Genomic DNA, 140,373 nt, shown 5'->3' with positions numbered 1-140,373 from the left:
TGATTAATCCAGCTCACCTTGCAGCCGCACAGTCATTAGGTCTGCTAGAGAGGAAAGGCAGAGGGAGCACACAGCCAGGTACAGGCAGATTGATGGGGGACATTAGCCCTTTCATTAGCATTTCCCCATTAAACGGGGCAGGTTTAACATGAAAATGGATGCTAGGGAAAAGCAACACTCCATTTGCCCTGCGTTTCAATAGTCTATATAAAGCACTAACGAATTCCCACACTTCACTAAAGTCAAAGTAAAACAATGCGATCGGGGGTGAGAATCATGCTTGGTGAATTTTTGAGCGTGAATGTGTCAAAAACAGGACAGCACGATAGAAAAAGGTGAAGATATTTTCGAGAGTGCAACAGTATATATAAAATATTATGCATGTGTCAAAACAGAGTGATATTTTCCATGCTCTTTGGTTCAACCTCACAGCTCGGTTAATTGATTTGGATGCCGCTTTAAAAATCTTTTTTCCATTTTAAGCTAAAGACGGAACATTTGAGACTTCACACGAGTCCCTCAGCACTGACCTCATTCACACATTTTATAAACTATCCCCTCCGATAGCGAGGACCGAAGGACACGGTCCCCTAGTCCTTATGGGAGAGCGGAGCGTGTCATTTAAAAGAAGAGAGAGTCCTCTAGCGGAGAACTGAGAGTTCTACTCTTCCTGTAGCATTTGAGGGATTTGACTTTTAACTGGTTCCATTACGCAAAAAACACCGCAGTTTACAAGCCCATACTGAAAGTACAGTCAGCATTTTAAATCCTCCAAGTTCATTCTCATTGTCAGCTACTTTGACAAAGTTTCTGGCTCTTTTCACTCTCTCTCTTTTTTTTTTTTTATTTTTTTTTTGCTTGTTTGCTTGTTTTTTTGTTTGGTTGGTTTAAAGAAGATTGCAGCTATTCAGGAAACAACAAATAGACACATAATTCAGTAAACTTATTTTTCTGCTATTAAAAGTGTCATCTGATCAAGAAGGGGAAGGAAGGAAGGAAGGAATCACTTGTTTTATGTGACTCTCCCAACAACATGAACGATCAAACGGAGCGTCGGCAAATTGCTGAAACACTCTTGCAAATAACAAATCTGCTTCCAGGAACAAGAATTGGTTCACAAGTAATGTACCAGCAGCAGAAAGTTAAATTAGCAATGAATATCAATCACAATGAAGCACTCGACCAGCTCTTGATGTGACACAACTTGAAGGGACACAATGTACTTTGAAAGGGCACTGATGTAATAGGATGAGACACGGTGACCTTTGTATGGTTGCCTTATTTGCTACACAGGCAGCAATCAAGCAACTATAAACAGCTCTGAGATTTCTTTCCTGACCTCTCCTGAACATTTTTCATTTAATAACGTGTCAGTGGCTTTTACATTGTCCCTTCCTGTTTGGACTGCACAGAGATGGGGAAAAGAGAGACCGAGACAGATGGCAAAAGCCTGATCCGGTGGAGGAAGGCTCGCCCTCTGTTAAGTTACAGGGTTCAGGAGACAGAACTTGTGCTCATGTCAATAAAAGGAGCTGAAGCAGTTCAGTTCATCTACTCTCTTATTTTTCTCTGACATATATCATCTTGATCTGATATTCCTGTTACCAGTCTTCTATCTATCTTGTACCTGATAGGGAATTTCCTGTGCAGGACACAGCCTTTACTGTGCTAGATGTATTGACAACTCTTGCAAATTTATTCCAAGCCTTGCAATTCGTGGAAGTTTCCACAGAGACCAGCTGCTAAAATTTCAAAAGAATGCCAGCTTTTATTTAAGGAAAAATAAGGAAGAAAAAAAAATAAGAAAAGAAAAACAAGTAGTCTCCAAATCTAGAACAGAAATGCAGAAATACAGAATGTATTACTCTAAGTATGTTTCCTACTTTTTAAAGCCCTATGGCACTGCTTTGAGGCTTGAGCTGTGATTTCCGAATGTCTAGAGCTGGCAGTTCTGTGCCAGTGATAATTTCTCATGTGGAGACTTTATTCTCCACCACACAGCTCTGGCCACTTCTGAGTTACAGGGCACAAAGTGAATTTGGCAGACAGCAAGATCTGTCTGTGTGCGTCAATCACACTTACTAAGATGTCTCTCCTTATTCGTTACATTCAAATGCTTTGTGAGTAAACTAAGAGTGAATTGCAGCGTGGAGGATGTTCTAGTGGTTGGAGGGCACAGTTTTGTTTGAAAAATGGAGTAGGAACACTTAATCTTCATAGCACTCTTTTCCTCCTTGCCTCAAATGCTGAAGTACTAGTGAACACAATCTTCAATAGTATTCCCACACATTTGCTTTCTAGTATTGTATCTGTGCTATCTCCCCTTCCATTTCCTTCCAGGGCAGCTATTTGTAATTGCTCATCTGTGCAGAAATATCAGAAACACTGAAAATACAAAGGCAAAATGAGCATAAAACAGTATTTTTCTTCTAAAGATGAAGATCATTCAATAATGTCAAAAATAAAACTTTATAAATACAGTCTTCACATGATTTTCCTTCAACTGTATTCCTAATATTTTATATCCTTTTTTAAAAAAATTATATTCTAGCAGATGGCATCTCTGGGTGGATGTGCAGGGACACAGGACTCTGCCAGTAACCTGTGTTCAGTCTCATTTGTCGTCATGAAAATTCTCATTAGGGTTAAATTCATCCAGTAAGAAAATTGAAACCTGCCTTAATTTACGTGAGATTACTCAAATAAATTTTAGTTGGCAACAAAGTACACTGCCATCCCTGTGGTTTCTCATTTTCAACTCATGATTTTTCTGTCTCTCAAGCATTTCCAGAAATACTGTCTTTGCTTTAGCAGGCCTCATGTCCCCACTCAAAGTAGGAATAACAGAAATTCTTCACTGCCCGATCATTAGTTTAACATACTAAGCTTATGCCCGGCTTAATCCTTCATTAGGAATGGAAGGCACACCTAACCTATGTGGGCAGAGAAGACAAAAAAACCCTCAAATGCTTTGAATAAATTGTAGAAAATGTACCTTGAATTTTCTGAAGCCTAGTGAAGAATAATTGGGCTGTGCCTCTAAGAGACTTTGAGGGCTTTTCCCACAGATCTTCTGAAGAACTGATCACTAAAAAGAGGGTAAATTAGATTACAGTGTAAAGTGAAGCATGGATTTGGTGCTTTGGGACTGCTGGTTACACAGTGCCAGAGGTTTCAACAAGAGTGAATGCTGCATCATCACAGGAAGCCATAGGAGCACAGCAGACAGAGTCTTTCAGAGCCAGCAAAGCTGATTTCAGGTCTCTTTTTCAGTGTCTTAATAAGGTTTCTTCCAGGTGAAAGATAACCACTGTCCCAGCTTTGACAGCTGGTGCCCTAGAAACACAGAGGTAAGCAAGCCAGAAACCACTCCCTTGAACTCCATTTTAAACCACTGAATTGCTCTCACCATCATCTGCTGGAATGACGATTTTTCTGCAAGCACTCTACACTAAGGCCTAGAAAGGGAAAAATCAATTTTCAGTATGAGGGATAAGTGGTTGTAGGACTAATCTTCAGTGGTAAACTGCTAATGATGACTCCTGTGTGCCTCTCATCATTCCTACTGCAGTCCACTTTCTCCTTGAAAAACAGGACAGGTTGGTATTGACGTGATCTTCTCCACTTCAACTTTTGCAGATCCTTTAGGTATTTGATCTAGTATGGAAGAGTGAAAAAAAAAATCTTTTTTATCCCAACAGACCAATAAATTCAGAAAAAAATAAGTAAAGAACACAAAACTTCACACATACTAATGTATTTCTTAAAACTATGTGGTGCTTTATACCACATTTGCAAAAATTGCACAGTGATACAGGTTAGTTTATTAGCAATGCAGAATCTCTGACAAACACATATCACCTTTTTATTCAGATTGCCTCTCTGACCACCTTAAATATTGTCTTTCCTTGAGACTTGCAGCCTATAATTACATCTGTATACAAGTCATTTTTTGGTCAGTCATGTATTATTTAGTTGCTTTTAATCTTTCTTCATAAGACAGTTCCAGGTCGGTTCCTCAGAGTAAGTGCAGAAAATACTCAATGGTTTGAACTCCTGCTTCCATACATTGTGCTGGGAGGACTTGCTTCCTGGGGTGCCCCATCCAGTATTTCATGTGCTTCTAAAGCAGAGCTGGATTATTCCAAGCTATTATAGGCAGAATTGAGAGAAATATGGAAGCTTCTCCCATGTCAGGTCTTATGCTCTTGATTTGAAGCCCCTGCTGAGAGGACCTACCAAGGTTATGCTTACAGGAAATTTTCCTCTGGTTTTTAAGAGGAAGAAGTATGAGTTCTGTGCAATGTAGACAGTCAAATCTGTTTGGGCTGAATCATCAGATTCCTGACAATCATGCTGAGCAGCTTCGTGTTCACCCTTTGCTCTTGTTAGTCTGACAGTCCATAAACATTCATCCTTTTTTAATTTTTTTTTTTTTTTAACTGAGACCAGGGAAGGAAATGCTCTTTTTTTGTTATGTGTGTTTTGGTTTTTTTTAAATTAAACTGCATTCCAGTCTTCATATACAACAGGCTCCTGACACCACACAGTAGTATTACTAAAAAATAATGTAGTTTGTCCAAGACGAAGCACATACAATGAGAAAAAAATTTAATGCATCAGACTATTCTGACAGATTATCAGTTCATAATGTACATTAAGTTCTTGCAACATGTAAAGAAAATGAGTGCCTTATGAATGTTTCTCTGAAGATGCATCATCAATAGTTTGATTACTCAAATATTTTATAAGGAAACCATAATCATGATGTTCTACAATCATTTGCTGACAAATGAAGCAAACCCAAAGTTCAGTCTCTGGCAACAAACAATGAAACATGTCCTGTCCCATCCATCCATCCATCCATCCATCCACTCATCCATCCATTCCCTACCCCACCCAGCTGACAAAAATCAAACTCCTGCAGCAGACAAGGTGAATTTAATCCCCTTCCTTTCTGTCTTCTTTTCCCCTTAAGTTACAGGGATGTGGAAAACTTCTATGGTATAAGTGCTTTGGGGAAAATATAACTGCTTCATATTTAAAAACACTTGAAGAAACATACAGGTAAGGAATTTGGGCTGGAAAAGTGCCACTGCAAAATGTCATCGCTTTTAAAGGTTATAAAATAGAAACTACAGGAGGTGAGTTCACAGAAGAAATAATCTCAGTTGATCCCTTATGCAGACAGTGTACAGGGGGACTTTTAATCAGTTCAAAGGTGGCTCAGTATTTTTATATAAACAGCTTGTTTTCACTTCCAGCTGGCTGAGTGCTCCTGCTGCTGGGCACTGAAGGAAGCTCAGCAAGGGCACAGATATTGAGAACCGTGGTAAGATAACTTCAAATGATTTAATGTCTGTACTGTAAGAGAAGTTAATTTATCATATGAGAATGAATTCAGAAAAGAACTTCTTATTTCTGCTAATAAAATATCTTCTTGCTAGAAACCTAGTTTAGGTTTTTCATGCAGGCAGCAATTTTTATTAATCTCTACCATTTGACTGACACATATTTCAATTTTCAGATGATTTTTCTACAGTGCTGGAACAGCGTATTAGCTGAAAAATACACTCTGGAATGTGAGTGTAAAGTATGCATCCATTATGCAGCAGCATCAAGGCAGAATTAGACTGCACTTTGAGACAAGATATAGTATCTGTCGCTCCTGTGAATGAGCCTTGATTAAATTAAATTCCCTACAGGGACAAAGGTTCAAAAGTTCCTGGTTTAATAAAACATACGGCAGAAAATGTGGGAAATAGTCAAGTATGTGAAGCGTTAGCACTGCAAATGGATCTGCTTCCCAAGTATGTGTATTTTCTCTGTACACAGCTATTCCTTGTCAAAATACTTTGTTCTTAAATAACTCAGTGTTTGCACTACTCACAGAATGTGTGTGAAATATCCCACAGTGGGCAAAGGTACAGCTTTGTGTACACTTTGAACAAGGAAACATACTGCAAACTAGAAACTCTTGGGTCTTTTATTTAATTAAAATATATTACAAAATATGAGACCTATATATTACTCGTTTTGCTATTCAGTTCAACGTGCTATAATTGTACTCACATTTTCAGCTTTTAGAGAGCCTTTCTATTCTCTCCTAAATCATTCATAGATAATGTCTGGAAGAAAAGCTGAACTACTGGTAGCTTGGAAAGATGCTGGAAGGCAATTATCAGAGTTCAGCCTACGGTTTTTGCATGAGCATTTAATAGCGTTGAGCAAACAGTCGGTCCTGGAATATATGGAAAACATGGAGGGTGACCTACTGCTCAGAGACAGTACTGACAATTCTCATGCTACAGTAGTTGGATGCATAAACTGATGGAGCTGACAGAGGTCTGGGTTTTTAGCCATCTTACCTGAGACTGCAGCCAACTGTTGGGCGTGTTGTTGCACTTTTCCTGATTTTTCCCATAATAAGGATTCAAACTGTTTGGTAATGCCTCCTGGGAAAAACCTATTTGTTTTGATAAAAGCAATAACACTGCAAACTATTCACAGTTCTCACTGACTGCTTTTTGAACTTGTTCATATATATGAATTTTGAGTAGAGTGGTTCAAGGGGGGGGGGGGGAGTTTATTTCTCATCCTTGTCAAGAGTCAAAAAAATCCCACCCAGAACAACAACTACCACAAAGAAAAAAATCCTTCCACAGGCTTGTATTGCAATGTACCACCACCTAACACTTCCACTGTGTGCATGACTTTATAGTCCTTTTTAAGGTACATTTTCGCAATTCTTTTTCTTTTCAATGAGTATAAGAGTGCAACTTCAAAGGAAGGATAAAACCAGCAGATGCAGCTTCCACAGAAGAGCATAGCTGATTACCACATCCACTGTGAATGCTTTCAGAACACTGTCAGCACTAACAGGCCTTACTTGTCCTGGCCTTCCAGGTGCATCTCAGGTTCATGTTGTCACCTCATCTCCAATCATGTTTTCAGCCTTGGCCCCTGTCCCATTTCTGCTGCCCCTGGATAGCCTTGGCTCATCTCCCCTCCTGTGTTTGGGGCTGCTGACAGATGCTGTAACAAGCCCCTGGCTCTGCTGACCGTGACTGGTGAGGGCATTGCCTGTTCTGGAGTCACCCTTGGCCCCTGCTCACCCTCCCACGGGAGCAGCCCCACTGTCACTGTTCCCTGACAAACAGGACAAAAGTTTATTGAACTTGCAGCAAGATAAGTTTTGGACAACCATTTAGAAAACTTCCCAACCGTGACCTGTTTTTAAGGTCCCTTCCAGTCCTAATCTCCATGAACCTGTGAGATGCTTTGGCAACTGCCAACAACTGAAATCAAATTCACTGGTTATAAAGCTAAGGGTTTTTTTTTCATTTTTCCTCCTGAGTGGCTCCATGGTGTATTTTCACAGTTCTTCCAAATTACAGCTGACACCTCCTTTTCAAAATTCTGTGGAATTTCTGCTCTGTGACATACCTGTAACTGATCTTACAATAACATTTCAGTCAGATGTCAACCTTGGCACCCGTGGCGGTTCCACTAACCCAGCAGCGTCCCTTTAGCTTTCCTCACGCAGAAGGACAAGCGGATCTGCAGCCAGTCTGCTTTTGAAGCCAGCAAGTGCATCTTGAGACTTTTCTATCTGCCACTAAGGTATATTCTGACCATCTTCAGGAAAAAAAGTACTAGATAAGCCCATATGGGATTCTTAAAATATCTGTAACGTTCCAGAGTAACAGATTTTGCTATTTTGCAAAATACCACTGCAAGCTTTCCTGTATAATACATTTTGTATGAGGCATGAATAAATTCTCCTGATACTGAGATGCCCAGCTGGGGTGTCTCAGGCCAAGGCTTCTGTGACACAGCACCATGGCATCAACATGACGGCTGCCTCCGGACAAACACGTTAAATTAAAATAATCATGAGCACAAACTGGCAAATAAATGAGTTAGCTTTGTATTTGCAATGGAAATCAACCAGGGTACACGAGAGCTTTCACTTTGATGTTCTCACAGATTTGTATAATGGCTGTTTTGATGTTTGCCTGAGACGTGCCTCCAGATTCTTCCAGTCATATATCAGGGAGCAGAATACAGAGTGCAACAGCTGACTCTTTCTCTCCTTCCCTTAACTGTTAAGTCTTTCATCATGTATTAACACAAGGAAAGTGACCCAAAAGATATATTACTTCAATTAAAGAAGTCATGTACAGGCAATATGATGGAGTGGGAGATAAGCACTACGAGTATGGTCAGAGAAACTACTCTGGCTAGAGCCGAGCTGAATCGATATTTTATTGACACCACCCTCCCACACACACCCCTTCACCTCCCCAGAGCTGCTTGTTCTCACCTTCAGCTGCTGCCTCAGCCAGGGCTCCCTGCCCTTGGGTTTGGGTTCTGTTTGTTTGTTTCATTTTGAATAGGCCGAGGTCTGCAGGCTCTAAATCAGTTCTGAGAAATGACCCAACTGAAAAACCCTCTTCATAGGAAAATTACTGTTTCAAGCTGGCTCAGTCTACAGGTTAGAGACCAACCAGGCAAACACTTAAATGAACGGTGCTGAGAGACCTTGTGGTGTGGGTGGAGGAGGAGTTCTGGGAGGTAAAACACTGCCCTGAATCTGCTGCCTGCAGCACAGCTCATGTCATCACTCTGTATGGTTAAAAGCATTAGCTAAAATACAGATATGAGAAAGAGAGAACATTTATGGCACAGGCATTAGGTGTCTTGTTCTCAAATGACTGAAAGGACTGATTAAATCAGTTCTAGGGCACCATAAAAACAAGTCAGCTTTATAAGTGGGTCAGCTCTATCAGTGTGAGGTTTTAAGAAGTTGAATCCCATTGTTGCTAAATGTAGATTTTTATGAACTTGGTTTAGTTTATGTTTATATCTCTCAGTCTAGCCTCTCCACTGTGTCGTGGAATGCTTTTATACTTGTCAAGAAAAATCCTTCTCATTTAAAAAAAAACCTGTAAAGAACAAACCCATCTGTAATTATTAGAGTTCTATGCTCTTCATCCTCCTGCCTGCTTTCCATGTCTTGTTTGATGGGGTTTTCTGTAGCATTCATAAATAATTGAAACTGTTGATGATTTTTCTTAAAGTATGACATCTATCAAAGACCTTAAGAGACTGGCAAAGATAAAATAGCATGGCATAGTTTCTTATCCAGAGGAGAAATAAAAAATTCCAATTCCTGAAGATCCATGCCCACTAGGACGGATTTTTCATTATTATTACCTCCCTCTTTTGTCTGTCTTCCTTTCTGTAGTTTTTTTGGGGTTTGTTTGTTTGTTTGTTTTGTTTTTTGTTTTTTTTTTTTAAACAGTACTCAGACTTGATCATTCCTTCTTATAAACAAGGCAACACTTGGATCCTCCACCATATTTTGAGTTTTGGCATTTGCAGAAACGTGAAGTAAATTTTTCTCAGGAAAAATTTCTTCTTGAAAAGGGTTCTTAAACACTAGAACTGATTGCCCAGTGCTGGAGTCACCATCCCTGGCAGTGTTCAAGAAATTACTGGATGTGGCACTCTGGGCTACATAAAAATGGGCCTGATTGTTTTCCCAAGGTGGACACTTTCTTCCCACTGGTCTGGTACACACAGGTCCATAGGCTCACCTTCCACTGCATCATGTGAGTATCACTTGATAATGCCCACTAGCTTGGGTACAAGGGTTTTTTCAGAACAATGTATAAATATTTGTAGCTTGGCCTTTGAAGACAGTTTAGGTTCTAAGCTGTGTTGCTTCTTTCCTTCATTATGACTATACTGAACTAGATCCTTTTTTTGTGACTGTCCCTATGTCCGAAAATGAGGAGCTGACCTGTGTTAGTCCCAACAAGAGTTACACTGGCTGGCAAGCTTCATCACACAATTTCAACCACTGCCCATTAAGGAAAGAGGACAAAAGTTACAAGTTTCACACAATCATCAAGCTCACTGTGGTCTTAGATTAGATGTGAGAACTTAATCTGACCAGCAAAACAACATGTAATTTGAGAAAATCACCAGCTTCGCTGGAAAAGGAAATGCTCATAAAATGGTCCCTTGCAAGGTGTTCGTCCCAGACCTACACTTGGGTTTAACTTTCAAAAAATAGCACTGAATGAGGGTAGCCTCTGGTAGTTGCCACCACCTCAGGGAAGAAAAGGATTAAGAAGATACTGAAGGAGGCTGGACATGCCTGCAAGCTGTCTGTAATAGTGCAAATCAGGGATAAAAACCTGAATTCAGGTGGAAAGCAGTATTTGTAGGCCACTGTCAGAAAAAGAACCCAGACTTTGTATGCCAAGACTCTGGGCAAAGTTTTAGAAGAAAGGGCCCTCTTCTGGAGCTACACAGGTCTAGCATTATGAAAGGCAATCTCTTTTTTTTCTGGTCAGAAAGTGCTACATTGACAGACAGAATAACTGCCCCATGATCAGGCAGACAGCCATAACTCCACTGTCCTAAGAATGACAGATTACTCAGGAGGCATGTAGGGATTTTATTTGGTTGGTTTGTTTTGTTTCCTCTGCACCATGGTGAGATCACTGTCGAATGCTGTGTCCAATTCTAACATTGGTGCCTCAGAAAAGATGCAGAAAAATCTGGAATGGCCTCAGAGGAGAGCCCTGAGAATGACAGTGGATCTGGAAATGTCCAAGAAAGAAGAAAAAACTGTATGCACTAAGTGTATGCTGTAAGTGTATGCTGAGCCTGCACAGAGAAAACTTTGCTCTATCTTGCATACAGATAAATGAAACCAAAGGTTTGTTTTGCATGTCCTTACAGGAAGAAAAACAACTTACTCAAGATTTCCCATACCAAGCAAAAATTCAGTCTTTTTCAGTCCCTGATGTTACCTCAAATGGCAAATGTGGTTTTGTGAAGAAACAACTGGGGTGAGACCCAGAGGATCAAAGGCCAGGGCTACACAGTGTAAATGAGAGGCTCGGGCCACCTCACGCAGGTCACTGACCGGGTACGGCAGGACACCCTGGGCCTGCCCGTGTGCTGCAGCCATCCCAAACACAGGACAACTGTTCCTGCACGTGGTGTAGGAACACATCTGGCCACCACTGTAGTGGGTGACTGCGCCAGCCACAAGAAAAGGGTTCAGCTCTGTCTTTTTTGCCTTGTTCCTCACCCTTCCTTGCCCAGCTACTGCCAGGGCCCATCCCCAGCTGTTGAGCGAGGAAGAAGTGGTGGCACCATGGAGGGCTGTTTGCCATGGCAGCCCCATGTCGGGGTGGCAGGACACGGGCTGGACCATGGCTCTCTTCTCCCCTTCTCGTTCAGGCTGCTGTCACCCAAAACAAGCTGATCAATGGTCGTTTTCACCCTTACCACCTGCAAGGCTGTCTGTAAATCTGCACATCTGATCTGACTTGTGAAAAAAACCCTTAACCCTGGAGAAGGAAAGTATTTCCTTCACTCCTGGAGCAGGTGGATTGACTTAATGGAATTAGCTACAAGCACACCTCCCTCTCCAGAGCCTCGGTGATTTCCTGAAAAAAACACTGCAGTTGGGTGACGGGAGGGTGAATCCCCAGCGACCTCCCCCCTCAGCAGGTGCGAGTCCTAGACTGTGCCGTCCCGGGAGCGCAAAGGTGCCAGCGCAGCCAGTCACGGAACGCGGCTGTCTCCCTGCTCCGCGGTACGTCCCTGCCCTGGATTTTCCCTCTCTGTGCTTTCTTTCCCAAGGCCGGCGGAGACTCCACCACGAGGTGGCGGCGCGGGCCGGGACCTCCCTTCCCCTCCCGGGGCTGGAGTTGTATCCGTACCCGTATCCATATCCATGTCCGCGCCCGGGCTGAGCTCGGACCCACGCGTGGGAGGCGCGCTGCGAGCCCCGCGGGGAGATGCTGAGCGGGACGCGCCGTGTCGGCTCCGTGGCCGAGCTGGGCGTGCATTTCAAACCACAGAGTCACAGAATAGTCCGGGTTGGAAGGGACCTCTGGAGGTCATCCTGTCCGACCCGGGGCCACCCGGGGCAGGTGACACAGGAGTCGTCCAGGTGAGCTTGGAACGTCTCCAGAGAGGGACAACCTACGACCCCCTTGGGCAGCCTGTTCCAGGTGCTCTGCCACCCTCCATGTAAAGAAGTTCTCCCTCGCGTTGAGGAAGAACTTCTGGTGTTTTAGTTTATGGACTTTACTCCTTGTCCCGTCCCTCAGGATATTCTGTGATTCTGTGACACTGCTGAGGGCGAGGCATCTCTCTGGCTGGGCACCCCTGCGGCCCTGCCAGGGAAAAGCAGAGTTACCGGGGTAGGTTGTTCATGGAATCGTTCAGGCTGGAAAAGAGCTCCAAGATCATTAAGTCCAACCTTTAACTGAACACCACCTTGCCCACTAAACCATAAAAACATTTGTATTGCTGGGGAAAGGCTGGGATCAGGGACACTTTCATACTCTGCAGAAAGAGAATTACAGTTCTGATGTGCTGGTGAAGGGATTTGGATGGAAACCTGACTGTAAGAAATAACAAAGAAAATGGACCTTCTGTGATCTCGGTAGTCAGAGGCGATGAGCACTCTTCTGGACAGATGATTATCTCTTTTTTTTTTTTTTTTTACTTATCTATGCTATAGAAATAAAAGCCACAAAAATGCAGATGACAATTGTTGTTCCAAGTTAAGCTTTAGTCAGATGGTTACTGACCTATAATTACTTTTTTTAAACCATTCAAAGGATTGAAGATGTCAGATTTATGAGGCAGTAATACTCTTACACTATGATGCCATTAGAATACTGCCTCAGGGAGATGCAAATGTAGAGAGCTGGCTTGTGTAAATTCCTCATGTTAGTGATTTAGCTGGATTAGTTCCTTTAAACAGATCTCCTCAGGCTTAAGTTTTAAACTGAGATACTGAGCAGTTCTCCTGAAGTTGTGAAAATTGAAATTCTGGTATGGAAATTTATTGAATCACCACTAGCCTATATATTCACCCTCTTTGGAGCATTTGCTCTTAGGAATGAAGGTGAAAAACATCTATACCTGTTTTACCTTTGGGTTTTCCCAGTGTGCTTGTGACCACAGCATGACTGGTCAGCCTGCCAAAATGCATGAAGAAAATAGTGAAGCTGCTGCCATGAGACACAGTTCTCTTTCAGTGTGACCGTGGACATCTGTTGGCTTTAGCAAAGTTCTGCTTAATACAAATGAAGGGCTGAAAGGGACAGAGATTGTAATAATCTATTTTAAATCTGTTATTAATTGCAAGAAAAGCAAAGTCTCTAAAAATGAAGGCAAGCCATGGTGCTTGTCTCAAGGATTTTATTACTCAAGCTGAGATAGCAACAGAGCTTTTTGAAGGTTGGTTACGGACCATACAATGGCAGCAACAGGTGAGATGTGGTAATTGTGTCGTCACCATAGATGCTTTACAGACTTACATTCTCTAAGGCCTAGATTTAAAAGATGAAGGGAAATAATGCAAAAGCTATAAAGTGGTGGGAGAGAAAGCCTGAAGAAAAACTCACCTGGTGAGCAGTTAAAAGTGACTCTTGAGTCAGTGAAATACCATTCTGCTTGCGTAGCACAGGACATTTCATAATATAAAGGAATTCAGGTGTCAGAACCAGATTACAGAAAACAGATTAAACAACTACATTCATACTTTCTGTTAAATAGAATTTACTCTGATTTGTAGTGATCATTAAAATTATCATACTATTTTAATGGCTTATATATGATTTTTATCATGTTTTTTGACCTTTATTGCTGACCACAAATGTGAGTCTGCAAGATAATTTTGAAGTCAGTTCCCTATGATAACAAAGACACGGAAAAGTCTTGTCAGATATTAGGTGGAGCCTGACTAATTAAGAAAGTGCTTTCAAGCTCTGCTAGAAGATCAGAGATTGTTCTTGATTTGCATCTTAATAAGAAATCATTGACGGTGTAAACAGTTCCTTTGATTGTTAAAATATGACGTGAATATTGAAACCTTTTACAGGTTAATACGAAAGTGTCTCAGAGAGGAAAAAGTCATTACAGTTTTCTGTTTCTTAGTGTTCAAGTTCATACAGTCTCTGCAAACCAAATCGTCAGCATTCTTATTAGATTTACTGGTCAGGAGCTGAGGAACATTATCAAGTGCTTGCATTTGCTGCTTGAAATATGGCAAAAAGAAATGATGTGTAAGACACAAGTGATGAGGAATTTTAAGCCTGAAGCTTTCAAGCTCACATCTTTAGAGACTATTACATGTCATTCCTAGTCCCTCTTCGGGTTCTTATTGTCACCTGCAGAAGAGAAGACAGGTACAGCACAGGCAGAGGGGAATAAATAATAAAAGGGATGAAACTCAAATGTAGGAGGAGGCAGAGTAATAATGGGATTTGGTATAATGCTCTTTATCCTGAGTACTTCTTAAGGCTGAAGTTAACAGTAAGTGTAAACTAGTAGCTGTTTCCCTCCCTAGCTTAGAAATCACTAAACTGCAGCACTGTTAGCTGACAGTCAGGCTGTGGCATGAACCCCACAATCTGTCACTGAGGTCCTATGCATGTGTTACCTACTGTGGGTAATGTTACTAAGAGGCTACTCATGCCCTTCTCTCACATGATGTAATTAATACAGAGTAAGTGACTCCAAAATTTAACAGCGGCCAGTGCGTAGCAATTGTGGAATTGTCCCAAATCTCAAAGAATGTATGAGTGGATGGTGTTAATAGCCTGGTTATGTAGCAGCAGGGGTTTAAACACAGATTGTGAGGTATATAACTTTATTCCTTAAGGGGCAACTAATTTGACAGCGAGCACCCTGTGGGGGAAGCTGGCTTCCTGGAAGGGCTATGGGGCTGGCCAGCTCTTATTTCAGGGAGCTCGAGTCCTGTTGGTTGCTGCGAGTATTCATGTCTGATCTGTAGTACTTTGAAAGCATTTCCAGGCCTCCTGATTCACCAGGATATCTCCTGCTCTTGGTTTTTTTAGGGGTTTAGTGTTTTAGGAAAGATTTTTACCTTGTTTATACCGCTGCTGCATCTGTAGCCTGTAGCAAGATTTGTATCAGATGTCTCGGGCTCGCTCCTTAGAAATCTCACACATCAGAAGTTTATGTTTCAGAGGAATGGCACTTGCAGAAATCATCTCCAAAAACATCAGTGACCTTATGTGAGTTATGTTAAATGACCTGTATTAGAGCAGAAAAACCAGCCATCAGTAGTTCTGTGCTCACTTTTAGCTGCACAAGATAAACTGCAATCATACTGATACACAGAAGGAGTTAGAGAAGACTATTTCTAGAAAGCTTTGCGTTTCTTAAAATTTTCTTTTCCATTTACTGATGATGTCTGCTTTGGAAGGTTGTAATTTTTTTCTAACATAATTTGTGTTCAACAGCACTGCTTCAATTCCCTCACTGCCAGAGAGACTTAAAGCACAGTTGTGCCTAATGCTATAGAAGCACAACTATGTGACAACTACACATTCAGAAAAAGTTCAGATTTACTTGGGCTGGACAACTGGAAAAAATTTTAGATAATCCTGATTTGCAAATGCTTCTGAGTTTTCCTAGAGTTTTGGGGTTTTTTTAATTAATCTGATAACTGCACAATATATTATTATAACACCAGGAATCAATCAGAAATAATTTTAACATATAAGGAGACTGTATATATGCAAATATCATACAAGGCATTTCACAACAATCCCTTAAAAAATGTAATTTGCAACTTGAAAGACTGAATAATCTGATTTTCTTAGAAGTGTATTTCAAATGCTTCTTGATTTGGAGCAACTGATACCTCCTAATTTGAGAGACCTTTTCAAGTGTGGACTAATCCCCATTTCCTTTTTAAAAAGAGAGAGAGAGAATATGTAGTAGTTGTTGCTGTGAAGATGCATTACCATCTCAAAAGCTACCATTAAAAATTTTTTAGAAATAATGAACTGGAGTTATCAATACTTGAACTAGCTTTAATTTAGCCACTAAAGGACCAGAAGTGGCAATCCAAGAGTTTGATAGGAGTAATTGGCTCTCAGCAGGTAGGCTGGCTAGCACTCCATTCCTTGCTGCCATGAGGGCCTTCTAATATAAACTTCTCATAGTTTACCAGCCAGCTTAAAATTACCTTGGCTAACTCTACAGGGCTGCACTAGCTATGTTGTCTTTCTGTGATAACTGCTGTGAGTTGCTGGCCTAAAATTGTTTCTGAATCCACTTTTTTTCCTTTCTCACTTATTCCCAAGTCATAGTAATACATGCTCATTCATAGAACAAGACATATTTTTCTTTTAGGAGCATAGAATAATAATTTCTGTAGTCCAAGCCTGTCTTGTGTAAAAGTTCAATTCCTGTAAGTTAAAGCCCCACCTTCCTTTCAGCAGACTGGAAAAGAGATTCAGATGCTTCATCCTTGAGATCACCACTTTGGGCCTCAACACTGGAGATACCTAAGAACAGCAGAAGGGTTTCTTACTGTACCAGGTGGAGCAGATTGACTTAAGTCTGGTGCCAAGGTAGGTAACCTGTTTTAAGACATTTCTTTTATGTCAAATGACCCCTAACATCATACTTAAGTAACAGTCGTTCCTCAATTACTGCCATTAAGAGTGTTTACCACATTGCAGTGTGCAGTGATTTCTATTCCATATGCTTAGACAACAGGTCCAAAGACAGACATTCACATGAAAAATGTCCAGATTTTTATTGCTGTGCTGTCTGTGATGAGAAATTCTCTAGTTTCTGGTTTACATCAATGGCATCATCAAAACTGATGACAAAGAAGGGGGAAATAATAACAGTTTATTCGAAATTATTCCTGCAATAGCTGAAATCTGTAGATTTGTCAGATAACATGTATTTAAACATTTGGCTCAAGGAAAGTTAACACTTTCAGCAATGGCAGGTATGGAAGGGCAGGCTGCGTATGTGGCTGAGAAGTGAGTGGACCCGTCTTTACTGTGCCATTCAGGTAGTAATGGTACCTATCCTATTCCCTCAGAGCTTGTCCCTGCTGTTTTTAAATTCTTCAAACATAATTTTCCTTTTCTTTTCTGCCAGAGTGACGAAAAAACCTGTATATATGTATATTGTATGTGTGTCTAGAACAGCTTAGTAGAAACCTAAATCAAAGAACTGAGATTTTAGTGAGAAATGTCTCCTGTCTTTTGTAAGGGTTGAGATTTATAGGCATCCACTTTTGCACAAAAGGCTTCCAAAGTATGAATCCAGTTCTTGAAAAAGTTTTTTCCTGTCATGACACTTCCTGTAAGAAGGATGCCATAATATATTTGTAACTTTCTCTGAATTCAGGAAAAAAATTTACAGATACAGAATTGCAGTTATTTATAAAGAGCTGAAATAATATTGCATGGATTTGGGAAGGGATGAGTAGATCTCAAACAGTTTTGTATATACCATCATTACTTTTAGTTTAAGCAAGGTGGAAATAAGGAGTTGTGTAAGCCTTAATTATGCCTATTAATTTAATTTCTCAAAGTAAGTAAATAACAAAATTGAATTACTGTCTTAGAAATTCCTGTGGAAGTTTGAAATGTTTGGCGTAGTCTCTGCAATGTTTTTTCTATAGGTGAAGTAATGGAGAAATTTCTTCTGAAAAATCAGATTTACTGGGAAATTCGTATTGTGTTCCTACAGCGTGTTCATTGAAGTGCATAGTTCTGTGTTCTGTTTGTTGAAGGTGTTGGTTTAGGTCTCTGACCTGCTCCCCAGTCTTTGACATGGAAGGTGCTGCCTTGCACTAACTATAAACCTGTGATCTATAAACCCAGTTGCGATCCTGGTGAGCAGCATCCATCAGCACAACTCCTTGGAAATAGGCTGCTAAGCCTCTTCCTAGGGCTGGGTGCCAGGTGGGCTCTAGCAGGAGCCACTCTTGGTGTCCCTCCAAATACTGGAGGTGTAGATGTGTACGGGATCACTGCTGTGTAACCAGTGGTGGTGCAGAGGAGATTCTCCCAGAGGGGCTACCTGATGTTGTTTAACAACCTGGATAATAATATCTTGCTGCCTGTGGGTCTTCTGAACTCAGAGCTGGGAATCTGGATTTCTAGGTTGTTAATAATTGTTCTAATTACACAAAGAAGATACTTAACAGTTAGAATCATAGGTTTCAGAGGGTTTTGATCCCCCCCCCCCCTATAAATTCTTAATGGCTATGGTGTTATGTTGCTGAGAAAGCTCATAGTATTAGGGCCATAAATTACTGTCTATTCACTGCTCTGAAGAGGAACCTGAACTACAGGCTTGGGGCAGAGTGATTGAAAAGCTGTGCAGTCCTCTGCCAACACCACCAGCATCATCAGGGATCTGGGATTGTTCTCAGAGCAGAGTTCTGGCAGTGTCACCTGAGAATGTAACATGGTCTTTCAGATCCTTGCAGGGACCTGAGTGCAATGCAAGTGTCTCTACAGATGCCACAAGACTGGGAAAGGTGCTGAGACAAGGGGTCTGCTTGGGAAATCCATCTGCCACTAAATCAGAACAATCCCAAGAAGCCTAAGTGTTGCTGTTTACCTTTGGGAACTCCGAAAACTCACCAGGGTGGAAGCAGAATGTCCCTCTTTGGGTGACACGCTCCAGCTTTTTCAAAGGGGAGTTTTCAATCAAGGCCAAGGCATTTCACTTTCAAAGTGTACCTTGGGTCCAGTTCCCTTTTCAAAGGCCTCGGACTGTGCTCCATGTTAGAGAGGTGTGCCTGCTGCTTGGGGTGAACCTGTGCCCCTGTGTTTTGGTAGAAAGCATCTCATGATGCCCAGTCACTGATCTGCTCTCTCAGTATTTTACAGCTCCCACATGTTCTCTGCCACAGACAAGGGGAGAAATAATGGAAGCAGTACAGTCCAGGCCCTTGCAGAATGACTGATTGGTCTTCTCTGCTTCTTGCAGGGCCAAGCAGACCACAAATAGGGCTTTTTCCCCAAGCAGAATATCACTTTTCAGCATCTTTAACGCTGCAAGAAAGAAACCCAGTGGGGCAGGTGGGACCCTCAGGTCCTCACTGCCACATATGTATGGACAGACTGTGGGTTGCAAATCCCCATTCAGTTTAGAGTGGATCTCTGGGAGGTGTTGGCCCCAAAGTTTGATATACACTAGCTTCACAGATAAGTAGTTTTAGAGCTTCTTCATGCATGGAGGTCCATTCCCAAACTGCTCTTTTTTTGTGTTAGGTCGTACACCCTTTTCATAGATCCAACCCCAGCTTCTGTGGCTGTCTCATCTCCGGGTAAACAGCATTTCACCCAAGCTGTGTGCTGGGTTTGGGACTTGCCAAAAGCATCAGTTACCCACATCCTTTTTTTTTCTGGCAGAATGCCACAATGAGCAGCAGCTTTAGTCTGGAGTGCTGAGACCTGTGCACCAGTATCTACCAAAGGTTTAAAAGGGCCTAGGCGAAAGTGATTATCATATCTCCCTGGCTGTTTTCTGTGAGCTTTTTCATGTAAACTCACTGACACCTGCCTGGCTCACTTACTGAGAGTCCTGTTTCCTGACTTGGGAATGGTTAAACTTGTTTCTGGAGAGGCTGAGGGGACCACAGTGTTGGACTCCTGAGGGGGATTGCCCCTAGGAGGTGACTCATGCTCTTTGATCTTATCCCAGTGCTTTATCAAGGCTTCCAGATTAGTGGTGGGTCATTTGTCCATCACTTCTCCAGGAATTCCTTTCGCAATACCCTCCATCCACAAACTGTACCCTGTTCACACGCTAGGTGTCATGTTCTGTTGATGACTACCTGGCAGGGGAGGTTTTTGGATCTCTCCTACCCTTCTGATGACTGTTTTTTTGCTTAAAAACACTTGTATTAGAGGCCCCCAACTGATGACCAGTAGTTAGTAATTCCTGGGCTACCTCCACCAGATTATTCCTGGTGGGGCACCCTTTCTTCCAGGCTTGGGAGTTGACATTATGCACTCTTGTAATTGTTTAGCATGAATCTTTAGTGCATCAGGAAGGCCTAGGATCAAGACAGGAAATCTCTGTGGATCCACCTCAAGTTCCATAGGGGAATACCATTGCAAATCCAATAATTTTGTATGGATTAATCAGAGGCATGCAGTCTTTTGTACACTTTCTACAATGTGGCCAATTGTGGGGGGTTTTAATCGTGTGAGGATCTCCCCTTTCTATAGGGTGTCCCAGTTTAAATGAGACAAGGGTCTTTTGCTGAGGATGGATTAGGAGAAAAAGACCCAAACTTCTCTTTCTAAGCAATTATAAATCCAAAATTAAGAGACTCTGATTGAAGGAAAACAAATTATGGAAAAGGGAAAATAACAGTCCTTTATTAAAAGGTACGTGTGTATTAACAGGAACTTGGGAAAAACAAACAAACAAAAAACAAGTAAAACACCCAAGCAATACTCCTATACCCACCAATAATCCCCTTCAAGAACAAAACCGATAAACCAGCAAAAGAAATTTTAAATAGTTCAGTTTTTTGCACCCTTTGGTGCAGTTCCAACCACAGTCAGCAGGGGGTGCCGTCGGGTCACTGGAGATGCAAAACTTGTAATGTCTTATACCACTCACCAGGTGGCGCTGTTGAGTTATCAAAGGTGCAGAACTTGTAGTGTCCTATAGTAGTCACCAGGTGGCGCTATTGGGTCACCAGAGATGCAAAACTTGTAATGTCCTGTACCATTCACCAGGTGGCGCTGTTGGGTCACTGGAGGAGCAGAACTTGTAATGTCCAGTGCGTGTCACCAGGCGGCGCTGTGGGATCCTTGGTTGCCGCCAGGTGGGTTGGGGGAAGGCGAAAAAGCAACACCCCCCAGAGTATATCGGAGAAAAACCAAAAAAAAACTCGATTCCCCTTCCCTTCCCACACTGGAAAAAAAAGGGGGGGCGGGGGAAGGGGGAAGAAAAAAAACAGCAATAAAACAGAAAGTTCTCCCAATGGAAGAAAACTCACGAACTTCAGCTGGTTAGGATTTGCTTTAAGCAGGGCCTGCAGCCAGCAACATCTGTGAAGAGAGCAGCAGCAAACTCCCCTCCGACAGGAAGAAAAAACAAAACTAGTCAGCGTCTGCAGCTTGCAGCAGGTCCTGAGCCCACTGACACACCTCCTTCCAGCCACACACACTAGCTCCCCCCCACCAACTCTTCCCCCTTCATTGTCAAGGAGACTAATCTCGGCCATCAGTGGACCAGGCCGTTTCTTTTGTTCACCTGATGGCCCATACACAGAGCACACACGGCAGGGGGAAGGGAAAGAAAAATTCCTTGCTAAAATCAGAACTATGACATAGGATCTGACCCACCTGCCCAGTCGGCAGCTCTCTAGGTCAGGGACCACAGTGCTTGGCTGTTATTCATGGTCAGGAAGACCCCTGGGCCCCAAAATCCTGAGGCCTCATCTTTGATCAACAAAATTTGATCTCCCCCTATAAGGCACACACTCCACACATCTTCAGTCTCTGATTCATTGGTCTTATGGCTGTATTTTATCTGAAGTTCATCCAGGGCTTCCCCTGTGCACAGGGTAGTCTGTATGGTAGGTTGCCAAGCTGCCTCTTGGCCAGTGGTTTCATTTTTAATGAGGGGACGCATTTGTATCACTTCATCCTCCAGATAACTGTGCTTAAGCTCTTCCTTTTCATTATCCAGAGGTACTTTCTTTAGTGCTGCCATTCCCCCTGTATCTTTATCCCTGGCTTTGTAAACCTGGCCATAATTGCCTTCACCAATAATACCAATGATATCAAATTTATCCGTGCAGCGCTTTCCCCAGTCTATTTCTTTTTCATCTGTTTCACCATGTCGTGGTCGACACATTTTTCGTCTTCTCTTGCTGTATAATTGAACTGCTGGTTTCTTTTCTTCAGGACTTTTGGGTACTTCAGCTCCTCTAGGCAACTCAGATGCAAGTGGCAAGTCTGTGAGCAGATGGGGGAGTTTCTTCTCTGTTCCAACTGACTTCACTGAAATATTCTCTTACAAACTTTCTTGAGAGTTGTACAGCCGAGCAAGCCCCAAATCCACGAGCTTTATCTGCCCCCTATTATTTGGAAGAATATTTGAACATTTGATATCTCCGTGCAAAAAGTTCTTCTTGTGGCAATAGGCCAAGCCCTCCATCTGTTGTCTTATACAAGATTTATTACGATTTTCATTAAAATGAACCAAACCAGATTCCAGCAGTCCCATCAAGTCATGGTCCATATATACAAATACCAGTTAAAATGCACCTTTGTCCTTCCTGAAGTCCAAAGCATCTTCCTTATTTGTCACTATTTCCTTCATGTTGATAAGGCTTTGGTGATTCAGTTGTCAAAGAATCTTAATCTCTCGAATAGCTGTAAGTGGAAACCCTTCCTTTTGGCTCAGTCGTTAACCCCACTCAGGTTAATGTCTTTCTCCCCCATAACCCTCTGAGGGTTGGCTTGACTCTCTCCTGGAAAAACTTTTCAACAGGCCCAGCTATCAGAGAATTTTTCAACACATCCAGGCTACAGCAGAAAACCTTTCAACATGTCTAATGTGCCTGGGTCACACTAAGAGGAGAAAAATTATCACTGTAATTTTATAATGAGGGAACAGTCACCATTTGACTCACCCTCAGTATCAGTTTTGTACTACACTGATTACTCCACCATATCCAAAGTATCCTTGTCCGCCATGCCAAAAATGTAGTGACCTGCACCTGTAGGGACCTGTGGCACAGCCAGGTGAATGGACTCTGGGAGATGCTGCAGGAGCCCAGGGCTCAGCTGGAAGAGTCCAGACTGTCTCAGACTATAAGGGCATAAAAGCCCAGGGTTTCTTTTGTTGGGAATTCCTCCTCACTTTTGGAGGCACCCACCTCGAGCCGTTTTTTTGTTGTTGCCTGATTAAATTACCTTAAAGGTGCAGAGGTCTTGAGATTGTGCTGTGGGAAACCTGGGTGGAGCAGGTGAGGAAAGCTGGTCTGACTGTGGGAGGGTGGAGTGTGGAGCTGCCAAGGGGCCTCGGTCCCAGCTCAGGTGGGACGAGTGTGACTCCTGGGGCGGCTCCTGGATGGCCAGACAGGGATATTTCCACAACACTGGGCACTGGTGAGGCTACACCTTGAATCCTGTGTCCAGTTCTGGGCCTCTCACTACAATAAAGACATTGAAGTCCTGGAGCATATACAGAGAAGGAGGATGAAACTGGGGAAGAGTCCTATGAGGGAACTGGAGATGTTTTGCCTGCAGAACAAGAGGCTTGGGGTAGACCTTATCATTTTGTGCAACTTTCTGAAAGAGGGTCATAGCCAGGTGGCAGTCAGGCTCTTCTCCCAAGTAAGAAGCATGTTTTCAGTCCTCTCTCCCTTTCTAATTTTGCAAATCTGTTCATTTTGTGAGAGGGAGGGGACAGAGGCAATAATAAGAAAAGAGGGAAGATGTGTCTGCAACGTCTGACTGTTGGGAAATAAATATATCCCATTCATTTCTCCATATGCCATATTTCAGCAAGGTGACCACCTTTTTTTTGCCCTGTCAGTGCTAATTAAAACGTTGTTATATAGGCAGGGAAGGCCCAGACTTTCCATTGCCTTTCAGTCCCAAGGGGTTTGTACAGAGGGCAGGATTAGATGTGGATGATCTCACGCCTTGTCCTGCCGTGGCTTTGAGTTATAACGGCCCCACCACCTTCAGAGGACAATGTGCAGGACCAGTGAGTGCCACTGGCTGACTCTGAGGAACCTGAAGATATCAGCGTGCCCAGTTCCATTCTCCCTTGTTTTGTTTGTGTTGGCCTTCTCCACAGTCTTCTGTGATAACCTTGAATCTTGCCATAGTATTTCTGAAAGCTGTTTGATATGAAAATGGTTCAGCTTCTTCTAATTACAATAGCTCCTTGTTCTGCTGCCAAGAAAATAGCATCAGCAGCTACTTGGATGATACAGAATATTACAGAATAAAGGCAACAATGGAAATACACTGTTATTTTTCCTTCCTTATATCCTGCCTTGTGGCAGGGGTCCCTCCCCCTGCTAAGTTCATTGTTTAACAATAAACAAAGGTGCTTTTAACAGCTGTCCCACTACATCCTCTGTCCTCTGTGGAGTGTAATACACTAGAGCCACGATAATGTTTAAAAACTGGTTTACAGTGATAGTTTTGATTTTTTAGTAAACTTTATTTGACTTATAACCTCTCCTAAATAGAGATGATACCCTTTTCTTCCAACCACACAGAACAGGGCATTTGCAATCCAAATATTAAAGAATAGCATAAATAATTTTCTTTAACTGAGCATTTTATGAACATCAGCAGAGATAAATGTTCACTGCAAGACATAAAGTGTTACCACAAAGACTCCAGAAGTGACCAGAAGTTGTAATTTAGCTAGGGGATTCTGGCTTGCTTCTGTCTTTCATTCCTACTAATAGATTTTGTTGCTCAGTGTTTTTGGAAGTTATGTAAAGGTATTTGTCTGAATTTCAAACACTGATTTATCAGAACCCTTTTTTAAAAAACCTTAAAAGTGTCTCTACTTTGCTCAAGGGAAATGCCTCGAGGAAAGGATAAGGACTTCACTTGCTCTAGCTTTAGCTCACTAATTTTGGTCAACAAAATGAAGAATTTAATTTCCAAGGACTCCTTCTTTAGTCAACACAGCGAAAGAGAATCTTGCAGGGAATTCCTAACCTGAAATCTAACTCAGATATTTTGTGCTATCCTTCAGGGGAGGCTTTCGAGAGGGAAGACTGTCTCAGGTACCCTTTGCAGTATGTGAGGAGCAGATGTGCATTGGTGGTCCCAGTTTTTCGGTGTTGGAGGCTGGTTGCCAGGTCTGAGGCTCTCCTGGCAGGCTGCTATGCACAGATGCACAGGGAGGTGCCAGTTTTCACCAGCTGTTTTACCCTGTCTCCTCCAGAGTTACTGCAGAAAAGATGGTGAGTTAGAACATCTTGCCTGCCCAGTACCTGAATTGTGGGCCATCAGTTCACCCATATTTTCTTAGCAATATCACTCCATCCTTCCTCTTCCATTACAGTTTCTCTGTTACACCTGACTTTTCTTTTTCAAGAATATTGTAAATGGTGTGTCTGACATTTTGGGGCAAGGTCTAATTGCTTGTGCTTATGCCAGGCAAATTATGTGACATTACATTCTGGCTGACGCTTTGTTCCACTTGAGGCTGTCAGCAGTGGGTGCTAAGGTTTGCATTCAGGAAGCACTGGCTGTGCCTTTGCACATGAAGAGTGGTCTCAGGAACATGCCCCAGTAGCCCTGACCCTCTGAGCTGCCACGTGGTGTCCCCACAGCTGTCTCAGCCTGCCCAGGAGGAGCCTGCTCAGCCCTATCTGTGAGGCTGGAGCTGCTCAGGTGTAGGAAGTCGTGGGTGCATCTTCACCCATATCTGGGATTCAGATATTCAAAACTTCACAGTTTTGCATCCACCCAAAACTGAACTTGAGAGGGGTCAACAACAGACTTAAAGATAACGTATACACTGAATGAATTAGACAATTCTCTTGGTGGGCACTGACCTTCTGCATCTTTGTGCTGGGCAGTCTGTGTTAAGCCCTGTAACTTGCTGTCCTCTTTTGCACTGAACCACTATATCCTCTTACTAGTATTAAACTTTTACTCAAACAGAGTGCTTTAAGTATCTCGGTCTTGAAATTAATTGACAGATTCTTTAGTATTTCATCCTTCACATTCGATAAAATTGCTCAGCTCTTCTACAGCAATTAAGACAGAAGAACTTCTCTGAATCTGAAACTTTGGTGGGTACAGAAGTCTGAAGGTTACTGGCTTTTCTGACTATGATGGCTGTGCTGTTGTGTTTCTTGTTAATCAGTGGGGTTTTTTTTTTTATTAATAGATACATTTAGCCTGGCAGCCTAAGGTTTAAAGTAGCTGAGAATCGGATTTTACTTATGGAACATTTCATTTATTGAAGGCTCTTTGAAATGACTTGTTTAATGAATGTATTGCCACTTAGCTAGTAACCTCATCCTCTTTCTGTGCAATTCCAGTTCTGCATAACAAAGAACGGGCCATATGTATCCAGGGGAAACTGAATCACTTAAGCAGAAAATAAAGGCTGTCAAAACACTACATAAATGCTGTATATGCATCTTTTTTAACAGAGCCTACTAAACTGAGAGGTTTCCAGTGTATTCTGAATGTTTAATCTCTGGACCAAGTCAAAAAATGATTCGCTACTCCTCGAGGTAAAATACAAGTCCAAAAGTCACAAGTCAAAAAAGCCAGTCCTTTTAAGGAACAGTGACTATATGTAGACTGTGATCATTTTAGAGCTCCTTGGTTCAAGTCATCTCATGAATTTAGCTTATCACTTAAGAAATTTGCTGCATCAAGAACTTCAGTGCCACCCTCCTCACAGAGATAGGTGAGGATGTGCTAAAGTACAGGCTGACATAAAAAGGATTTAAAGTTTACAGAGCTAATCAGAGGTGTGACTGCATCCAAGAGCGGCTCTTACAGAACATTTGGCTTAGCACATGCAAAAGACCATCAGTATTTCTATTTTGTAATGAGGGCTTTAAAAACCTCCTCTCATAAGGAAGACTTGACGGGAAGAAGCTTCTTACTTAGTGATATTCCTTTCAGTGGGTCACTGCTCTGCAGTGGCTCTCTAAGCTGCTATGCATTTTAACATTTTCTCAAGCACAGCTGGGCTTTCTTTTTTCCCTGGCATTTTTCATTCAGATATAAATAGCTACTAGAGCAATATTACCAAGAATATCTTTAAAGAAATAACTGCTGAAGCCATAAAAAATTCTTGAACTAAGGCCTTCTGGAATGACTGCTATCATTTTTATGCTTCTGTTCTGAGTTCACATGAGGCTGTCTAGGAACTGTAAATTTAGGAAAAGAAATAGAAAGGTGTATGATGAATGCAGTACTTGTGATATTTAGTGTAGCTTTTTCAGAGGTTTTTATTAATGCAGCATTATTTCTGTCAAAGTTGAAATGCTTTGAAAAATAAGCTAAGTTGATGAAAATCTATTCCAAGGAGAACTGATAAAGCACAAAAAAAAATAGTCTGGGAAAGAACGTTTTGACCATTTTTATAAATTTCTTAAATGTGACTTGTTTTATTTAAAATAGTTCAAAGAAATTTGAACTCTGTATGAACAAAAGAACAATTGAATATGTTGGGTTGAAACAGGGAAAAAAATTGAAACGGGGAAAAATTTTTCTGTGCAACAGAAAATTCATGGCCAGGTCTGTTTAGTGATAATTTCTTAAATCTGTAAATACTTTTGATTCATAGAATCATGAGTCATGCTTCTCTAAATACTTTTGATTGATGGTTTTAAAGAGAGAAAAAATTCCTGAATGTCAGCTCGCAAATGCAAGTGGATTAAAATCTCCTGAGCCACCTGCTCGCTTTAGTGGTGATGGCTTGAACACTGTTGAACCCCATTCCACATGTTCCTCAGGAAGGTGCCTCAGTACTAAATCTAGTACAGCATCTGAAAGCTGTTTTCCCAACCTCTGGATATTAATGGTCTCAGACTAATATGCTTTTGCAAAGGATAAGGCTCTCAATTACCTGAAGTGCAGGTTGCTGTTGTGTAGGAGGAAGGAGGGGATGTTTGGAGAGACGGTGTTCATCTTCCCAAGTCAACCTTACATGTGATGGAGCCTGGCTTTCCTGGGCATGGGAAGTGGTGAATGAATACCTTCTTTTGCTTTGCTTGTGTGTGCAGCTTTTGCTTTGCCCATTAAACTGTCTTCATCTCAGCCCACGGGTTTTCTCACTTTTATCCTTCTGATTCTCTCCCCCATCCCGCTGAGGGGGAGTGAATGGCTGCGCAGGACTTAGTTTCTGGATGGGGTTATAAACCACGACACCTCTGTATATTTTAAATTTGGTATTTACCTTTAAAATCTAAACATCAGGTCAGATGAGCTGTTACCACATCTCGTGCATCACCGTGATGTGCTATGAGACAGATCTCACTGGGAGCTGACCAGTGATGGCTGAAGAAATCTGGGAAATTGTTATTATAAAGAACACCTTCATAAGTGGAAAAAAAAGTGTTGGTGGAGACAGGAGCTTTTAGTGTGAAGAAGCAGAGCCCGTTCATTAGCTCTTCTAGCTATGTGGGAAATTAAAACACAAAATAAAAAGGACTATTTGTACTGTGCAACTAATCTCTGTGCAATGAGTATTGCACCATGTTTTGACTATAACTACCAAATGTAACAACCATCTATTTAGTGGCCAGATTATTTTTTTTCTCTGGGTATTCTGACCTATTTCCTGTAGAAGCAGATTTTTTTTTTTTTTTTTTTTTTGTGCATCCATGCATTTCCCATCACTTTGTAAGCTGAAGAAGAAATATAGTCTGACAAATTAATTAGCTGGAATTCTCCTATGTAGGAGACCACGTAGGAGTGTGTAGACCTTAGAGGAGTATTTGTCACCAAATGAACGTGTCTGTGCTAGTCCAAAATGCCCTTCAAGCTATGTCTGAAATATTTCTCTGTTCAAATGAGTTACTCCTCGTCGTGGGTGGAATCAAGAATCTTGTCCTTCATCTTAATTTGTATACACTAGATTCATGGCAGAGTAACTTAGTCATATAGAGGAATGCAGATAACACCTCCCCTCTATACCATGCAAAGCTGTTGTAAGCCAAGGAGTTGTGTGCTAACAGACTAGTAAAACCAGGCCTGGGATGTCTACCAAAACAATCAGGTTGCAAACTCTGCATAGTCAAGTTAAAAATCTAATTTAGCTATTTGTATGGGTTCTTAATCATACATGTAATGTGTAACAAGCTCACATTAAAGTTACAATTAATTACGTCTCTCAACTCATCCATCTAAATGAACAATGCTTTGCTGAATGCAGCTTTGTTTTTATAAATATCCTCCCATTATGCAGCACCTGAATATTCCTGTTTTACCTTGGCTTTTGTGTGTGGGAGAGGCACTCTGAAAACTAAATATATCCAGTACTAATTAAACTGTGCATCTAGGAAGGACAAGAGGATAATTCTTCTTTATAGTTTTATGATGAGATTTGTCTGTACGTGAAAAAAACTCTGCCATTCAATGCTTTTACTTCAATTTTAGATCTTTACATCTGTGAGAGTGAGCAAAAATTGGCTCCTGTATTTTACAACCTGGTACTTATGAAAAATGAGCTTTTGTGAAATGGAGTTTTATGAATACTCAGAAAATGGGAAGAAACAATGCACAGGGAAAAGGGGAACAAAACACATAGATAATGATAAAGACTTAAGGCTTCTAAAGAAATGGAAGGGAGAAAAATGCCTATGAAATATGAATCTGAACACAAAAGCCTTGCTGAATCCTAAGAATGCCTTGCAGTATGTTAGATCATAATTTTCCTTCTCTCTTTTACTCTGTTAAACCCCCTATATACACCACATTTGATGTGTTCTTTGTGCTTAGCTTACTTCCTCATGCCCTATATGAACAAACAAACTTACCATGGCTCCTCTTGAAGCCCACAAAGCTGGGATACCCATGTTTCCAGCCACGGGCAGTTTGCAAAGAGTTTCCATCACTCCAGCTACAGCAGCGGGGTACAGCCACGTGGTGCAGGTTTCAGTTCTACCTTGGATTCAGCAGAAGGCCACCAAGCCTGGAGTTTTTGTGAACAAAATGCTCTGAACTGAACGAACTAGAATTTTGCCACTGAATTATTCTGCTGGGAAATGGGAGAAGTCCCTAGTTTAGTTCCCTCATCACGCAGGTACCCTGTTATTCATCACACTTGTATTCATGCCTTGAACAAAGCAGTTTGCCCACTCTTTCCACCTAGGGACGAGGGCAGAGACAGCCTTGCAAATTGTGCTGAGGTTGTTCGAGGCAGAGCCCTCCCAGCTGTCCAGTCTGTCCTGTCCCTGCCACAGCTGGCCTGGAGGGGTGGAGCACCTGCACGTGTCTCAGCGCTAAGTCTGCTGTCTTAGCACAAACCAGCTTTTGTCAGCACTTTAAAGAAAATTGCTGGACTTTGCATCTGAGTCATGTACACAGGGCCCCAAGCCTTTTCTGCAGGGTTGTGTTTCCCTGGCAAACAAGTGGTGGCAAATTGTGGAGGGCCTGGAAACAGAAGAAGGAAATAATTTATGAGTATGCAAAGACTTCCAGACTTTTTTCCATGGTATTGCGGAAATCAATCCTTAGCCCTGTATAAGTAACTACAACAGAGGGCTATTATAAACATTCTCAACCAAATGAAAAAAAATGCAGGCACCAAAGATTACAAAGACATATTTTGCAAAACTGCCTGTAATTATGCAAAATAAATTTTATGCAAAAAGCGGCGCCACCTAAATGGCAAAACATAACATATGCACATGTTCAAAAAAGACAATCTTCTCAAACAAACTATTGCCACAACCATGGAATAGCTTGAGTCTTCAAATACAAGTTAATCTATCATAGTAAAATGAATACTTTAACGCTGGGATCAATGTTTTTGTTTACCACTAGGAAGAGTTTCTGTTCTCCCATGTTGAAGCAGTCAAGTGACATTATAGGAGAAGGTAGAGCTGCCTCCATGTGTGGCAACATGACAGTAGTTCTGCTGCAGCTTTCCATGTGGCAAGGTAGGAAATCCAATGATAGATGGCTCAGATGTTACCAAAGCATGTTTATAGCTGGAATTTGTTAATTTCTCACCTTAAACTCAGACGCGAACAGTAACTTTGGTATACTAGCAACAGTCCCGGTACTAATAGTTTTCCCCATATTACCCTCTTTTCTGTGTTTCCTGATAAGTAGAACTGGTTCTCATGGCATTGGGCTGCAGGGCTTTGCTGAAAACAGGACTGTTCCAGCTGTGGCAATTTCTGTCTGCTGCCTGCTCTTGTGCCATGATGCATGGTCTTCACACAGCCTCACGGAGAGCTGAAGTTACAGCACTGTGGTTGGGAGTGAAACTGCCTTGAGAAGAATACAAGTTTAAGTTGTAAACACAAAGATCCCTTATGTAGCTGGTGCAATAAGCTGGCTTTGTACTGCCTGTGTTTTGAAAGGTTCCAGAAAACTCCATGAGAGGGGTTTCAGATGTGCTGGTGCTGCTGCAGTGACAGCTGTGTCAGAACCAGAAGGTGTTGCAACTTCCTAAGCAGTAATAATAGATGGGTTGATACCACCTACTTCCTTAGTTTGTCTTTTCCTGCCTTGTCATACGGGTGTCTGTCTGGCAGGGCTCGAAAATGAAAGACACTTCAGTTTTGAAAGATTTGCAATTGTAAGCAGCTGAGAAGGAAACGAGTACCAAGTCTTGACGGAGGCAGACTACTACCCTGCAGTCTGAGTGACAAGCTGGGGGTCCAAACTCCACTGCAGAGGTGTGGGAATAGTGAGTTTGAAGGGTAAGAGTCCTAGTTGGCCTTTACTAGTTCCTGGTCATCTGTGAAATTCTTAGGGATATGGATGTCAGTAGAGCCATATCATTCATGAACCTAAGCTTAGCTCACTTTAAAAAGAACAGCAGGCTTGAAGAAGAAAATCTGAGTGAGTCAGAAGAAGCAAAATTGATTCTGAGAAAACAGATGCCTTCATCTAAGGGGTTGTTCAGCCTGGAGAAAAGGAGATGCAAGGGAGACCTCATTGCTCTCTACAGCTCCCTGAAAGGAGGCTGTAGCCAGGTTGGGGGGCAGCCTCCTCTCTCAGACTAGTGACAGGACATGAGGACACAGTCTCAAGCTGCACCATGGGAGGTTCAAGTTGGACATCAGGAAGAATTTCTTCGTGCAAAGGGTTGCCAGACATTGGAAAGGACTGCCCAGGGAGTGGTGGGGTCACCATCCCTGGAAGTGTTTAAGAAATGACTGGATGTGGCACTCAGTTCTCTGGTTTATTTGACAAGGTGGTCATCAGTCAAAGGTTGGACTCAATAATCTTGGAGGTCTTTTCCAACCTTAATGACTCTATGATTCTATGAAAGATATTTGTGTATTACTTTGGTCAATGTGTCTGTTCTGTGGTGACAGGAATAGAAAGCAGTTTGAATTCTTTTGTCATATATCCAAACAAAAGCAAACAAAAAAACAACAAAAAAACTCCTACACCATATAAGATGCTTTTACCTGAGCTTCTCACCTTACTACAGATACATAGTTGATGTGATGGGGAATTCTTTGTCCTTTGTCCTGTTTCTCTTGCTCTGTCACCATGTGCGTGGAACTCGCATTTCCAGTACAGCATTTTCATTCTTTCTGACAGGCCATGAAGGTGTGTGTTTGCAAAGGCTCTGAGAGCAGTGGGGACACTGTGACATGGCCACCTCCCAGGCTACATAATGCAGAGCTTCCATGCCACTCACCTAACCTGGTACAGAGGGCTGCTTGCCTCATACTGTGGGTTTTTTTTTTTCCCCACAGTCCCTCCTTGCCATTGAGTACATCCTTCTACAGCTCACCTTTTGCCACCCCTTAGCCCTGTTTAGCCATGTCATCTCCTAGCCTTGGTTGGCAAAAATAGAGCAAGCTCTCAGAATTAATAGCTTTGCCCCCGTTTTCTACATGGACAACTAAACTAAGTGCATGGAGTTCACCTCCCTATAATGCTGTTAATAAACCTTCTCTGGCTCTGCCTTCATGCTTAGATAATCAGTCCCCATCATGTTCATGTGATGAATTATTTTATTGTCTCAATTTTGTCCATTTTTATAGCAAATGCTTCCCTAGGTTTTTGCCTTTGGAGCTTTTCTTGTTTCATTGATTCTCTGGAATATTGTGTTGATCTAGTTCTAAATTGCAAAGTATATGCTCATGTATTGTGCCTCAGTGAAACTCACGATCTGCTGTTCAGAGCAGCTCTCATAAATCAGTACTCAGTGTCTGAGGAGGCTGCTGCACCCAAGTTCCCCAAAAGCACTGCCTAATGTCACCACCTCAGCCCTGGCTCCATTTTAAGTCATGGACTCTCCCTCCCCAAAGTTAACCCTTGTTTTAACTGTGCAGCCCGGAGTCCCATCCTTTCCTGCATGTTAAGTTCCATGCCAACCCTGAAGATGGTTTTCCTTCAAAATGCGTAACAAATATGCAATAGTGTAAGCAGCTGAATAGAGTTTTACCAGTGAACACTAATGATCATCAATGAAAGTCCCCACTGAGAAGCAAGTGCCACTGGAGATCATTTCTCAAGCAGTGTGACTAACGCAATTTATGACCCTGTCTCATCTCCTCAGGCTCCTGTTTAGCTAGTGTGTCAACCTTTAAATCTTATGTTTCACCCCAGCTGTCCATGTTTTTGCATTTAAAGGCTTTGCATGTGCTGTGACTGATACTGTAGTAGTAAAGGTCACTAAGCTGACTTTACTATTAGGTGGGTTTCATTTTTATACACCAAACGTGATGAGGAAGAGTCACAGTGAAGTCTGTTGACAAGATCAGCTTTAAATGTTGAACATATTAAATGACTTCACTTTCAGTTGGTCTTCTCAGCACAAGCTGGACTGGAAATCTCATTAGAATATTTAAAGTGACAGATTTTGCAATGCCAACTGTAGTCTTGAAGCCCAGTATTGTCCCTTATGTGAATACACAGAGTCGCATATTTCTTTGGAGGTTGTCCTACAGCTCTGTCTAGAGCAGCCACTGACAACGGCCACAACCACCTCAGAACTTCTCTGAGTGGGTTAATAGCAATAAGAGGTTCTTAAAGTGCCATTACACATTGATAAAAAACTTCCTTTTTCTTTCTTTCTCATAGGTAACCTCTCCATTAATAATTATTAAAATGGTAAGTTTTTAATCACCCAAATGAACACTGTGCTCAGATAAAACAAGTCAAATATGGCAGGTGAAATGGTCTGCAACTGTCAGCACTCTTCTGTACCATTTAGGTGAAGCAGGCTTGTTGCTTTAAACAATGACAAGAAAACAAAACAAATACTTTTTTGTTTTCTCAGATGCCTTTTGACTTACAAAGCTGCTATTGTTGCAGTCAGTAAATGTGGTCTTACGCCATGGGTCATTGAAATAACATGGAGAACGCATTCTTTTCTGCTAAAGATATATTTTAGAAAGCATTTATTTTCTACATACTGGTAAAAAATACAATATGGCATGAGCCTGACCATGCACATATATCAGTAATGTTTTGCACATACTTGATTTTTTACAAATAATATCTTACAGTTGGCAATAAGATACTGACACCTATTCAAGAAAATGACGGACACGTTGTCCCATAACTGGATATAAAATAGAGAAATCCACTCAGGGAATACAAAAAAAGGAAGCACGTGATTCCTTTTGAGGAAATTTCTATACCTTCTACTCAGTGGTTTTGTGTGATCCAGACTGAGAACTATTAAGTTTAAGAAACATATTTAAGTAGGCTGAGGGCATGAAAATTTTATGGTATAAAAATCCTACAAGACCCTATTAAAATACTTCCTTGGAAGGAAAAAAAAAGCTGTCATCAAGTCCTGCCATGGAGGCCACAGTCATTTGAGAGGCACTGCCTGATCTTCCCTTAATGTTTTAAAGGGATGAATACAAAGAAACTTGTGCTAATGCCCACCATGTTCTACAAAAACCTGCCTGTCTTCAGCTGGGTTGAGTGAAAACACAGATCTAAAAAAAAAGATAAAAAAAGAAAACTCCCACCTAAATTTTTAGACAAACCAATTGCCATCTGTAAAGCTTCCCAGGTGCTGAGGAAGCACTTTCTCTGTGTGTGTGTGTGTGTGTGTGTGTGTGTGTTCGCGCTTCAGCCCTGCCAGGGTTGAATGCCTGGGAACGTTCCCTAAAAGGGAAACGGTGGTATTCCCCAGTTCATCTTCCCTGAGACCACTGGATAGCTATGCTCGGAGCATGCTGACGGGGATGAATCAACATGGCATGCAGCAGCCCTGGGTGCTTCCATTTAAAAATACAGCCCAGGAGGGAGGTGCTAATGATGTTTGTTCCCTATTTAAGATCTTTGTATTTAGAGCACTCTCCCAGTACATGGAAGATTTGGGTGTAGTTCCCTCCTACACTGTCAGGGACTGGGTGTCAGCATTCCCCTCATTCCATAGGAGTGGCCAGAGAAGGAGGCTGCAGACCAGGCTTCGATAAGGATATGGGGTGGTTGGACCTGAGCAAGAATCATTAAGCTTTAGTTGTGAAATTTAAATCCTTATCTAAAGCGTCTTCCCAGCCATTCAGAAGTATCTTCCCTGTCCATAGCAGGGGTAGGATATTATGCCCGTGCCTCTCTCAGCAATTTAGCAGGTCATAGGTTGCTGGATGCTGTAGATCCCAGCTCGCAGCATCCCAGTCCCTTCCATAGCTAGGGCAGGGAGCTTAGTTAAGTAGCTGAGGGGGTTTGATATCACCCTAAGAACTCAGTACCTGAAACCTACAAAAAATGATGCACTGCAGCCTGGGTCCTTTCATTTCCTATCTTTGAGTGGCAGACCACGGATGACTAGAAAGAAAGGCACAAAAAATGACACAAAAGGCAGAAAAAAAAAAATTGAATTCTGTCCCAGTCCCATCAGCTTTGACTTACAGTTTTATCTGTGGATTACTGGACTCTGATGAAGAGCAACCTACACAGAGCAGCCCACACAGACCATCAGATGTAAGGTCATTGGCTAACGAAGCAATTGTCTGTCATTATTTAATTAAGGAGGAGTGCAGCATGCATGACTGTGTGTGTATGGGAAACTTGTCCAGGAGTTGTGATAGGCACCGTCATCATGGCCAGTGAGCATTTGCTTGAACAAAAAGCAAGAAATGACTGAGAAGATGAATGGAAGGCAAGAACAGGAAGTTCTGCCATTTGAAAAAAAATATATGCAAAGTAAAAATGGAAAAAAAAAAATCTGTATTTTCTGTATAACTGGCTTAATTACTTTGTAATCCAAAATAACTTGTTGAGACCTTGAATACAAATACTTACGATGCTAAAATTTATAAATATTTGAGCTGAAATAGTTGCAAAATAAACATTAGAAGTAATCATTAGGTGAAGTGTAAACCGCAGGGGACGTTATTTATTATTTTACTTAAAAGTAGATTCAGTAGACATAGTGCTTTGTTGTGAAACGTGCTCATTTAAGTGGGCAATGACAGAAAGAAGTATTTTGGGAAAAATTCTGTAACTTTCTACTACTTGAAAAACGGTGGGTACTGTCTGTTGGAAGGACAAGTAGTCATTGCTGAGCTCTAAATTACTTTCAGCCACATAAGAAAAAACCTTATGGCCTCCCGGGAAAGCTGTGTGAAATAAAATGATCAATGTGCAAGTGTGGTCAAGAAAGTAAGTAAAATGTGAAGATGGCTAAGGTAAAAATGGCACTTTAACTAGGTTGTCAAAAAACCATAATTTCTGTGGTATTAAGCTGCAGTTACACAAACTTAGTAATCTAAATCTCAGAATTTTTATTTTGAATGTAGCACCTGACTTTTAGAAATAATAATAGATATCTGGCATCAGGAAGCAACTGGAAGGTTAGGGACCTTCAGTTAAGATCCGAAAACAAGGGAAAATGATGTTGTGCTTTGTACATCAACAAAAACTACATTCACATCATGTTAGTTTTACTTTTTGATTTTCAGAAGGCTTTCAGATGACGATACCTCTCTTTTCCTGAGTTACAGCTTGGGTTAGTTTTAGTTTCGGTTCCCTTGGGGAATAAGCAGCAGGAGATTTTGCAGGTGCCAAAGCAATGTTCAAATGGTTATCAGTGACACAGAGTAATTGCCAAATGATAATTTAAAAGGTGTGATGCTTTACAAGCTTCTTGAGTGGCTGTGGTTTTGTGTCAGGTGTCTGAACTATTTACTGCAGAGCCAAAAGGCCTAAGTGAAAGTGTTCCAAGATGGGTTTTAAAAATGTGAACCCAAGGCAGCTTTTCTCTAGGGTTAACTACAGAAGCTGTGTGTTTGTAGCATTTATGGCCCCTTTTAAAGCAGTGCTTTCTCACCCCAAACATAGCAGGTTACACGTTTTGGGGGAAAAAAACCCCAAGAAGTCTTGACTTGTACTTCCCCAGCTGTAAAAAATGCAGCCAGAGTCTAATTAAAGCCCTAAATAAATGTTGTACTTAATTAAAGACAAAACCAAGCCTATTGAAAAGGGAGGAAAATAATGAGCTATTTCTTGTTGTACATGATCTTTGTATACAATAAAACATGTGCTAAAGTGTTTTGTGGTTGGCTGATGTTTTGGTTGTTCTTTAAAAAAATGGGAAGATGAGAAGCCCTGTGAGCAGGCACAGGGTTTGCCTCCAACAGGCAGGCTGCAGGTCAGGAAGGCATGATCGCTTACTGATACACCAAATAGGTGAAATGAAACTTGACTGGTACCATTGCTGAGCCTGTGTCACCCTCTCTTTCGGGCCAGCGCAGCTGTTCCAGCAGCCAGTCAGTGAACCATTTTGGGGAACTGATCTAGCTGAACAAAACAACCAGTTTAAGGGGGAGGGGAGGCTGCGCTTGTGTTTCAGGTGAATCACATCTCCGGCACTGCTGGTGAGGAGAATGTGCAAACGGGGAAGCCTTGCAGCTGGAGGCAGAGGTTGTACAACGTGTCACCAAATGTTTAACAACCAAACCCTGTAATTGTTAAAATGTGAGGAGCAACTAAGTGGAAATACCATAAACTTCAGGGGGAAAATATATATACATACGCCTTATACTATTTAAGATATTAAAGGCACATTAAGGTACATTGCCCAAGCAACAATATAAGCAACAGGAAGGGATAAAAAAAGAGAAATACATTTCAGCTCTTGAGACCCATAGGCAAATGTGATGCTGCAGCCTCTGATCACTTCGCTTTCTGTGCACAAGTACCATCAATAAAACTAGCAGGAAAATGGTTGCAGCTCTGCAAGCCTGACAGCTAAATGATCACTGCAGACTGGCAACAGGAGCTCAGAAATCTAAGACTGTGGGCTTTTGTTAAGGTAGCATGTCTCAGAAACAATACAGATATTGCTCTGTAGGAGCTTAATGCAATATTACGTAAGTAAAAAAAAAAACAAGTTGCTTGTATGGTTCTTTCTGTGCTGTGCCAGTGCAGGTGTGACAGCTTTTGGACCTTGAGTTACAGTGCTGAGTTCTCCGCTGGGTTAGCACAAAATTCACCTGGGCTCCACTTACCAGGATTTGAAAAGGAAGGGAGGCTGAAACCAAGCAATCTACCTTTTAAATTTCTACTGAAACAACAGTTCCTTAATTTATTATAGACACTAAAGAATACCAATGCCATCAAGAGCTCTTTCTAGACTGTGGCCCTGACAAAACCATCAGTGTTTTCCGATGAGGTACAAATTCCAGTCTTGTGCTCAGTGTACTTCATGTAGAGCTTGTGCTGCAAATGGAACAAGAAACTCTGCTCCATCTGGTGTCCAGCAACACCATATGTATGACAGACCCCCAATTTCCATGGCTGTGGTTCAGATTATGTATTTCAATGGCAAATCCCTGTCTCGGGAGTGGATTGCTCAGCCATTTTTTTTATTTTAAAGAAACTGAGGAAGCGGAGAGCCCTTAAAAGTGATCATTTTGTTGGGGGAGGGGGATTAAATGGAAGATGATGCTCTGTCATCCTATCCTGATTTGAAGAGAATTGAACAAAACGTATAATTTCTTTCCGACACTTTCTTTTTGGACACATTTTATTTGTCAGGGAACCTATTAAATTAAACAGTGAAAACACTTGAAAAAATATTGCAAGGCAAATGTATTTCATTTAAAAGTTTCATTTATATTAATTTCAAGTAATATAAATAATAGCTTTGATGAAAATTATCTGCACACACTACAAGTCAAAAACACAGTATAAAAGCAGTAAAACTGTATGAGAAAAAGCATAATTATATGGAAGATGACAGGGGAATTGGACCATCACTCCTGTACAACAGTGCTACAGAAAACTTTTTTTAATAAAAACCCTAAACTACTACTGTTGTCTCTCTTACACATAGCCATCAGTATGAGCAGAGAGAATTTCTGCTCTTATCTCCAAAAAAGTAATTTGCAAGCTATTTCTGATTTCATTATATTATCTGCATAGTTTCTTGTCTTTTGCCCAAAAAATTATTTGGGAACATTAATTTTAAAAATCGCCTCTCATATTGCAGCATAAAAGGCAAAACCATTAAAACTGATACAATCTATGAGCAGCAAACCTGAGAAGAGCAAATATTGATCAAATTGCAACATCTCCTGCACATAAGCTACAGTGAAATAAGGCAGCAGTTGTAGGTTGTCACGAGCTGTGACAAGATCCTGCAGTGATGTTATTACCTGATGGTCTCAGTTTTAAAAAGATTCATACTTTACTGTGGGGAGAGAAGTGAATTGAATTATAGTGTCGTAAATGCTGAGGCTCTCTGTGACAGAGGGGCAGTATCCACAATTCATTTTGCTGCATTAGGCCCCCGGCTCGTGTTTTTATGTACTTGGGGCTCTCAGAACCATGCTGCTCTCCTCAGCTTTTCCTACAGACCAAGCTTCACCAGCCTTAGAAATGTAACTGGGACACAGGTACTGTACACTGAGCAGGCACTCAAAATGTGGGCTCCCCTGCTGCCCTTCACCTGTGTCTGATCGAATGCATTTCAGCCGGCTCAGTACCTCGTGGGCTTTCCCCTGCTTGTGCTGATGCCCAAAGCTGAGTCCTTTGCTGCCCTTTCCTTGACCCTCCAGGGCAGGGTGACAGAGAGACAATCTTTTGCCCAATACCATTTATCTGTGGTGCCAAAATTCACTGTGAATTCATTGCTGAAACCTGCTACCCTACCCATACTTTAGTCAGCAATTGTTAAGGATGTTCCCGTTCATTTTGAACGCTGAATACCATCTCTTCACTGCTCACTCACTCAAACCCAGGCTTACCCAGTCAAACCCAGCTAAACGGCAGCAGGGAGAGGGAAAACCTGCAACTTTTAAGTTGCAGCATTACTATGTTCAGCCTTGGGCTCCTCAGTAAAAGAAAGATGAGGAGCTTACTGGGAAGGGTCCAGTGGAGGCCACAAAGATAATGAGGGGTCTGGAGCATCTCTCTTATGAGCAGAGACTGCAGGAGCTGGGCCCGTTTAGTCTTGAGAAGACTGAGAGGGGATCTCATTAATGCATATAAGTAACTCAAAGGTGGGTTCCAAGAGAGTGGTTCCAGACTCTTTTCAGCAGTGCCCAGAGACAGGATGAGGAGCAATGGCGATAAACCAAAAGACAAGAAGTTCCTCCTCAATGAGGATACATAAAACACGAGGAAGAGCTTCTTTACACCGAGGGTGGCAGAGCCCTGGAACTGCCCAGGGAGCGCGTGGAGTCTCCCTCTCTGGAGACAATCCAAACCCACCAGGACGTGTTCCTGTATCACCTGCCCCAGGTGACCCTGCCCTGGCAGAGGGGCCGGGCTGCATGATCTCCAGAGGCCCCTTCCGACCCCAACAATCCTGCGATTCCGTGGATCATTTGGTGCTGCGGTTTGTCGTCGCTGCGAGCGGCGACAGCGCTGGAACCGCTCAGAAATTCCCCGCCTATCCCACGGAAAGCGGCGGGTTCTCGCAGCCGAAACGCAGCTCTGCGCCGCTCTCGGAGCGGGGCAAACTTGGCCCTCGCCGGGGCCGGCCCTGCCCCGGGCGGGGAGAGCAGAGCCCTGGCCGGGGGTGGAGCGGGGCGGCCACGGGCGCTCCCGCCGGGAGCTCCCAAGATGGAGGCGGGCGGTGCGGCGGGGCGGGGCGGGGCCGGGCCGGGGCCGGGCGGGGGCTGCGCTCGGGGCAGGTGCGCGGGGCGGCGCCGCTGCCGGGCCGGGGGCGGTGCTCGGCGCTCCGGGAGTGACAGCGGGGCCGGAGCGGGGCCGCGCTGCGCCCGCCGGGCGGTGACTCGGGCTCCCCCTCCCGCCCCGCCTCCCGCCCCGCTCGCCCAGCCCGGGCCCGGCCCAGCCGCCGCCGCACGGCGCCGCCGCCGCCCGCCGAGCCCGGGGCGCCGCCGGGAGCCGCGCGGGGGCCATGACGGTGGAACAGAACGTGCTGCAGCCCGGCGGCGCCGCCAAGGTGAGACCCCGCCGGGGCTCGGCCCCGGGGCCGCCGAGCGCCCCGCTCCGCGTCCGCGCTGCGCCCGGGCCTGGCCGCGCCCGCCCCGGCCCCGCCGCTCCCCCCGCACCGGGGGCGCAGCCGCCCCTGCCGAGCCGCTCCCGGGCCTTCCCCGCGCCGCGGCCTCTCCCAGGCCCCGCCGCTCCGGCGGCCGCGGAGCCGCAGCGGGGGCCGCGGGTCAGCCCGGCCGCGGGCTCGGCGCTGCTGGCTGGGGGCACCCCGCGCTCCGCGGGGCCCGGGGCGGGCCTGTTGCGCTCGCAGGGGGCCGGGCGGGGCGGCAGCGCTGGGGGCGAGCGGGACGTGCCCCGGGGCAGCGCGGGGTCCCGGGCGAGCTCCCCGCGGGGAGATGCTGCTCACGCCCGGCGTGACCCTGCGGCGCGGCATCCGCGCTCGCCAAAGGTGAACGCTATTTCCAGCCGGTGACGCTCTCCCGCTGGAGTGGGAAAGTGCCGCGTTTGGGGACTCGTGTTAACGCTCATCGCGGAACGGGGCTAAGGGAATGACGGCGCTTACGGGTCTCTCGCTGCACACCAGGACTTGGCGGGGAATGTTTCTCTGTCAAAAAAAAAAAAAAAAAAAAAAAAAAAAAAAAAAAAAAAAAAAAAAAAAAAAAAAAAAAAAAAAAAAAAAAAAAAAAAAAAAAGGAGAGAGAAAAGGATGCCTTTTAAAGCTCTTCGTCCCTTTAAGTGAACTGAACCGTGATGAGAAATATCTAAAATTAAATTTCAGTGCTTTTTAAACAATGCTTTTTAGGCTTTAAAGGTAACTTGCTGGTTAACACAACTCTTCTGTTTAGTGATATGACGGCTGCCCTCTTCCCTGATATTTATTTATTTATTTAATGGCATATGCTGCTTTTATAAGAGGATAAAGGTATTTGTGCTTTGGTGTAGTCAGTGTTGAAGTTAAATGGCTGCAGTCGTAAGAGTGGACAGTGGGAATGTGCTGATTAAGGTGTAATTGGTTAAAGTGGTACAACTCGCATTCAAGAAGCTCATTTGGAGAGAGAGGCGTGTCTGGCAAGGACTGCTATCGTAGTTGGAAGTAGTTAGCACTGATTTTTGGCTGCTTCAGCAGGAAGGCAAAGGCTGCTCGGACTGATTTTGTTCCTCAGTCAAGTGTTTTCAGTTAGGGTGTGCTCGCAGGTTAATGTAGCAGATTTACTGCTACGTGTACCTTCTGTGTCTGAAAACTTTGTTGCTGCTGCACATCTGACAACTTTTGTGAGCAAGTTTACCTTTTATAAAATCTGTTTCTAATGGTTTACTGAATACCTCGCAATTGTCTAATCAGATACTCAGTTGCATAGTCCCTCCTGCACACTGTTCAAAGCTGCCTATTTGCCCGTTCTGTTAATAATCTTGAAGGAGAAATGTTAGTTTTCAGCTGAACTAGAAGAAACCTTGCGGTTTCCAGCTGAACTGCTTGTGGGTCAGTAGCTCAGGGTTACTTTAGTTTCAAATCAAAGATAAGCTTAAAGGTGATTGAATATGGGTTGTGGCAGATGCCGGGTAACACAACCTGCAGTAGAAAATGAAGTTAGCAATAATTCTGAAGTTGTAGTCAGCATCTATAGGTGGTGGTCACTTCTCTTAAGTATCTAGAGACACTGTGTAAAATAAGGGTTTTTTCATGGCAGAGACTTTCTATTTTATGCCAAAGTGCATGCTGTAGTGAGGAGAAAGCAAATCTTGAGGGTACTTTTCAAAAAAGTATTGTTTGATTCCAAAGTGAGTATCTCGTGGCTTATTGAGACTAATGAGTAGCTAATTGGGTTACAATTTTTTACATTGTTCAGGTTATTTGAATGTAAGAAGAAAAATTTTGAAGGTTTAGTGGGTTGACGGATGGAAGAAAAGTGGAGAAGCTACCATACCACTAACTCACCCTCTTCCCTCAAAAGAGGAAAATCCCAAGCTCCGCAAATAATGAGAGTTTGTTCTGGAGACCTCAAAGTTTGTTATGATTATTTTCTGTTAGCTTGAAGAAACCACATAGAAGCAGAAATATATTGGGTTTTACAAGAGATGCCTGAGTCATCAGCATACTTTATTCAGAACTGTGGTTCCCAACATTGTTCATCAGATGTTTTCTTACTGTCATACAGGAAGCGTGTGTCAAACTTCAGCAGCACTTGGACATGTAGGTTTGTATTAATAAATGCTCTAACTACAAACAGCCTGTTTCCCACTGAAGCTATCTTTAGCTTATTGTGTAGTAAAAGCAGCTGCATCGCGTCCAGAGGAGTTTTTTCTTTCATCTCTACTGGTCATCTTGACTCCTAATTAAAACTTGTAATTTATTTCCTGGAGCAAATATTTAATCATGTTATTCTTGCTCACATCTCTTGCGTGCTTCTCTGACATTGCTAGGTGTGTGGAGGTTATAGGTAATGGTCATATTAGGACTAAAGCATTTGAATAAAGGTAAACGGCCTGGGAAGTTAAGGAAAAGGACATTCTTGTTTTGTCCCATCTGTATTTCTGTCCAGTCAAGTCCTTTTCTTGTCAGGCAGTTTGCTGCTGAAGAACTAAGGCGCATTGTGTTGCAGGACTCCCTGTACTCCAGGCAGTACTGTACTACACTGTGCTACAGTGCTAGTGCACACGAGTATGGATTTTCCTCCTGAAGGAAAAGCTTCCCAGGTGGCCCTTGTGCTGCCAGACCCTTCCCTTGGCCAGTATCCCTTACACAGGGTTCAGCAACAGGGGCTGGGGGAAATGGTGATTTTTCGAGTAATTGGAGGTAGCTATGCAGGGAGATAAAATGTGTTCCAGCGTTGTCTCAGCTCTCATGACTATTGTGATGGCCATCTCGGAACGGCAGGTTGAAGAAGCTGGGTTTTACAGGGTGACACTTAGCTGGCCTCTCAACAATGCGTGTTATCAGGTTCTACTGCTTCTGGAGAGGGCCCGAGTGTTGGCTGATAGATGGGTTTAAAGACTGTTTTATCTGTCCTTTGGTTTCCCACACCCACTGTTATTTCAGACCTGTGATTCAGCAGTGCATTGGCAGCGTAATTTCAGGATAGTAGAATGAAGTTAGGTGTGTCAGCTCAGCTCATTTTTTTTTTTTAACTTTTTTTTTTTTTGAAGAAGCACAAACCTTTTAAGGGTATTTACTACTTGAAGTAATGCCTGTCTTAAAGCAAGGTCCGATACTACATAATTCCTCTCCCATACTCTTTTTTTTAGGGTAATAGAGAAAAAACTGTGCTAGCTCATGTGTGTGGCTCTGCTCTGCTCATCCCATGGTTATGATGTACTTATTTCTGAAGGATTTAGCTAATAATATAGCACTGGCTGCTTTGCTTTCCTGAAAGCAGAACCCACTTCATGCAGGAGATGATGCAGTTATCTGTCTTCAACAATTGGAATAGGGATGTTGATGCAGTCCTGGATGGCAGGAATTAATCGCAAAGTGTATCTACCAAGCGCTTGATACGCAAGGAAGGTAGCTTGGGATATCTTTTGTGCTCTCTTTCTCCATCTCAATAGGTGGCAACCTTCCAAGGTTTTAAAATCCAAGCCTTTAAAACCTCTGTGTTTTAATAGCTGAGTTCAGGTTTGCCTGATGGTGGATGCTTGGTGGATCCCAGAGGTTGCAGGATGGTGCTCTCATCACATGGCCGGAGCTGCTCTTTCCTGTGACCAGCGTGCAGGTGTCCTCCTGCATCTGAGAAATGCACCCTGGGTCATGGAATGAGGATGGATTACATAGCTCTGTGCTTGGACTGTGTGCCAGATGGGCTTGAATATGGGGGGTTATACCTGCCAGTGCTGGTACCCAAAGCTTTGTTACCTCTTTTGACCAAGGTGAGAAGAATAACCAGACTGATTTACTGAAAGCATTTGCACCAACTACTGAGTAATTAAAAATCATTTGAACTGCTGGGGAGTTATGCTTTTAAATATACGCATCTTGTTCTGTATTTTAAAAAAATGTAGTTAAGCCTTTGACACAGATTCACCTTGGTATTTTCTGAAAGCTAGAGCAAGGTGCAAGGGGCAGTGATTCAAAGTGATTTTGAAAGCCCTTGTCAGACTGGTCTGCTGAATGCCTCCTGGTTTTGTGACTGCTTTTATGGATTTTGGTGTGAGGTGGGTGTGTGTGTGATAAGGTGATAAGGTTTCTTTTTTTGCGGTTTTGTTTTTGTTTGTTTGTTTTTGGCGGGGTTTTTTTGTTTGTTTGTTTGTTTTTTATCTATGCAAGCCTACTGAATCTTGGAGGGTTGTTTTTATTGGTATAATATATTATGAATCGGCACATTTCCGAAACCTTTAATAGCAGTTTAAAACCTGTTGCGTTCAGAGAAGCTTTCGCAGGAGTTCGATAATGCTCCTGTGGTAGCTGGAGTTTACAACTATAGTACTATCATACAGAATTTGTCTGAAATTATGTGTTTAAATATATTTTGGTCCATGCCTTGAAAGAAAAATACTTCTTCAAGATATGAAAATAAAAAGGCTTATGTATTTTCATGGTAACCTTTTGTAATATTGTTTTAAAATATCTTTAAAATTCCTTAAAAAGCCCCAACAACCATATATTTTTAAGAAATCATATATAGACAGCTGCTAGGAGCAGCATCTACAGAAGATGACAAAATGCATCAGCTTCTATGAAAAGGTCAAAAAAGCAAATTACCATGTGTCAAAATATTAAAATATTTCACATTTTTAAAAGTGCTTTGTAAAGATAAGTGGGAGGATAATTGAACAGTTGCTTTTCTTGCACTCTTGTGCCTGAGAAGATATGTTTGGGCTGGAAGTAGCATCCCTTTAATTTGTGAATTCAGTTAATGTTCATGGACTTCTGTAACTGAAGAGTAATAAAAAGAAAAATGAAAGATAGAAATTCTATTTGGTTTCTGGCTAAATCTTTTCTTCTTCCTTGAACTAGCTTGAGTGTCAAGAGGCTGATTATTTAGTCCCTGAGAAGCTGATCTGTAATTTCAGTGTGAATTGTGAGGGATATCCTGGATGCTGAGGACTGGAGAAGTGGCTGAGTTGTTAAACTCAGTTTGGAGGTTGCCTATTCAAGCTGGGCGCAAACCTTTGCAGAACCAGCTGGGAGATGTCTGACCCTCACACATCACCCGTGCCAGGAGTTGTTTGGGGACCTGCATCAGTCACCCCCTCACAGCCACGGGCTGGCAGTGCCAGTGATGGGGGGATTATTGAGGTGCCCAGAGGTGCTTCGAGGGTTCCTTAATGTTTTACCGCCCTTAGCTTTCTCTAGTGAAGATACTGATTTGCAGTTTCCAGCTGGTCATCTGGCAAAAGCTAAGAGTTCAACGTGACATTCCTGATGTTCCTTTAAAGCTTAAAAAGTAAACAAAAAGCTTGAGTGCTATGCCTTCACTTACGCCTTTTCATGTAGGAATAAATTCCTTTAAAGGCCTGGCTTTTCGGTTTTGTTTGTTTGGGGTCTTTTTTATTATGAACTTCCTGTACTTATTGTGGAATAGAGTTCTTAAAAATCTGATGGGGGTGTGTGTGTGTTGCCAGGACCTGGACTGGGAAAAGTCTTTTTTACTTTCTCTAAGTAAGAAAGCCACAGGTGTGGGAATAGCTTTTCTGGGAAACGAAACTATCCTGAATGCTTTCAGTTTCTAGTTCTCTTGTGATAACCAGTGTGATTATTTTAAAGTGGGGGAAAGTTTCACTGAGTCACAATGGAGGTTTGTGTATGTTGCTTTTATTTTGTGTAGTTGTTTTTTGTTTGTTTGGGCATTTTTTTAGATGGCTTTGTTTAAGTTCTCCATCAAACCCCAGTGACTAAGTTACCAGTGTGATGGTCTTTAGTCACTGGCTCCACACCTGTAATTTGAGAGATTTCAGCTTCTCACCAGGGGCAGGTGCCTGCTTCTCACCAGGACTTGTGCCTGGGGGGGAGCAGCGTAGCATCCTGATGCAAATCACAGGCTACAGAATTGAGTGAGTAATGTAGGAGAGGCTGTTGTGACAATGTATTTCAAAAGGATTTTATGATTTCAGGGTAGAGTTCAACCTTTTCTTCCCGTTAGGAAATATAGACAGCTTCTGTTAGCTGGTGATTACACTTTATCAGCGGGGGTGCTGTTAGAGAAGTCAATGTCTGCCAGGAGTAGAAAATACTTGACTGGAGTGAACGTGGGTTCAGTTTCAGTAGTTCCATGACACTAATGTAACTTGTGTGTGACTTCTGCTAGAGACCTGTGTGTGTGACAGGTGGGGTGGAAATTCCTTCCGTTCACTTTGGGACTGCGATATGTTCAAAGTTTTGGTTAATGGGTGGTCAAGCATAATTAATAGGAAAACTGTGAATCACAATAGTAAGTGGCATGTAAAACTATGGCAAGTGGAAAGTTTTCTGTAAACTCTTTATCTTTTTTGATTATTAAAAAAGAGAGAAAATACTGTGACAAAGCTGACAGGCTGTGAGGCTGAAGTCAAGATGAGGTGCTGAGATGCTTTCCTCCAGAGCAGGATAGCGAGAGCGTACCTTGCATGATGGTACAAACTCAGGCTTTCTGCCAAGTAAAAGGAAGTACTTTTTCCTGTTTCCTGCATCAGGTTGGCAAATGGCATCTCTTGCTGTTTTTCGTGAACACTTGTTACTCTTTATTCGACAACATAGTGTGTCCTGAACAGCACATTTCAGATTTTTCCATGTTACCTTACATTAATATTGTGCTGGATATAAAAGTTACAAGCTGTATTCTACCAGCACACCTCTGCCAAACTTGCAGGTAGAATGGAGAGCAGCTGTAGTGTGTGCCATGATTGAGTACAGTTACCATCTAAAATGGTCCTTTATTCCAGCATTAAAATTTGGACTCTGTCATTGTATTGCAGGGTTTAAATCTCTGTCTCTAGATTTCTATAGTACTTCAAAACTCACAGTCGACTGAGGGCTCTACAGACCATTAGTGGGAGATTTTCATGAAGCTTTTCCCTGAGTGATCCTGTCCACCTTTGTGCTCTGTTACCACTCCACTTTCCAGAAGTGAATAAAAGGCATGTAAGTGTCTCTGCTGCTGAGGGTTACAGCTCTCTGCCTCAATATTTGAGGCGAGTACCCTGGTCTGTGTTCTGGAGTGGCTGTGGGAGTGTGCTGCCTTCTGCTGAGAGCCGGGCTGTGTCTTCTGCTACAGGGGTGGTTTTAACATACTGAACTACACAGTCATTTTCATGGTGAATGTGGTGCAGAATCTGTGGGTTAGGCTTTAACATGAATGAAATGTTGAGCAACGTTTTGAGTCAATGTTGAGATTCCTGTGAAAAGCTCTGAAGGAAGAACTGGGGCTTAAAATGGTGTAAAGGACAGACTGACACAAGATGTCGTGAGCTGGACACTGTGGTGACTTCAGTCACGTGTGGCAGGCTTTGGGAGTTCTTGTCTGTTTAATTATGGACTTTTTTCTCATGTATTTAATAGCATCATTCATTCCAAGCATTTAAAAATCACAATGAAAATACTTAATCTATTTAGACTCTTGCAATTTAAGAACCTACTGATTTTGTTTCAGTTAGGTTTCTTAGTTTTCATTCTTTTGTAAATGTCATTAGCTTTTCTTTGCCATAAAAGATGAAATTCAGGAATGTGATGAAAGCCATCAGCATGAGAGTTTCCCTGAAATCTGATGTCACCCGATGATGGGACTTTAACAGGAACAGCACTGTTCTGAGTGTCCACAGTTTTAATGTAGCTCTCTGAAGAAAGAATATTGGAGAGGTGAAAAAACACCAAGCGTGTGATGTGGAACAGCTTGAAGGCTGGAGTGCAACCAGGTTAACTTTGAAAGCATCACCTGGCACAGATTTGTGTATGTAAAACAGCAGAAACATTGGTATGCAAATTCCAGTAGATTTTCTTCTGAGATGCACAGCTTTGACACGATGCTTTTGTTTATAGCAGGTTTATGAATTATTTTAGCTGGTGGATTCTTGCTGAAAAAAAAATTATACCCTGCACAGCATTTCTTTTAAAATATTTCTGGTATCAACTAATTGGCAACAGTCAAGCTTATCAAAGTTTAGGTGCCACGCAAATGCAGATTGTACTTAAAAAATTCTTGACTAAAGCTTTTTAGCCATTAGGTGTAAGCATATTTTTAAAATTTACAATAAGCACATGTAGACAGAATAAAGTATTTAATAGAAGTTTGTCAGAGAGGCCTTAGTGTTTTCAAAGCATTATCCTAGCTATTTAAATTTAATTGACCCTTCTACTTTACAGTGGTCTAGGCAGAATTTGTGGAAATGAATTCATGTGACATAATGGCACTATGTCCCTCTGTGGCTTCTTCCTACTAATTATGTTATAATTTCATGGGTATTGTACCTCGAAATCCAGAGGGCTCCCTTGAAAACAGAATGTTCACTTGCCATTAGGATCTGAGTCTGAGATGTAAAAGTTTTGGATTGTGAAGCTATATTTAATGATGATTATTGTTTTTAGTGAATAGCAAATGCAAGGCTTGAGTTCACACGTGGTTTATGTGATAGATGTATGACTCCAAGGAAAGTCAGATACCTGTGCTCAAATGTCTATTCTTATTCTCAAACCAAAACTTACTCTTGTGAATTTCAATAAAATTTCAGTTAAAACAAAAAATAATTCCAAGAAGTTGAATTTAGCTGTGTTATTACTAGGATAAAGCCAGGGAAAAAAAAAGAAGTGTCACATGGAAATAGTACCATTGAAAAATTTGCATTCAGGTGTTTGCTTTGAGAATTCTTTGAAGTAAGAAGCTGGAAAAGGTTGGGTATGCACGGACACATGGCATTCCTCATTCTTTTCAGAAGAGGAGGGCATGGCAGTAACAGACTCCTATTCCACTTTTGTTTTTGGTTTCATTTTATTCTTCTGAAAGTTAGTTACTTGAAATTTTTCCTGGGATTACAGCTGTTGGAAAAGTGCCTTTTTTTTTTTTTTTTTTCGCTAACACTTTCCAAAAATGCATAGGTAGAAAAAAACCACATTTTACCAAAGTGCATACATACAAATAGCCTGGTAAGGGGACTGAATACTGTGTATTTTATCAGATCCCAGAAAAGTCTTACGTTGTGACTGAGAAAGCATTCCTATGTTTTTCAGATTTTAACTTTTGCTTTGTTTTTGATACAGAATCATGGGAAAACATATAAGAGAAAGCTTTTAAGTTTGTAAATATGATTTTTTTTAAGCTAAATAGCTTTATAGACACCTTGTGGTTTCCCCTGGGCAGATGGAGCTCGTTAGCCCTGTAAGGCAATCCATCTACGTCCTGAGGACCTTGCTGCCACTGTCCAAGCTTGCTTGGCCCCGGCAGATGAACCTCACGATTAAAGGGTGGGCTCAGTTCCGCGCACACTGTGTCTCACCTAAAAAATCCAATGTGCAGGCTGGAAGGTGTAAAAGACCTTCCCCGGTTCTTCGTTCGCGAAGACTGGCCATTATTTATTATCTATTTTCCCATTTGTCAACTCATTTTCTTCAAATTCTGCTTGTGCTTCTTATGTAATTTCTCGTCAGTTTGAGAACCATGTTCTTTTCATTTAGAGACTTTCCTGCTTTTCTTTTCTAACATCAGAAACTTTTAATTATTTGGTGGTAGTAACAGGAAAGTTTTTTTTTAATTAAGTCATCTAAGCTTATAACTTTTTTGCTTTTAATGGGGTACTAGAATTAAGTCTTCTCTGTCTGTATGCTGTTACTTGTTTGGAAATTAAAAAATAACTGCTTACTGGCAACTTTTAAAAGTTCCCTCTGGTCTTGCACGTGTGTTAGTGGTGCTGGAAGCCTCAGAGTGTCTCTTGTGACAGCTCTGACTGGATCACGATTGTCCCCCTGCCTGAAACTGACTGGGCTACCTTTTTGGGTACAGGGTACAGTTTGCTGGTCTGCGAAGTGACCTCTGGATTTACTAATGGTAAAGACAGATTTCCCCATCATCACCGATTCCAGCTCTTGCTAATGTGTGTTGCCTTGAAGGCTTTTCTGGGAGTGATGTAAGGACGACTGGTAAATGTGCTACCTCCTGCTAGTGCTGAGTGTGGAGGGTGTCTGCAGCACAGAGACTGTGCTGTTTTGTCAGAGGCCAGGGAAGGTGCCAAGGGCTTTGTGACCTTACTGAGTCGGAAAGGGTTGAAGATTTTTCCATCAGAGGTTATTATCTCTGTTGTTTGATGGGGAATGTGTTGGCATAATGCTGCTACTAGAAAGGCAGCACAGAATTAATTTTTTTTTACAAAGGAAGCAAGGAATTTCAATTTTTTTGTTTCACATTGTTTTCCAAAAAATGTGAAGTGTTTAGAAGAGTGCTTCATACCGTTTTTACTCAAGTCAGCCTGTGAAGTTTCAGCTAGGTTAGTGGTGATCTCAGAAAGTCACTCTTGGGGATGGTACTGCTACAACACCACCTAGATAGGAAAGACTGACAGGACTAAATGATGGTAAATAGTGCTGATAAACCAAATTTATCATAAGTTTCTTGACATCATGTCCGAATATATTAGAATGTAACACTTTCGTCTTTCTGTGGGAGCTGAGGCAAATGTGTGTTTCAATATAAGGTAATTCAAAGTCCATGAAAAACCCCCGAAGATTCTAAACCTTGCCTTTTTTTTTCTTTCTCCTTGAAAGAAACCAGCCTAGAAAATTTCGCTTGCCCTCTGTGGAGTGCAATGCTGAATTTACTATTTCTTTAATTGCGAGGTGCTAAAATTATATGCTGATCCCTGGTATAAATCTCACCACATCTTTAAATACTCTAGTCTCTGTTGTGTTTGAGGTTCATTTCAATTCTAAAGACATCTGAGTCCGTGGAGGTTATTGCCTAATGAAAGTGAGAGCTGCTTGCTGACCTTCACAGGCCGGCAGTCCGTGGTGTGGCAGTGGCCTTTCCACAGGGACACAGCACGTGCCAGCCCCTTCCTGGTGCCTGACCCAGGAAAAGCTGTCTCCCCCGAGAAACTGGAACTTCTGTCAGTAGCCTGTCACCTTGCAGGCAACCTGTTAAACACTGCCCTGGATTTTAGGTGACTTAATGTTATCTGTAGTCTTGTTCTTCCGCAGAGTTGCGTCCTGCCCACCTCCCCCCTGCTCCCCAAGATAAATATGTGTGTCTTTTCACGTGATTTCTGTTTAAATGATTAGTGGGGGGCAGGAAAAGCTATCCAGTAATTTTACTGAATGCTGCAAATAACAGCGCGTGACTTTTCTGATGGAATTTCATCTTGCAATGCACCTTGGATTAACAGCTGGAGCGAGGTGATCAGTTGAGTCAATTCACCTCTGAAAAACCTCATTGCAGTGGAGTGGAGGTGCTCCTCCTCTGCTCTTCCCAAGCTCCCTGTGTTGTCTCATCTAACTTCTTTTGGCCCAAGGAGCGGGCAACAGCGAGGCAGTGTGATCAGGGGCTACGCCCTGGCTGCCTGAGCTGCAGGAAGCCCAGGGTGCTGCTGAGGGTTTTGGGGATCCCTGCAGTCAGGCCAAGGTGCTCACGGTGGACTTGAGCTGTTGGGGCTGTTGCTTTCGAGAGACAGGAGGGCAGACGTGCCTGGGTATTTGCACACTCTGTGATCACAGAGTCTGTTTCTTTAGGAAATCTTGTTACTAATTTTTTTTTTTTTTTAATTGGACTAAATGGAAGAGCCTTTATTGAAAAGGCTTTCTGTTAAGTTGGGTTTTTTTTCCCTTCCTATTCAAAATGGACAGCTGAGCTCTTTGCCCGAATGTTTCCCTTCTATTGAATACAGTGAACTCTTTGTAATACAGACCTGTCTATAAAAAGTGCAATTTAACTTTTATTTAAGATTTCCATGCTGTACTATTCTGAATTTTGTGTGGAAAAGTTGATTGTGAAATTGTCCTGGTATCACTTACCTAGGGCACGTAGTGGAGTTGTTTGAGGTGAAGTGGGATCTTTGATCTCTGTGCCATTAACAGCTGCAGTAAATGAAATCCTTCTGGATGTGCACACTTAAACCAGAGAGTGGTCCATGCAGGAGCAGGCCTGAGTGTGTGCACGTTCATTTGTGTGGATTGTAACCCTGAGGCACACCAGGAGCACCGGATTCCTCTCACTGTGGGAATTTTAAATTCATCTCCTTTTGGAGTAAGTTTTCTGCAATAGTGCCTGAGCAGGAAGAGGAGTGTGAGAGGATTTTGTCCCCCTTGGTTTCTCTCACTGGATAAAAGTGGGATTAAAATAATGGCAGAGAAACAACTCATTCTCATAAGGCTGCTGCTCCACAGCAGTTTAATCCAGAGGAAGTAGGTGCAGCCTTTGTCTTGTCCTCTCCTTTGTCCCACTCCTGGCTTTTCCGAAGGTAACAGGAAATTAATGACCACAGAGAGTGACTCTCTGCTGGTTTATTGAGAGCCTGGGCTGGATTGCTGGAGGTTCAGGCTGTGGTGCTGGCTCCAGGGGAGGAGTGGCTCGTGGCCAGAGTGGGTGGCATCTGGCAGCACCAGCCTGGGCTGGCCGGCACTGGCAGGAGCTACAGCCTGGGAAGAAGAGCTGACTCATCAGAAGCAGCTTGTGGTCTGACAGCCCCTTTAAGTGTTATTGTTTGTAAGTATTGCAGATACTTGGACCCCACTGATCTGAGGACACTTGGAATTTCCAGAGTGGGTTTGTTTGCTCCTAGAGTTGTTGTCTGTTACCGTAACGGCAGAGTGAGGAGAAGGATGGGGCCAGCTTGGTGTTGTTTCCTTGAGAGCTCTTCTGTATTGTGCAGAGCAGGGTGAGGCTTTTTGGAGAAAAACAACCCCATAAATATGCTAAACATTTGAATTGGCTAGTGAGTCTGTTCTCCTGAATTGAGAGATAGGCCTTAGCCTCACCATTACATAAATGGATGATGAAAGGACAGTGAAGAGCTTCAAAGGGAACCAGAAGAGCTTGTGTTTGGCCTGATGGGTTAAACTGTGATTGGGATGCAAAGAAAAACATCTCAAAGTGTAGAGTTAAAGTGTGGCTCTTATAGCAGCATTGTTTTAGACCTCAGAAAGACATGACTGGACACTTTTAATAGTGGCTACAGTAAAATTGTACCCTGGTCAATAGTCTCTCCCGTGAGGAGAAAGCTTTGTGTCTTGGTGGTGCCACCTGGGCAGACACTGTAAAATTTAATGTTTAGGCGTGGTGGTAAATGTCTGTGAACAGAAGAAAAAAAAATTAAGAAGGGAACTTTTACAAGAGAAAGTGGCCAGGAGCGATTGGAAAAATGTGTATGTGCTTTAACAGGGGACTTGGATTAGATAATCTTCAGAGGTCCCTTTCAACCCCAACCATTCTGTAATTCCGTATGTGTATATTTATAAACAAAATATATGTGTGAGCTGAGACGGGAGCGCCGCTGGTATCAGGGTACTGCCCAGCTGTTGTCCGTGGGAGGGCTCCTGGAGGAGCCCTTCTGAATTTCACGTGTAGTTTACAGATAGCATGTGCTGGTGCTTTGAAAGACCCTCCCGCTGCCACCAGTAAATAATCACCCAGAAGATTTGAATCGGAGCGGACCTATTTTTGCTAATTACTGTCACAGTTGCTGAAATATGTAAGAATCAAAAGGAATTTTTGTGAAGCAAATTTTCCCATGGTGGCCCCAGTGAATACGACCCAAGTTTAGCTTGCATCTAGTTAAGTGAAACTCAAGGTCTCATCGGTCTTACCATAGTTAATTTATTTTAGAGCTGCTGTCATTACTATTGGGAAGCTCTCTGTTGAGCTGAGTAGGGTGTGAGAAATGATGGTGGTTTAAAACACACAGACCTTAAAATTCTCAGTAATTTTGTATTTCTGACACCTTTTATGTTCTCAGTAAGCACTAAGGCTATATCCTTTCTTGATTAGCATCCTGTCACTGTCTTTTTGGAGTAGCTATCAGTAAGAGCCAGAAATGTGGAACTAAACAATTCTTCACTCAAGCAACGCTGTTCATAAATCAATTCATAGACTAATTTTAATATTTCCCCCTATGAACTGACAGGTTGTCCTGCTCGTTGCAAGAGTATTCCCTATGCAGGTGATGATTTGGCTTACATTTAACTTCTGGGTGTTTTTGTACATGTGTATAACTGTCTGTGGGTTTGCCTTATATTTAGGATGAAAGAATACAAACCAAACTCCTCAAGCCTCTCTTTAAAATCTCATTTCAGAAAGTTTAATATTAGCTTGAATAAAGATAAATTTAATCATTATATGTTGAGAGTAAATGAGATTTTTTTTGGCCACATATGGGGCTCAGAATAGTGAGTGTTTGCATGAATGCATGAGCTTGTGTTGTGTAGAAATCCTTAATATCAAATACTGGAATTCATTGAAAAATCACTCATTAAAGCATTCTCAGTTGAAGTAGTACAGCTTTGTTATTGCTCATGGAAAGCATAGAGGTGTGGTGAGAGTATTCTGAGTGTTTTCTTAGGATGAATATAGGTTATATAAAGCTATGATTAAGCAGAATCCTTCATTTAATTTTGAGGGAGGACTGTGTGCACCTAAGTAATGCATTCGAGCCTTTTCCCTGTTAAACTTGTATTTGGGTTAGGCTGTGGTTGGCTGAAAGTTCCTGCTATGCAGTGTGTCCTTTTTGCCTCCTTGAGGTAAGTTTTTGCTCTCAGTCCAGTTGCACTCTGTACAAGCTGCTGCTGGAATTGGCAGGTTTTGGCAGCCGGTGCAGAGCAGTCCCGGACTGAAAATCTGCTGTCTCTGTGCATGTCCTTTGCTCTCCACAGGTGATTTTTGTCCGAGCCAAAGCTGAGGTGCGTTTTGCATTTGTGTGTGTTTAAAAATATATCTTTACCTACTTTCTTAGAGGCTACAATGTCATGTAAGAAGTTTCTCTATTCATACCTGAATAAAAGGAAACCCAGTTAGCAGATATCGGGCAAGGGAACCTAATTCCCTCGTGCTTTAGGAGGTACTGGAAAAATGAACACCCTATACAGCCACTGCACAGATTTAACTTGGTCTTTGCACTTGCAAAACACTGCTTTAAAAAATATATGTATACATACGCCCACTTTTTAATTTATATATTTTATATATGCTTATTCTGCACATACACAGAGAATAATCTTGAGGACAGAGCTGGTAAGAGCAAGACGTGCCAAAAGGCCTTCTAGAGTTGACGGAGTGTTTCAACTTAACATCTTCCTGGAAGGAGTTAGTTTTTATTTGCCTATTTGGAACTTGACCAGCAGCTTATTTAGAAGATGGTTTTAATGCATCTGTGTTGCTGGAAGCCATAATGCTCTGCAGTGTTTGTGGGCCTTTTAACTATTCCTGGGAGATATGATTAATGTGGCAGAAAATGACATTCTCAGTGGTAATTGAGGGTCTTTAGTATGCTTGTCCTTTGTATGTTAAATATTTTTGTTTATTTGTTTGTAGCAGAAACTTAAAGCCTTTTTATAGAGGATTACATTCCTCTAAGCTCTGTGTTCTTATTACAGCAGCATCGTAGGAGGAGACCGGCTTATTAGCTACTTGTCTGCAAGTGGTACCATTAGCAGGTGCTTTGCAGCTCAGGATACATTAGAATTGTCTTCAATATGTAACATTTTGTGCACTGTCATTTGAGTTATCCTCCAACAAATAACTCTTATAAATTAGAGTTTCATCAGAAAGTTAAGCGGGATTTGTGTGGAGAGACTGAGTAAAGATACCCTTCACAGCATTTGCATTTTCTCCATTCTTTCTTTTTGTCTCTAATTCATCCCTTGAGAATCAGAGAATCATAGAATTTCCTGGGTTTGGAAGGGACCTTAAAGATCATCTCATTCCAACCCCCCTGCCATGGGCAGGGACACCTTCCACTAGATCAGGTTGCTCCAAGTCCCATCCAACCTGGCCTTAAGCACTTCCAGGGACGGCAGCCACAGCTTCTCTGAGAAACCTGTGCCAGTGCCTCACAACCCTCACAGTGAAAATTTTTTCCCTAACGTCTCATCTAAACCTGCCCTCTGTCAGTTTTAAGCCATTTCCCCTTGTCCCGTCACTACAGACCATTGTAAATAGTCTCCTTTCCTCTAGGGTCCCTTCAGGCACTGGAAGGTTGCAATTAGTTCACCCCAAAGCCTTCTCTTCTCCAGGCTGAACAGCCCCAGTTCTCTCCGTCTTTGCTTGTAGGAGAGGAGCTCCTTCCCTCTAATCAACTTGGTGGCCCTACTACAGTTTCATTATATACTATTGAAATATAAACTGCATAGTGAGGCCATAGGTCCTCTTTTCTCCTAGTAATGGTTGGACCATCTCATTCATTTTTAAACATACAACTTTTCCTGTGCTTGTAAACTGAAGAGGGTTGTTTTATCTTCTAAGTTTGTAAGTGCTTGTGTTTCAAATACAAGTACTTGGATGTTGCCATAAATAAAGCCAAAGCTTACATGTCCTTCTTCAGAAGCTAGAAGACATGAGAAAATAAACAGATCAAAAGGTGGCTAATTTTCCTCCAAAATTTATCTACAGTATAATTCAGAATTAGTCAATTTATGAGATTTGCCTTGTCCAAAAAAGCATTTGTGTAATTTAGCTTTTTGCTCTGATTTTGTGAAGTTATCTGAGTTTACAGTACTGTTGTGGAACTAATTTGGGCACAGTATCTCCCTAAGCAGATAGTAGTGTAGATCCTTTTCTGCTTCACTAATGCTGGCACAGCTACTGAATATGCTATTGTGTGAGGTTATAAACCAGATAATCTTAATTGGGCATTTCCTGAGAGCAAGGGAGGGATGGCTGAAAAAGGAGAGAATTGGAAACAAGGGCATGCATTCCTAATACACAAATCTGGCTTCCATCCAGGAAAATGGGAGAATTTCCTGTTAGTTAAAATCTTCCAAGAGCTGAAAGCCTGAAGATACATACTGCATACCTTGGGGAGCCAGAGGAAGGGGAAAGGCTGGGAATAAGCTCATGCATGAAGTCCCCAGGGAACTGACTGCTGCCGTGATGTGGTGGGACTGAGGGGTGTGAGCAGCTGGATCTCAGGGCAGCCATAGCATCAGTGAACCGTCTCCTTTGTCTGGCCAAGGATTTGGGTTACCCTGTAGCAGCTGTACCAGCACAGTCTGGTGGTGTAGGTCGAGTCCTGAAGGCTTTTTAGAGTTGAGTCAAATGCTATTCAAGCTACATGGAGTATGTGTGTGTGCATGTATATCATAGCACTGCAGGTATACCTGAAGTCTTGACTCACTGAACTGGAGGAAAAACTGTGGAATCTGTCATGTACATTTGAGGAAAGAATGGCAAACTGAAGTGGCTACAGGAAAATTTGAAAGAATTGGTGTAGATTTCTTAGCACCAGTAGCTGTACCTGGTTCTGTTGGAATGATCTTTTTGGATCTGCATTTGAAGAGGGAAATTGCTTATTAAACTGAATTAAAGTACAGAGAGTTGTAATTCATAATTTGAGCCTCTACTGATGCAAGGTCGGAAAAAATAAGGAATCAGGAAAGAACTGCATTTAAAAAAAATACAGCAACTTATTCATGTTAGAACTGCTAGTTGTGATCTGAATCTTCTCTCACTGACCTGATTTAATTAAAATACATTAGTGTAGGTACTTCAAACACTTGTAAATACTTGTCTGCTGCCTTCTTAAATTTTTATCTTTGTTTTAGTGTAGGGTAATCTCTTTTGGGTATTTTTGATAAGCCTTTGAGTGAATTAGGATTGTAATTGTTTTGAGTATCTCAGTGGTTTTGGACATTTGAGGGTCTATATGCTTCAGTCATGGGTAATAGTAAAATAAATTTCCTATATGCCACAATAACCTGTGTTAAAGGACTATTATTCAGAACAAATGAACTTTGACCATTTTGCCTTTTGTGGAGTAGTCCAGATTCAGTGAATTAAAGTCACATCAAGAAGTAAGAAAGATAAGCTCTTTGAATATGGGTGCAATTGTGTTTCATAAACTTCTTAAGTGAAAAGAAAAGCAAAAAGAAAATTGAATCTCATGTGCTGATAGTGAATGAGGAAAGCATTTGATAATTGCCTGTTCTGTCATTTGCAATGAAAAAAATAGAGTTTCATGTGTGACAGCGTATTGTCAATACAACAGCAAAGAAGAATAATGGCAAGTTAAACATCCTGTTGCAAGGAAGGCCAGTACAAAGTAAAGGTGATGCACTTATGTCAGATTTGAGAGGATGAGGGGAAATGGTGAGTTCGTGAAAGAGAAGGCCACCAGTCAGAAGGTGTGTGAGGGAGGTTTTAGCTGCCCTATGCTGTTTCACAATTGTTTCTGAAGACCTGTTAGTCTATTAGCAGGTGTTAAGAGAACATCTTGGTCAGGTAGAAATAATTTAAATTACAGTCCTTCTAGAAAGGGAAGTGTATCGTCATTTTTTAGCTTCTGCGTCCTTTAAAATGAGTCAATTAGAGGTTAATGGCAACTTGTGCACATCTACCCAAAAAACCAGTCATGTCCAAACCAGACAAATGCCCCAAAGCTGTTAATCTTCATTTGAGGTATTCAGGATAACTGTTCATTTTGCTCTTAATTTCTGTCACTTTTAACCAGGGTGCTTGTGGATTCTCCATGTTTTTCACTTAATTACCAGTTAGAAATTTTGGAGTTGATTGCCTTCAACTCTTGGCCTCTAAAGAAGTGTAATTGGGTGCCTAAATCCTCTCTTGATGAGAAAGGAGCATCTCTGGGCCCAGTTCTGATCTGTTAAGTGTGTATGTCCTTGGGAAGGGGGCCTTGAACCACAGCTTGACACTGGAATACTGAAATGTGGATATAAACTACAGATGTCTAGGTTTATAAGTCACAGCTGTGCTCATAAATTAACAGCTGATATTTTGAACTGCTAAGAGATTGTTTGTTGGTAAACTGTCTCTTCTGTCTTTCCTCAGTCTCTATGAACAATGAATATCCCCCAGTCAGCCTTTCCAAGCGTTGTATATATTGTGGAAGATACAGAAATCTGTTATAATTTGTTGTTATAATAATTTATAATGAAACTATTTTCTGTTTTGTTAACCATCGCGTTGGTGGCAAATAAAAAAAAGAAATCCACTTTACAGCCATGCCCTTGAATTGCTCCTGCCAATTTTAATGCTGTTGTAATTATTTTTCCCAAATACTCAGTTTGGTTTTTTTTTTTTTTTCTTTGCTCCTTGCCAAACCCAGGGGCAGGAAAGCAACTTTATAGGGGAAACAAGTCACGGCTTTGTACAGTGCAATGAAATGCACAGAGTAAACAAACGAGGGGGTGAGGGTTGGGGATAGAGTGGGAGTTTGTTTTCCTGCATCACTTCACTTTTCTTGTGCCAACAGCAGGAGTTTTAAAAGGAAAAGAAGGAAAAAAAAAAAAGGCAAATTGGACTGTTAGCAGTGTCCCTTAGGATCATAAATGAAGGGAAGATTGTGTATGTAATTCATAAACATCCTGAACTATACGCCTTCTATTTCAGCTTATTAGGGCATGAAGTAGTGCCTGCCAGGTTAATTTCACACTGGGGAGTTCAGCATTCAGGCAGCTCCTAATTTCCTTCTCTATGCAAAGATGTGATAAGGAGAGAATAAGGGTATTTGAAGATTTGATTCCAGATAATTCGTTTTAAAGATAAGTATTTTAGGAGTAGCCTCAAGACAATTATAGTTGTTATTTTAAATTGAATTTGGAGAGTAGCAGGAGAATGTTTATTTGTCCCAATAGGAAATACACTTTTTGTCTTGCAAACAAAACCCTGTACTTTACAAAAATCTTCCCTTTAATAGATGAAATTATTGTTTTGAGTTCAGGATGTGGTGGGCAAAGAATAAAAAAGAAAAACCATTCGCAAATACCACCAAGCTTTTCTCCTTTTCCCATCTGCCAAAGGAACAATTTAATTTTTTAGGATGGAACAATGGTCAGTCCTCTGTGTTTTCATGGTTTCAATGGTTAAGATGGTTATAATGTTTAACAGGAGTTCAAGGATCGTTCCAGCCTAGTCCGTGCTTTTTCCTTCTGTGATGTGATAGCCAGAGCATGAGCAGAGTGAATCATCTCTTGGCTCTAAACCAGGGTGGGACCAGATTTTTATTTAAATAAGCAAAACAAAACCAAGCCTCAAAATTCTTATGGAGTGAATATTTAAGAGAACCAGAACCTCTTATTCTTTTCCAATTCCAAGTGTTACTTTGAACTCATTCATGGATGCTGACTGATGTTGTGATTTGGGGCAGTTAAGATGGATTCCTAAAGTTCTACTTCAGCCTCGAGAAACTCTGTATGGACATTTTTGTCGTATTCCTCCTAAAACACCTCAGTGATCAGAAAATATTAATTTTTTGGGGTCTGTGGTTGGAATGGCTTGGAGCTCTATATGTTAAGGAAATAATGGGTTTGAGAATAATTGGGAGTTGAAGAAATTGGTTTTGGTTGGAGTTCAGTCATCTAGTCCCCCTATACTGCCTTCAAAGACCAAGCTCTGGAGTTCTATTTGTTCTGGAGGGCCAACTGTGGCTTTATATGGGTTTATTAAACCTCTGCTGCATAAGCACACCCATCATTTTTTTCTGTTAAAAAAAACCAAAAAACCCTCCACTGAATCTCAAACCCAACCAACCAAAACTATCACATTTGATAATCAAAAGTGCCCAAGTTGCAGGAACTAAGACAAACTTGTGTAACAGGGATTCTCCCCCTTTTTAGTGCATAAAACTCATATGGAGATAATTTTAATGTTTTTTTTGCTGTTATTTGGCTCTTAACTTATTTTGATGATCTGTTGTTGTTTTAGCACCAGCAAACATTTTTAAATCAGCTGAGGGAGATCACTGGTATCAATGACATCCAGGTACTGCAGCAGGCACTGAAGGTAAGACGACTGTGTCTGACTTGTAGCTGAATGTATCTTAATAATTCTTAACTGCCTATGAAAGCCGTAAATCCCACCCTTTCTTACTCTTACCTCTTATTCCTTCATTTCCATTCCCAACTTGAATTTATTCCAGGAGGTAAAAAAAGAGCTAATAATGATGGTTTGTTCACTTTAGAAGGAACCTTGATCTCCTTTGGTACTGACATAATGATTAGTCAGGTGACCAAAGATGAAAAGATAGAAATGTTATGACTTGCCTCTAACCTTTGTCCAAAGTGTTTTGAGATATCATGGTGCTACTACAACTGGTCACCTCTTGAAGAGTTAAGTGTTGTTTTTTTGTCAAGGTGTAGTTGTTTTGTGTCATTCACAGGCCCTGCTCAATATGCAGAATGAAGAACTCTGCTTGAAATTACCACCCTTTGCTAATTTGGTATTGTTTCATTGTTGTTTTTATTTCAACCGTCGTAACTTCTTTCACAGCACAGAAGAGTTCTTTTGATGCAAGTAAAGAATGGCAGGTCTCTCTGTTCTGTTTCCCTATATATATCTATATATATCTCTAAAATTTACAAAATGCCTAGTCTCTCTAAAGCAGAGCTTTTTAGCCATTTATACATGGTAAATGAGGATTTGTTATTGTTAATCACATGCATATATATGAAGAGAGGGAGAGTTGTTGCTTCAGATTGAGCTTAACTTGCATGCACAACTGCTCTTCAAAACCAGTTTAAAAAAGAAATGGTAGATTTTCAGAAGGGCTCACCTGATTCCTGTTGAAACCTGTGAATATGCTGGTTGTGTTTGTTAAGAGGTTGACCTACCTTAAAAGACCTTTAATATTTGTTCTGAAATACGTAAAACTCTAACAAAGTAAATTTTTATATGATGTTTTATCTTTATTTCGGTTAAAAACAGTGAAATATGCAGAATTTGTCAAGTTTGGAAACTTTTTTTTTTTAGTCAGCATTTTACTCAACAGTACAGCCTGTGTCATTGATTTGAAGTTTCTCATGATGTCCTTTGTTTAAAGAAAAATTTAAAAAGGTTGAGGGGACTCTCACTTCTTGCTTTCTTGATGCTTAAAGGACAGCAATGGTAATCTGGAGTTGGCTGTGGCTTTCCTCACTGCGAAGAATGCCAAGGTTCCCCAGCTAGAGGAGGCAACTTACTACCAAACAGCCCTTCCTGGAAATGACAGATACATCAGTGTGGGCAGCCAGGCAGACACCAGTAGGTATTTTTTTTCTTTTCATAAATTTAGTTTAAATGCAAGGAAACTAGAACCTTGCCTGTGAAATGACTGTTAATCTGCTGATAATTCTTATTTATCAGTTTCTAGGTTGTTACATATTTCTTTCCTTATTTTAGTTTTTTTTTTTTTTTTTTATTTTTTTGTTTGTTTGTTTTTAATTTGAGCTATCCTTAAGCATTACCTTTACCTATGTGTATGGTACTGATCAGAGGGTGAATAACTGGGTTTTCCATGTTTTTTTCCCTTTTTTTCCCCCCATATATAGAATTTATTTTGGGCTCATGAAGTAAATAATTTAGGGCAAAAGCTGGGTACTCTTCCGTTATAATAAAATAGAAGAAGAGTCTGTCAATGTCTGTCTTAATATGCTACAGCTTAATATGCTTAAGAGTAGCTTCTCCCTGACAGGGATGACTTTCCAAAAGGGAGAAGTGAGAGGTTAAGTGTGAATTTTGTAAATAAAAGAGTAGATATTTTATATATGAAACAAACATTAAATATAGCTATTTGTAAAGAACTTTGTTTAGTTGATACAGGAGGTTCCACAACCTGCATTTTCCTGAGCCTTGCAGGTCCTATTTCTTCACTGTAGTGCAGAGGTTTTTTTATGGGGAGAAAAATTGTTAAATGTGTTCTGCAAATAAATATGGTAAATAACATGAAAGAAAAAGCCAAAGGATGTTTTGTAGTGGGATTGATTTCTGTAAAATCTGAGTTTCCTAATACTATAGTTACATTTCACAATTCTAAATGTGGATGTAGAATATTTTAATTCTGTATTGATCCTTGAGCCATGTATTTAGTACATCTATGTAGATTTTATTATATGAGTACAGTTAGTTAGCACTGTAGAATTTTTTTATGTCTTTGTTTCCCTAATATTGGTCTGGCTACGATGGCACCATCGTAAAGGGGTTTAGTTAGATCTCCTTATCAATTGTACAATTCTTTTTCTGTCTCTAGAACCTTGACATGAACAGGTTTTTAACTTTTTTTAATTAGACTTGAGTTTATTCTCAGCATCTCAGATCTGAAAACTGCATTTTAATCCTTGGTATTACTAGCAACCCTGTATAAAATGCCCTGAGTACATTATAGGTAGTTCTGTTATCCCTGCACTAAATTGTGGGGTGTGGTTTGGGGGTATTTGTATGATTTTTCTTTTCACTCCCCTGTAAAGAAAACACACACAAGCCCTGTGCCATATATTTAATTTTCAATATCAGAAAATTGCCACTGAGGAAATGGAGACTATTTTCTACAAACTTACCACTGTTTCATCGTCTTGAGTACTCAAGATCTACTATGGCAGCAGGACAGTAAGCAGGATTCTCTTGGAGTCTGTGTTTAATTAGATTTAATAGCAATCCCATTAATAGAATTGTTTAGGTTTGCTGTCACTTAGTGTGCTGTGCAACCTTACTGAAGATATCCGGTGATAAGGGATATGAATCAAGTCTGCAGAGTCCACATTACCCATGACTGGTGGTCAAACTGGGAAGAGTAGGTCTTGAGTTGTACCATTTCAGGATTCTCTCTTCTTTTCTGGAGGGCAGAAGGCAAACCCAGATTCTTAGAGTTACACACCACTACAAGTCTCTAGTCAAGAAGCACCAACTGTTGTAGGAAAGTAGTTTTTTGTTTTTGTTTTTGTTTTTTTAACATCTTTAGTGTCTGGTCAGGTCCTCACTGGCAACAAAGATGAGAACCCTTTACCGGCCTTTGCCATTTCAGACTGAAAACGTGTTATGAGATAAAGGCACCTTAGCTGACTCTTCTTCGTGTTGGAGAACTTACAGGGCAAGAAGTAAACACTTAAAGCAGAACAGAAGTCTGAACCAGTGTGATCACAGGGCTCCCGCAGGCCCCTGTAGAGGTCTCATGAAAGCTTCTGGAGGAAACCTACAGTTCTTCTGTTGTAATCTGCCTGTAATTATTTGGATCGTGGATTTAAAAAACGCAGTACACTAAAATGAACCAGTTTCAGGGCCGTGTTAGACAGTACTATCATGTAAGGGAGTATCTAGAAAGAGAGCAGAAGACTTGTGAGAAGAGAATGGAAGGGTGGGTATAGATGGAAAACACATTCAGCAGCAGTGGCTTCAACCATCAACACTCCCTTCTGCAAAGAATGCTTATTAGCAGTTCTCAATGACTGTGCTGAGTTGCTGACGGTAATCCTGTCTTTCAAATTTGACTCCCTTTATTATCCCACATAGGTATAATTACATATATTAATTATAACTCACCCTTACTGTTCCTTACTGCCTAAATACCTCTGTGCTTTTGGAACTTAGGATGCCGTGAGTCACTAAGCTTTGCTGTCTGGCCAAAGTAAAGCATCCAAACTGGGAATGAGTCATAGATGAGTATCAGAGCTGTCTTTTATGCCACAGAAAACCTTCAATCACTTAAAAAGGCTGTTACATGTATTCCTCACATAAAGGTATATCAAGTGTGTTCTGCAAGCTTGACTGACTGCATTTCTTTGAAATGGTTTCTTAGTTAAGGGGTAAAATAAAAATGCCTATGTATAGCTTAGCAGCCAGCAATCAATTAGCCTGGATTGTGCACTGGCTCTTACAAAAGTGACAGTGGTCATAAACTGTTCGAGACTTGCATCCTCTATGGTAGGAAATATAAGAAAATCTGGTTTCTCTTAGTAGCAAATGCAACATTTCAGCAGCTGCAGAAATATTAACGAGTTTGCATAAAATCTACTCCGTCTTTAATGCAAAGACTGACTTGCACAATCAGTGTTGCTCATAGTGCTTGCCTTTTTGACTGTTCAAAATGGCATGTGCAAGCATCTCCAAGTGCATTTTTTCCCACACCAAGAGTGATGCACAGTTTATCTGATCCTTTGCAAAGATGGTTTCAATATTTTTGGGTTTTTTTCCCTTCCTTCAATCTGTTAGTGAGCAGAACATGCTTAAACATTAGTCTGGCAGTGCAGAGATGCATCCCTTTTAATCTAAGATCATTTGACGGTTCCGCTTAGTAGAGTAAATCCTAGGCATTGCACTTAAGCAAATCAATAGAAGTTTAGTAGTACTTTCGAATATTTTTACTTTATTGATTTATCTAGAAACATTTTTTTTTGGGTGTAATTCATGTATTTCATCTATGGATGCACAGCAGAACTGTTGCATTGCTAAACGTGTCTGTTTTCTTCCTGTTGGAGGAGCTTGCAGAACCCAAGGTTAAAGGAAGCAACAGAATGAAGATAAGACATGTATTTTAGAAGTTGTATTGTCTTCAAATGACAGAGCTGTCAAGACAAATTCTCTTCTTCTCTTATTTTGAAAACTTGAAGTTATTTTTCACTAAAACTGAATTACTGTAATTGCACATTTCATAGCCAAAAGATTTCAAGCCCTTTTATAAGGTCATAGTCTAATATAACTATTAAATGCCACACACAGCAATTCTGAGGATTGTAGACTTCATTGCCTCTGGCTTTTTGTATCTTCCTGTTCTTGCGTTTGACCCTTTGCATAGATTCAAGTCATTCTGTCGGCTCATTGCAGTGAGGTAGACTTTAGACACCTAACTGCACCCAAAATCTCTTGAAGTGATATTTATATAACATTTCTTACAAACCATTCCATTCTAGGGACTCTGAAAAGTTTATGAGGTAGTTTCTTTTGGTGCTTCAGTTCCTTACTTTTAGACTCCTGATATCTTGCCTGAATCCTTCTTGTTGCAGGTTAACTCCTTTACTCCCTATGCTGTCCCCTGTGGAAATTACAGTACACTTCATTCCTTTTATCTCATTCCTTTCATCTCAGATGAAGTGTTGCATGCTCAAAGACAGTGTTTCTCAGACCTAAACTAAACAGCCCAAATTCTTTTCAAGTATTTGGATGCATTTTCTATTTCTATTGTCTTTTTTTTTCTTCTCTTCTAGACCTTTGTTTTCAGAGCCACAGTTCAGAAAAATCAGCTTGGTTTTTAAGGAAAATGGGTGAATCTATAAATATCCATGTAGTACTCTGACAAAAGTGAAACACGTATTTTCTTCTGTGCTGTGATGTGAATTGCAGATTGAACATGAATTGGCTGTAGCTCCTAGGTCCTTCTTGGCACAAGTCCTAGTCAGTCTTTATTCTATAGCTGCGCGCTTGTTTCTGTGAGTAGAATTCAACACTTCCTTCTTCTGTCACCTTACCTAACTCATCCATTTCTCTGTGTCTTCATGACATTTCCTTCCATTTCAGGGATTATTTGTGTCATCTCCATCCAGGTTCCTGGGAGTATCTCCAGCTTGGTATGGCAGGGTCCCTGCTTCAAAATGTCAGGAGTCTTGTACCTTGAGGTCCTCCTTTAATCTTACACCTTCACTCATTCCCCTGTGCAATGATTACTTGTCTCTTTCCCATCCCTGTCCATGTGAGAGTATTCAGTTTAAGGTGTTATCATTGCAGGACATGGTAAATGCAGCTGAGAAGAGGAGTGTGTAAGACAGTGGTGGCAAACATTTACTGGCTCTTGCATTAGTAGGGCTGTTTGACTTGACTGAGGAGGTGCTGCAATGCTGTGTATTCTCTCTTCATCCAGCTTTAACCAAAATGGGCATATACAGCCACCTAAATTCCTTTAAATCTTCACGAAGGAGCCCGAGACCATCTTGAGTTTAACATCACAGAATAGATAGTAGAACTCAGGATCTTGCTTAACTCTGCTTGTAATAAATAAAATGGGTGTAGTCTTAACGTCCTTTTTTTTCTCCTTATCTTGTTGATGTGTTGAAATTGGAATCTTGCTGGATTTTCATACTTGACACCTGTCCATTGGGCTGCCCCTTCCTTTTTTTTCCCTGTTCCAATTGTTGCATCACTGTGGATGTTTATTGACTGTCCCTGGGTCCAGTTGCCACTGGAGATCTGTCCCTCATGCTGAGTTTCCCAGCCTCCTTAAATCTGAAGTTCTTACTCTCTGCCTCTTCCTTGTATAAATAACAAGTCAATTATTGTAATTATTTTAATGACCTAGGCAATAACCAAGTAAGAACCATTTATTTAAGTGATGATAGAAACTTCCTAAGTAAACAGATTAATAAGACATTATTTTAGAGAAGAAGGAAGAAATATGGTATAGCGGGTGCATTTACTATAAATACACTAGTATATTTGTCACAAATTTCAATATACAACTTAATTTGCTTTCTAGATTTACAAACAATGTCAAACTCTCTGAATCTTATGCACCAGAAGCACATGTTGTTATATAATAGTACTGTAAACCAAGAATACATTTCTTAGTAAAACAGATGATTAATTATACATGTTAATTGTAGCTGAATAAACATGAATACACTAAGCCAGACTGTTTTGATGAGCAGTTTCTTCGTTCATAGAGAATTTCTTCATAAGCAAACTTTTTTTGTTTATTTAATAGTCACGACCTGGTTACGAAGGTTTGCATTTTCTCAGGCTATGTTGACATATGGTGAGAAATACCTTTATAAGGATGAGCCAGTGAGAACTAAAGTGCTCTGTGGCTTAAATGAGAGGAGTATTACAAAATCAGCAAATGTAAACTGAAGCCAGGTAACTATAAATTCGAACAACTGGCATTATTCTTACATCTTTATGAAATGCATTCTTCAGCCTATCACAGAAAACTCATGTGTCTGATAAATACTTTGGGTAAAAGTCATCTTATTTTAATTTCAAACTCAGACCCGGCACACAGAAATCTATTAGTCAGATAGAAAACTTCAGTAGCTCAATTTCATGAATGAATTCTACCAATAATTGGTATAAAATAAACATTCCCATGTATGAATTTACAAAATGTGAAGGTATTTTAAAACAAAAGCAAGGAAATAAAAACCTGCATGAATTTCATGTAGTATATCTACACATGTAGTATATCTACACTTGTATAATCTATAACCATCTGACAGGAATGGAAACTATTCAGAAAAGGTCATATATATATTTTTGTTTTTTTAGAAAGAGAAGTTTAGTGTCAGACTGGTACCCTTCTGTTATGATTTCTATTGAGATCTCTTCTTTATAATCTGTGATTTAGGATTCAAGTCATACGTGCGCTGTTTCAGCTTAATGAGTTACTGTGTCAGCTGAGATGCTGAAAAAGACCTTGAACCTGCTCCAACTACAGCAAACATGAACTAAAATACAGTAGCTTAAACCTCCCAAACATTTTGATTTTACACTTTTATGAACTAAAAGCTTGCATGGAGTAGGTTACCATGGATTAGCTGATATTTATAAATATATTTTTCCAACATGTATTATGCTGGATAAACCTTGGTGACATAAAATCAATTGCACCACTCACATGTGGTGCCGATATCTGTCAGCAGGTCTTCACTGTGTTGTCTCTTCTTCATGCAAATCAGGGGCAATGTATATGTGAAAAGAACATTTCTAAAGAGAATCCTGTATTGCCTGCTCCAAAACCCGTGCATGCCAAAACAAACTGTTGTGTTCATCTGCTTTTTGAAAGCAAGCGGAAGTCAAGGATTTGAGGTTTTAATATTAAAAGGATATAATCACTGGTAATATCAATGGCAGTAAACTTCTGAACACATAGGGTGGTGGTGCAGATTAATAAAGATAAGAAGCTAAGGACCTGCAAAGAATTTGCATATTTCAATTAGAAGTGTGAGTTGGAATTGATCTGGATAGATTTTTGGATAAAAGTGGGAGGTTTTTTTTTTTTTAAGCTAAGTTATGAGTTCTTTTTTAGAAAATACTCCCCATATAAAAGATCTTACTTCCTAATTTTTTTTTATAGTTGTATAAAGATTTCATCACTCTCACCTGAATAGTGATGGGAGGAATCCCATACTTCTCCATCAGCACGTGCTTCTGCTGGGTTGAGACTTTACTCCATCTTCAGTTGTGACTACTATTACTGCTTTCAGAAAAAACAGGTTGTCTTCCAAGGAGATGAGGTGCTGTGTGTGACTCCTTGCAAATGTGTAGAAAATACGACACAAACACCCCATTTCAGGGCACAATAGGTAGTGTATGTGGTGAGGGGATCCTGTCATTGCTGTCAACCTTTCTAGCCTTTCTCCTGCTCTCAGGCTGTAGAACAGAGCCATGCTTGCATATGACCCAGGTTAAGGTGTTATTTTAGCCTAAATCACATTGCTCTCAACATGGAAGCTCATATATTAAAACCTCTCTGGGTGAGACTTCTGGTGGTGGTTCTAATTGCTTTAGTACTTCTGAAGGAGAATTTGAGGCATCTTGAGTTGAAGTATGCTTTTGTTATGCTGGAAGATCTGAGCTGACTGTAGAAGACATAAGAATAAAGTTACAAAGTGCTACTTCTATGGTCATAGTGTTTTTCCATGCTAGGTTTTAAGATGCTGGTGTTATCAGAGAAGCTTCTTTTACAATTTCTTTTTGGTTTCAGCTTCCTGCAAGGACAGGGCATCTCATTTTCAGTTCATACACAACCATGGCAGTGATTTTTCAATACTAAGTTCAGTGTTTTTTGATCCAGTGAGAAATATCACAAAAAAAGAAACCCCAGGGAAATAGGGGAAGCTGCAGTCTTGACAGTAAGTCAGCCCATCCAGGAGGACAGTCAGAAGCTGGCAAGCTCTTAGGGTACGATTGAGTTGGCCTGTAGAAGGAGAAATGCAGACAAGCCTCTCATCCCTCTTTGTGAACAACTGGCAGTTTTGAAGCTGTATCCCTTTCTCCCAGAGTTTTTCAGCGTCTTAGGGTCAAACCCCAAGCTGGAGGCAAGTCCCTTTCATAACTCTTTGGGTAAACTTTGGCCTTGGAGGAGGGAGACTGAAATCAGCCAATGCTCTGTGTGTATGTCTGTCTGATATTGCACTTAAAAGTCTCTTTTGAACTTCCCCTCTCTTTCTGTTTGGCTGACTTGCAAAATGAGACTTTTGCCTCTTGAAATCACGATAACCAATGACCTTGGCTTTTTTGAAGGCCTTGTGCGGTTGATGGACATTGCTGTTGGCTGTGCCTGATGGGAGGATGGTTAGTGCTGTTGTGTGTCATGGAATCCCACCTTACTCGGGAGTAGGGGTGCTGTGGCTGCCCTCAGGAAACAAGGAGGTTTATGCACGACACTGGTGTTTGATTCCTTAGATAACAGGAACTGGAGAAGGCGGCAGAAGTAGGGTTGTTTTCATCTTCATTACCCAGTCAGTAGCCCATCCAGCATTATGCACGTATCCAAGTATGGACCCTCATTTTGTCTTCAATATTTGTTTTCTTAGTTCTTGTGTTGAGATGGGAGACTTCCGGTAGACAGGAATTGGATTTAAGTACGTTCAGAAAAGGAATGCACAGACAGGATAGAAAATAATTAGGTTGAGTTAGGCACCCTCCCGCATGATATGAAACCATTTGGCTCACCAAGGCACAGAAATACTTGCAGAATTTGGGGCTTTGTTGGGAAAACTCTGATGTGTTCCTTCATGAGGAGGGAAAAACAACTATGCTCAGTTAAGGTATTCTTTCTAAGGAAGGTTCTCTTCATCATGTGTTCCCTGAAACAACTGATTACAGTAGCTGAAGTAATGCATTTAAGTGTATTGCTGCAAGAGGTCTTTCACAAACCATGGATTCCTAAATTTGTCCCAGAGCTTTGTGAAACTTAAGAACATTAGGAGAAAGGGAGACTTAAGATCTTAGCAAGAGCAAGCTGGTGAGGCTTTTATCTGGCTTGAAGGGAGCTGTTAGCAGCGTTAGTAGTTGGAAGAGTGTAGGGCCAGGAGGGATGGACTGGAATGGCACTCAGCAATCCACGTGGGCTCTCTCTCCTCTACAGTAAGACTTACCTTTCATTCTGTTTCACTTTTAATTTTGAGAAAGATAGTTTTGCTTTTCAGATGTGATTGATCTCACTGGAGATGATAAAGATGATCTTCAGAGGGCAATTGCCTTGAGTTTGGAGGAATCAAACAGGGCATTCAGGGAGACTGGAATAACAGATGAGGAACAAGCCATTAGCAGGTAAACAACCAACTTATATAAAGCAGAAATTAAATTAAAGAGTTGGAGATTGGCCTGTATTGCTTTTCTTTTTAACTTTTAATTTAACAAAGAATAACTTGTTTACTTTCACTTGTGCTACTGATATGCCTGGCTTCAGGATGTTGCTTTAATGTATTGTATGTTCTACACTGGAAAATAGTCTAATATGTGTGGACTAGGATTTAATAGTATGTTTCATATTAATGTATTAAATATTGAGGAAGTGGATGGAGATAGAGAATATATGGTCATATTTAAATAGGACCTAAACCCAGAACTTTCTCTTGTGTATCAGGTAAAAAACAATGAACCCAAAGTTTAATTAAGAAGCTATTAAATACTTTGTCCTGTTTTTTGCAGGGTTCATTTTACAATAACATTTTCTTACCTCTGTGCTAAGGCTGAGGTCGAGGGAGGGGGTATTAATACTATGACTTGAGTATACTAAGAGCAGCTGCTCTATTTTAGCTGATTAAGTATGTTATTAACCTATTTAACAAATAAGATTTACAAGCTTTGAGTGAAGTTAACTTTTTGATTTAAAGTTTTATAAACTTGCTCAATCTGGGTGTGATAAGTGAACTTTTGATCAGATTTAATGATAACTTTTTGTACAGTGTATACTTTTGGTAATTTTTATATAATTATGAAATATGTGGGACTTGAACTAAGCCTGGGTGTAGGGTTGGGTGGGAGGGATGTTGTTTTGTTTTGTCTTTTTTCCATCTGTGACTGGCTTTGGGAGGGACTAGACTTGTCCTAGAGGAAGCAGGCAATGATTGGATCCTTGTTAGTAGGTAAAGTACTGCCTCCTTGTAAAAGACCAGTTTTAAAAAACAAAATTTAGATGGGGCTATTAACCACAATAATTCTTTTTCTCAGTTCACTCTGACAGACTGAATGGCTTATTAGAAATTTCCAACTCTGAGAATATGAATATCTTATTAATTTATTTATATTACTTTACCCTCAATAATTTTCTTTTTCTGTTTGAAAAATAAATATATTAATTGTAAAAGTAAACATATCCTTGCTCCCCCAATCTGTGATAAAATCCATCTTGTTATACAAAGTTAGCATATTTTAGCAGGGAAAGGTAGGCTGAGAGGGATTTATATTCTCTTTAATAATTGGGAGAAGCTTTTAAGAGTTGGGTTTTTTTTTCAAAGACCTCAACATGTGCGTGTATACAAGATTGTGGTGCAAGTTCTGTCCAACTCTGTTTCAGAGTTCAACTTGTGCCTGTTCCTCTTTGAAGGCCGAAATTGTCATAATTACAGAGTTGTGATTTAGGCAGGCACTCAGAAAGATGGACCTATTTCTGGACATGGACAATTTTCTCCCTTTTTTCTTTCCCCAAGCTTTGACTGCTTCTGCTGTGCTCACTTCTTGCGAACCTTGAAGATTTAGGTTTCTTCCCCTGAAGAATTTTTCATTTCTCAAACTAAAAGTGTCTTTTGTGGTTTTTGGTCCTATCTGTTTAGGCCATAACTTAGTATTATAAATACTTTCCACTTAAATTACAGTGTATATTTTCCTGGCTGCAGAAAATAACAAAGTATGCCATTTTTTCTGTATGTACTAAGGCATGTAGATAATCTACTCAGTTATATGCAGAGAAAAATGTTGGTCTTTTGATGAGATAGAGTTGGTATTTAAAGGCAAAATTGCACACAGTAACATTTGCCAAATCAAGAGCTTGTTGCAGGCCATATCCCCCCCCCCCCCCATCCTTGGTACACTGTGCCACATTTTCTATGCTTGCTGTAATATTCTTTGAACCTGTTGCACAAATTCATTTCCCAAACCCATACAAAAATAATCACTCAAAGACCCACAGTATATCATGACATAAGAAAAGGATTGGGACTTTTCTTGTGAATGGAGGCAGAGAAGAGTGAGAATCTTGGAGGTTTTGGCAGCCTTGAGATCAATTCAGTAACATGGCAAAAAGCACCCTGAGTTGATCACAAATTATGTCAGTGTTAAACAAATACAGGAAGTTCAGAGTTCTTGGAATTTTTGATCTGAGCTGTTCAATCAGTTTCTTTAAAGACAGAACTTCAATCTGTTTTTATAAATAAAATCAAAAAAAGTACTTTGTAGTTAACACCCCACAGAAGAATGTTGGCATTCCAATCGAAAGCACAGTATCTTCGCAGGACTTCTCAAAACAAAAAGTAGAACACTGTGCTTGTAAACAAGTCAAGCTGCAACCATTTACTTTTGATTTTCTAGATTAAACAAGAAGCAGAAATCAAATAGGAAGTCAATAATAAGCAAATTAAACTATGGAATTCTTTAATTTTTAAAAATGTAGGCCATGTGTGTATTTAAATAGCCTTTGGTGTGGAGGATTTTTTTTTTTTTTTCCAAAGGTATTCATAGTGGTTTGGAACCTAACTTGCACAGATTTTGTTAGGTTTCCAAGGGAGAATTAAAGGAATTTCTTGACTTGTGTAATTAATGTTGTAATGCACGTAGAATTTGTGTTCCTGAATGTAATTGCTTTGTGCTACTTAATGAGGACAGATTTGATTACTATGTGAGCGGAGTGCAGCTGAAATGTCCAAGTGTCCAAGCTGAACATCTTGTACATGGCAAGTTTAAAGTCTTTTACTCTTCCCTCTTTAAATATCCCAGGGAAATGAGCATGATCAGGGTATTTCCTAATACGGAAAAATTTCTCCTGTTTATATCACTTTTTGTGACTTGAAGGCGTCTGAGGCCGACCAGATAGGGCTTCACTGGGGAAACCGGGGAGATGCGGCTGAAAGGAGAAATTAGCTGGCCTGTGTTGTGCCTGGGGTAGTATCCACATAAAAATGAGAGCCCATGCTGTCAGTGCACAAGGGATGTGCACAGCCTGTAGGCTTTTTTTTTTTTTCTTTTTTAAATCATGGTCACTGAAACTGCTGAGGACTCTGCACTGTGGGTTTTTTGTGTGTAGATCCAAGGTGGGACTGAGGAGGGTTGTGGAGTCAGGGGTATTCCTGGATGTCCAGCTGGAGGACAGTCACAGTGCAAAGACCTTTCTTTGTTCTTTTAGCTGAGTTACCCAACAGAGAGGGGTTTCCTGCAGCATGTTGAGTGGTTTGGCTGAGCCATTGACTCTCTTTGCCCGAGGGTTATTGCTTTGTCTGGCAAGCCCCGTGCAGCTCTGCAGAGCTGCTTGGCTGTGCCCAGCTTGTTACAGGGAGAAATAAAACACTGCTTTCAAGTCGAATGCCAGGCCTGGCATTAACTAAGCCCTCGCTGCAGCATTTCCCTCCAAACAAGATTCCAGCGCTGGGAGGCTGGGGAGCCCTGGGTCCCGTGAGGCCGGAGAGATGCCAAACCCTGCACGTCGCTTATGGCTGTGGGCTGGTGGCTGCTGCTGTCATCCCTAGGGGTCCCAGAGTGGGGGTTCAGCTCTGTCATCTGAATTGCTAAATCCTTGTGCTAACTCTTGCAAAGGCTGGTAATTTTGTTCAGAACTGTGTATGAGTAAGATTGCTTATCCAGGTAGTCCCCTAAGTCCAGGACTGTTTGAATGGAATACAGTGAACATTATAATATAAGAGATACTCCCTATGGTAAATACACTCACTTATGTAGCTTCTGAGCTGATCATTAGGTTCCTATTTACTGTACTTGCTTCATTTTATTTCACTTTTTACTTTTTATTTTACTGCATCACAGCTTTAATGAAAAAGAATTTGGCACATAGAATGTGCAGCTATTCCATGTGCTCTCTGAGGATAGATAGTCTTAAAAGTAAAATGAGGGAAAAATATCATGAAGCTTTGAGAATCAAATACTTTATTGATGCATGGAAACAGATTTGAGGTAGAGCTAGAGATGAGGAAGTCCTTTACCTGCTAAAAAAAGAAGCACAAAATCAAATACAAGGAAGAAATTTTAGTAGGTAATTAAGCTGATGAGGGGTGAGATATCTTTGGGGTCAGGGAATTGTTTCTGTATAAGAATATTTATTTTTTTTACAACCTTGAAGTATCTTGAAGTACTCTTGAGTTTGGGGGAGTAAGGGGGCAAAAGGAAGTTTAATTGTTTCACTGAAACACAAGTGGTGTGGAGTAGGTATTGTAGTCCTGTTACAACATCATTCTCAGTTTATTCCAGTCTGTCAGTTTTTGAAGATCCCTTCAATTTAAACAGAATTTTTAGTAATTCTACCTGCATGAGAAAGTATTTGAACTATGTATGATATATTTTTTGATTCATTTTTAATGTCCCCATTTAATAACTTTTGCTCTCAAAACAGAGATACACTGGTCATCTAAAACTTGTGAAGAATTGTATTGGTTAGAAGTTTTGGTTGACTGTTTTTTTTATGTTTTGGGGTTTGCTTATGAGACCATTATTGTAAAAGACTTTTAGAATCATCAGCTATTGAAGAGTTCCATCCCTTGTGCATTGTTTGAAGAGGTGTCAGAGCAGAAAGTCTTAGAGTATTATAAGCCTGTCCTTTCAGTGCTGTTTATAAAGTTATGTTTCAAAAAGTACATGTCAGAAATTGATTAATCCTTAGGAAATTACCAGTTTTAGGTATTTCCTGAGATACATTGGTACAGAAGTGGTATTTGCACCAACCAGTCTCTCAAATTCAGAATGCTGCTTTTATTTTATTTCAAAATAAGTAGCAATAACCAATTAGTATGTCCCCCAAAGGAGTTACCTGCAGTAAATTCAGAGGATGCTTCATAGTTCTTGCTAACATAATCTTTCCTTTCTTTGACAGGAACATAGCTTGAAACAAAAATGTAGATAGGAAACTGAGGGATTACATTCTGTGTGTGACCCTGTTCCCCCCCACTGTTCAAACTTTGTCCTTGAGGAGCTCCATTTACAAAGCAGCCTAAACTTGCCTTTCTTTGGTGTTTACTGAGTCTAGAACTGAAGGGGTGCGGTCCTTCACACTGCTCAGACTGCCTAGATTAGATGCTTGTCACGCAGCTCCTGGAATCCTGTGCCTGGCAAATGCAGCAGCTGGAGAGCAGCTCAGCCTTTTTTATGACAGTTGGACTGGATGGTTGGGGACAGTGACCACTGTGTCAGTAGTGCACATGCCAGGCAGCTTTGCTTATGAGTTAGAGCCACTGTTACATGACCTGAATATATTCATGTCCATCTTCCTGTTTGGAATATGCCTACCACAAATTACCCTTAAGGTGTTCTTTGTCACCACACTAAGGATATGAGCTGATATAGAAGTAGTGTGTTGAGTGAAGCTTAAGAGCTTCACACCCATCAGATCTCACTGCCATGTGAAATACAGATATTCAGCATAAATCACTTAGGAACAGTTTCCTGCAAGGAGTGTGGTCATTGAAGCACACAGTTAACTTGTTGGGTGGCATTTTGAAAAATGGTGGAGGGAGATGTCTTTCCATGGCTCATAAAGTAATTGCTTGCTATGTAAAGTGATTAACACAGTTGCATAAGTTGCAAAAATGGAAACTAAGAAAACTGCTTTCATTTTTGAAAGTTGCCTAGCCAGCTTTGGCTTCCTGTCAGTAAAAGAAAGATTGGTGACTTTGTGCTTTGCATAGCAATAAAAACGTTTGTAGATGAAAGCACTGCACGATTAGTGCTGCCTAAAATTTGTCCATCCAGTCTGAATCTGGTTCTTAAATAATTGATGACTTGCAGACATGGCACCTGTATCTTGAGCTCTCACAGGAGATTCATGCACTCACTAATACCCTTTTCCAAAAGGTAATGAAGTTACTGTAAAATAGATAAAAGTAAAATAGCATCTTACTTTTAAAGACATGTTATTGTATATAAGTTTAAAACCAGGCTCATCAGCAATAAGTGAATGATGTTATTAAGATGTCTGTATTAGTAGTTGAAGGTATTTTAGTACATAATAGGTTTTTTTGGGGTTTGTGGTGATTTTTGCTTTTTTTTCCCTCACATTTTTCCCTCCCTTCTGTTCCCAAAGAGTTCTAGAAGCCAGTATTGCAGAAAATAAAGCAAGTTTAAAGAGGACGCATCCAGAGGTATGGAGTGACTCTCCAAACCCTTACGATCGGAAGCGGCAAGACAACTGTCCAGTAGGATTAAAGAATGTTGGCAACACGTGCTGGTTTAGTGCTGTCATTCAGGTAAGCACCCCCTTCAATTAGCTGGTGTGTACCCTTCATTGTATCTGTTGTGAGGTGAGTTAGCTTATTTTACGTGAATAGCTTAAAATATCTGTTTTCCTGGGAAGCTTAGGCCGCTGCATGAGATGTTTTTGAGCATTACCTATTTATTGCATCTCTTAACGTGTTCATCCATAAGTCTGATTGAAGTGTAGAAAGTACTGGTAGCATAACTAAGTGAAGCTTCAAAATGTTTCTCATTAAGAAGTTGTGGAAGACAAGGAGTTGAGTCTCTGAAGATCCTGGGCGTCTGCAGCTCATACTGACATCAATGACAATTGTGGATGCCTAAAAACATGTGAAAATTGGATTACAGATGAGGATCCGACTTTTTATATTAAAAGGAGCGCATGCAAATGTCTGAAAGGGGGTGGCTGACAATGGAGGTAGGTGGAGGAAATGAGACACCCTCAATCATGGAGTGCTTACTAGAATAGCTGCAAGGGGATGGATAGCTGGGTAGGGTAAAAGAAGGAACAACTGATAAAGAGGGAGACCTGAAAAAGACGAAAGGGAAAGTCTGATACCGCTGCAATTGTCTGGTTTGGGTTGCTTCACCTAAGAGAGCCAATGTGTGTGTCTGTTTTTGTGTATGTGTAGCTTAATTAAAAACTAGCTTGTTTTTTTTTTTTTTTTCCCAGATAGGGTAAATAGGGAAATAAGTACAGATACTGCAACTTGTCTAGTGAAAGCTCATGTTCTTATATCAATAGTTTGTGTACCTAAACTTTATGAATCCATCTTTTAGGAGATTTTTTTTTAGAAGTGATTGCTAAATCTATATATGTTTTTGGAAATAATCTGTAGGTCTACTCAGAAGTATTCCAGTGCACTGAAAACTGTATGTTAAACTGTAATACAATAGGGGAACACTTATTTTTAGTGTACAAGAAGTGAATTCGGCATATTGTAACTTTTCGTAGTCTGACATTGGAGAGGAAGCAAATAAAATATTAAATATCCATTTTTAACAAATTACTGTCAGGCTGATGCACTTTTAGATAAACTAATACTGTTGCTTTCATACTGATGGTTGTTGTACTTCAGGCTGAGTCCATTTAGATCAATGTTCTGCCTAGCAATTTCACAAATGGATATGTACAGAGGAGCACAGCTTGCATGATACTGCTCTGGTAAAACACTCCTGAGCCTCTAGTTACTTTCACCTTGAAGGAGTTTCTTAACCCTCTGCAATTTGTTTAGTGAAACCCCAGTGGGCCTCTCTTGTATGTACTTGTCTTCCTTGACCTTGCCAACTTCTTGCACCCACAGGGTCCTTTGGGTAGGAATTCCATAGTTGTGCTCCCTATTGCATGAAGAACTGCCATGGTTTTGTTTGTTTTTTGAACCTGGTTCCTGCTAACTTTGTCTGGTGGCCTCCATATCTCCTGGTGGACAGGTTAGAAGTTGATTGCTGTTACAGTTCTGTGGCTGCTGCCCTGCTCTCTTTTAACACCCTGCTGGTCTCTGTATTTCCAGGCTGGCTGCTGAATTGCAACCTGCACAGAATGTGTTCTAACCTCTCGTCCACTTTGTTGCTTTTCTCTGGATCTTTCCTGCTCTAGTAGCATTTTAGTTGGGGAACCAGGAAAGTTCTTAAGGTGTGAGTGGGCTATGAATTTGAGTATGGTGGACAGATACAGGCTCTTCAGGAAAAACAAATGAGGACAACAAGGAAAGGTGTTTTCTGCCTTGCGAAGGAGTAGATCAAATGTATGTGATACTTGTGTGGGACAGAGATGATGGTTTTAGATAAGAGTTTGTGGATCAGGTTCAGAGGAGAGGCTGGTAAAGGTGCCACCTTGATTAGTCTATTACAGACTACCCTCCTCAGGTTGAGGATGTGGACAAAGCCTTCTTTAGAGGCAAAGAAGTCTCTGGATTATGGTCTGGAGTTCCTGTGGGGAGCTTTAATAAGCATCCTGACCCTTGCTTGGGCCACCATAACAGGACACAAGCAAACCAGATTTCTGGAGAGTATCAGGGACAACTTCTTGACACGAGCACCAATGGGCCAACCAGGGGTGATGCACAGCTGAATCTGCTGTGGGAAAACTGGAGATGTAGTAATGTGGGTACTCTTGACTGCAGTGACCATGAAAAAGTAGAGTTCAAGATCCTGATGGGAGCAAGGAAGAAGTAGCAGACCCTAGAGTTCAGGAGAGTAGACTTAGACCAGGAAGCTGGTATCTGGGATTCCATAGCAGGCAGCTTGGAAGGGCAGATTTGCTCAAGAGGGCTGAGAGCACCTCCTGATTGCCAGAAGGGTCCATTCTGCTCTCAGGGAACTCATGGCCAAGCCCCAGTGCAAGCAGGCAGTGTGCTGGATCTGGGAGCAGAGACAGGCTACTGAGGAGGAGATTGGAAATGCTGTCTAGGCATGCAGAGCTTGGTGTTAGAGAAGTGGAAGTTATCTTGTAGTTGATGCCTCAAAGGATGTCTAGGGTAACTAAGAAAACATTCTTGATGCTACACTGGTCATAGAAAGCTGAGCAAGGAGAACATGATTCTGCCACTGAATAAAACAGGTGAGGTGCTGAGTGCCTTAGTCGTCAAGACCATTTTGCATAGTTGAGAGAACTCCGATCAAGGGTTAAAGATCTGAATCAGAGATTACTCGAGGAAACTTCACCCATAATAAGTCCAGGGCCCACTGAGCTGCATCAAGTGGTGCTGAGAGAAAGTGGGCAAAAGTCTTAGGAAAGCAACTCTCTCTCTCATGTTTGAAAGGTCATGGAGAATCAGAGATTTCTGATTAACTGGAACCAGGCTTTTTACAGCAGTGCATATTGTGAGGCTGAGAGGCAACACGAGTAACTGAGACAAGGATTCAGCCTGGATAGAAAGACATCTTTTTCCATGAGGATTGGCAGGCAGTGGAGGTTGCCCAGAAAGGCTTTTGCAGGGTCTGTCAAACCTTGAAGGCATTTAAGATGCCTGAAAAAAAAGCCCTGAGTAGCATGGTCTGATCTCCCAGTGACCTCCTGTGAGGTCAAGCAGGAGGCTTGACAAGAGACTTCCATCAGTCTCTTCTGACCTGAATTACCCTATGATTATATAGTAATACTTTCTGTTTCATTCTGTCTTTCTTAATTATTTTATTCTGCTTTTAATTGTTATTCTCTTTCATGTGTGGAACTGATACTTTCATGGAACAATCTGCCATAAATTCCAAGTTTTTAATAATGCTAGATAGCACATAATTTTCTGTTAATTTTAGGGTTACTTAGGACCATCTCTCTCACTGTACACTTATCAGTGTTGAATTCAGCTTTCTTGTTCTATAGATACTTGGTCTTCTACCTCCCGTCTGTCAATTCATCTTTGCCAGCTCTTGTTTTTACAGCACTGTATATTTCTGTACTGAGCAAACGTGGTCAAAACTTGCTCCCCTTTCTAGATCACTTCTGAATTTTACCTACCAGTGCAGTCTTGATTAATTTGCACTAACCTCCCTTCAGGCTGGAACAGATGCCCTCTTTGGAGACTGCATAAGTTAGATTAGTATTAGCTGTGTACTGTTTGACTTGTTGGAGGTTTTTGGTATTGTTTGTGGTGGCTCTTTTTGGTTAGTTGATTTGTTTTCTTTTGGTTTTTTTTTATGAGAAGGATTTACTTACTTGCAGTTTACCTGTATTTAATGCTGTAGATAATGCAGTGGAAAGACTTTATTTGTTCTACAATCTCCCTTCCCACTGAGGTTTTTCTGTTCTTAGGTCTCTTTCCTCTCAGCATCTAGTAATCTAATTGGTGTTTGAATTTTCTGTTTTCCTAGTTTGTGTTTCCCTTGATCATCTCTCCCTCTTTCTTTATTCTGTCACATGCATAGCTCTTTTTACAAAAGCAGAAACATTGCATTAGTGTTAATATAAAGAAACATATTATTTCCATGAAGATCTTCATGGACCTAATATGACTTGGTGTTTTACTTTCTCTGTTGTGCAGTCAGATTTTACATTCCATAGTAGTCCCAAATCTCAAGATGACTGATTTTTATGTGTGTGTGCGTTTCTGTAAAATACATTTATACACAGGAAACTGCAAATGTTTAAATAAATGTTTTCATGGAAACTCGAATTTTTAATTCAGTAACCACAGAGATAAGAACACAGGCCAGAGAATGTAAAAACCTATGCTAGACCTATGATCTCATGTTATTTATACCCAGCCTGCAACTTTATACCTTGAAAACAGATTATAAAGAGACCTAGCTAGTGCTTATGGTCACCAACCATACTATGTGAAAGTATGTGGTGTCTGGAACTATAATGGTTTGACCCTGAAAGATAGTGAAATGTCTGGATTTACATCTGTGGGATATAATTCAAGTAAACCATTGAAAGATTTATAACTTCAGTTGGTTGAAAATTTAGGTTATTAATATTGTCTATCAGTCAGGAAGATTTATGTTTCAAACAACCATCCCAGGAAATTTAATGCATGTTAATTTAGAACATTAGCTAATACCATATTTATTTATCCACAGGGCAGATTGACTACTTGGGTTGCATTGACTATGTAGGAGTATTTTCTTGCTTTCTTTGGGAGTCTTTTGAAACCTGACACATCACATAGGTCAACAATATCTAAATGTTAACTACTGTCAGTCACAATGATATATTGTGTAATATAACCTAAAACTAAATTGCAAAGAAAGAAAAATCTTCCTTCTATTTAAGGGGTGCTTGTTAAGAAAAAAAAAGATTGACGTTTTGACAGTTTCCTTATATAGTGAATGTTGTTTTTTATAGGCACCAATTAACTGACTTAGTCAAATGCAGTCATAAATGGTTTGTTGTATTTGCTTTAAGAGCATGAAATTCCTTAATAGACATTTGCAGTGAGTGACAGAAAACCCTAACAAGATTCAAACATTGCTGGAAATACTGCTTTTTAACCTGTATTTATTTGTGCCATAGAGAAATTTACTCATGTGGAAGTCATTCTCTTCTGCAGAGGAACAGGGGACTCTCTCTTCAGAGAGCTCCAAAACAAAGTTTTGCTTTCAGCAGTTGTATTCAGTGTTACTAGAGTGAACTGTAATATTTTTTCACGGTGTAACTTCCAAAAATCTGCCCTGCTCTTGAAGGTTATTGACTTGATAATAGCCTGTATTTAAAACTGAGTCTCCAAGACAATATGTCAAAACAAAACTGTATTAAAGGATGCTTGTTTCTTCCTTACCTGCCAAGAAATGAATCAAGTTCCTCAATGAGTTTCCTTCCTCCTCTTGAACTTGTAAGAAACCTTTGTTTTTGACAAGAGTTCACCCATGCATGCTTTTGCTACTGTTAAGTTATATTAACTCTTATAGAAGGACCCTAAGGACCCCTAAATCTTGAGGCTTTAGAATATTTGTAGAATGTTATTTGTGTGTTGTTCGGTTTGGTTATTTTGTTTGTTTCTGGTTTTGGTTTGTTGTTTTTATTTTTTTTTTAAATTTCTGATTATTGTAACTGCATATGTCTGCTCTTGAAATAGAACTTAAGATACCAACTGTTTAAAGAAACAAAACACAGATGTAGCTCTGTTTTTACTTTTTTTGCAGTAGATTTTAGTGACTCCCTGGTGAAAAGGTAACTTCACAGTTTTCCTTGGCTATAAGAGTTTATAGTCTGGAAATGGCTTATAAATAATACATTTATGGAGCCTGTGAAGTAGCTCACGCTGAGCACGAGTTAAGTGTTTGCAGGACACGAGATGTAGAAGGTGGCTAAGTCACAGGACCTGGATGTGCTGTTGGAATCATGTCTTAGGCTTGCTGCCTGTACAAGTTGCCTCCCAGATGTTTTGCTTTAAGACATTGCACAAGACTAACTTTTTCTTTTGGAATTCCAAAATAAGGGTTTTGTTGTGTGTGAGAAATAGTGCAGGGTTTGCTCCTTGAAAAAGGTGTCACGGGAAATGCCGGGTTGGTTGGTTGCTTAGTGAATGTTACACACTCAGTGTGCCAAGGCAAATTTTTGATGGAAGGAATAAAGTGTGTGGGGAATCAATGCAAACTGTACTGTAAATGTTGCTCTGTTTCCCCTTCCCCTGGTCCCATGCCTAAAGTACTAAGTGCAGCGTTTTCCTCTGTCCCAAGACTTCCAGAGGGCATATCTGCATTGTAGCCATTCCCTTTACCAAATGAGGTATCCCAAAAGGACAGCTGGTGTTTGGCATTCTCTGGGATTCTGTCAGGGTCTAGTTAGCCATCCAAAAATGGGACTTTTTTTCTTCCCCAAAAGTACATAGCTTGCAGAAAAAAGAATTAACAAACTACTGTCTTATAAACATAAATCTCCATGGTTTCTCTTTGACTTTTATTTTCAGGGTCCCTACCACAACTTCTGGCATTTTAATCTGTTGCATTGTGTTTGGGAGCAAGGCTTCTTGCTTTCCTGGTGTCAATATATGTGGGCTTAGATCTCCTTCAAGCCTAAACTTCTGGTTTTGGGAAGAAGCAGGGCAGCTTGATGGGTGAGAATCAAGCAAGTATTTTCTTCCCAGCTGGTGGCTCAGCTATTGTTACCGTCTTTGAAGCAGCCTCCCACAAGTATCTAACTTACACATTAGTTTATGTTTCTTATTTGTCATGATGAATGGAAAGGATTGTGATGGATGATGTAGTAATGCATTAATACCCAAAATCCTAGGATTATATAATAAAATTTGCATATATATATACACACACACACACATACAAACTACACATGACTCCCTTGCTTCCCTGGGCTTATAGTGCTGCAGAACATCCAGCGCTCAATTCCTTATCTGGGTTACAATGGTCATGGATGGAATACTTTCTTTCCAGTGTTTTCACTGGAATAGCCTAGGGCAGGTGTTGGTGGGGGATACATGAGATAAATTGTTCTGTAGAGTTTCGTGGGCAAAGGAATAATAATGTTGGAAATCTAGTTTCTTGCTTCCCATCCCTCTCTTCCCCTGGTAAAGATTGACTTGTTGCTTTCAAGTTCAGTCATCCTGTAATATTTATCTACAGGACATTCCTTTTAATACTGTTTCTTTTTTCTTCTGTGGTCTCCAGTTCCCTAAGGTTGCTTGTGTGATTTTCAAACTCTTACCTTCTATTTAGTGATACATAATATTGCAGAAGTTTCTGTTGTGAGGGTTTGGAAAGCTTTAGTGGATGATGGCTTTAGCTTTGGCTCATAAATAGCTGCTCATTTAAGGAAAATACAGGATACAGGATAAGTATGGGGTTGCAGTCCTATGTGCAGTTCCTAGATGCAGGAAAGCATTGCATTATTTAGGTGTGTTGTTGAAGTTTATATCACGTATTTCATCTATGCAAGAAGTTCAAAATCATAACCATGTAGGGAAATGTTGGCTCTTATTTTACGTCCTAACAGAATTTTTTTTCTTGCTTTGTCCCGTGTAATAGAGGAGTGGTTGAATGGCATTTTTTACTATGTGCCAAGACACAAACATAAAGTGAATTCTTCAGGACACATATCATACTTAGCTGTCTTCTGAATTGCAATAATGTTCTGAGTTAGTTGCTATAAACAAGTAAATGTTCTCCAAAGGCAGGCTGGTAATACCATGGTGAGCTGTTTGTTTAAAGTGTTGACTTTAACTAAGTCTGCTAGCATTTTTAAGTTAGTTTGACTTTCTAGATCAAACAGTATGCAAGCTGTTTTCCATCTTCTTCCATGTTGCACCTCAGTCTTCTGGAAATAAAACATGACCGCTTAAAGCTGCTTTTTATACCTTGGTTATCAGCAGTTTGGAATGCTGATTGGTTGTCTGTTTATAAATGAAACTCCTTTTAGAGGTACTTTCCAAAGCTTTTGAGATATGGAATGGAATCTCTCTGACTTGGAAATTGCTGAACGTTTCACTGATTGCTACCACTGTCCATGTGGGGTTGTTCTGCTGAAGTTCAGCCATGAGAGAGTGTCATATCTGTCTGTAGGAGATTTTGTTTCAGAGAGGCAGAGAGAAGAAACTCCTCTTCCTATGCTTTCACAGTGAAGTTTGAACAGCAACCTGTCAAATCCCAGCTTTGAAGCTGCTCTCCTCACTTCTCTTCTGTCTTCCTTACGTGCAGTTTTCTAGAGAATGCCAGAGAGGCTTTGGACTGTGCCAAATCCTCAGTGTATGTCAAGGAGCACTATCATGAATATGTTTTGAGTTACTTCCTAATTTTCGTAATGCCTGTCATTAGTCTTTATTCTGGAAACAGGAATTACTACTTAAAAGAATAAGACATGCACAAGTGTAGGAGTAGAAGGCAGCCCTGGTGTGGGTTGTAAGGAGCAGCAGGGCAGGCAGCAGTGGCAATAAACAGCCACTTCATGGACTTTGCTGTGAGAAAAGGAAGTTCAAGAATACAAACCAAAAGGGAAAAAATAGATTAATAAATAGAAAAATGGGGAAGGCCTTAAGGGGAGAGAGAAGTGATTCTTCCAAATTTGTATCGTAGAATGGCCTGGATTGGAAGGGACCTTAAAGATTGTCTAGGTTGCTCCAACCAACCTGGCCTTAAACATTTGTAGAGATGAGAGAGCCACAGCTTCTTTGGGCAACCTGTGTCAGTGCCTCACAGTAAAGAACTTTTTCCTAATATCTAATCTATACCCACCCTCTTTCAGTTTGAAGCCATTCCCCCTTGTCCTGTCATTCCAGGCCTTTGTAAATAGTCTCTCTCCATCTTTCCTGTAGGCTCCCTTTAGACACTGGAAGGCCACAATTAGGTCACCCTGAAGACATCTTTTTTCTAGGCTGAACAATCCCAATTATCTCAGGATATAGGGATATAGACTTGAAAGCTGGAGAGAATGGGACTTAGTTGTCAGTGAAGTTGCCTTCCCCCCCCCCCCCCCCAATATGGAGCTTTGGACACAAATATTCAATTTGAGGCATTTATTTGATTTAGATTATTACTACAAATAAAAAGCTAACTCCAGTAATGCCCACTCTACCTCACTAAAACTACGTATGTATACCATAAACAACCAAAATTGTTTATAAAATGAGGTGAGAACATAAATCTAATCTGTCATGTTGGCAGAGGCAAACTATTCCAAATAATGTATTTTGATATAGAGCTCTATTTTTGCTTTTTGTTTCTAGGACTTATTTAAGATTGCTCTCTGCTTGCTATACAGAATGAAGGCAGATATGGTCTCTGTTTCGTGGCTTTAAAATCAGAATAAATGTCAAGTTGGAAATGCCTAAAATGTCCCAGATGACTAAACAAGGCAAAGGGGTGTTGTGATGTGTTAATCATATCTCTAGCATATGTAAGCTTTTAGATTACACAAGATCATGTTTTAGGTAAATGCCAGTACCTGAAGGCATTTGTTTAGGAGCTCTGTCAGAGTGCATACTTCTCTTTGTCACTGCCAAAGAGTTGTTTTTCAAACTCTCCTAATAATATATATTTAGTTTTTGGTTTTCTTCCTTCTGTCCTTCCAAGCTTAACCTTTGTGAATTTAATGGGAAGCTGTCTCTGTTCATGGTATTATGAACTTAAGGTTTTCATGTAAACTTGTATAAAGGTGATCTCTATTACAAATTCTCTAGTTCTTGTGCAAAAATTTTTGCCCCCCCCCCTTTTTTGTTGTTGTTTGTTTGTTTTTGTTCCCAATGCTGGAAAAAATACAAAATGTTTTCATAAGTTTGTTAGTGAAACAGAAGTTTTTAGTGCCCTGTGCTTACAGAACACGCAAGAATCCATCACAGAGCCTGTGTAAAGCATTCTGCAGCAGCTTGGTAGGTCATCTTTTATCTAGATTCGAAGTACTGTTCTCCTACTCTCTAAGTATTGTTGGTGTCAGTAAATTTACTAACTTAGAACTCTGCCAGTGGCTTTTAATGACCTGTGCTGCATGCTAAGCTTTTATGGATTTAATATGCTGACTAATTTCTATCCTTGCACCGTTAATGCAGCATCACAGTTCTTGAATTTATCCTTCACTCAGGCAATCGAAATTCTGCCAAGGTCCTTATGTTTCATAATCCTAGACTTGAAGGGGGGAAAAGGGATAAGCAGGGTGTTTTAGGTGAGACCAAGACAACTTATATTCAGAAGTTGCATCTGGACTGTGTAGGTTAACATTACTCAGAAAAGTGAAGGCTTTAGTATTTTACAGTCTTGAAGCTACAACTCTGCCTGGTTCTCTCTGGCATGATAGAAAATATGTCTACATCATCACCACCTATAGCAGGGGACAGCCACAGTGCATCTGTTGTCATTCTCTGTTGTTAATGTGACCTGAACTGACATTGGATTTCCGTTGTTGTTTATTCTCATTTTTCTTTTACTATCTTGTTCTCCTCCCCCCAAACTAACATAATAGGAGGCAGGTATTCTAAAAAAATGTGTTGATTTTCATGGTAATTTGAATTGGGATAACTTACCCCAGCCTTGGCTTGGTCAAGTTTCCAGGTGACAGCTTTTAAATAGGTTTAAATACCTACGTGGGGGGGAAAACAATCCACAAACCCACCTTTCATAGAGTTCTCTTTGCATGCATAAATTCTGCATGCTTTGGTAACTTGTAAACATATTAGATCGAGGCCAGTAGATCTGAAGTACCCACCTTTTAGATCCAGCCTGTTTTCTCGCACTGGGGTTCCTGACATGTTTCTGTAGCTGAAGCCAAGCGGGTAAGAGGTGAAGTGCTGCTCCATGTAAAGTGTTTGGAAGGGCAAAAGATGCCTCAGCAAACTGGAAATTCTTTTGCCTTGGCTATTTCTGAGGCACTGGGCTGGTTGACCAGGGGAGGAGGTCTCGTTTACAGCTCTTTATCGCAGTAGGAACTGTAGGTTCCTCACTGAGGTGCTTTGGGCACAAAAATTGGTTGGTCTCAGGCAGTTTTCTACACTTACACTGGGGAATTATTTTTCCTAATGGAAGTGTCCTGAAGTTGATTTAGCTTTTTCAGAAGTGTCCTGGGTTGATTTAGCTCGGTATAGAAGAGCTATGGCACTGTCCTTATCATTAGTGCTGTTGGCAGTATATTAACTGTGATGGTTCTGCTGCATCTCAATAAAACCATGCACAGAGTAAGCTGTTCTGGAGAGAAGTTTAATAACTAGATATCTTGCATAAGAAATGTGGAGTAGAACAAAGCTGAAGAAAGGACCAGATTGGACAATCCCCTTAATTATTCTCACAGATTGCACAAATAGGTTCGTTCAGGTTAATAAAAAAACACAGAGTTGTGTTCAGTTTGGAGTCCTGGATTAAAGAAATAGAGTTTTTGGGAAAAACTTTTGGATGGAATGCTGGGCAAAAATGCTAAACTCGAGTACAGTTTTCTATACATAATTTGTGTATTTGTGTTATGAAATGGACCTGCTCAACTGCTTGGCATTTTGATGGCACTTGGATTAGTCATGGAGAAAATTCAGCCTTTGGACATTGTATTTCAGCAGCTGGTTTATTTTGTATGTAAGACATTGCTGTGTTTTGCTTGATGAAGAGCCCACCAGTGGAATGCTGTTACATCATGAGATATAACTTCAATTAGTATCAGCTTCTAGAATGACACTTGAATTAAATATTAACATTTTCTCTGCTTTGAGTAAGTAAACAAAGGACTCTGTTTTAATCTTCCTTCTTTGCAATGATGGATAAAAGGGGAACATGTATTTGGAACGGCAAAACAAAAGAAAAAGTTGGACTACTCAATTATCTGCTTTGTTTTAGCAAGCTCAGAAAGTATATTTTGGTTGATGTTTTTGATTTTTTTTTTATTACTTTATTTTTAAATCTAAAAAAGTTAGGAAAGATATATCTCTAGACTTTCCATTTTGCTGGGGATCCTCTATATTGTGGGGTGTGGATAAAGGTTAAGCTCTGTACAGGCTCTTTTACAAGGAAAGTCAGGACCATGGGAGCTTTTCAGGAACTTGTTTTCCTTCCACTGTGTTCTAAAGTATTAGGATAAATGCAGAGCCTCTTCACAGTTTCACTTTCTTGGCACTGTGGGGTTGAAATCCTATTAAACCTGTTGTGATCTGTGACTTAAGTCCTCACTTGTGTAGGATAGGACAAGTTGCAGGATCAAAATCTATTGCTGGATTTGGCAAGCTCTGCTTTTTTAAAGTAAAAAACTAATAAGTGGTGGGGGAGGGGGAAGAGTTAATTATAGATTGCAAAACCAAAAGGTATGAATAGGAGGGCAAATCTTTCCCATGCTTCTCTGATGAGCATGTTTAAAATACTTTGGACCTTTTCTGCTACCCTATCTTCAACAAAATGCTATTCTTTCTTAATGAAGTGAATTTCAGTTAAGGTGCTCTCTGTCTGTACAGAAAAGCAGTGATGCAGCTACAGAAGTGCTCAGGACTCCAGTTCTGAGCCACTGCTTTGGACTTTTATTCTTTTGCAACACAGAGTTGTCTTGTTCTTGTAGTCTCTTGGCTCCAGGCTCTGTGTTACACTGTGGAGTTCTTTGTGGGTGTGCGTGTAGATAACTGTTTTCATGTCCTAATGTTTGTAAAATGGGAATATTATCAGTTCTTTACTGCTGAGGTGTGTAACCCAATTTCCTTACTCAAATGTACATCCCTCACATCCTGTAATAATGGGAGGAGTGGACAGAATGCAAAAAGTACAGCTAATTGCAAGAGGAATTAAATTGCATATAGAAAAGTGTATTCTCTCTGCAATGAGGAGGTAGATGATAGAGGGCTTACAGGATGAATTTTAGATGGCTAAACAAGCTTTCATTTCAGCTTTAAAATTGATAGTTATACAATTAATAAAATCCTTGTTGTAAAAGGTAACTTGCCTACCATATAAAACTTCTGTACCATTTATGTGATGAAGTGCATAGGATTTTTTTTATTATGCTGTTTTCTTGGCAAAAATAATTGTCTTCTGATGAAAATACGCCTAGCAAAGTTAAGTGAAATAACCTACTTTCTGAAATGAAACCTTAGCATTGCATAAGTTTAAAACTTCATTTCTTTTGCTTGTTTGGAAGAACTTTGTATTGTTTGTAGAAGTGCTTAAAGGTTTTCTTAATTTTTTCTTTTCAGTCATTATTTAACCTACTGGAGTTTCGAAGACTAGTTTTGAATTTCAATCCTCCTGCAAATGCTCAAGACTTGCCCCGAAACCAAAAGGTAAAATGAGAAGCTGACTTCCCCTCATGGCTAAGGGCATTTCTCTCTGAATTTTGCACTGTTCTCTAGCTCAAATTAACATGAGTTTTAGAGGTTCCACTTACCAGTCCTCTGAGCTTCCTATTGTGGATCTTACATAAATGACATCAGCCTCGTGGTAGATGGGAGAGGCAGAGCATTTCTCATGTGAATGTAGCTTGTTATAGCAAACATTTTATTCCAGTTCCCTCAACCTCACAATGTGAGATTAAGCTTTCCATTTTATTAGCTTGTCTCTTCTGGCCTTTTCATGAGGTGATTATAAGCATAAATGTTCTCATGTGTATCCTGGTGCTCTCATAGGATTGAGGAGGGGAGGGTCTTGGCTCGGGTTTCTTCTGACTTCAAACTAGCAAGGGGGAATGGTCATGGCCTGATCTCAGATCAGTTTTTCCTCCTTCATGGACACCCTCTGAGGAGAGGTACATGGAGACCCCTTGGTTTCCATGCTACAAATTGGAGGGGTAGAGATGGGAAGAGGAAGTGGCTGTAGGAAGTGTGAAGACACTTGGTACTGTTACTTTTAGTGGTGGCTTACAAGGCAGTGAATTTTCGCATATCCAGAAATTAGAATCATAGAATGATCTAGGTTGAAAGGAACCTTAAAGATGATCCAGTTACAACCCCTGTGCCATGGGCAGGAACACCGTGCACTAGACCAGATTGCTCAGAGCTGCATCCAGCCTGAGCCTGGCCTTGAACACTTCCAGGGATGGGGCATCCACAAGTTCTCTGGGCAACCTGTTCCAATGCCTCCACCACCTTCACCATAAATTAAACTATTGCCTATTGCCCCTTTCTTTCAGATTTAAAAAAGGGAGTGTGTTGTCTGCGTGTTCTTAGTTGTTTGACACTTCAGGTTTAACTGGAACATTCACTAGCAAAACTAGGAGCTCTAATTAGAGAAGCAAAGGAAAAGAGACAGTGTCCATTTTCCAAACTTCTGGGCGTGTGCCCTGAAAGGGAAGTTGAATGTTCAATCAGAACGGTGTAATTTCTCCCCTGTCCCTGCTCCTTTCCTCCTCCTCCCGCATTCAAGTAGGAAGGAGTCACTTTTTTTGGGGTAGGAAAGCATGTTTGCATTTGTCATGAGATGGTGTGAAAATACATGGGTAGTGGTGGGAATGTGGCACAAGGTAGGGATGGGGCAGTGTAAGAAAGAAAAGTCATGCTTTACCAAAGAGTTGTACTGAATTTTTTTAAAATTTTATTTTTAGATTGACTTTCTGCGTAGCATTTAATTATTCATCATATAATTTGTTTTAGTAATGTCTTCTGGTACTCAGAGTTCTTTACCTTCAGTTTTCAGGGTGTAAAAAGCAGTTGGCATCTAAGAGGTGGTATGAAATAGCTAGTAACAAGCTGTTGTGTTGAAAACCATCTTGCCCAAGCATTGACACTTGCAGCTGAATGCCTTTAGCAATTCCAAAGGGCTATTTTTTTTTTTTTTAAGAAATTCTGACCATGACAGACAGTATTAAGGCTGTGTGAAATGGTGTGACACCTGGAGAGGATATGGATTTGTGCAGAAACCTTGCTTTCTGCAGGCCTGCTAGTAAGAATCTCTGGCAGTAGTTTTTGTCCTCTCCTTTGTTAATTTAAATTCCAGGATAAAATAACTTGTTAATTGGTGTACTCATTTGTCTTATCTACAGCTGAAAAAGGACTGGGACAGTTTAGGAAAAGAGATCACTAGTTGGAACTTTGACAAATAGAGGAAATATGCATGCATGCCCCCAAATATGGTGCTTTTATTTCTTTATAAGTGAAGGCAAGTAGAGGCAAATTGTTTTAAAGGACTAATATAAGTTACTAGTTGACAAAAGGGCGGGGGGGGAAAGGCCCTGGAATTTATTTCCATCTGCTTACTTGTTTTGAAACTGTTTCAACTTCGTTTTGTTTTAATTTTTATTCTAGTATTAATAACTGACATTCTTTAGGATCAAATTCCCTTCCTAATAAAGACTAAGTTTTAATAATCCCAGATTTTTAATACTTTGGTTTACATCCGGTTGTTCTTCCAGTTGATGGGACTTATTTAACTCCAGGGTCATGACAACCTCTTGATGTAGAATTAAAGCACGTGGTTGTACTTCAGGGAATCTTGCATAGAAGGGTTGTTTTTTCTTTCCCATCAATATATTGAATCCCAATGATATGAATGATTTAGCATGTGAAGTTGTTAATCCAGGGGTCATTGGTATAAATTTTAACTTGAAAAAAAAAAAAAAAAACCCCAAACAACAGCAATCTCACCCTGTTTGCCTCAGCTAATTGGGCTTTGTTTTTCTGGATTTGGGCATGCACTTAACATCTTCAATCTGGCTTTCTTCTTTTTATTTTGAAATTAATTTTTCTTCCTTGTTATCCTTCTGTAGCACAGATACAGTTCTCTGTAGTTATTGCAACTTCTTTGGCTCTCCCAGTTCTCTTACTTCTTGCTGTCACATGAACAGACCTTTTTGCTGTACACAGTGAGACCAGGGAAATATTTGGCCTTAGTGATATCTTCAGGAAACATTTTATTATCAGAGGAAGCGGGTTATTGTGCTACAGGTTAGCACATCCTTCTGCCTGTTTGGATATTATTTTCAATGTTATCACTATGTCACTGTCCTTCCACACTGATTGACAATAATGAGTGTTTGCTATGAATTAAATATGCAAACTGCTTTAGCAGCATTTATAATCAAAAGTTATTCCGACATGTATTAAGAAATTACTTATGCAGGCAGCATGGGTGATAAAATAGAGACTGTTTCAGATTATTACCTTCCCATACAGTTTTAAATTCAAAACTCATTTTAATCTTTTTTTTTTTTTTTTTTTTTTTTTTTTTTTTTTTTTTTTTTTTTTTTTTTTTTTTTTTTTTTTTTTTTTTTTTTTTTTTTTTTTTTTTTTTTTTTTTTTTTTTTTTTTTTTTTTTTTTTTTTTTTTTTTTTTTTTTTTTTTTTTTTTTTTTTTTTTTTTTTTTTTTTTTTTTGGTGTTTGTGTAGCTGCTGTGCTGTGATCACTTCATTAGTTCTTTTTGTTTTACTGTACAAGTCCTCCGTGGAACTGTATACCTTGTCGTGGGAACTGGCCCATGTTCTTTTGAAGTTTTTAGGCTTTGTTCAGTCAGAATCTGTTTGTTGTGGTAATGCCCACATAATCTGGTCAAGGATCACGCCTAATGCATTAAATCAAGCTTTGATTTTTGAAAAACAGCAAGGATTTTTCTAGTGTTAGAGAACTTTGATAACCTTTATAAAGATATTTATTCTGAGCAATCCTACTGACATTGGTAGCCAGTTGTTCGACCTAGAGGTACAAATATTCTTAAAGCTCAGCCAAAGTACTAGTGTAAGTTTGGCTAATGCAGCAGTACTGCCTATATACTTCAGATGAGAAAAAAACAAAAAAAGCTAAGATCTAGAATATTCTGTGGTAATAACTTATATTGTGCATATGAATTATCATTGGTTTTTAAACATTTGGATAAAATCTATCTGTATCTAAAATTTGAAATCGTGTTCATTTTAATAAATTGCTTTATTAAATAGTAAGAAAAATACCGGTTTTGCAGTTTGTTTCCCTATTTTGTTGTTATATAGGTCTTTAGATATCTAAATGGGAGACAGATTTTGTTCTTAAATTAAGATGACTTAATGCTGAATTGCTAGGGTGGCACTTGAAGTCTTCAGCCTATTCTGTGAGCAGTGTTTATAACTGGCAGGTATTTTGCAAGGTGGACTAGAAGAGCAAGTTAAACTCAGAGATTTATGTGACTAGAAGTATTTTTTAGGTATTATGCAAAACATATATTCCATTTCACTGCACAGCTTTTAAAGCTAAAGTAAAACATACTTAACATTCAAAAAGCTTTGTCCATACTAGGTTGACACAGGAGTGACTAAACAAGTCTGCTGTTTGATGAGCATGTGAAATAGTTTGTCATCAAGTAATTCTAGTTTGACCAGCATCTGACATCTGTGCTGCCTTTGAATGATACTTTGTTCTAAATACGAGTGGGTATTACATGGGGTTTAGTTTCACAAGTATTTGTCAACTATCTACTCAGGAGTATGAGTGATATCCAGTCTCCACTTGTGGTTTAATCTGTGGTATGAGGGAGTTGTGTTTTTATTTGCTTTTCATTATACAGGCAGAAGGTATTTCTTCTCTTCTGGAAACCAGAGGAAGAATGCCATAGTCCCATGAACTGTGCTTTAAATAATAGGTACAAAGGAGAGCAGGCTGTTTCTCTTACTTCTGTCAAGAGAAATAATATTTATGTACGCTTTATGAATTTAGTTTTCAGTAAAAAATAAGCTTAAGAAGGTACTGAATAGTGATTAGGCTCACAAGAAATTCTGCTAGAGATATAGTGGAATACTAATTTCAATAAAACCAAGGTGTATTGTTACAGTGTATTACTTAAAAATTTGTAAGTCTTAAGAGGAACAATTCTGTCTTAAATGCAACGTGACTTGCCCAGTTGTCAGTGTAGCCCAACTTCAAGACAATCAGTATTATCTAGATATAATTTCAGGGAGCTTTTAGTTTCTGAAATGTAATTTTCTTTCCAGAGAACTACATTATTTTGTAAAATTGGCAAGTAAAAGGCATGCAACACTACCTTGTAGTACTATAAGTACACTTATGTATTATTATGATGATTGGCAAGTCATACATTTAGTTTATTGGGTAGCACGTATGTAGATTTTTGTTATCACTTTGTTAAATGTTTTTAATTCTTCCAATACAGGAACATAGGAATCTGCCTTTCATGCGTGAATTGAGGTACCTATTTGCACTTCTAGTTGGTTCAAAGAGAAAATATGTTGACCCATCAAGAGCAGTTGAAATCCTTAAAGATGCTTTTAAATCAAATGATTCCCAACAGGTAATTTTTTTATCAATCTTATGCATGTTTTCTTATGGTCTTCTGGGGTCATCTGGCAATAGGAAGTACTTACAGTGGACAACAAAAACTCAAAATGTCCACAGAAAAAACTTATTATCAGAGTCTTTGAGCTTTTCTGCTGATATGATGTGATTTCTAGTCACCTTTATTAGGAAAATTAAGAAAATATTCCAGACAGCATGCGTTTTACTCAGCATTGTTCAGTTTTCTTCCTGTTGTTTCAGAAATTAACTAATAGTTCCACATTCTTGGTTTTAGGGTTTAGTTTCAAGTCTGAGGTTTTTTAAAAGAGCATTATCTGATCTAACAGTACATCCAGGGCTGGTACAGTCCTATTAACCTGTTTGTGTAGATAGTGTTCAGGATTCTTTCCTGAATCATAGTATATTATGCTTTTTTTGAGAAACACTTTGTTTCTTGAGATGCTTTATTTTCCCACATGAGTTTATGTGGCTGAGGTGTTTAATTACAACAGCATGCTGAATTTAGTGCTCGATGAAAGTAATATTAGTCACCACTTGTTAGATACCAAAGGGTTTGAACAATGGGATTCATGAGATGCCTTTGGACTAGAATGGTATGAAAGCTGACCCCAAGTAATAAGGATCACAGGACAGTGTCACATCTGAGGAACACCAGAGCTAGTCATAAAACAAACACCAATCATGGAATAGTCTTAGGCACAATGTGATTTTGGAACAGTTGTGGAGGGGAATACTGCTATACTGATCTTGTAAGGTGACACTTCATTGTGTTCTGTTACTTGTAGCCTATGATTCTCTGATATGTGAACATACACTGATCATTTTATATTTTTTAACAGCAAGACGTCAGTGAATTCACACACAAATTATTAGATTGGCTAGAAGATGCCTTCCAAATTAAAGCTGAAGAGGAGAGGTAAGATTTTTTTTTTCTAGCTCTGCATGTTGAACACTTAAAAGAGAGAAAAGCAAACCAAACAACCAAAAATCCACTTCTCTCTATGGCTGAAAAGACCCAACTCTGTAGCTCATTTTGGTTCCAGTGTGGTTTTTTCCATACATGGCAATACCTTGTTTTTTTCCATCAGTTGTCTTTTACACTCTCTTATTTTGTGTTAGAAATCCAGCTCAATGAAGTCCAAAGTGTATAAAGAATATAGATGTGGTTTTTGTACCATCAATTAGGCTCTTTTCATTTGAACGAAATTTTGCTTTTTGATCATGCAGTTTGAAATACTTCAAAACCTTTTCCTCATCTCAGCAGTAAATACTCATTTTTTGTATAAGTAAACATCTGTAAACAGTTTTTTGACTACATATTTTTTCTAGAGCATTGTAGGAAATAGCTTTTACAGGGGTTTTGTACAATTACCCACTCATTAATTGAATCTGGTTTACATAGATTTTCCTAGAACAAGGCACTTCTGAAACTTAATTTTCAGAATATACTTATCACTGCAAATATCCAAATCATTGTTATTGTCATTAGAGAAAAGTACAAATATAAATTAACAGTAACTGAGTAAAATAGGCAGCATAATTTCCATAATGAATTCAGAATAATCTGTTCGTAATTTAATAAAAGTTTGTAGCTTGTGTTTGATTTTTTTTATTTTTTTCCCCCCACTAACATACTTCTTGTTTTTTAGGGATGGAGAGAAACCAAAGAACCCAATGGTGGAGTTGTTTTATGGACGATTTCTAGCAGTAGGTGTACTTGAAGGTATGCATCTGGATTTACTTGGACATCTGTGGTTGTGTCTGTCCAGTGCCTGTCCAAGTACATGGGTCAACGATGCAGTTGTAGGATTTAGGTACTTCTGCAGAAGCACACTTGGACAGTATAAGCTCAGTCTGTGACAAATGGTTTGTCCTGGAAATAGGAGACTGAAGGTAAATGCAGTGAGCTGCAGGGATCCAGAAAGACTGTTTTGATAGCCTTGAGGATCTGATTGCTCTCAGTGCAGCAGAAGTTTGGGTGAGATGCTGAGGGAAGATCCTTGGAAGAAATTATTTGGGCACTTTTACCACTTATTAATTGTATGTAGAGGGCAATTTACTGTATTTCATCGAACTAGTCTCTCACTCTCTCTTATTCATTTAGTGCCATTTAAAATTTCATTTTTTTTGCATTTTCTTCTGCACAATTTCTTGTATGAAAAACTCACCCTCCTAAAAGTTACAGTTTGCTGAAAACAAGTCAGTGGAAACCTCCCCAAAGGCAGTGTTGGAGGGAGTGCTAAGGAGGAAGAGACTGTACAACAAGCTTCCCTTTATCTTATCTGGATGTAATTAGTGGAACTGTGGAACTGCAGCGTTCTCTGTTTCCAGGAGGCTATGAAAGCATTTTTGAGTAACGTTATTATTGGTGAATCTGCTCTCGCATTCTAAGTTAATGACTTGCATTTGAAAGAAGCACCTCTAGTCTTTTAAGTGTCTTCCAGGTTATTCCTTGACCTCGAATGGCATATCTTTTGATTTGTTGTCAGATTTCAAAACCATTCTGTAGATTTCTTGCTAGTAGCCAGCATTCTTGCTCCTTTACATTTAACTATTTTCCTCCTTTACATTGTCATCTTAACTGAAGAGATATGTTAAAATCAAACCAATGGAAAGAAACTAGCAGGCCTAAGAAGACTTGTTACTGACTTTAGGATGAAATAAATTGAAATTCTAGGTTGAAATCACTATATTTCTCCTCATGTTTGAGCTTATATCTTTATACACTGTTACCGAAGTATAATCTTGTTTTCAGGACAGAAATCATGAATGTTCTCTTTTGCGGTTTATTTTTGCAAAATGTACTTATACAAAGGGCTCTTTGATATCAACAATTCCCTGACTTTGCTGATACAATGTACAGTTGTGTTACTAAACTGCTATTTGCAGGAGGAGGATGATTTTGATTTATATGTGTAAAACTTCTCATACATGTGTAGAGCCAAGTCATTTTGAGTTTTGCCAGTAGATGCTAAAACAAATTAAAAGATGGGCTGGAGAAGAAAATACAGAGATTTTCAGTATTATGTTTCAACCACTTGTAACTTTGTACTTAGAATTGAACTGCTTAATAAGAAAATGTGAGTATTTTTCAATAGACTAGATCAGCCGACCTAGGATTGTTCATTTCTTAAAAAGATAAACACTTGTTTCTAAAACATTAACTTTTTCATTTTTCATGTGAAGGTAAAAAATTTGAAAACACAGAAATGTTTGGCCAGTATCCGCTACAGGTTAATGGCTTCAAAGATCTGCATGAGTGCCTCGAAGCTGCAATGATTGAAGGGGAAATTGAATCCCTCCATTCAGAAAACTCTGCCAAGTCTGGTCAGGAGGTGAGTTAAGTGCCCCTGTGGGCTTCTTTAGGGATGTTGTTGTAGTGCTTTTTATTTTACATTTGGGTTCATGGTTGTTTTTTTTACCTGACCTGCTGCTGTGTGGGTCCTGATGCCTGGCATAATGTTAATTTGGGGGGGGGTTGTATCTCTTTTGGAGTATCCAGAATATAATCTTTTTGCATTTTTCTTAAGATAGGAAGTTCATGCTTATTAAAAGCTGGCACAATTAAGTGCTTACAGTGGTGATTTGACACAGGCTGGTTCCTGCCTGTTGCTGATATTTGATCTCCCTGAGAGGTCATGGCTTAGGTGTCCTGTGGTACCTGAGCACTGCTCTGACTGGCTTGCTGCTCTGGGCCATGTTGTGAACAGCAGCTGTGAGTTGTGCCCTTGCCATTGCTGCACAGCATTCCCCTTGTTCTCCTGTGCCTCTGTCATGTAATTGTTCAGCACCTTAGGCTTCTCCCCTCTCTTCTTACTACTGGCATTTCCATTCGTCCTCTTTGCCACCTACAGTGGGCAATTCTCTGCTTTGCTTGCAGTGCTGCACAGACAATACCTATTCTGTGGGGCTGCTCTTCCTCCTGTTCCAGAAGAGCTCATTAGAGCAGGAGGCTGCCAGATTCCAGAACGTGCTGGAAGCGTGGGTGAAGGGATTCAGATGGAGCCCCACTAAGCAGTGGGGTATGCAGTGTATGATATCGAGAAGAGTTGATGAATGAGATTTCTTGTGCAGAAGTCGCAGGTTAGGAAGAGAGGTAGTTGGTGGTTGTAGAACCAGGAGGGTGTGCTCTGAAACATCCCCTCTTACTGCTGGCATTTATATGTGTGCCCAGCATTTTTCTGTGGCAGAGCTCTCTCTGATAACCTGCGGGTTATTGGTATGGAAAAACGGGAATCCCTGCTGCCTTTAAGGGCTGAACTACTTTCTCTTTACACAGCTGTTCGTGTTTTGCCACAGTATTTTAAAGATGTGAAGTCTTAGGAGATTTCTTCTACTTAAGTAAAAAGGTGTAATTTCTTCCTTGATGTCAGTCTTTGGAAGTAACATAACTTTGCTTCATTTAATCATATCAACATACACACAGGGTTTAATTACGAAGCCTAGTGACACACACTGAAATCATCCTCCAGTCTGAAGTTCTAGTTCCAACTTTGTGTTTTACAACAAATGTTTTAGAGCATTCCTTTTACAGTGATCATGTTTACTGCAACATAATTGGAAGAGAACAATCTCATAAATTCCTTGGTAGAATCCAAAGTTTTGTTTCTTCATTCTAGGGGAAATCTTCTATGTCTCTACTACAAGAACACGATCGTTCATCTTGCGGACTGAGACTGTCTTGCAGTTAAAATATGTGTGTGTTCTTGCATAAAATGTCAGTTCTGTTATAAATGCTTGTCTAGAAATGTCAGATTTGGGGTTGTGTGGTTTGGGGGCGTTTTCTTGTTTGTTTTGGTTTGGTTTTGAGGGTTTTTAACCTGTAATGTTGGGAAATTGTGGGGAACAGAAGAATTATGTAGAGGTCTAGGCTGTTAAGCTTTGAGTTATTGTCAAGGTTTTGATCAACTTGGCTTCTTAGCATGTGGAAATTGAAGTGAAAATCACATGACATTGACAATGTTGAAAAACCAAGAAACATTACTGCATTATTACCAGGGCTAAGTAAATTGATGGACTTTCTCTGAAGTAATTTGTAGTGATGTTGCTGCTTTTAGTAGCTATGTTTAAATATGCTGCCTCAAAGATCACAGAACCAACTAGGTTGCAAAAGACCTCTGAGATCGAATCCAACCTATGACCGAACACCACTCTGTCAATTAGACTATGGCACTAAGTGCCATGCCCAATCTTAAACACCTCCAGGGATGGTGACCCTACCACTTCCCTGGGCAGTCTATTTCAATACCCAATCACTGTTTCTGTGGAGAACTTCTTCCTAATGTCCAACCTAAACCTCCCCTGGCAGAGCTTAAGCCCATGCCCTCTTGTCCTGCTGCTGGTTGCCTGGGAGAAGAGACCGACCCCCACCTGGCTACAACCTCCTCTCAGGTAGTTGTAAACAGCAATAAGGTCTCCCCTGAGCCTTCTTTTCCCCAGGCTGAACAACCCCAGCTCCTTCAGCTGCTCTTCATAGGACTTATGCTCCAGTCCCTTCACAAGCCTCATTGCTCTTCTCTGGACCTGCTCCAGCACCTCAACATCCTTCCTAAATTGAGGGGCCCAGAACTGGACACAGTACTCAAGGTGCAACCTAACCAGTGCTGAGTACAGGAGAAGAATCACTTCCCCAGTCCTGCATTGTTACAGTGCACTGAAAGGCTTGGAAGTACTAAAGGAAGCTCAGTTTTTTGTGGTTTTAGCAGAATCTATCTCAGCTGAACAAAGACTTAAAGTGTCATTCCTCTGAGCTGATACCAAATATAAAGAGGATATTATTGTGCTAGACACATTTTAGTAGATCTTAAAAGCAGCATTCTACTTTTTTCCTTATTCCCACCTTTGCCTCTAATGGGGTATTTAGCTGCTCGTTCACTATTATTATCATTATTATTTTTACTCTTATTATCAGAATGCCTAAAAGCCTCAACTATGGAGTGGGGTGTCAGCAGGCAAGCTAATGTATGAACAACCAAAAAAATCCCTGTCCTGAGGAACTTAAATCCTCTTTCAAGAGAAGATGGAGGTCAATGCACATACTTGAGTTTAGAAGTGTGAGGAAAATGAGAGAATGTTTGTTAGCATCATTGTTGATGAAATTAAGCACATCAGCAACTTAATCATCATTAAGTGTTTTGGGGGCCTTGCCATGAGAGGGTTTCAGGGGGAAGGGTTGTGCTGTGTCTTTGCTGACTTAAGCATTGAAATTTACTGCTGTGTGAAGTTGTTGCAAGAGAGAAGTCATGGTCGTCTCTGTTAAAACTGACAAGGTGGTTATTGGAGGCTGATATAGGCAAGAAAATGCAAGGCAGCTCACTTTGGGTGTAAATAAGGCAATGAACTAGGAAAATTCTCAGCGACATCCTGGGATTCTGTTAGTGTGACAAGGTTACCTGTGCTAAGGCCAGGCAAGGGGAGAAGAGAGGAAACCTTGCACTCAGATGTGGAGTGATGGGAACCCAGACATAAATTTTATCCACGAGCACAGGAGGAAAAGGCTGTCTGCGAGGAAAAGACTATTTAAGACATTTGACTGGGTAGGAGAACTTGAAGTGAGCCCTGAGTCAAATGCCACATCTGGGCTATGGCATTGATGCCAGAAATATGTGGCAATAGCATCTGCAGTAGTCAGGGAAGCTTGCGTTGATGGTTAGATATCTAAAACTTATTAAATGAATAGACCGTAGTAGTTGTTATGTTTTATAATGGAGAGAAAAATAATGCTGGATTTGTGTTGTAGTTGTAGCTGAGTTGAGAAACAATGTATGTAAAGAAAAAAAGGAAGGTTAGGGATAGACCTCTACTGAGTACTCTAAGAAAATTGAGGTAAGGTGATGATAACAGTGATTAGCAGTGATTAGAGACATGAGCAGAAACTTTAATTTGTTAATGTAGAGAAAATTTCAAGAAAAAGTATCAGTTTTATGCTGCTGAGAGCTCTTATCTGGCCCAGCCCGGAGCACTCACTGATCCTGCTTCACAGAAGAAACTCTGAGTGATATCAGGTGAATGAAAGGGTCAGGAATATGAGCCTGAGGGGACTAGCAGGAAGAGCACTTGATACAGTGTAAACAACCCTTTCAATGTTATGGGGTAGTTAAAAGAGAACAGGACAGTTAGTAAGGCAGGTAGGTTCGAGCATGGGCTGATTTTGGTAGAAGTGAGGCAAATGTGACGTGAAGAATCCTTCCTGCCTCCTCAGCTTCAACACAGACAGCAGTGGAGGAGTTGAAAAGCTCTGATGCAGCATGGGCAACAAAGGGTCTGTGTTTACAGTGAAGGGGAAAGATGGGAGCTTTGCAAAGGTTAATGCTGACCCACCTTCTAAAACCAATTTCTCCCACAGCTGTCGGTCTGCAGGTATTTTACAATTATTACTAAATTAAATTACTGCTATTGGAAGGCATTCATTGTGGGGTTCTCTGTTTTTCTTTTGTCCAGCACTGGTTCACGGAGCTTCCTCCTGTCTTAACGTTTGAGCTGTCAAGATTTGAGTTTAATCAGGCTTTGGGGAGACCAGAGAAGATACACAACAAATTAGAATTTCCTCCAATTTTGTATCTAGACAGGTACAGTATAATATGATTTATGGGTCCGTTTGGGAAAGAGGATGACAAGTCAGCTATTTCATGGTGTTCCAGGTAGAATGCATGGTTTGAAGAGTAGCTTTCTAATATGTGTTTGTCCTCCATGGTATGAACAGAGCTTTCGACACCATGGAAGAAGCATCCTCTAGAAGTTGTGGAAGGGAACGTTTAATGGCTTATTTTTGTCTCAGTTCTGTTTGAGTGCTGAATATTGTAAGTTCTAGAGAGTGTGAGTTTTTATTAGCACTCAACGTTAGTGATTATGGCTGGTGGGTACAGACCTCAGTTCCGGTGTTGGGGTCCTATGGGCTGACGTTTCTCTCTGAATTTCATGTTTTACAGGTATATGCACAAAAACAGAGAAATAACAAGAATTAAACGAGATGAAATCAAGAGACTCAAAGAGTACCTCACAGTTTTACAGCAGAGATTAGAACGGTACTATAGATAACTGTGTAAATGCAAATAGTATTATAGACTACCTAGAATAACTCTTTTCAACTACAGACTTTGTGTAATTATTTACTCTTTTCTTTTTCTCTTGTAAATTGTGTTTAAACATTGTAATTCTGATGCATGAAACATGCTAGGAAAGGCTTACTTTATTTAATTGCAGTCAATCAGAAAAAAAAAAATTTTCTTTCCTTTTTTCTTTTTCTTTTTTTTTTTTGTGTGTGTGTATACGTGAGTCATGGCATTAATACGTTTTATGGTTAACAGATATTTAAGCTATGGTTCTGGTCCTAAACGATTCCCCTTGGTAGATGTCCTGCAGTACGCTTTGGAGTTCGCCTCCAGCAAGCCGGTGTGCACATCTCCCGTCGATGACCTGGGTGCAAGTGCCCCTGCGAGCGGCACGGTGCCAGCCCAGACCTCACCCAGGTAAGGGCTGCCTCCTGCTCTCCCAGTGCAAGCCAGCATCTGGGAGAGAGGCAGGAACTCTAGCTGCTTTGTTCATCAGGTGAATAAATCTAGGCATCTCCTAAGGGGTATAGCCTAAAATCTCTGCTCTTCTCCCAGAAGTGCTTTTCAGCACAGCAGACTTAAATAAATGAAGCTAAATATTAATAATGTGTGTGTTTGTCTCATGCGCTTATAAAAATGTCTCTGGGTGGAGAATTTCCATTTTCAAACAAAGCCCAATTCCACCTACAATTTCGAATACACACAATAGCTGGGGAGGTCTATGCCTCCTAAGGATATTGTTTAAGAACCTGAATTGGGCAGTGTATATGTGCTGCTGGTATACAATTTATCTGTTAATTTCTGCCTGGGAGTTAAGCTCCTTTTATGCTTTGCAATTTATACTTCTCACCAAGTTTGTCGGGAACCTAACAGTCTGACTCTTTTTAATACAGAGTAGCTAAAGTATCAGGGTGAGAAAAGTTCAGTAATGTTGGTTTTCTCATTATTTAAGCTAGGAACTCAGTATTGGGGATTGGGTGCACCCTCATTTTGCAGATGACACCAGTTTGGGTGGGAGTGTTGAATTTGCTGGAGGGGTGGAAGGTTCTGCAGAGGGATCAGGCTGGATCCATAGGCTGAGGACAATTATATGATGCTCAGCAAGGCCAAGTGCCAGGTCCTGCACTTGGGTCACAGCAACCCCCTGCAGTGCTACAGGCTGGTGGAAGAGTGGCTGGAAAGCTGCTGGGCAGAAAAGGCCCTGGGGGTGCAGGTCAGTAGTGGCTGAACATGAGCCAGTGCGTGCCCAGGTGGGCAAAAAGGCCAACAGCACCTGGCCTATATAGAAATAGTGTTACCAGGAGGACCATCCCCCTGCACTGGGCACTGGTGAGGCCACACCTCAAATCCTGTGTCCAGTTCTGGACTCCTCACTGCAAGTAAAACATTGAGGTGCTGGAGCGAGTCCAGAGAAGGGTGACTGAGCTGAGGAAGGAACTGGAGCATAAGTCTGATGAGGAGCAGCTGAGGGAGCTGGAGATGTTTAGCCTCGAAAAAAGGAGGCTGGGGAGAGACCTGATTGCTCTCTACAACCATGTGAAAGGAGGTGGTTGTGCCAGTTGGGGGTCAGGCTCTTCTCCCATGTGACAAGCGATAGGATGCAGGGAAATGGCCTCAAGTTGTACCAGGGGAGGTTTAGGTCGGATATTAGGGAAAAATTTCTTTACTGGAAGAGTTGTCAAGCACTGAGTCAGGCTTCCCAGGGAACTGGTGGAATCACCATCCCTGGAGGTGTTTAAAAGACATGTTTATGTGGCACTCAGGGTAGTGGTGGAGGTGGCAGGTGCTGGGTTAACCGTTGGATTTGATGGTCTTAGCGGTCTTTTCCAAACTAGATGATTCTATGATAGAGTATAACTTTGGTTAGCTGGACACTTAACAGTTTATAACATAGCTTTTTACATTGCATTTGGAAAGCAGGGGTTTGGGTTCTGGTTAACTGTGTAGTACAAAGAAATTAAGTACATGAATCTAAAAAGACTTCAAACATATTTCAGATGTCGTACTGTAGAAATGATGATGACTGGTAAGGGAAGACAAACTTCTAAAAGTTACCATTGCTTGCATGAAATACAATAATCAAAAGTAATATACCTTGTTCAAACTCCTACGCTGGAAGTTTGTTCTGTAAAAATGTAAGTCTTGTGACTTTTTTTGGTCAATCTGTAGAAACACCAGAACATGCTATATGGAGTAACATTTTCAGCTCTTAGTGTTCTCTCAACTTTGTAAACTACTGAAGAATCCAGGTTCCTTGGGCTGTATCACGATGCTGTACATGAAGTAAAAATTCAGTGGCTTGCAAGAAAGATCTTCAGATTCCTGTTAGGCAGTGTAATTATATATAGGCGGTCTTGTTGATGAGAAGAGAAAACTCTGTAACAGATTTTAATTTTTATTATTCTGCTGCTCTTGTAGAGTTCTCCTAAGATGGCTGCTCTGCAATTTGAGTTAGAGTTGTTTGGAACAAATTTAGGTGGGTTGGTACTAAATTTCCAGTGTACTGAAAATATCAGAGGTCCCTTCCTTGTTGCTGTTCAGTTATATAATGAATTGTAGGTAGGTGATCAGAAAAAGAATGTCTGCTAAGGCATAGGACACATAAAGAAGTTATTAAACAGAGAGCTTGTGTTTATTGGATTTTATGGTCAGTGGGCCATAAGACAAGCTGCTGTGATTTTTCTCTCTGCCATTTGGCAGTAAATGTTTCAAACTGCACTGTTCACGTGTACGACATGATTTGAAAGTGCTTTAGTAGCATTTCAAGTGAAGCAAACTATGACTTGACCGATCCAGATCTGATTCCTTTATGTATGTGGTTTTGCAAACCACAAAGTTTTCGGAATTTACACACTAATTCCATATTAATATTGTAGGTACCTTTCCTGGATTGCACTGTAGGAAATTACTACCTTTAAAATTTTTGTTTTCAGGGGAAAAGCTTCTTTTTGTGCTGTAGATTTTAGTTTGTGCACATGATGATTCAATTTTTGTATTTCATGTTTTGAATGAATGCAGCACAATAGAACAGCAGGGGCCTTCCTCTTCAGATGTTCCAAGCACATCTCCCGTACAAAGATCAGTAATACATAAACCATTCACACAATCACGAATTCCTCCTGATCTGCCGATGCATCCGGCACCAAGGCACATCACCGAGGAGGAGCTGTCTGTCCTGGAAGGCTGTTTGCATCGCTGGAGGACTGAAGTAGAGAATGACACTAGAGGTAATGCCATGAGCTGGGGATTGCACTTGCTGATGGAAAACATTTGTGCAAGCGGGGGAAATTTTTCATCCGAGAATGTTTATTGTTTGGCATGTGGGTAGATCAGTATGCACCACATTGAAATGTACCCACATTTGGCTTTTAGTGAGATAAAATAAAGATGTAGCCATGTGCAATTATGCAGCCTTATGGAAGAGAGGTTCTTTTTTTCTTTCAGATTTACAAGAAAGTATATCTAGAATACATCGGACAATTGAACTGATGTACTCCGACAAAACAATGGTCCAAGTAAGTGCAATTTCAGCATGAGATAACTGAAAATAGATCCTTTTTGTCGCTTTTTGAAAGTTCTTAGATGCTTGAAAATAGAGCAAGGGTACGGCAGTTACATAGGACTTTGAGACTTGCAAACACTTTAGTTGTGCACAGTCAGATGGAAGACAGCGTTACAATATTTTACAGGTGACATGCTTAAGTTCAGGCAACTTTGTGATGAAAAGCCAAAATATATAACATCTCTGATCCATTTTTAGTTTTACTTGGATGCAGATACATGCAATAAATTTTTTTTGCTCTGATTTGACCATATTGCTAGGCAATCTTGTGGCATTAAGGTGGCAAAGCATTAGATACAAGAAACTATTATTTTTGTACTTTGCTGCTTAGTGAGTGTCTTCGTGTATCGCAGCTTCCATGCTAATACTTGGGAATTCAGGCTCCTGGTTGTGAATTGTAGTTAATAATGCAAGTCAGTGGTTTTGTTGTTGTTTTGCTATTGTTGGATTTTTAAAACACTGTTTAGATTTAGTATCAGTCACAACCTCGATTATTAGTCTGAGCTGCCCTTTAGGAAATTCTCATGTTGTGTAATCTGAACAGTGTTTTTATAATGCTTTACTATGGAGTTGTGGCTGCTCTGCCATTTCTTATGTTCCCATACTCATGTTCTCTCACTCTGACAGGTTTTAAGGTTAAGGATTACTTCCTCTGTTACTTTCTGTTAGTAAAAAGAACTATTTTCATTCCAAGTAAGATCTGTTCAGCTTACAGTTTTCCTTGAGGTATGTTTTAATTTTGTACATGGCTTGTAATATCTTTTGGCAGCTGAGCTCTGATGTTAAGGGTTTCAGGCAGACTTGCCTAGATGACTTTCTTTAAGCTTGCTACTTGCAGACACTTTTTTTTTTTCCTTAATACTTGTGTTATAACAAGAAGGTTTCATGTCATCCAACAGTAAAATGAAGTAATTTGGTAACATTGTATCCATATAGTCTACCTGTGTTGGCTTAGGTGTTATAGGAGGAAATGCCTCTGGATGGCAAAGGTAGTATCATTACAAAAGGAAAAGGAGATTAGTTAGTAAAACATGAAGTAGGTGCTGGACCCATCTGAAATCACAGGCTGGAAGCAAAGGTTGTTCCCCTTATTCAGCTCAGCTGGTTTTGTCCCTGTGGGTGTTTTGGCACAATAGGAAGGAGGCAGGTGCACACAGTCCATTTTTCCCTGCCTATCTCTACCTCTGGTTGATTTGATAGCTGGGTGTTGCTCTATTCTCTGGGATAAGTTTGACAGCATCGATGTTTTCCTCTGCACGATACAGTTGCATGACTGAGAGCTTTTCACTTGTTAGTCATGTTCTAGACACATTAAACTAGACAAATTTTTAAGACAAACATATTATATTTGCAGGATACCTCCTAGTGTTTGTAGGAACTATTTGAGAAGCTCTTCATCTTCTCCTTGTGACCCCTTTGGTGTCTAAGGGAAACTACAGTTATCCTAAAACCATTGTCAAGTTTTCATATGAAATACCTTCCTGCAATTTTTATTTTGTCTTGTTCTCCTCAATCAGTGGTTCATCAGCTGCTTATTTAATTATTTCCCTCCCTCCATAAATTTGCTGTGGGGAAATGACACAACACTTTTTCCTGTGGGAGTTTATCTTGGATACAGCAGCTTTGACACATCTGTTCTGCAGCGACATGTGGGTTGTTGAAGCTCCATTCCTGTTTCATGAGTACTAAGTGTAAGCTAAGAAGCTTTAATGCTCTGTACTATTAATTACTGTTGATACAATGCCTTATCACAAGAGACCTCTGTCAGCACAGAACTCACCTGTACACTGGTCACAGACCTTTGTGGGGAACTTTGCTGGAAGCTCAGTGTGGACAGCTGGTTCTCCAGAGCTGGAGGAAATGGTAGGTGCCCTCAAGCTGACCCAGTTAGCATGGTTTTTAAATAAAATGTTTTAAATTCACCTGGGATTTTTAGTGTCTGGTTTTAGGGTGAGGAATTTTATTTTGTTGAAGTCTACAGAGAACTTTTTTTTTGTTAAATCAGGATCTGCATATATTTTGATGCATATACATGGGCTTGCAATCATTTTAAGAAGGCTTTCACACTGGTTTAATAACAGATGTCAAAACCCCCAGAGCATTTAGATTTAAGGACTTGCCAGGATTTCTTCTGTGTATACTTCTTGTGTTTGGGAGATTTAGAGTACAGTTTGGTCTCTGGAATGACAGGCTGTTTGATTCCAGCTGCTGTGCAGTCAGTCAGCTTTATAGTTCAAGGGGGTTTGCAAAATCTCCAGCCCTTGCATATAGCATGGAACAGAATGATAAGGTTAAAAGTGACTTCAAGGAGTTTCTCAAGGCATAGTTACACGTGTATTTATGGTTACTGATTACTGAGGTACTCAAATGATATTTGCAACAAATACTTAGTACACCTTGTGTTAAATAGGCTGTTTATCCTCAGTCCAGACTGTGACACCAGTAAAGGATGGTTTGGGGCTTTTCATCGCAGCTGAACTGTTGTCATTCAGGCACACTGTGCATAGCAGGGAAGATCAGTTTTCCCTTTTATGTTGCATGTGCTGTTTCAGCAGGTTAAAATGAGTCAATCACTAAGATGCTTTTAAAGGACTTGTAAGTAAAGAAGCACTCATTCATTCTGCTTTTCTCTCCTTCGATTTCCCACCTACTTAGATAGAACTACTTAGATAGAACAGATGTAACCTGGAATACTTTTTACATCGTTCTGGAACTGGTGTATTCCTTCTTTGCTGCAGGAGGAAGAGAGGACATCTTCAGGTGTTCCGTGCTTTTACTTAGCAATGCCTTTACTGATAATATTTACAATACCAGAAAACAGTTGTGTTCTTATTTTACTTCAGTAATTTTACTTTTAGGTAACAAAAGTATTCAAATCTGATATTCCTTTAATAAACTCTCTTAATGGCACATAGAAAGAACAGAGTTTACTACCTTGAATTTGCATGTGCCTTTCCAGACTTTTTGACAGGTTTACCAGGTCAGAGTTGGAGCAAATCATGGATAGTCAAGGCTGACATATTTGAGGGTTTTTTGTACAAGGAAGGTAGGAATATTATGGAATTAAGAAAAGAGGGTGTCTGACAGTAAAGACAGCAGAGTAGACATTTATGCTGTACACTCACTAATGTTTTCAAAATTTCCTATAACTAGTGGTAATTAATACAATTTCAATTCCTTATGCTTAGTGGATTGCTAGGTTTACTTGTTTGTGTTTCCTCTGTGTTGCTTTGATCCTGTTTAACTTTATTTTTGTTACTTTTATTTAATGCAGCTATTATTGCTGGTATACAGTAGGAACTAACTGCTGGCAAAGAGAGTTTGACATTTGGATTTTTTTCTGTTTCCTTTTTTAAGGTTCCGTATAGGTTGCATGCTGTGCTAGTTCACGAGGGTCAAGCGAATGCAGGACACTACTGGGCGTATATTTATGATCACCACCAGAACAGATGGATGAAATACAATGATATTTCTGTGACAAAGTCAACTTGGGAAGAGTTGGAACGGGACTCTTTTGGTGGTTACAGGAACGCCAGTGCATACTGTTTAATGTATATCAATGATAAGGAACAATACTTGATACAAGGTAATGTTATCAATATGGGTTCTGCATGGTGTAGAATTGCTGAATACATTGATAAAGTGAGCTTCTCTCACATGGATTTCCATGTGAGATGGATTTCCATTTTTGAAATGTTTTTAATAATTATTGAAAGTTTTATTTCTGCTCATAGGTGTTAGATTATTTTTGTAGGTAGAACAATTGCTCTTCAACTTTTAGATTAATAAAGATAATGCCAGAGATTCAGCATTATTAAGAGATTAAAATAAACTATATGTTTGCTAATTTGCAAACATTTTAGCCAGGTGATTGCATGCTCAGAATTTTGAAGGCGTTATCTCATGAGAATAGAAACATGGAAATAGATAAATGAACATTTTACATTAAAATCCTCAGGAAGCTGCCCTTTTTTTTTTTTTTTTTTTTGCCTAAGCTTCAGAGCTCTAATGAACTCTACTGGAGCACAGAAACTTTAAAGCTTATGCAGTAAATTGAAATGTGAATAACTTAGCCCTGCAAACCACACATTAAACCTAAGCAATACATGGATCGGGACATTTTTTTCAGGGCATGTAGTAGTATGCAACTGTAAGCCTTTGTATGGAAGTGTTTGAAGAGGGGACAAAGATCCCTTTAGCTCAAGTTTTATAATAATGGTAGCCAGGGAGCTGACTGTGAAATCATCCAGAGATGCAGTAATAGGTTGTGGAAAATTTTCATGCTCCTGTCTTTTCATAGGGCAGAAGGCTTGAGTGCTTATTTGTTCAGTTTTTACAAGAGAACTGATGTTACCCATAATATTTCGAGATTGCCAGATTGGTAGTGGACTTAAGGTCTGTGGGCCCTGTAGTGGACTTGCAGCCATAGGGTCTGTGGGCCCTGTAGGCTGCTTTGCCACACCAGTTAAATTTGGGGGCTGCTCCTTATGAGACAGTTACAGCTGATTGATCTTCTGGGGTCTGGGAGAGCAGACACCATTCTCCAAACAATTACTTAATGTAGCCAGTGTTCCTATCAGTTGACTTTCCAAATCCCTGTAGGCCCACTCTCCTTCCCCCTTTTGCCTTGGGAAGTTTAGTTGTGTCTGTCTCTGTGTGGCTGTAATGCAATTGAGTGATGGTGGGGGGGTTGTGACTCTTTTTTCTGAACGTTACACTGTACATTTGCAACAATTCACTTAAGGAAATCTGTTGAACATACTTTGTTTTCCCTATTCTTTCTTTTTCTGAAACTTGTGTTTCATGTTACTGCAGAGGAGTTTAACAAAGAAACAGGGCAGATGCTGGTTGGAATGGACACGCTACCTTCTGATCTAAGGGATTATGTCAAGGAAGACAATAAACGTTTTGAAAAAGAACTTGAAGAGTGGGATGCAGAACTCGCTCAGAAAGCACAGCAGGAGAAGTTGTTATCTCAGATACCCAGGGCACCAGCACCCTCACCTGCTCCAGGTTAGCTGCTTCTACCTGTTTGTAAAAGGACGAGGACCAAAAATCACTGGGTTTTGTATATATTGTTTTACAGCTTAACAACAGAAAAGGAGTTAATTTTTGTAATTATGAATTACAACTGTTTACTTGGCCAGAGTAATGGTACTTGAAGCTCAGTCTGGGGTTTTTTTTCATTTCATTTAAAGAAAAAAAAAATTTGTTGGTTATCCTTCAGTTATCCTTAGCTTTATTTTTTTTTCATAGAGACTGACCTTTTAAGACAAGAAATTATTAACAGGTCTTGCCAGTCTGTTTTGAGAATTTGTTAGTAAGTCATGTAAATCCTTCTATTCAGCATGACTGAGTACAAGACTTACCTTCTCGTTTTAAATTAAGACAGAATTTAGATATGAAGAGAAGAATAATTTACTTGTTGTGGCGCACTGAACACATTTAGCAATAGCAGGGCCCACTTAAGATTTTACTGTGTAAAAATGAGGGTGTTAAAATTATGGAAAAGACTGACCAACAACAGTGAGACCAGTGATTTGTAGTGAGGCTGCTGTCCATATGTTTTCATTGCTGTATTGGAGTGGTGAAGACTGAGCATATATTTATCATAACTGTCTGTGACTGCAAACTAAATGTGGAAAGTGAAGTGATTTAATGACATTGCAGAGTTCACAAAACAAGCAGAGACTTACTTCATCTTCTGTATGTTTTGAGTTCACAAACACTTTGAGACTGGTTTTTGTTATTTTGTTAGTAATGGAAAGTCCAAAATGAATGTTTTATTTGCCTGCCAAAATTTGGTTTTGTCATGTAGGGAATATGAGATAATATTTATACTAATCAATTTATTGCCCTCAAGTGAAAGAGACTTTGAGATATCCCTTAAGGCAAAAGAACTGTGTTTATTATTTTACAAAGTAAAAACACATCTGGCACTCAAGTGGCTGTAGGTCATTCCATATATTGAGCCTGTATCAATAGCCAGAAAGTTCAAGTAGAATCTCATCTTTGTTCTTGGTCTTCTCTGGTGATCGATTGATGAACACCCCTCACTCAAGAGCCTTAATGGGTTTATTGTCCCTAATATAAAATCAGGGATCCATTTATAGGGAAGTGTTCAAAACAACAAAGACTGCTGTAAAGTTGTATTTGTGAGTTGTGTGACCTACCCTGCATTTTCTGTGGGGTTACCTTATCTATGTGATCCAAATAAAAACTAATCAATTCAAAATTCACGCTGATGTTAACACACAAAATTGTTATCTTATTTCTGTCACTAAGTTCAAGCAGGAGAACCAGAATATTTAGAACAGCCATCAAGAACTGACATTTCAAAGCACTTAAAAGAAGATTCTGTACAAGCAATCAATAAAGCTTTAGCTGAACAAGAAGATAGAGGTCCAGAAGCTATAATGGATACGGTGAGGATATTTTGAAGCTTGAAATACTTCTTTTGCTTTTATTTTGCAAATAGAATTTATAAAAGCTGATTAAAGGGTGTGTGTCTGGAAACTTTGAACTAAAATTGGTCTTTCTTCAGGGATCGTCCAACACTGAAGTCCATTCAGAACGTGTGTACAGCAGTAATGAATGTAGTGCAAAAAAGAAATACTAAATACAAGTTCTCTATCAGATTCAAGTGCTTGTCAAGAGTACAGCATATTGTTCAGATTAAAATCAGATGTTTGTGGCCACTGTCTTCTAAAAATATCAGATGGTTCTGTGTATTTTTGAGGAGAAAATATTGACAGTCCATGTAAAAGACTTGAAAAATACTACTTTAGATATTGAGGGTTTTGTATGTGAAATATAAGATTATAATTGAAAGACCTCTGGAAGTTAATATAGCTTTCAAAATAAGGGTTTTTTCAGCAATATCCTGTAGCTTTAATGCACTTTTTGTGATTCATAGGATGCATATATTAACTTTAAATGGTGATAAGAATAAGTGTTGGGTGATTCTGTTTTCATTTCATACAAAAGATACTAAGAGGAATGGGACATTACCTATTTTATGGGTTATTAATGAAACTAATATTTAACATTTTTTTCTTCCAGCAATTATATTTTTTGCTTCTCTATAACAAAACCAAGTGCCATTAAAACAATACATACCTCTGTCTTGAAACTTATCCTTACGGATACAGACATAAGAAATGTCTGTACAGTATAGTTTCCTTAATCACCCCTAGAGACCACTGGAGATATGAACAGCTTAGATCTCTGCAGAATTTGAAGCAGATGGTTCAGGTATGAACCCTCATTAAACAGCAGCAGATCTAGCCATAGATATCTTTGGGGCCAGCAGGAAACTCCTCTTAAAGTCTTTGAAAGTGGTTGACAACTTGTTGACCTGCTGTGTTTTCCGCTCCTCCCTCCCGTGGTGTCAGGAAAGCAGGGAAACACACTTTCTCTGCTAAACTGAAATCAGAGTTAACAGGGAAATTTATCTAACCCTGGATGAAAATATGCTCTGCCACTAATGCTTTAGGCTATTGTATCTCTGATTTTTTTTTTTTCCTAATGCTGTCATTTTTCTAGGGTTTGTGGGCATCCATCCCAGTGGGATGTGAAAGAGTCTTACAGACTTTATTCCATGGATCAAGTGTTTTAGTTCAGGATAATGACACCTTGCACAGTGGTGAGCCTTAGGGCTTCACAGAGCTGTGGTTGAGGAGCCACATGGGGACACCATGATAGGCTTGGTGAGGCAGATGCAGGTTGTCTTACTCCAATATTTTCCCTGCAGCAAGATGGATGGCTCTTAAAAAATATAAACAAAAAAAAAAAGCCAAACCATGCAAACTCTTTTATTTAGAAACTACTGTACTTCAACTGTTATAATCTAAAGCAAATTTCTAGCTAATCTGAAGGTACTAAGTTGTTAATGTTTAAAAGTTTAAAAGTTCTCTGTATATCCAAATTTCACTTAGTGAAATTGTGCTTTCTTCTCAGTGTATCAGCGTGCTTTCTAATTATTCTACTTCCACATGCATTCAGACATGCAGCCATATATTCTATTCTTCCTCTTTTTGTTTCTCCATTTTTAAAAGAAGGAAAACCAACATCAGAATATGTAACCTACAGGATTGTGGGTTATTCATCTCATGTTCATTTTGTCCATTTTCTGCCCTTTTGCCTTTTTTTTTTTCTGCCCTCTTATTGCACGGTTTTCCTTTGTATTTATACAGTGTTGGGTGTAAATAGATAACTGTGTATGTTTCTGGAATCTTTGTTAAAAAATGAGGCTATTGTTATAGTTGCAGAAATAGAATGGTACTCTGTGATTGCTTAGATGAGAATCAAGGTTTAAGTTCTGCAAATGTTGTAACTGCCTGTTACTCAGTGATAGACCATAAAAGCTGAGATTTGTGTCTATTTTTGTTTAAAACTCATTTTAACATAACAAGAATTTCAGTGACTAGCAACATCTTCCTCTGATTTACTTTTTAATTACTCTTCGAGAAAAATAAACCTGTTGAATGTAATGTACCTTTAAATATTCTTTAAAATATCTTGATTGTTAGAGGTTGGTTGGTTTTTCTTTCCCCAGAGCATCAGGAAATTATAGCCTTTGACTTGTTTCCATCCTTTAGTGTGAATTCAGGAGGTATTTCAGATATGAATTATCTGGCCTGACACTGTTCAAGACCAGGTTGGAGGGGCTCCGAGCAACCTGATTTAGTGGGTGACATCCTTAGAGTTAGATGTTCTTAAAGTCCCTTCCAACCCAAACCATTCTCTATGATGGCTCTATGATACATTCAGTAATTTTGGGATGAAATGTATTAAGTAGTGGTGATTCATAGACCCATCCTTTGCCAGCTGCCTGAGATCTATCTGTAACAGATGTTAAGAGTTGCAAAATCGGTATCCTAACCTGTAAAGCTATAATTAGTGATTAAAGAATGAATGAAGTACTTTTAATAAAGAGGGCTTAACATTAAAATGTACTGCTTAAAAATATCACTTAGATTTTCAGTTTCTTAACTTTTTCAGAATTTCAGCAGTGCACGTCACTGTAGTAGATGAGCCTGCCAGTTTGCGTCTCTCCTTAATTTTCTGTATTTTCTGATAATTACTCTTTTTTATTTTCCCCAAACACATACTGATAATGGTTTTCTTCTGCAGAGCTCTGATAATGCCCCAGCTCCACCAGCTCCTAACCAGCGAGTTGTAGAGGTGGCGATTCCTGATGTAGGGACTTTTGTGATTGAGTCAGAGGAGGGGGGTTATGACGATGAGGTACATTTGACTGCGGTTGTGTGCACCGCTCCTCCTCGGTGCTTTCTTGTGCTGCCTGATGAGAAGTTTTGGCATGTTTGCACATAGTGACACTTAACAGATTTCTGCAAAACTAAATGCTTAGCGATTTGTAATCTTAACAATATTAATTTGTAATGAAATATGAAAGGAAGGCACTACCTACTCTAATTGGGCACGCTTTGCATGGTACCATTTACACTGGAGGTGTATTTGTCTTTTCAGCTGTGGAAGTTGAATGTTTGTGTTAGGCCAGGTAGCCTTCAAAATGCTGGTGATAGACTGCACATTGCTCCATTATTTAAAAAGTGACAGGACAGGGAGTGATGTTCTTAATGTTTGTGCTTCTGTGTCAGTCCAAAAAAAGCCAATGTTCAAGTCTGATCTCTTATTTGCCAAGGTTAAGCTTTTCAGGCTTTGGGGATTAAATTACCCGTGGAAATAACCTGAAACTGATGTGGCTGGTGGGGCTGACTCCTGCAAAGCTTAAAAAAAAAAAAAAAAAAAAGAAAAAAAAGTCTTTTTTTGAGGTCAGGCCCAGGGTGGTGCACATACCTGGTACTACTTGAGGAATAGATGAGAGGCCCGTTGTCATCCTGAGAAACGTTATTTTTTAGCAGTAAAAAGGAACATTGCCAGGTCATTAAACTGCCCTGTCTTGACACTGCCTGCTCTGTGAATGTTTTGGTTGGGGTTAGTGCTGGGACAGCCCATATTCTCAGGTGTCTAAGCAGGTGTTCTTCAGAGGCTCTGGGGAGCTTTTATGTTCCCTAGGCAAATGGATATTTCAGGTCATTCTGTCCTGGAATTGTGATCAGTTGTAACTGGGAATATGAGGTGGGGAATAAAATGATTTAATTGACATCATCACACTGAGTTTGGCTTCTCACAGATGTGTAGTCTCCACCTTTAAAGACAAGAGGAGGAAACCTCATAAAGTGACCTGCTTTTTTTTGTTGTTTTTTTTTTCCTTCTTTTTTTTCCACTGTTGTCCCCATGCCATTGTCTTTCTAGAGAAAAACTTTATTGACTATTTCCCTGTTCATTTTGTAAGTGTATTCACTTTTAAAAAAAAAAATGTTTTTATGTGTGGGAAACTCCTGCAGGGAGTTTAAGGTTCTTCATCTTTTCTTGCTGTGCCAGTTGCTGTGCCAGCTATACCAAGGAGAGAGGGAGAGTTTTTCTTTGCTCACAGTTAACAAAGGAGAAAGGCTTTTCAGAGTAACCTACGTGTATCAAGGTGTATGTAACTGATGTGAATAGCTGTGAGATATCTGTCTTATGTTTGGCTTTGTGTTCGTTAGTTGTTATGGGTTTGATGTTTAAGAATTTGTCTGCAAATGCTTCAGGAAGCAATTGCATTTGCAGCAATCAGTCTCTGATTTTGATGTTGAAATATGCATAAAAAACAGGCAGTGTGGTTCACTGTGGTTTCAGTGCAGTGTGATTGGATGATTTTTCTACTTAAAACTTTTTTAAAATCCTTTGGCCATGGTTAGCACTCACTCAGTGTGCAGTTTCTGCTGGATACTAATGCCAAATAATGCATGTTCTTTCCTGGGAAGTTTGGACCATGTAACTTTTTTGAACACAGTTTTCTTCTTTCTTTTTTGTAATAAGATTCCTTTAATATTGTTACAGTAAAACTATATACACATGCCATGATTTGATTTGCAGAATATGCACACCTGATCTGTATTGAACTGTAGCATTTCAGTGTATGCATGCCTTAAGTTGCTTTTATCTTGCATGAGAGTAAAAGCATATTGAATTTGGTCATTTAAATATTAATCATTCAAAACTTTTACCTTAAATCCCTTGTGGCAGGTCATGCTGACCCCGAACATGCAAGGTATTATCATGGCTATAGGTAAAGCCAGGAATGTTTATGACAGGTGTGGGCCAGAAGCAGGGTTCTTTAAGGTACAACTAACATTTTCAACTTGTTCTCCTCTGACTTTTCTTGTTAGATATGCTATTCCCTCCACCCTTTGATGTGCTTAAAGTCTTTTCCAGCATCTATATGTATTTGTCTATATCAGTCATCCATATTACTCCCTTGAAAAAGAGACGGATATTTGCCCTGTTAATATCAGTAGCTTATATACCTTTCTGCATTTTAACTTTCTAGTAATAGTAGTGAGGAAAAAAATAGTAATATGAAACCTAGATGTGTAATCAATAAGAATATGTATTCCCCTTCCCCCACTTTATTTTTTTTTTTTTTTTTTTAGTAACGAACCCCATGCCTTTGCTTGACTGTTTGGGACGTCAAAGTTTTTTACCCAGGGAAATTAGTGTTTAATCATTTGTTTTTTATTCTAAAGAGATGTTCTTGTTTACTACTCCTTAAAAGATTCTTAATAAATCTACATTACTTTCTTTTGTGTAACTGCATGGGTGTCAATACTATTTATTATAAGTTTTTTTATTACTGGGTATTAGACATTAGGCTTGTTATGGTTATTGCTCTTCACAATGATGCCAGATATAAAAATTTGTTAGTTTTCCTAAATACACAAACTTCTGAGCACTTTTGGCTCATAGTCTTTTGAATTTTCAGGATATTAGAAAGAGAATTACTTTGACATGACGTAAAATCCTCTCAAATGTGATCTGGAGGGGAGGAAGAAGTTTCTTGCCTATCACTGAGCCTGTTTTTTTCTTAACTGTTACGATGTAGTTTCCTTAAAAGAAATTGTCAAAACCCCCCAAACAAACAACAGCCAAACAAACAAAAAACTCTGCCACCGCCACCGAAAAGTTCTCCAGCCTCTTGGTAAGGCAGTGGCAATCTCATGGGTTGGTTTGTTTGTCTGTTTGTGTGGGGGTTTGTAATGGACACTTAGAGAGGGGTTATGGCCATAACATATGTTGGCAGGGTTGTCTCTCTTACCTGTGCCTGCCCTCAGGGAATGGAGAGACACGTGCCATAGCCTCTGTTGAGTGAAATGGGGTTTGTATGGGATTCAGTGCTGATTATTTTTTGTTTTATTTTTCAAACTTACTACTTAATGAAAGTATGTCCGTATTTTTTAATTTTTTTTAAGCTCAAAAAACCTACCCGCATTTGTTCAAATCACTCCTTACCAGAAAGTTTAATTATACCTAATTATTTTTTTTAATATGGAGGGTGTTTTAATGGTTTTAAAACTGAAATGTTTAGTGCTTCAGAGTTATCAAGACAAAACACAGTTGCAGTGTTTTTCAGTCTCTAATTCTGAGTGCTTAAAAACTTTTGCTTCATGGGGACAGAATTTGTTTCCGAGGTAGAAAATGTTTTGACACTAAATTGTTGGAAAGTAGAAAACTTTCCTTACTCATTTGGCTTAGAAGAGATGGAACAGGATTAATTTTCAAGGAATGAATTAGCATGAACATCTGTAGATGGAGTGATTCTCCTTAGAAACAAAATTCAGGTTTTGAGATTTATCAGATGAAATCTCACATTTCTCCATAAACTTGTTGTAAATAAGCTTCTATATCTTTTAATGCTGTTGTGCTCTGTGTTTCTTTGTGGTTGTTTTTTATGAAATCAGTGGTTTCAGAAAATTTTGGGTGTTTTCTGTATCTTTGTTTTGGTGTAACTCAGGTGAAACCCCTTTGATGTGGGTCAACTGCCAAGGTTTCGTTCCCACTCTAGATCTCAGGCTTAAGACATGACTAAGATTCAGATATTTCTTGATCAATGACCTCTTCCAATTATCCCCCTTTAAAGTTTATCGACAGCCTTTGCAGAATGTTTGCTGTGATACTTTTTTTCTGCCGTCCCTTTTTCCTGTATTTTTTGTAAAGAAAGTGTTACTTTTTCATTGTACATAGGGTTTCTGAACCTGTATTATACCATATTATTTAAAATATGAATATAAAAATAGAGGCTTTGCATTTGCACTTTTTCCTACTTCTCAGTAATTATATGAAAAATTAAATGTCTTAATAGCAATTTCTGTTTGCTTCTGGCTTACCTCAATAAACAGGGGTTTAACTGTTATCCTTGCTGGCTTTCTAGTAGTAGAACTTGTGATGTAAGATAATAGAAACTCAATCTGTGGCTTTTGGCATCTATGTTCTCCCAAACTTCCTTTTTTAACGGTGATGCATACAAGTATTTAAAGATATTGATGCTGAACAATCTCTTCAGTTTTAAAGTTCACCACATGCTCTGTGTTTTAGCCTGTGTGATTATTATCCTACCCACTTGTTTAGTCCTGAAACAAAATAGGTACTAGTAGAGGATGGGAGCCCAAATTTCTGACAGTTACCTGTTACTGCCAGGTATTACAACATAAAGGAGTTTGAAATATTGAACAGCACTGTGGGATTTTTTTTCTGATTGCTTTGGAGCTTTACTTTGTGCATAAGTTGTATTGAAACTTTGCTGATGTGTTAGCAAACAACCTGATCACCTCCCTGTTTTGAGAGATAAATTATGGAACGTGTTAACATTTGTCACCATTTTTCCAATTATTTCTCTGGTTGGTTTTGTTCCTGCTGTATATTTTCAGTGAATGAGATCTAATGAACAGAACAAACTATGTTCATTAAAATCTAATGTGATAGCGTATCTGGAAACGTTAACACTCCTGATGACCTCTAAAGTTGACCTAAAGCATTCAGTGAGGGCTCCATCCTGCCCTATAGGAGGCTAATACTGTTCATATTGAATTATTATTTTCTTTATAAATCCTATAATTTTATTTTTGTTGAGAGACATTCTCATTCTCAGTGTTTCCAAAATCACACATGTTCACTAAACTTCCCAGATTTTATTTTATTCATGTATTTGCATTTTAACCATATATTAGAGGTACCTTTTTTACCTTATGAATCTTCAGGAAATTTCTTTAAGTAAAGTGTTGGAAATCTTATGTTAGCTTTGGATTGTAAATGCTTAAAGAAACCTCTGAGGATTGGATAAATCTTCTCTCGGGGAGCCATAGCACAGGATTGGATCTGCATTTGAAGTAAAGTTTTACCTGGGATTTTGACAGGCGTAATTCGGAAGAAAAGAACAACTTGACAATTTGTCTGGGGGTTTTTTTTGGTGTTTATTTTTTTTTTTTTTGCTTGCTTTTTAAAAATGTAGTTTAGACTTCTTAGAAGGGTGAACTATTGAACTGTTAAAAAAAATATTTTATAGGCAAAATGCTGTGAATTGTCTTGTTAGTGTTTGTGATGCTTGAGTTAAAAGCCAGAAGGAATAACATCCTTTTTTTTCTTCTTCTTCTTCTTTTTTAAATTATGTAGGCAATTAAATTAGAATACACACGATTACTAAAATTAGCCCAGGAAGATCCACCACCTGAATGTGATTATCGTCTGCGTCATGCCATTGTTTACTTCATCCAAAACCAGGCACCAAAGAAGATAATTGAGAGAACGCTACTGGAACAGTTTGGAGATCACAATCTGAGCTTTGATGAGAGGTAATAAGATCTGCACCTCTCATTTCCTGTGCTCACGAGTGGTCTCTGGTGTGTGGAGACACCCCTTCCTGCCTGTAACAGAGGGAAGGCCAGTGGCTTCAAGTGGTTCTGCCTCCTAGTTAATAGCTTGCAAGTTTTACTTGGTAAAACATACTTTTTTAATAGAGATTTTTATAAAGATAAGTGAGAAGTTGGGTTTCTATTCATATAAAATAAGGAGAAATACCTAGTGTTGTTCATAATTTTGCACACAGATTTCTGTACCTTCTTTCACTGTGCATTTCCTCACTGCCCTGAAAGCCAGCAGTAGACAGCAAAGCCTTACAAGCTAAGTGAGCAACTGACTTGAAAGCAGGGCACATAATGTCTGTATTTCACTCAAGATTCTGTCTACTTAATTATAGAAATAGACCAATTACAAGTTAGAAAACATTAGTCTGATTTCTGTGTAGTGACTAGTCTTCTAAGCTTCTGCAAAGTAAATGTTGGGGTGTTCCAAGCCATCTGAACTTTTAAAAAGAAATACTGAGCAATGTGGCAATTTAGCAAAGTAACACAAGAAGCAATCCTTTAAATAGCACAGGCCTCCATCACACCTACTTCAAAATTATGCTGATTATACCATGCATAATAAAAATGCGTAGCATTTTCATACTGGTTTGCATAAGACTGTGGCTCATACTGTTTGAAACTGCTGTCTTGTATGGATAATACCCTGGGTGAATTTCCAGTAATATTTCATGATTTCTTGTTGTTTTTTGTAAGGTGCCGTAACATAATGAAAGTTGCTCAAGCCAAACTTGAAATGATAAAGCCAGATGAAGTAAACATGGAAGAATACGAGGTCAGTATTTCTTGTGCTTTAAAGTAAGTTTCAGTGTGAAATGGTTATCAGTAAGCTGAATTTTGTCTTCACAAATTTCCACTTATCTTGCACTGAGAAGTTAAAACCCATTATTGAAAGATCATTTGTTTCTCCAGAGGCTGCTGTTGGTCTAAAGCTCTTTTTTCCACATCTGTAATTCCAACATTTGAGCCATAAATAAATGTCAGATTGGAGTCTGTCCTTAGTTCGTTAACGTGTCTTGACATCAGTAACAGTATTTTGTAGCTTATCACCATATGAGCCAACTGGCTTTCTCTAGGCAGACAGAGCTGGCAGTGAAGGAGTGAGAGTGGCCTAAGCCCAGCCTTACTCATCTTGAGAACTGGGTAGCAGGCACAGCCACATTTGTGCTTTTCTTCCAGCTGTCTCTGTGGCCATTTTCATTTTCTTATGAGCAGCAGATTCTTCTGTTTACCAAGACCATAATCAGCTTATGCACTTAATGTTTCCTGCTGTGTAAAACTTGGAGAGAAAGTAAGAGCAGATCTTGGACATTAAATAATTGTGATTATATTTGCAAAAAAATAATTCATCTCATGTTTAAAGCTAAGCCTGTAGCTGCTTTTACAGCAACAGCTTCAATTCTATGTAATAATATTCATTTAGACCTCTTAACAGTGCACCACTTAGACCTAATTGTGCTGTTAGGTCCAAACAACTTGTTTAGGAGGACTGTGGGAGTAATCATTCCCTCACAAACCAAATGAAAAATATTTGTCACTTCTCATTAACGTGTCCAGGACCTACAGTAGATGCTCTCATATTACATGTGCCCTCTGTAGCCTGTGATTGGAAAGGGCCATTAGAGTGGCATTTCTGTTTCATATTTTTGGCTGTTCAGGGATCACCGTTTTACCATTTTCAGAATGACAATGCACAGAGTGAATAAACCATTAGGGGTGTCTTCTCTTCCCCTGCAGATGTGCCCCTTTTTTAGCTCCAGAGGCAGATGGTGGTTTCTCCATAGACTGTGTCAGTATTAGTCTTGTATACTGAGTTGGCATTTTATGGACCCTTTCTCAAGCTCTTTCTGTGGAATCTGTAAAAGGCTGTGTCCTATGGTGTGCTGTCCCCTGTTTTATCTTTAATGCACAATTGACAGTTGGCATCTAACCTACTGTAGTAAAAGTGCCTTTGTCACTTGGAGCATTTACCTGTAAAGTGGACCAGGAGTCAGTTTGTATAAATGGTGAGGCAGTAAGATAAATGTTCTGCTCCAGTACCAACATCTCCACAGTCTGAGTTGCATTTGGGTTTTTTTGCCATGTAAAGTGCTCAGGCTTTTTCTGTGTCACTCTTTTACTGAAATTTAAGCTTAATATTTAGTGTATGAAAAAGCTTTCTGACACTTCCTGAGTAAATAGCTAAATGTAGTATAGGGAAGAAAAATGGGATCTCATAAAATTCTAACTGTGGTTCTCCAAAGATGCTTTGTGTTCCTTTCAGATAGTAATGCCTTCTGTAAGAATAGCCTTATCTAGAAATGTTTCAGATATTTAAGAATTTTCACATGGACTTTTCACATGTGCAAACCCCCTAAGGGTCCTTAGCATTTACTGTGAGTATTCAGCACTAAAAGTGGAAGGGGTTGTGTTTGTGTAAAAGAAAAAAAAAAAAATTTGATATGGGTGGATGAAATTGTATTTACCCTTTTTTATATGCAGAGATGGCATCAAGACTATAGACACTTCAAGGAAACAACCATGTTTCTCATGGTAGGATTGGAGTTTTTCCAAAAAAAGAGGTAAGTGTTAGTATGGAACTCAAATGTAGAGTGAAATAAAGGCAAAATGTAACATTGATAAGTAAAGCTATTTTTTAAATTAGGAAATGTTTATTGTATTATTAATTTCAGTTAGGCATGTATTCAGTCTGTTAATGTCTTCAGTCTTGCATTTACCTCAGAGCTTCCCACATCTTCATATCCTTAATCTCCATTTCCAATCTCTTACCAAGCCATGCATACTTTTCAGAGCAGCCTTCACGTGCTCCCTTACTCTTCCTTCTCTCCCAATCTTAAGTTCTCTGGGTATCCCTCAGCCATAAAAATCTTCTTTCTCTGGCACCAGACATGCACATACAATTATATGCTTTCATCAGCAATCACAATTAGTCAAGTCCTGTCTTACCTGCCTTTTTATTGGGTCTTCCCACTGAAAGTTTTTGCCTGCTGAGCCAAAACTCCACCTGTCTCAGGCTCTAAAGCTCAGGAAAGCAGAACATATTTGAGAGAAACTATCATGCATAGCTGTCGTAGTTGTAGCTGATTGTCCTTAACTCCATGGTGATTCATTCCCTTCTCTTTTTGAATCAAGTCAGGAATTGTGACTGTATAAAATTGGTGACATTTATGTACTGAATGCACTGCAGCTAAAATTTATTCTGATCATGCTACAAGGATGGTGATTACGGTATAAATGCCTCAAAATGAGAATTAATCAATTCTCATGAGAGAATCCCTCAATGAGAATGGAAAATAAATGTCTCAAACCAGAATTGTTCAAAAGTACCTCATCCTCCCATGCCCAGCCAAAGGAATGAAGTGGTTAGTTGCAGAATATCCAGTGGCTGACATCTGTGGTGTGAAAATTGAGCATTCACATGAGATAGGAATTTTTGATTTTGGAAACAATTCTTTAGTCCATCACTGATGAACGGTAGGTAAGCTAAGTTATAGTGGGAATCAAATTTAATTCTTTGTCTCTTAGTTGTGTAGTAAATTGCTTCATAATTCTTTCTTGTCCTGTATCCTCCTGAAAAAGAAAGGCCTCTAACAAACCAGAAAAATTGATTGGAAAAGACTGCCTTGCCTTTGTGACAAGATATGTTTTTGTATAGTGGCAAACACAATGAGCCCATAGTCTTTATTTGTCTTCTGGTTGCTAGCATATAATAAATGGTACATTAATTAATAATCTAAATTGCAATATGCTACCTTGGCAGTCTTAAACAGTTTTTGTGCAAAAAGGTTAGTCAGAAGATTGCCTGGCTTACTTGGAAAATAAACACTCTGGGGATGTTGCTTCATCCCCTAAGGAAGCAACACAGGCATCGGTGTGGCTTACAGGAACCCTCCTTGTTACCCCTGTACTTCATTTATGCTCTGAGCTTGTAATTAGGAATGGAAGATCTTCAGGTTCCTTGGCACTGGGACTCTAACTGTAAAATACAAGTGTTTGCACTAATTCTCTTCTTGCCGTAATATGTTGTGATCGTGCTGTGGGGGAGGGAGAAAAGCACAGGTTTCTGCTCTGTGCTGAACAGCAGTTTTCAGGAGTTTGGTGTAGTTTCAGAAGTTTCAGCCTTTTTCAGTGGTTTGATGGTTTGGTTTTGGTAATTTCAACGTTAACCCTCATCTCACATTCTCACTAGTGAGTGAGTGCACAATATACCTTTCCTCTAACCACTGCCTTAGGAAATTTCTCTTCCTTGATTTTTTTTTTTTTACATTTGAATAAAAGTGAGATATCAAAGGGCTTGTTTTTAGGGTAGCTGCCTGAGCTGCTTTCAGTGCCTGTCGTAAGTCAGAGAATTAACCATTTCAGGTTTCTGCTGGAAATGGTGTGTGCAGTGTGAAGGGAGATTGTTAATCTGTACATGAAGAGATCTCTGTCAATTACTAACTGTTAGGTTTTTGAGTCCTCTCTTACTCCCTCTCTACCAATCAGGCTTGAATTTATCTTCTGCATTTAGATTAAAGACAGAACTATCAACAGTCTAGCAGCACTTCTGCTTTTGAAGTGCTGTTGTGCCTTCTTCCATCACATTAGATTCCAGTAATTTGGAAGAACTTAAAGTTAGTGAAGCTTAAAAATTCACAGTTTATGTTTTGGAAATAAGGTGACAGCTTTGATTCTTGCTGAGGTGCAGAATGCTATTAAGAGATTTATGGCAACAGAACCTCAAACCTAATGTGACATAAATGCACAGTAAATTTTCATGTATACTCGAGGCCCCATCCAGAGCTGGTTTTGAAGTGAGTGAAATGATAACCCATTGGTTTCATTCAGCTTTGGATTAGATTTCATGTGCAATGATCTAACCTGATAATAAAATAATTTGGGTTTATGTGTGTAAACAACAAAACTGTGTGGTAGAAAAAAACATTGTGAAGAGATTGGTGGGTAGGGGTGGACTAGACACAAAACAAGGGGAGTTACCTATCCTTGAAGTTACCTTGAAGCAGGTGGTACCTTGATGCTGCATCTAATGCTTTTGTTTCTTCACTTCAGCTATATGGAAGCCTTGCTCTACCTTATCTATGCTTACCAGAATAACAAAGAACTCTTGTCCAAAGGCCCGTACAGAGGGCATGATGAAGAGCTGATATCTCACTACAGACGAGAATGTTTGCTAGTAAGTGAAGGGTCAAGTATGTGTTTTTCAAAAAGTTGAGTTTGCTGCATAGCTTTAATTAAATTAATTAGTAGAAAAGTGTTGCTATCATGTACAACAAAAGCAGAACCTCCCTCCATTAATAATTTAATGTTAGACTCCTGTACAGGGAACAAAAATAGCAAAAATTAAAAGGAAAACATTATTTCCCTTTTTTTTTTTTTTTTTTTGAGTAATCAGTCATATTTGATTGATTACATTTATGATTGTAAATAGTGTGGTCACTGCCACCATATCTGGGCTAGGTAGGAGCAATGGTTGACAGCACTGGGGAGCAGACTCACTGTGTTACATAGTTTGACGAGGAGCCAAATATTGCAAAAGGAGTCAGCGATGATGTCTTGCCTGAAGCGAGGGATTTGTTCCCTGTTACGTCACCTTTAACAATATTGACAAAATAAAAGCAGGTGATTAAACCTCAGTCTTAAAAAGAACAACTGCAAAGTTGGAGATGGCAGGTAGGAAATGAAGTAGCTTCAGGAACGGCACAAGATCAAGTGGATTATTAGTGTTTATATATCATTGCTGTAAATGTTAAAACACAGCTGTGGTTAATACAAATTACCAGGTAATTTTGTAGGAACAAAACAGACTGATAAAACTGATGCAAGGCAGAATGTAAAATGCTTTATACTTAAAGGCTTTCCTTTTTTGTGGTGGCTTATGAAGAAACTAAACGAACATGCTGCAGCACTGTTTGAATCGGGAGATGATCAGGAAGTGAATAATGGCCTGATCATCATGAATGAGCTTATTGTCCCGTGTTTGCCATTACTACTGGTGGATGAAATGGAAGAGAAAGATATTGTTGCTGTGGAAGATATGAGAAACCGTTGGTGTTCGTATCTTGGACAAGAAATGGAACGTAAGTCATTTATTCGTTAAGGTTAAAGGCCATCGTGCACCTTTTTTATAAATATGATGTTTCTGGTGACTGGAATTGAACCTATATATTTTGTGTCTTGATAATGTTTTTTGAGCTACCCTGGGTTTTGAATAATCCTGTACACATTTAAATAAAAAGTTTTTCCATATATTGTGCTGAGGTATCAGACCTTAAGGGAAACATGCTTCTTGAATGGAAAAATATTTGCAGTGTTAGACCCTCTGAAGGGGCATTTATATCAACATCTTTACTATAATAGGAATTGGTATCTCCTAGTTATTGCTGGTAGATCCGTAGAATGTGGATTATTCCAAGTGAAACTCCTTTTCTTCCCACCCACCATTTAAAAAAAAAAAAACAAGTCAACATTGGGCAGAAAAGAGAGAATTCCACATGCTTACATTTGTTTTTCTCACTTGATTTGCAGCCAACTTGCAAGAAAAGCTGACAGATTTCCTGCCAAAACTGCTAGATTGTTCTACAGAGATTAAAGGTTTCAATGACCCGCCAAAGTTACCCTCCTACTCCACACATGAACTGTGTGAAAGATACGCCCGAATCATGTTGTCACTCAGTCGAACTCCAGCCGATGGAAGATAAATTCTGCGACCTTCCTAAGCACATTGTATAAACTTTTTTAGTTCTTAAACCTTGCCTTCCTGTCACAGGGTTTGCTTGTTGCTGCTATAGTTTTTAACTTTTTTTATTTTAATAACTGCAAAAGAGAAATGACTGTCCAAACTTTAGCCAGACTGCAAACGATTAAAGCTGAGAATCGCATGGCGCTCAGTCGTTTCAACCAGAATTGATGCAACATGCAAGTCTGATCATTATGGCAAAACTGCTTTTTTGCCATTTATCTGTTACAGTATTACTTTGCTTTTATCTTAAGATCCTTTTACTTTATCAACAGCTGTCGGGATCATTTTGTGACTGCAACTACTTTTAAGTGTCCAGTGCTGTGTAAATACATGGTACTTGGTAGCTTGTAAATGAAATGAAAGAATAAAGTTTTATTTATGGCTACTTCTGTGTTTGCAAGCAGATACCTTGTATATTACTGTAAAATACGGGTATTTTTAGAAGAGATACGGTATATTGATGGGTTACTCAATTTTATAGACAAGGTTCTTCAGGATTTATGGCCAGTTTAGATACAGGTAGTCGGAGATTACTGTATGTGAATATATTGAAAAACTGTCACAGTATTATACACTATGGTTTTTTGTATATTCTTCACTGATCTGTATGATACTGCACCTGAACACTTGTGTGTGTGTGAATGGCCATGCCAAGTCTTTTCTAATATTAGGGACTGGCTTCTGAAGCAAAACAATAATGGCACCTTCCTTCTAATCTCAGAAAAAAAAAAAAAAAGAGTTAAAAATTTAAAACTATTTTCATTAGAAATATATTACACCCTCTGAGCAAAATTTCTAGAAATTGATTAAAGTGGAGGAAATAAAGGTTTTTAAAAATGGAATTTATTAAGCTTAAGGATTAATCAATTTTTAATTGGTATTTTAGTCATGTAAGTGACCAGAAATAAAACCTTAACATTAATTCCTTACTTGAAATGGGTTGCTATTGTTGCAACAAAATATCTCAGAAATCTTTTTATCTGTCCTAATTGAATTTCTATTGGAAGTGGAAAAAAAAATCTATTGGGCTTCTTTTGTAGAACTGAAATACTGTCTGGTTTTAATGAAGAAACTTAATTATTTTGTGGAAAAAGAGATTTAATGCATCTGAGGTAATCCTGTTACCTGACACTATTTTGATTCCTACTCTTTATAGAGAACGTTTTGTGTTAGATCAGTAAAATATGTGAATATTTATTTGTATGTTTTTATTGGAGCGGCACATCTTTTCCTTACAGGCTTTCAAGTGGTGTTTATTTGAATATTTACTAATAAAAGGCCACAGAAGAAGGGAAGGACCACCTAGAAATGCAGTGGGCATAAATGTAGGCACCTCATGTGCAAGAAATGGCAGAGTTCAACCTTAGTGCATATCAGTCTTAAATTCAGTTCACTCTTGAGAGACACTGGATCACAATATAGAGAGACCAGAGTGTGATCTTCAATTCAAAATGTGTTTAGGAATGTTCTCTTCTGTTTTCAGTGTTGCAGTGCTTCATGCTTTTTCAAACTGTCCATTTATTTTATCAAATTCTTTTTTTTCTTTTTTTTTTTCTCTTTTTTTTTCTTTTTTTCAAAAAGAATATTGAGCTTTTAAAAGTGAAATACTACTCAGGAATTATTTTTAGGTCTGAAACTGTTGATGTGCAAAATATCACTCTTCAAGGAAAAGGTATGCTTATGAGGAAATGGGAGAGAGGATAAATCTTAAAAGGTTTTACATTTTGCACCTGTTCCACTTTGATTTGAAACTCAAGAATATGCCTGTTTAGCACTGTGTATTCTTAAATATGGTTTTGAACAGACCAGACTTCTCACTTGCCTTTTTCAATAACAGTAAAAAGAATTAAATGTAAAAGAGCAAGTCTATTTTGTTATTGTTAAAAGGTTTTGAGTTTGAGTGTTTGTGGAAGGTCTTAGGGAAAGCTGCCCTCCAACCCTGTAGTAGCCAGTTACCCTTACCTGTGTAATCCTTCATGACAAACACAGGGTGGGTAAAAAGAGGAATAAAGTATTTTTCATTTGGGAAGAATATCTAAGAGATTTAAATTAAAAGGAAGCAAGGAAGGATGAGGTTGTTTTTTGTTTTTTGGTTTTTTTTTTCCAGTTTCTTCAAATATGAAAATAATCCATTGTAGAACACAGTACTGAAGATAAATATGTATTCCTTTGCAGAGACTTGAATTTTTGAAAAAGAGTTGAATTGGGGTCTAGTCAAACAGAAATAAATGTATATGCATTTTACTATTTTACTATATTTTAAATATCTGATTTTAAATGTTCCACTAAATCATTAGTTTATTATTTTGGCTTAAAATCCTTGCTTTTTCACTGCAATAAGATAGTTGATAGCTTGGATTCATGTTGCCTAACACAAAACCTATAGAAGTAACTGTAAGATAGTAAAGCATAAAGTCCATTTGGCTACCTAATAATCTGTGACTGGATTATGTAAGTAGATATGTCTCTTCTGTATGGAGACTGAGATTTTTATAATTTTTTTTTTTTTACTTTATAAAACACAAAAAGATTAAGGGAATTTAACCAAAACTCACTCACTAAATCACCTGCACCATCAAGTAAAGGATGGATTCTTTTTTTTTTTTTTTCCAGATGTTACTTCACACTGTGGAGGACTCTGAAGGCACTGCCCTTTTTCAGTTAATTGCCTTTTTTGCTCACACACAGGTCTTCTTTTTATCCAGACTATCCTATTGCTGCATTTTAGCTGATATTTTGGTAGTATGAGGAATCCTGTTGACTCCAGCTCAAGCTGCCAAAGCATATCTGTTACTTTCAGACTAGTAGAAGACCATGAGCAGCAGCAGAATTAACCTGAACAAACGAAGAGGATTGATGGAGTCAATTTGTACTTTACTTAGATGTGGTGGTATTTGAGATCACACCAGACACAAAGACCTGACCTTTGTTACTGAGTTGCTTTGTGGACAATCTGTGTTTTAGCTGCAGGGAACAGGTTTGCTCCAGAAAACCTGAAGTATGAGCAGAGTCAAAAGCCTGTGTTTCATGTTCCAGCATAAAAATACCAGAATTTGATAACGTCTGCATTAAATATCTTTCAGATTACTTTTAGGCTGCTCCAGCGTGCCTGTGAAGACTGCAGCTCCAGAAAACTCAGTGTCAACAGTAGCACATGGGAAACAGTCCGATACTGTACAACAAACATAAAGGCTCATAAAGGGAGACAATGATGGTTGTTTATAGTCTTCATTTTGTATTGTTTCATTTTCCCAAACTCCAGTGAATCCAAATGTCTGCGGGAGGCCTTATATAAGCACAAGGTAAAGAATGTTGATGAGAAAATGCACCACTCTAAGTATATAATAAGTCACCTTATCTATGCAGCATTTTTCAACCTAAATGTGTATTTTTTTAAAATTATATTCTGGGTTTTTGTCTAGAAGGATGCAAGTAAATGAATATCAGTCATGACAGTGGGAGGAAAGTGTTTGCATCTTTCCATTACTTGCTTCTGTAGAGGATATCAATGTAGATATGAAAAAGCTCTTATCGAAAGAGGTGTTTTAGAAAAATACAGTAGGTAGAATTCAAAAGGGCAGAGATTCTTTTAAGTGAAACAGAATTATTTTTCATGTGATTGATATCCAGTTTATGTGCTGTGTTGTCCTGGTTTTTGAAGATCTTTTGAAATCCTGGGCTTGATGGATAAGTGTTAACTGGAAACACTCTTAACTTGTAAGGAATATCTTTCTTTATAGGCAAACTAACGGTATCCATATTCCTCTGAGTTCCTTTCAGCAGAACATTCCTGCTTGCTTCAGCATTTCTGTTTCAGTTCTAATGCACATGGGAGCAATTCTGCCAAAACTTGAGTGGACATGTCCATTGCTGCCATACACTTTTGTGCTCCAGGTTTGTTGTCATGCCCTTAAAATCTGAGAATTTTCTTCATCATGACTTTCAGATCTTCACTGTCTGTAGCAGAAAGAGGCTCTCACTTCTCAGAAATGGCTTCTTGAGGCAGTGGTTGGAAAGAAAAGCCTGACTTGCTTTCTGGTGGTTGGGATTAACCCAAATGCCCATCTCACAGACTGGGAAATGCAGAATGGGAAAGGCTTGTTTTCAGGATGGTCATCACTGGATGGATTCATCATGAATGTCAGGATGTGGTCATCCTTCATCACTCCATATCTTATGCAAAGTACCTCTCAAATAAAGTTTGGGCTCCATGGTTCTGTTCACTCCCATTTTTTACTTCCTCCTACCCTGTTGTTCCTCACTGAAGTCATTTGGAGATCCCCTTTCCAGGTTTCTAGTGTGTTTAGTTTTTCATTCGCCATCAGCTGGTATAACTACTGTGCCTTCGCTACCAGGTAGAGCTGATGATACAGGACCAGGGTTGCGCTGCTTCCATCTGGTTATCATGGGCTTGGAGCTGCCTGTGCAGGATCTGTGGGTCAAGTAACACCATCCACACTGATGCTGTCTGGCAGCTCAGTGTTTGAGAGCCTGAAATAGGAAAAATATGGATAGTTAACTATAGGTAACTAAACTGCAGGCTTTTTCTGTACCATGTCTTGGCACACTTAAAAAAAGAAAAAGAAAAAAAAAAAGGGAATATTTTGTTGGAGACTGACTTAACTGAGCACTTCAGAAGTGTGAGCGAAGTCTCATGCACTGTCTCAGCACTATCTGTCCAGGTTTATGAAGTCTGTAGAGGCTGTTCCTCAACGCTCAGTAACCTTTTCTTTGGTCTACCCTGATCCTTATGCTTTGTCTTGAATTATTAAAACTGCAGTCAAACCGAAGTTTGGGCAAAAAGCAACTTTATCCTGCTGTGCTGGTTTCAGTTGTTGTCTGTGCAGTCCCTGTCTATGTCTGTGTCCTGTATCTGGGTGTTCCCTATCACTGTGTGGGACCATATCTGCTTCATTATCCATGTGAAAGTTCCCTGAACCCATCTGTATTTTGTGGACATGCAGGCAATCAGGGAGGAGCAGTAATTCCTGTAGATTTCCTTCAGGAAACAAAACTTGCATTTTTTTTCTGTGACCTGAATCTGTAACTGAAACTTGCAACTGAACTGTGGACTAAGGGCTTGATAAGCCTGTGGGAGTTTAGGAGGGGTTGGTTTTGTTAAATTATAGATAATATGGGATCATAGGGTGGAGGGAATCACTGTGTAAATACAGTAAATTTCTGTATGAATTAGAAGAAAAATTTGTTGAAGTAAGAAATTTAAAGCAAAAAAAAAATCAGTGTCACATAATGCAGTTTGAAGAAAACCTCCTTCTTAGAGGTTGGAGTGTTTGGCTTTTGAAAGAAACCTTGATCTATGAAACTGAGAAATTTGTGACTTTTAATAACTCACAGTAATACATTCATTTAATCTGCTTGTGAAGCTCTTTTGTTTGGAAAGTTTCTTTAAGTTTTTCATCTCACAAAGCAGGTTTTAAAAAAACCAACCAAACAAAAACAAAACCAAACCTTCCTCACAAAATCAAATAACAATATCCCCATTCCTCCGGGGAGATAATATTGTGCTAAGAAGTCCAAGTTGAGTTTGGATGCACAAAAAACTTCTTATCTCCTCCCTGCCATGACCACAGTCTGCTTTGAACAAGTACATTCTGGTTTGGAATATGTACAATTTCTCTCTGAATTTCTGAAAGAAAGCTTGTCATCTCCAATGCCTCTGAATGTGAGGTTAAGACCTGGAATTATATTTAGCACAGATGCTTGTTCCACTCTCAGCTGATGGTGATTTTAGTTATGTGGTTGTTGCAAGGTGCTTGAACAAATGAGCATCCCTCTGAAGTATGCAGACCTTAACATGCTTTGAGTGCAGAGTATTACACTGCTGTGTTTTAAGAATTTGCTCCCCTTCCCCCTTGGTCCAGTTTAAGGCTTTCATTCAAATGCCTTGCAGTGGGAAAGTAAAACAGCACTGGTTTTGTTTGCCATTGTTCTGCTCCAGTGAAGACAGTGACATCTCTGTGTTACCTGGACTTCCTAAGAGATTTTATGGTGCTTCGTGCTCTGTGAATTTGTTTGTCTGAAAGGGCAGGTGATGGAGTTAATTACCTGTTGGTTGACAGAGAAGAGCCATAAAGTTGTTTTCTTATTAGTTACAAAGTGAAATTAAAGAATTTTTCTCTTGACATTATTCCTCACAAGATTAGGAAAGCTGGGTACCTTTTCTTAGAAAGTAGAAGTCCACAGGTAAAATCTGGTAATAATTGTTCATAAACCATTTGGGAGAGCACTTGCATGGGTAGTGTGTTTGTTCTCCTGTCTTTGTTCCTGGAGTAGACAGACAGCTGAAAATACTGACTCAAAAGTATTTATGATGGATTTTTATTTGCTCTATAGTAATTTTAAGGAGATTTGGGATTATATATGTTTGCTTTAAAGAGACTTATTTTGTAAATGCATAATGTCAACTTTTGGTGTGAAGCAAGAAATTCTGATGAGTTGCAGTGGTCACGTTCTATCAGAAGTTCATTTAAGTTTTTCAACTTTGCAGTTGTTATCCTCAGTTCTCGATCCTATTACCTGGCTAATTCCCTACTGTCCCCAACCAAAAAACTTCTGAAACTAAGTAGTGAGCTCAGGACCCACTACTATAATTTTGTTGTTTGCTTGCGTTTTTTTCTTTGTATGTTTTTTAAGGAAAAGATCACATGCTTGGCAAAGAGGTCTAAAGTAGCCACCAAATACTGCTAAGCTCTGGGTCAGAGGAGAGGCTATTAGTAACACCAGTTTTAAACTCATCTGTCTTGTCTTATTTCTACTATTAATACTGAATAATTTGGTTGTAAGTGGTGTGCGAGTGGTTACAAATGCTGGTTACAAGCAGTCTATAAAAGGGTGCTGTGCAAAGAATATTTACAGGGAAGTGCTGGACAATGAGTAAATGCTGAGGGCTTCTACGTACTGTAGTCTGTCACTTCTTTCCAGAGGTAAAGTACTGTGGAGTTTGGTGCCAGTGGAGTTCAGAAAAGATGAGAGAGGTGTTATCTGCTACAGAAATACTCAGAGGTGTGAGCAGACAGAGATATTCTGTCAGGATTTCTGAAAAGTGGGGGAGGGAAGGCTGCTGTGTTCCCTAATCTGCAGGCTCTTTGCCCAGAGGAGGCTCAGTGCTTCTCAACAGTGTAGGCAAAGCTGGATTTGGCCATGAGAGATGAGGGAGTGGGGCTCTCTACAGTGGAAGAAGGAAGGGAAATGGGCGCATTCTGGACAGGCACTGTAGGGAGACAGGCACGCCGTTTTCTGCAAGTGGGACTGATGCCATTAGTTGGGAGAAAACCCTTATTTTCCATAGGAGTCACTGCCTGCACGCTGGTTGTTCCCCTCCTTCCCCTTGTCATTGGCAGAACTGCAGCTCCAGGCTTGTGCATGGGCTGACTCTGTCAGCTGTCTGCTTCCCCGGCTGAGTTCCTGCTTTGCCACTCTCCTGTTCAGTGTCACACCTGCAAGCTCATTTTTACTTCTTTTAAAGTCCCTTCTGAGTCTCTCCTTCCTAGGGTACAAGCCCTGTTGGATAAGGGAAGCGATGGCCTTACTTTCTAAGTAGTGGAGTATCCTATATTAAACCTGCACACAATTGAATCCAGCTCACTGAGTAGTCTCAGCTGTGCCGTAATTGACTGACTGACTCATGGCAGTGTGTATCCTTCCTTCAGATTTTAAAGCATTTTCAGATTTCTACAGTCATTGCTTATATTTCAGCTCACTGATGAAGAGGTCTGTGCAGGATGTTACTCCTTCCCCTGCTTTCACTAGGAATGCTTTCCCTGGAAAGAAGTTCCCAGTAATAAGAAACCTCTGTAGTGACGCCACAAAAATGTCTTGGGAGCAAAAAAAGCAGTGTGCCCTTGTGGGCAAGAAGGCCAGTGGTATCCTGGGGTGCATTAGGAAGAGCATTACCAGCAGGTCGAGGGAGGTGATCCTGCCCCTCTTCTCAGCCTTGGTGAGGACCATCTGGAGTGCCATGTCTAATGCTGAGCTCCTCAGGACAAGAGAGACATGGAGCACCTGGATTGGGTCCAGCGGAGGGCTATGAAGATGATTAAGGAACTGGAGCATCTCTTATGAGGAAAGGCTGAGGGAGCTGGGCCTGTTTAGCCTCAAGAAGAGACGACTGAGAGGGGGCCCCATCAGTGTCTGCAGGGAGGGGTCAGGGCATGGACCAGGCTTTGCTTGGTGGTGCCAAGCAATGGGACAAGAGGCAACGGGAAGGAACTGATGCACAGGAAGTTCCACCTGAACATGAGGAAGAACTTCTTTACTGTGTAGGTGTCTGCACGCTGGAACAGGCTTCCCAGGGAGGGTGTGAAGTCTCCCTCACTTGAGGTATTCCAGAACTGTCTGGATGCAATCCTGTACCACGTGCTCTAGGATCACCCTGTTTGAGAAGGGAGGTTGGACCAGATGATCCACTATGGTCCCCTCCAGCCTTACCTAGACTGTGATTCTGTGGCAAACCAGAAATTTTGGTCTTGCATCTTGTGGGCAGTGTTTAAAAGCCATGAGATTGGAATGGGAAAACTCCTCTGGTGATCCCTGGTCTCCCTGAAGCTAATGATGGAACTCCATGTACCACCTGGTACAGATAGACTTGGCTTTCTTTAACACCAACACAGTGTGCTGTCACGAAACAGTTCTCCTGGCTCTACAGAAAGCAAATTTCCCAACAGTGTGTGCAGCAGGGCCGTGCAGGAGATCATCAGGTTGGCATGCTGGAAGCTACTTCTACGTGTTAAATCCCTGAATTACAAATTTCAGGTTAGTAGCAGGCCTCCTCCACTGGAGAAACATAAAGAGTTTAAAATGCATCAGACAGGCTGCAAATGAACATGGATGTGCTGAAAACAAAAGTTTTGCTGTTTGAAAAACCTTACATGGTGACAGCTGAACGAGGAATGCAGTTAATACACTTGAAGTTTCCTATTTGTTTAGTTTTGACCAAGTTCTTACCTACTGTGTTACAGTATTTTAAAAGGTTATATTTGTGAAGTGGCCCATCTCCCCAAAACTAAAAATCTGGAAGTTTCTGCTGGAGTGGCAGCCTATAAATAATTTTTTTTTTTTTTTTAATTTTCCTGTTGGGTTTTTCAGCTGGCCTACCCAGGAAATAATTTAAAATGAATGCACTAATTTGGACAGCTTTTCTTTAAGTGCAGAAAACATATGTGCTATTGACAATGCTTTTATATTGCAGATTTTACAGAGCCTGTGGATTTATCTGGACTGGGGTTAGTTTGCTTTTATGCCTGTCATATTTTTTTATGTTTACTGGAGAGCCTGATGCTGGAAGTGATCCCTTCAGAGTCTCTGCAGAAGCGGGTAGGGGCTGCTGGGCTCTGTGGAAAAGAAACACGAATGCCTCCCTCAGCAGTGGAGACAGCTGTATATCTGGGAACGCTGTGGGGATGTCCAGGGGTAAAAAGATTCCAAAATATTTTAAATTTCTTCAGTCTATATAGATTTACTTAGTGTTGAGGTCTGGCTTTGGGGGATGAGGACCGTGGGCTGCCCAGGCACCTTGCGGGCTCCCCATCCCCGGCGGTGCTCAGGGCCGGGCTGGATGGGGCTCGGAGCAACCCTGTTTAGTGGGAGGTGTCCCTGCCCACGGCGGGGGGTCGGAACTGCTGGGTGGTGTTTGAGGTCCCTTCCAGCCCAAACCATTCCGCGATGCCGGGACAACACCCGGAGGAGGGAGCGGCGCCTCCTGCGGGGCCGCAGCGGCACCTGCCGGGCTGGGGAGGTTCCCGCTGCTCCCGGAATGTGTTCCTGCTTCATTCCCGAATCACCAGCAGAGCCGCTCTCGTCGTTAAAGACCTGCGGTGCGTGTAAATAAAATTTGATTGTTCTTTTTTGTTTTGTTTTCCCCTGGACGGGAAGGCTCAGGAGCGGTCCCAGGGATGCTGCTTTTCCTCTCACGGCACTTCAGAGCTGCGTCTGGCTGCTGCAAGGGAAAATAATTTTACACTTCCAACCACGTCTTCACGTGGATCGGAACAACTCCTTTCTTCCCTCGGGGCTGAAAATGAGATGTATATTTTACCAGGGAAAGCCTGAAGTGATTAGGGAGTATTTCAGGGTAGGCAACTTCTTCCATTAGTTTGCTCTGATGGCTGCAGTTACTGTGGCCATTCTGCTAAAACTGCTCTCTGAGTTTAAAACAGCCAGTGATGGGTAGTGTGGTGTTCTTAGCAACTGGTCCTTTTTCTCTGAAGTTCACTTTGTCATTGGTACCAACGCCATGGCTTTGGCAGGATGCACCAGCTCCCAGGAAGCGTTCCTAGGGAACCAGTGGGGCCTTGAGACCCTGGGGTGCCTTGTGAACAAGACAGCTGAGGATATTTTATCAGAAGATGTTTAAAAATAATCTGGCATATTGTGAATTTAGTCCTTCTACCTTAAGGTTTTATATAAATGGCAGATTCATGCACTGGAAAATTTTAAGGACTTTTGTTGTAGGTTATTTTATTTTGGTTTGGTTCAAGTTTCCATGGAAATGGTAATTTTACTTATTTATGTGTTTATATGTCTGCTGGTGATGTCTAGCAGGAAAGAAAATAGTTTATGAAATGATGAAATGAGTTTTCAGTTGGATGCCTAGGGCAGTTTAACTACTAATTAGTTAGAGGTTTAGTAACTGACTAGGATTTTTTGCTGGTTTGGAAGCACGTACATGTGAAGAGGTGAGCATAAGATGATCTAACTTGGTTGAGGTCACAAATGAAAAATTCCACAGAGATACCTGAGTGAAGAAATAAAATCGCTGTCTATAATTTTGGGCACCATATTTTTTACTGCTACTGTTCCTAGCAAATCAGATCCTTTTGATCCTTTGACCCCCTGTGCCATGCCAGCTGCTCAAAAAAATGACAAAATTAGCATGTTTGGCAGTGCTTGTCAGGATCAAAATGTCAGCATCATGGTACTCGAATCATGACAGTGGAACACAACGTTTGTGGCTTGAGCTTTTCTGCTGGATTTGAATTTGCTCTGAAGTCCAAACCTGAACTTGCTCAGGTCATTGTGGTGCCTACCTGAAAGCAGAGGTGTTTGGGGGCTCCAGCATCCTATTTGCTGCCTACAAAAGAACAGGGAAGAAATTAATCTTTATTGCACTCA

The 140,373-nt window shown here is 40.0% G+C and overlaps 1 protein-coding gene across 3 annotated transcripts; it reads left to right on the top strand.

Moving 5' to 3' along the window:
- The first annotated feature begins 40,799 nt into the window (after positions 1 to 40,799).
- USP25 (ubiquitin specific peptidase 25) lies at positions 40,800 to 130,074 on the top strand. Of its 3 annotated transcripts, XM_027886016.1 has the most exons (26): positions 40,800 to 40,887; positions 61,637 to 61,714; positions 62,806 to 62,950; positions 71,818 to 71,941; positions 77,910 to 78,072; positions 91,114 to 91,200; positions 95,987 to 96,124; positions 96,969 to 97,045; positions 97,779 to 97,852; positions 99,316 to 99,464; positions 103,570 to 103,697; positions 104,058 to 104,153; positions 104,436 to 104,597; positions 107,199 to 107,407; positions 107,625 to 107,695; positions 111,100 to 111,328; positions 112,558 to 112,755; positions 114,028 to 114,167; positions 116,878 to 116,991; positions 118,837 to 118,932; positions 122,257 to 122,435; positions 123,201 to 123,279; positions 124,986 to 125,065; positions 127,554 to 127,677; positions 128,386 to 128,581; positions 129,030 to 130,074. In XM_027886016.1, exons 1-26 carry the CDS (start codon positions 40,843 to 40,845, stop codon positions 129,200 to 129,202), a joined length of 3,354 nt encoding a protein of 1,117 aa, XP_027741817.1. In that variant the 5' UTR covers positions 40,800 to 40,842; the 3' UTR covers positions 129,203 to 130,074. The 3 variants fall into 3 exon arrangements, with proteins under 3 accessions (XP_027741817.1, XP_027741818.1, XP_027741819.1); XM_027886017.1 differs by lacking the exons at positions 116,878 to 116,991; positions 118,837 to 118,932; XM_027886018.1 differs by lacking the exons at positions 40,800 to 40,887; positions 61,637 to 61,714; positions 62,806 to 62,950; positions 71,818 to 71,941; positions 77,910 to 78,072 and adding an exon at positions 78,409 to 78,497.
- The last annotated feature ends 10,299 nt before the right edge of the window (positions 130,075 to 140,373 follow it).

The sequence above is a fragment of the Empidonax traillii genome, unplaced genomic scaffold (genome assembly GCF_003031625.1).
Source record: "Empidonax traillii isolate 1590-97213 ecotype Southwest subspecies unplaced genomic scaffold, ASM303162v1 scaffold176:size2985712, whole genome shotgun sequence".
Classification (NCBI taxonomy): Eukaryota; Metazoa; Chordata; class Aves; order Passeriformes; family Tyrannidae; genus Empidonax; species Empidonax traillii.
This window is presented reverse-complemented; position numbering and strand designations above follow the sequence as displayed.

Excerpts from the sequence above, each read along its gene's own strand:
- USP25 (XM_027886016.1), top strand. The coding sequence starts at position 40,843 with ATGACGGTGGAACAGAACGTGCTGCAGCCCGGCGGCGCCGCCAAG. Across the intron at positions 71,942-77,909 it reads GAGGAACAAGCCATTAGCAG|AGTTCTAGAAGCCAGTATTG; the intron begins GTAAACAACCAA and ends CTGTTCCCAAAG. Across the intron at positions 78,073-91,113 it reads GGTTTAGTGCTGTCATTCAG|TCATTATTTAACCTACTGGA; the intron begins GTAAGCACCCCC and ends TTTTCTTTTCAG.